Source organism: Euleptes europaea, chromosome 1, assembly GCF_029931775.1.
Source record: "Euleptes europaea isolate rEulEur1 chromosome 1, rEulEur1.hap1, whole genome shotgun sequence".
Classification (NCBI taxonomy): domain Eukaryota; kingdom Metazoa; phylum Chordata; class Lepidosauria; order Squamata; family Sphaerodactylidae; genus Euleptes; species Euleptes europaea.
Window position 1 is genome coordinate 96,013,211 of NC_079312.1, and position 144,179 is coordinate 96,157,389.

Genomic DNA, 144,179 nt, shown 5'->3' on the forward strand with positions numbered 1-144,179 from the left:
TATTTTCCAACATTTTTAGTGGAGGATTATTCTATGATTTCTAATAAATCAGTTGCAAGAGCCAGTAAATAACAGACCTACAGGTCTCACAAAGTCAATGCTAAAAAGAAGAGTGGGTCACAATGCCCTCCCCTTTATTGGGGGTAGGGTTGCCAACCTCCAGGTGGTGGCTGGAGATCTCCCACTATTACAACTGATCTCCAGGCAACAGAGATAATTTCACCTGCAAAAAATTGCCGCTTTGGCAATTGGACTCGATGGCATTGACGTCCCTCCCCTCTCCAAACCCCACCTTCCTCAGGCTCCACCCTCAGAATACCCTCCAGGTATTTCCCAACCCGGAGCTGGCAACCCTATTGGGGGGCATTCAACCAATATATGCCTTTGCTGTCTACATTGTTTTTCACTTACAAAGTAGACTACCTTTTCATAGGAATTCTTCTCTGGGCATATGCAGAAACCCCTCTCCCTGTACTCTGAAATTTACTGCTTAATCATTACTGTACTCTGAAATTTACTGCTTGATCAAGTACAGAGGCCATGAACAATGTGAAAAGCTTTTTTCATTTATTGTCTCTTTCCATTGCAAACAAGAAATGGAAATTTGGGGGGATTTATCTCTGAGCATGTATAAAAGGGATAAAATGTGCATAGTCACATTTCTCTAGCTCTATGATGAAATCCTTTGCATTGGAAACTAGAGTGAAAACCTGTTCAGTTTTATATTGGAAGTAACTATGATGACTGCATTAGAACTGTACCTTCTTGATGTCAACCAATTAGAGTTCCTGGGACTCAGCTACTGGTCACTTTTGACTAATCAGCACGTTTTCTGACCAGTGTCCTGAGGTGATCTGGTAGCTTGGTGACTGGGCAGAAGCCGTTCCATGAGTTATCACCCTTCTAAAGTATGGAAAGCCAATTCTGTCTATGGTTCTTCTAAGGCAGGCAGTCCCTTCTTCCATTTTTGAGAAAATGGAGAGGGCTTCATTTTCACATTAGTCACAAGGACACAAGAAGATTTCCTCTGTTGTCCTTTTATTATATTGTTAACCCCTGAAGTAATCACAGACCCCAGGGGTCACAAGTCTGATTGAGAAAAGTTGTCCAGCAGGCAGGAACACAGAGGCTAATACAGTCTATGCCCCCTCCTGAAAATGTGCATGATGGGCAGCATGAACTGCCCATGATTCCATTCTACCACCCCACCTTCCCACATGCTTCCAAGAAGCATGCTGACTTGCTTATCTTGACAGAAGAAGAACAAGAAGAGTTGGTTTTTATACCCTTTTTTCTACCTTTATGGAGTCTCAAAGCAGCTTACAATTGCCTTCCCTTCCCCTCCCCACAACAGACACCTTGTGAGGTAGGTGAGGCTGAGAGAGTTTGGAGAGAACTGTGACTAGCCCAAGGTCACCTAGCAGGCTTCATGTGGAAGAGTGTGGAATCAAACCCGGTTCATCAGATTAGAGTCTGCTGCTCATGTGGAGTTGTGGGAAAACAAACCCGATTCTCCAGATTAGAGTCTGCCGCTCTTAACCACTACACCACACTGGCTCTTCATATCATTTATATACTTTTCCAGTGGAGACAGTTTGCAAATTCAGCCACTGGTCATCAAGAGTACAATACTGAAGTGTAGGGGTAGGTTTACCTTGCTGGTATTGCCAAGAAACACTGTTCTTGGTAGCCTAGTTTTTTCCATCATGCAGCAAACCTCTACCACACTTTCACTACAGTGGAGTGTCCACAGGGCTGAGCCACTGCTGAGCTATTATGCAGGTACCCTTGATAGCCACTTTCCCCCCATAACGTGATGGGTCCTGCATTGTGACCCCCATCTTCTTAAATACCAACCAGAGAACATCTCAAAAAGATCTGGAGAACGAACCACTACCACCAGTTGTTTACTTCATACAGGGTACAGTCACACACATGAACACATGAAGCTGCCTTCTACTGAATCCATCAAGGTCAGTACTGTCTACTCAGACTGGTGGCAGCTCTCCAGGGTCTCAGGCAGAGGTCTTTCACATAACCGACCTGCCTTGTCCCTTTAGCTGGAGTTGCGGGGGATTGAACCTGGGACCTTCTGCATGCCAAGCAGAGGCTCTGCCACTGAGCCACGGCCCCTCCCCATCACTGTGATTCCAGGAACTGGATCCTTCACTGTGATTCCCAACTGATAACCAGGATATGGATCTACTTCACTGAAGGATAACAGAGATGTGTTGAAGATGAAATCACGGCTGTTCCGAGCAGACATGAGACCTAAATCACTTTCTCCTTCCAAAGCTCAAAATTGGCGTTGCACAGGTAGATTTAAGCAGAGTCATTAAAAACTAACAGTAGATATCTATCAGTTGGCAGTAAAAGGTAAAGGTCCGCTGTGCAAGCACTGGGTCATTCTTGACCCATGGGGTGACGTCACATCCCGACGTTTTCTAGGCAGACTTTGTTTGCGGGATGGTTTGCCAGTGCCTTCCCCAGTCATCTTCCCTTTACCCCCAGCAAGCTGGGTACTCATTTTCCGACCTCGGAAGGATGGAAGGCTGAGCCAACCTTGAGCCGGCCACTTGAAACCGACTTCCATCGGGATCGAACTCAGGTGGTGAGCAGAGCTTGGACTGCAGTACTGCAGCTTACCCCTCTGCGCCATGGAGCAGAGCAGTGCTGAATCCACAGGGGGCGAAATGGTGCCCTCCAAACTTTCAATGCACTTTGGTGGTGAGCAGAGCTTGGACCGCAGTACTGCAGCTTACCCCTCTGCGCCATGGAGCAGAGCAGTGCTGAACCCACAGGGGGCGAAACGGTGCCCTTCAAACTTTCAATGCACTTTAAGGACCGTTTGTAAGCAGACGTTGCCCTTTCACACGGTAAAATCCAGCTGCAAAGCGCATTGAAAGTGGATTATTTGGCAGGCGTGGAAGCGCCCCAAAGGATCCAAACTGCACGCGGGAACGACGAAAAAACACCAGATACGCTTGGAAGATCCGTAACTTCTGCAGATAAAAGAAGAAGAAGAAGAAGAAGAAGAAGAAGAAGAAGAAGAAGAAGAAGAAGAAGAAGAAGAAGAAGAAGAAGAAGAAGAAGAAGAAGAAGGAATCCCGGGACGTCTGCTAGATAAGTCCTCGTCTGCAGCGTCTCGCAGGCTTCCAGGGCGAAAGCGCGAGGTCGCTGGAGCCTCCTTTCTTCCCTGTTCCAGCCAGGATCCAGCCAGGATCGAACGCACGAACGTTCTTCCCAGCCAGGATCCAGCCAGGATCGAACGCACGAACGTTCTTCCCCGTTCCAGCCAGGATGGAACAGGGAAGAACGTCCGTGCGTTCGATCCTGGCTGGATCCTGGCTGGAACAGGGAAGAAAGGAGGCTCCAGCGACCTCGCGCTTTCGCCCTGGGACTCGTGAACACGGGCTCACCTCGGAGGGGAAGCCTGAGAGCCACCCGCTGGCCTCAGTAGTGCCCGCCCGTCCGCCCTGAGCGCGAACAGGGCCCCGCCTCCGCCCTCCCGCCCTCCCCCTCCGCTGGGAGCATCGACGTCAGGCCGGTCCGGAGCTGAGCCGCGGCTTGAAGCGGCTTCGGCAGCAGCCCGGGCTGGAGAGGAGGGAGCGGCGCGGCAGCGGCAGCGGCGGCTTTCCTGCCCTTCGGCCAGCGCGTCGCCGCCTCGCTCGCGGAGCCCCCGCCATGCCCCAGACGGTGGCTCTGCAGGGCCCTTCGCCTTGGGGCTTCCGGCTGGTGGGGGGCAAGGATTTCAGCACCCCGCTGACGATCTCGAGGGTGAGTCCGAGGCAAAGCGCGGTCTCCTTTCCCTGGCGGGGACGGGTCGCGCCGGCCGGGCAGCGCTCGGAGCGGCGCGCGTGCCGCGAGGCGGGTCGGTGGCCCTCCGGCAGCCCTTGGCGCCTTTTTGCGGCGTCTGGGCTGGGGCGCGTGTGGCGAGGAGAGTCGGTCGCCCCCAAGCAGCCCCGGGCCGCCCTTTGCTGTGTCTCGGCTGGGGCTGGGGGGGGGGGGAGGGGGGGAGAGGTGCCTTCCCTTTACCCTCACCGTTGCATCCTTCCTTTTTAAAAATAATAATAATAATAATTTTTTATTGTTTTTCATTTAACATATCAACATGGAAACAATATCCAATAGTAAAAATAATAGTGATAAAAAAACAAGGAATGTTACTCTTCAGTCCTCTGACTCCTTGGTTAAAAAAAAAAAGGGGGGGGGAAGACTCCACTGCAAACCGCTATGGCTGTGAAAGGCTCGCAGACTGCTTTTTCACACATGCTGAATAATGTGCGATTGATGTGTGAATCCCCTTTCAATCATAGAATCATAGAGCAGGAAGGGGCCACCGGGGTCATCTAGTCCAACCCCCTGCACAATGCAGGAAATTCACAACTACCTCCCCCACACACCCCCAGTGGCCAGAAGATGGCCAAGGTGCCCTCCCTCTCATGAACGGCCCAAGGTCACAGAATCAGCATTGCTGACAGATGGCCATCGAACCTCTTCCTAAAAACCTCCAGGGAAGGAGAGCACACCACCTCCCAACAAAGCCTGTTCCACTGAGGAACCGCTCTTAACGGTTAGAAAATTCTTCCTAATGTCTAGACAGAAACTCTTTTGATTTAATTTCAACCTGTTGGTTCTGGTCCGACCTTCTTGTACTTTAACAATTGTTTGTAGGTGGATTTTGCCATTTTACACATGGGGCGCTTTCACACATACCCAATCAATGCACTTTCAATCCACTTTCAGTGCACTTAACAGCTGGTTTTTACTGTGTGGAACAGCAAGATCCACTTGCAAACGATCATTAAAGTGCACTGAAAGTGCATCATTCAGTATATGTGAACGTGTCCACAGTAAAATCCAGCTGCAAAGTGCATTGAAAGTGGGTTGAAAGTGCATTATTTGGCATGTGTGAAAGCGCCCTCTAGGCACTTGTTGCTCACGCGTCCGGCTGAGCTCTGGACTTTCACAGCTGATGTAGCAGCGCGACTCCAAGCAGGAGGGCTTTGCTTGGTGAAGCGGTCGGGAGGAAACGGCCTGTCATCCTAAAAAAGACAGGTCTTCAGAGGGGAAATGCAGGGGACTGTTTGTCCAGCTGCTTTGGTTTCCAGTGAGTTTCAAAGACCGGAGGGTGTTTCCTTTTTTCCCCTTCTTCTTTTTGGATGCTACAATGGAAGAAAATGAAACAGAAGTGCTGTTAGCCGGGATCGGCATGAGCTAAGAAAAGCTGGGTAGCTACTTAGGTTTTGGACCTCAGCCTGGAAATAAGGATCTTTGAAAACAGAAGACAGAGCTGCTGAGTGACTCGGAAAGCTGGGGTGGTTGTTTAACTGAACTCTCTTTCTTTTAACTAGTCTGCCGGGCCCTATGAAATCTTTTCTAGGAAAAGCAAGTGAGAAGTTGCACAAGGTGGAGTATGTGGACGATGAGTCTGACCACCTATATATGCATTACAACTAATGTCCATGCAGGGCATAGGACCTTCCGCCTTTAGAGGTCCATGTGTCATATGTTATATTTTTTCCCCTTCACGGGTCTCTCAACAATGGGTCACTTCTCCATGGAGATAAAGTATGAACCAAATTGTTCCCTGGAATACTCTCCTGAAAGTCATGACATAATACAAGGAATGACTTTGATGTCTAACAGGCAGATCCTAGGCATGTTCACTTGGAAATAAGTCTGAGTAATTTCTGAATAAACATGGTTAAAATTGGGCTGTTAAAATGTTTGCAGTCCTAAGCACATTATCTAGGGAGTGTTCCACTGAGCTCAGCGGGACATGGATCTTAAAACATGCTTAAGATCACAATACACAATTAAAGTGCCTCCTGACTGTGATACTTTCTTTTCAGAAGGTGGTAAAAATTTAAATGGATGGAGGTAGTGATTTACCCAATTTTCACCAACTAAATATTCTGGCTACCATGAAATACAAGCAGGGTATTTGTGGTACTTTTGGTAACTATTCCTACTGTGTCCAGTTGCCTAGCACAGCATCCCACTTCAGTGTCATTCTGTGCAATCCTAAGGTGGGCCACAGCGTAAATGCCACTTGAGCCGGAGAACGGGACATTTATGCCAGTGCTGGGGAGCGGCATGGCAGCAGCATGCATGGGTGCCGGCGCAGCCTTGGCAGCAGCACATCTCTGGTGCAGGGGCTCGCGCCGGCACCAAAGGGGGCATTTCCAAGGGCGGGGCTGACATTAGTCAGCTCTCTGAGCCCTTTTGCTCCGGGAACACCCGCTTTTGCCTGCATGAACTTACACCAGCAATAATGATGGTGCAGCCTGTGGAACAGCAAATAGCAGTTTCACAAGGGTTGGGGGAGTGTTCCTTTATGGCTTGGTGGGTACAGTACAGCAAGCTGCTCAGGAGGTGGCTCAGCTGCACTGTGGCTGTGCCATGTTCAACTACGGTACGACTACCCCCTCTTAGGATTGTGCTGCCCGTTACAAGCACCTCCTGAGCTACCACTGCTACACATATATTTAGGATTGTGGTGTTTTGTATTTAAGCTCCTGCTCTAAAGCATTCCTGCATAATTGATAACAAAAAGTTTGTTTTGCTAGGATATGAGATGTCTGGATTTACTTGCAATGAAAATGGATTTTCCTTTTCTTTTTTTTATAATGAAAAACATCAGTTCCTCAGATATAGAAAGAGGTACTCTTATGTTTAGTTAAAGAAGTGAATGTACTATAGGACCATCATGAATAAGCAAGTTGCTTCCAGGAGGAGTCTGGCAATGTGGTCTGCTCTCAGAGAATTTCTGAAATGCTTACTTCAAAAAATGCAGTTTCCTGTTACACAGAGAGCACATGTTTAGAATATACAGAACATCAGTGTATTTTTTCCTCATATCAAGCTAGATGTCAAATCAAAATGCTGCAAATATTGTAAGAGATATCCATATAGAATGTGAATGTGGTTTCTTGTGTGTCATCTTTGTGTCTGTTCTCCATTCACTCAACTGACATGTATTTCTCACATATCATGCTTCTGACACATTCCATTCAAATACCATTTCCATACACATACAGTATTCACATACACGGTCAGTTGATTGGCTTACATTTCAGTAGTGCCATCTACTCTGCTAAACCCATTCACCAACAACATACAGACCATCTGTTCTTAAGCTTTTTTTTCTAACAGTTTTTTTTAAAACTTTGTTCTCAGCAGTTGGTATATTCATAAACATTTCAAAACACACGAGCAGCAGAGTGGCAGAGCTCTTACAACCAGAAGCTTCAAAGGGACACCACAGCCTGAGTTTACCTCAGTTTTTAATGTTCTTTAATTTAGTGGATTTTGTGAAACTACTATTCTTCTGTAAATCTATATGCCTTTTTGACACCATATTTGCCTTAAGATACAGGACTTTAAACAGGGCTTGTACTTTCTGATAGCAGCTGATCATCAGGACCGGCCAACTTCTCTGCCTCCCAACTTTTTGCAGTTTTTGGAGGGGGCTTAAATTGGTACGGGTGAAATAAACTTTACCAACCAGAGTGCTTTAGAATACAAAACTAAGTATCTTTAAAAAGTGATGGTGAAAGGAATTTCAAAAGAAATATTAAGATTTTGTTTTATCAGCATGAGAAAGGAAAACAGTACAGTAATCTCACATGATAAGAAAACAATTGACTGTTTGGAACATAAAGAAAAGCATGTGACAATCTGGGTGCCAGTTTTACCACGGGAGTCTAGACCCTTTCCGCTTCAAAATCTTCTTTTATAAAATGAGTTTTATGGAATAGAAGTGGGACAGAATTGGGCACGTTATATGCTAGGCTTGTTAATACAAAGCTAACTTTGCTATGATTTAACCCAACGGTAATTAAAGAGTAGAGTTGTACTTTGCCTTTAAACATAGATCTTTTGGCACAACTTCATCTAAGATGATGACCATTTTAGTCTTTAATAAAGACAGTGCTTTGATTCTTCATAAACAACTTAAAGTTTTGACTGTTGTATATACTTTAAGTCAGGGGTCTGCAACCTGCAGCTCCAGAGCCAAATGTGGCTCATTAATGAACAAATGTGTGTGTAAATGCTGTCAAGTCACAGATGATTTACGGTTATTTCATAGAGTTTTCAAGGCAAGAAACTAACAGAGGTGGTTTGCCATTGCCTGCCTCTGCATAGCAACCCTGAACTTCCTTGGTAGTCTCCCATCCAAGTACTAACCAGGGGTGACCCTGCTTAGTTTTTGAGATCTGACAAGATCAGGCTAGCCGGGGCTATCCAGATCAGGGCCTGAACTATATGTGGCTCTAAAGAAAAAAGAAATATAAAAAAGAAATATTAAGGTGCATTGGAGGGGAAGGTGGGATGCTAAAGTAACCACCGTGTGGAGAGACTGGCAGGCAAAGATTTTGGTAAGACTGAAGGGCTTTTTAGAGATTCTTTACAGCAGTGTTACTTACTCCACAGCTTGTGGACAGCCACATTTGTAATTGTGTGTGAGTGTGTAAAGTGCCGTCAGGTCGCTTTTGGGGTTTTTTTCATGGCAAGAGAGAGGTGGTTTGCCAGTGCCTTTCTCTGCACAGCAACCCTGGTATTCCTTGGTGGTCTCCCATCCAAATACTAACCAGGGCTGACCCTGCTTAGCTTCTGAGATTTGACGAGATCAGGCTAGCCTGGGCCATCCAGGTCATTTGTAATTAGCACCTACCAAAAGAGCAACATTTATTTCCATCCCTGGCACTTCAGGGAGGCTCACGGCTTACACATTCTTCCAGCAACAGCTATTTCAAGTTGTAAATCACCTGTCAACCACAAACTTCACCAGACAAGGGACTTTCCTGGAACACAGGGTAGATGCCAAATTGGAGAATGGTGCTCAAAAGAAGCACAAATGGCATGTCAAAGAGCTGCAGAGCCATGAGTGAGTATCACTGCTTTACAGAAAGGGGAATGATAGGGCTGAAGTGTTACCAGTAATCCAAGTGTGAACCTTGAGCAGATTAATACCAGTGTACTACAACAATTGCACAGGATGCTCCTGTGTATATTTATTATTTATTGTGAAACCTTGGGTGTGCCACTTGCTAAGAAAGGACTCAAAGCGGTGTTTGGGTCGCAGAAACTTTATGGATTATTAATCAACATAGCAGTTATAATTAATGTTAAGTTGTATAATTTCAGTTATGCAAATGGGTTTTCTTATACTAGCTTTTGTGGATAATAATAATTATTATTATTATTTATGTCTGTTTGCCAGATAAAACAGAGACATAGTTATACATTTTCTGAATTAGATTGGGAAAATACGCTAAGGCCACGTTTCTTGAGTGCAACTGTGCGATATTTAGCCACCTGAAAGGTAACTGGGGAACTATCACCCAACCCTTTTTGGCCAATCACCCTCTCCTCCAGCACCCATTTTCCCCGATGAAGGGTTCAATAATTTTGGAACTGGCTGTCTTGTAAAAAGGGCATCTGAAGAAGATATGTTCAGTAGTCTCCAGTTCCCCTGAGTAACAGGGGCAGGGTCTTGCCATCCTAGGGACCTTCTTAAATTGGATATCTTACTTTGAATTTTGACATAGTTTGGCTCTTTAATTATAAAAGGTTGCTGATCTCTGCCGTAAGTCCCTTCCCTCTTGTTAACAAGTTCTTTCTTACAGACATTAAGAGTGTTCCTTATGCTGCCATTATAATATTTCATATATTTTTAAAAATTAAAGGATATACATTCAAATGGATAACTTGTTTTGTTTGTATCACCTTTGTAGCCATTTGTGTTTGCCTTAGGGATGCATAATGGCCCATTAAACTGTCACAGATACTGCAAGGAGAAACAGCTGTTAAAAGGTGTTTTCCCATGTGCAGCTACAGAGTCCGTTTCTCTTGTAACTATACAGTCTGGAGAAATTCACTGCAGTATGGAAATCACATGCTGGAATCCTTAAGTAAATTATTAGGGCAGGCGAAATTTGTGACTTCTCAAAAGTTATTATATTTGTAACATATAACTTGAACATATTTGTCTGCCAAGATTTAAGTATTCATATTTTGAGTAGGTTTTTCTTAAATCCCATCATTTTATAGGAAGGGGTCAGTAATGCAGGAATTTAGTAGTAACGGGCAAGAAACACATGACAAGGAACTGATGAGGAGTGGGTAAAGTGATACAGACATCTGTTAAAGAAGGGCGTAGTAGATATGTCCAGAGGGAAAGCGGTTGGTCTCTCAGCAGCAACCCATTGTGTTTATTTTAGAAAGTCTGCTTGCCACCCTTCATCTTGATGAAGTTTCAATTAGGTACTCAATCACGTCTTAGGGTTTATTTAGCAGCTGTCATGTTGTGAAGGTTAAAAAATTGCTTCAGTTGATAAAATCTTTATATTGTTCATGGATACTTCAAAATGTTCCCTTTTGAAATTAGCTTCAGTGCCAGAGTTTTCAAACACTTATAGCTTTCAAGGTAATATCACGTTTAAGCAAGAGTAGTGTGGAAGAAAGAATTTGGTGTAATTAGCACTTAGATTTTGGTTTATGCAGACTTACAAGGTAGAGCCAAAGTGCTGTATAGATGGTTAGCAAGTTACTTATTAATATTATTATTATTTATGGGGTAGGAATAGTTATAGCGAGAGTGTTGACGGCAGTTGTAAAGTCACAACTGCAATTGTAAAGCTACAGTGTTTCCAAGCAATAAATCAAGACAATCATCATATTTATCAAAACATATCTGATTATACAATACATAGGCAATAGTTAAAGAAAAGCAATTTTTAGTACATAAATTACTGACTTACGCGTGTTTAAGCTAAGGGTGCGCATCAGCATCTGTGAAAGCACAACATCACAATGCCGTACAAACATATATACCAATACATTCTAATTTGTTGGTGTAAATTAAAATCAGGGAGGGAAATTATTGAGGGTGCAAGGCTATGGAAAATTCCTCAAAGGTGAGCTATGAGCATTAACATTGCATGGAAAATTTCCGAACCATCTGTACAATACACACAGATTCATCAAGACATTGCTACATATTTGCATAACAATGGTAACACGATTGAGATGAAATCTGCATGTGCTGCTAGGGCTTCTGTCAGTCTTTATTCACAGTTTGTACATTTAAGGCCAGAGATGACTTTGTTACTTACACAGCTGTCAGTTATCAGCTGATATACCCTAACATTCCCTGTGACAATAAAAACAGAAAGTAGGAGCATTGCATAGTAAGAGGTTGTTTTTTAAAAAGGTATCGTGTTGTAGAAACCTCAGCATTAGCCTCTCAAATACTGTTCTTTATTAGCTGAGTTGGTTTTCTGAACACGTGTGCCAAATATGGAGTCCTACACACTAGCATTTTGGATGAGCTTGAGCAGTATTTTAGTACTTCACCTAGGGTTTAAAAAAAATAAGAAAATCCACTGCTCTACCAACTATGAGCAATATACTAGGGCAGCACTACTCACTCTGCAGCTTGCGAAGAGCCATATTGACGATCACCATGCACCGAAAGAGCCACATGACTAGTGTGTGCTCTGTGCACCACCCCACCAAACACACACACACACAGTGATATAAGATGTTAACTATTAATAGGACTTTTTAATTATCAAGTAGCTTTTCCACTACTGTTGAACCTTCACCAGCAAGTCAGACTTAAGACACAAACAAGTGTGCTTCCTTATGTTAAAAGCTGCCCAGGTGCTAGGATAAGAATGCAGAAGGTGCAGAGAAAGGTGAGGGGTTGTTGGAGAGGATGCTTCCTTTACTTCCATTCCTGGCACTAAGCCCAGAGTTCAGGGTGGCTTGCAGCTTACCCATCCTCCAGTGGACACAGTTTCAAGTTGGGAACAAACTGCCAGTCACAAGCTGGACCAGCTATAGACAGCTCATTTCTCAGTTTATATCGTCTTAGTTGCAAAACAGGAAATTGCCACACGGGCCTTTGAGGGTCATACCTCCCTTTTATATTTCTGTGCTAGCAGAGCATCTAAAATGTAGTTAATTTATGTCCTTAACCAAGTCTCGCTTTTTTTGTTTGCCACTGAGTACTAATGTTGGTGCCTAGTGGGAACTGTTGATAATTCAGGATAGGAAATCAGGCGGAAGAAATGATTCTTGTTGTTCCATTCATTCAAGGACTGGCCTTAGTGGAACCTTAACAAAACAAACCTCACACACCCTAAACACTTTCAATCTTTGCCAGGCTGGACAAAAAAAAAAAAAAACATATGCTGACATTGCTGGATCCAGCAACTGAATGAGTACATTGGGGGACACCATAGAAGTGTTCCTGATTCCATGAGTTAAGGGGACAGTTTTGCTTCATTCAGAAATGAATTTTCCTTATGTTATGAATTAGACAAACACATTGGCTTCCTTTATTTATTGGAAAGAATGCATTAGTGACATTTAACTCCTAGACTGGAATGTTGCTCTTCTAGATATTTGGCTGCTCCCCAGAAGCAGCATCCTCTTCTCTGTCATCTATAATACTAGGTATAGACCCTTTTCAATCTGCTTTCAAACCGGGCTATGGGATAGATATGGCTCTGGTGACTTTAGCTGATGACCTCCGTCTAAATATGGACACAGGTCAGGCCTCCTTGTTGCTCCTACTAGATTTATCTGCTGCCTTTGACACAGTGGACCACACCATCTCTTTGAGGCGCCTAGAGGCAGAAGTAGGTATCGGGTTGTGGGTTGGACTGGTTGAAATCATTCTTCATGGATGGGACTCAAAGAATTGCCACTGGTGTGTGTGTGTGTGTGTGTGTGTATATATATACATAGCACTGTATATATATATATATATATATATATATATATATATATATATATATATATATATATATATATATATATATATATATCCTTATCCAAATGTCCTAGTGGTAGATGTCCTAAATTGCTGCCTGGCTGCTGTGGTTAAATGACTACAAGTGAACAAATTGAAACGAAATCTTGGAAAGACAAGTAATTCTGGTTGGGAAGGCAGAGGTTTTGAAGGGTATTATGCCCCCTCATTCAATGGGGTTCATCTGACCTTTGCTGACTCAGTTAAGAGCCTCAGTGTTATACTGCACCCTTCATTATTCCGGGAGAAGCAAGTTAATATAGTTGCAAAAAAGCCATTCTAACTTAGCCTATCTTGAATAATGGCCCCTTATCTCGATACGGCTGATCTGGCCACCTGGATCCATGCCATGGTGACATCGAAACTAGACTGCTACACTAGACATTGGTCTCCCCTCAAAATCAATTTGGAAACTCCAGATGGTGTAGAATGCCACAGCTTGGGTATTATCAGGAACGACATGGAGCATTCACAGTGGGTAGCCGTGTTAGTCTGTCTGCAGTAGTAGAAAAGGGCAAGAGTCCAGTAGCACCTTAAAGACTGAAGAAGTTAGTATCTGAAGAAGTGAGCTGTGGCTCACGAAAGCTCATACCCTACCAGAAAATATTCTTGTTAGTCTTTGACTTGGAGCATGTATATTACTCCCATTCTGCAGTCACTCTACTAACTGCCCATCAGTTACTGGGCTCAATTTAAGCAATTGGCTATCACATACAAAGCCCATGGCCTTGGACTCTCATATCTGTAAGGCCTCTCTCTCCCTAAGCTCTACTACAACAGCTTCACTTATCTGAACAGAGTTTTCTGCAGGTATCAACCTGCAAATGGGTAAAATCAACAATTGCCCATACAGGTGTTCTATGTTATGCCTCCACATTGTGGAAAGGCCTGCCTGAGGAGGTCAGGAAGGCTCCCACTCTCCTGGCTTTCTGCAAACTATGCAAATCTTAATTATTCAAGAGGACTTTTCTATGCGGGTAATTGGATAGCACTGTACATAATGATTCACAAAGTTACTTAGAAAAAGTATTAAGCACTGTGGTCTATACCTGCTGTCAGTTGGATCCTACTATGTAATCTTGCGTCATTTTGTGTGTCATGTTAACACTTATACTTTGCTTAAATTCTGTTTTGTAGATTTCTGGTTGGTTCTACAATCCAAATACTATTTCATTGTTTATTGAATGTCTCATCATGTTGATTGTATTGACTCACTCTGTGTAATCTGCCTTGAGTCTCAGTGAGAAAGGCGGACTATAAATAATGTAAATACAATGTAAATAAACTGTGTGGCAGGATAATGTTACTGGGCTGAACATAGTCCTGTGCCCATTCCACTTGACTCTTACTTGCAGGGGATGGGAAGCTTTCAACTTGGTGACTTCATTTCATGCATTTTGTAGGAGAATGAAATATGGAGGTAGCCACATGGCAATTTTGATAGCAGCCCCATGGCAATTGTAATTTGTAACATCTAGTTAGTAAATGAAAAGGAGGGACAAGGCAGTTGTTGTGGTATCTTTTTCTTTCCTTCTCTTCACTCATGAGATAATTCAGCAATGTTCACAACCAGGGTCTAATATTTTAACAACAAGCCCTCATACTGTGGAGAGGATGGTTGCATATTGTGAAATGTATCATTCTCCATGGAACAGATCTAAGCACTCCATAGATCAACAGCTGGAGGCAGCCCTCACAAAGACAGTCATTGATTCTGCCCTTCCAGATTCTTGGCACCAAAAGAAGTCGTGGGTGGTAGCTTTCAGAAGGTTGGAGAGGTGATGGAAGGAAAGGTCCTCTCAAAATATCCTAATCTTCACTATTCCTTCACTGAGCTAGCTCAATTTCTTTGGAATTTTCGTTGTTGCTTTTCATTCATTGACTAAAGTCCCCCCCCCCCCAATTCAGTACTGCATATAGATGAGGCCATCATAAATAGTATAAATCCATCCCTACAAAGAATATAATAACTGTCTGCACAAAACTGTGCTTTGCAGGAAAGATGTAAAAGGATTTAATTAAAAAAAAACACAGTAAGAAAACCAGTAGTGACACCTAGATTTAATAGAACATAAGTTTTGGAAGGCAGGGGATAGTGATTTCAATTGATTGCCCCCTCATACTACAGACACTGACTTTGCCCTAACTATGTTCATGAGGCCCTGCTAAGCCCCAGGAACAAAATATCAGGGAGCTCAGCAGAATTCAGTGAGAAAGGGAAATGGGAAAGTCCTGGGGAAAATCTTATCCAGTATGACTCCTTCCCGCACACACACATTTAAGATTTTCACTGTGTTTAAAAAAAATTCCTACTTAAGAAAGGGCCTTAAGAATTCAGCTAATTAATTAATTAACAAACATGAAGTGTTGCACTTTGTATTGTTAGTGTTCCATCTTCCAGTCCTTGGCAAGCACTGTTTCAGAATCTCCCTTCCTCTTGGAAGCTCTCATTGAATCAATGCAGAAAACAAAACCTACAATATTTGTTTATAAATATTTGATGTTGATAAACTAATGTGCATGTGTATATGTAATGTATCGTTGTATGCTCTGTGTTGCAGAGTCCATGAAATGTATCGATCCTGCCTGTTTCTTTCCATCAAAAGTATATTTAAATCAAGATAAATATCCCTTGGATTGCTTAAAGAAAGTATCATGTATTGACCTGAAACTGTCTTGTATAAGAATGTGAGCATTAGTTGGACCTTTCCGAGGGAATGTCCTAGACTCTTTCTTTCTCACATTCTTTCCATTGTTTTGCAAGAGTCCATGCCCATATAAATGTACCAGGGAAGGACATTCTTTAAGTCCAGTACTTCAACACATCAGAAAGTAATGTACTGCTTCCACTACGGAAAATAGTAATGTCACAGTCAGGCTTTCTCGTTCAGTCTGCAAAATGCATACAGCCTTATCCTTCTGAGGTCATTACTTCAGTCCTGGTATGTCAGCCTGAGCGTAGCCATCACACGCTAGCAAATCAAAAGCGGTTGGCTAAATTGATAATTGTGGCATCGCTTTCAGCCCTGTGATCCTGTGATGAAAGCAGAAGTGAGGGTACCATTGTCTGCTAAACACAGCTGCTCTAGTCAGCTATTTTCAAAACACAATAGAGTGCTTTCAGGATCAGAAAATGTTCTAGTCTAGACAAAACAAAAAGCAAACAGGATGTACTGGATCATCCGCAGGAGGATGTTCTGCATTGAATCACTTCATTCAGCGTAGGGCGCTCGTCTTAACTCTTTCTTCAGAAGGTGTTAGTTTTGCTTTTTAGTCCCTGAAGGGCATTAAACTCACCTGATTGCCAAAGAAGTTGATACTTCTTGAAACAACACATAGCAGGTAACTGTGGCAGTCAGTGGGGCTTGCCATCCATTTTTGTAATTAACTCCTCCAGAATGGGTTTAATGCGATACAATATGATAAAGTTTATTGTTTGTGGCCGAAGGCCATTACAATCCATCATATAAAACCAAGTCATAAATGATATTAAAACAGTCTGACCAAAAAATGCCAGTCATTAAATGCATTAAATGCCCTAATTAAGTCCAGCTTTAGCCTGAATTTTAATGCAATACTACAAATGACTTGAATACTTTACACAACCATGACATCCATATAAGGAACAGAATATTATATCATTGTTGGACAGAGCAGTTTTCTTCTTAATCAAAATGTATTACTATATAGATTTTCTTTTAGGCAAGTTTTTTTTTCTTTAAAGAGCTGTTCTTTTAAATCAAAAATTTTTACTCCAAACAAACTCTCTGCTCAGAACTTTGGAAGCAACTGACCTTTATATTTACTGCAAAGTAATTAATTAAATATAAGAGAGCCAGCATGGTGTAGTGGTTAAGAGCAGTGGACTCTAATCTGGAGAACGGAGTTTGATTCCCCACTCCCACACATGAAGCCAGCTGGGTGACCTTGGGCTAGTCACAATTCTCTCCAAACTCTCATCCCTGCCTACCTCACAAGGTGTCTGTTGCGGGGAGAGAAAGGGAAGGAGATTGTAAGCGGGTTTGATTCTCCTTGAAAGGTAGAGAAAGTCAGCGTATAAAAACCAACTCTTCTTAACAAAATTCTGTATAATGTCTGTTGTGTTACACAGTGCACAACTAGATGTGACATAGGCTTGCCAGGCCCCGCTGCTCCCCCTGCGGGAGCTTCGCAGGGCCGTGGCCTTAGTGCGCGATGCGCTACATCACTTCTGGTTTAACCCGGAAGTGACAGGGATGCTCTAGCAATCCTGGCCAAAAACTCTATGGTTTCCATAGAGTTTTGGCTGGGATTGCTAGAGCGTCCGCATCACTTCCGGGTTTACCCAAAAGTAATGCATGTGCCGTGTCCGCGTGGAGCCCGCAGTTCCCACCAGCCCTCAGCTGGCCGGCTGGCAACCCGGTGGATGGGCGGAAGTTTACCGCCACCACTGGGCAATTGGCAACCCTAATGTGACAGCATCCTTGGGTCTGTCAGAGATACAAGTTGACCTTAATAGTTTGACAGAGACAGTTGTCAGATAGCTGTAAGATCTGGGACATCTAAACTGATGCAAGAGGCAGCAAGAGCCTTGGAGGTCCCAGAGTGAACTGAAGCAAACCAGATTGAGGCAGTAGGCTGATGCAATACTGTGGGCAGGTCTGCAGGTGGCCTAATTGGTATCCGGTGCCGAACATGTATATAAGACTGTATGATAATTACTCTGTGTCGGGAAGTATAGTGGAGTAGGTGTACGTGATGGTTGGTTTTATCTGTGCACTGTAAAAAATAAACGAGCACTGTTTTCTACAAAGCCAAGGAGTTCTGGTGGTGTGTTCTGGATAACTGCTAATCCACTAGCTCCCGCGTCAGGGTCAGACCCGGGGATGCTGCCCTCATTTTAGAGTCTAATGCAGGTGATTTAAAAATGCCATGAAACACCCCCCCACACACACACACACGGCTGTTTCAGAACATGAAAAGGCCTATGGGGCAAACAAAAGTGCCAAGTCCCACCACGCTTGGGCTATATCAAGGCTGGGCCCTCACAGCATTTTTAATGCCCACATTAGGCTCTAAAATGGTGGCCACATACTCAAGTCATACCTGGGAATGCCATCATGTCGAGTTGTGCCCACAGTTGTTCACTATGATAGACTTACAGTTCTTAGAATTGTTTTAATCAAGAGAAAACCATTCAAAAGAAGCAAAAAGAAATGTTTTCTAAACAGCATACTGTAGTGCAGCAACAATGGCTAGCTTTTTGGGTTTTTTAAAAATCAACAATTGAATATTATTATCAGGACTGGCCTAAGGGCTGGCTGCCCCAGCAGCCCCACCGTCAACCAGCTTGGGTAAACCGTCAGCCACCAGCCAAACAATGGACGTGTTTTGGAGATACATGGTAAAAAGGCATAACTATACAACAAAAGGGGATAGAGACTTTAAAAAAAAAAAAAAGCCTAAAATTCAGAGAACCTGGTAGACACATTGTTATAATGTTATATCAATAGAACAATATTCAATGGTTGATGTTTTTTTTAAAAAAGGTGAGCTTGGGGAGTGGGGGAATGGTCACTGTTGGGGGAGCAGGGCAGGGAAACTATGGTGAACCTTGCCATGTGGAAGCCTCGTTTGCCACTGCATTGTATTAGCAGTTGCAACAGCAACAGGGAAATTACACAAGCCTATTCCCTTGTGGAAAATACCTCTGAGGCTTTTACCGCACTTGTATTCCCAGCGATGTATTAAGAGTTTGAAATTGTTATAAAAAATACTGTTTGCACTTTCTATGTATTCCCACCAATGTATTAAGAGTTTGAAAACGTTATAAAAAATACTGTTCGCACTTTGTTTGGCCCCTTTAGCTGTGAAGATGTCTTCCAACCATTTATAAGCCGTGGTATCCAAAAACCTTTTTAAAGCGATGTTTTTTACAACATTTTCAAACTCTTAATACATCGCTGGGAATACCTAGTGCGGTAACAGCCTGAGTTCCCTCTTGAAGATGATCTATTTTTTCATCACCTCCGGTTCTTTTTACTTCCTAAATCCATCAAGGTGCCAGATGAAAGAGTGATGTTAGATCTCTAACCAGTAGTGAACATAACTATACAAAGAACTCTGATGGATTTGACTGAGGTCTCATATGATCGTATCCTGTTTTCAGCAATGGTCAGCCGTGTGTCTCCAGGGTGCTCGCAAGCATGAAATGAAGACAAACAGCTCTCTCCTCCAGTTAGGGTTGCCAACTCCAGGTTTGGGAAATACCTGGAGATTTTGGGAGTGGAGCCTGAGGAAGGTGGGGTTTGGAGAGGGAAGGGATTTCAATGCCACAGAGTCCAGTTGCCAAAGTGGCCATTTTCTGCAGGGGAACTGATCTGTGTTGCCTGGAGATCCGTTGTAATAGCAGGAAATCTCCAGCCACCATCTGGAGGTTGGCAAACCTACCTCCAGTAGATCCCCATCATCAGTGTGTCTGTGTAAAGTGCCGTCAAGTCACAGCAAACTTACGGCAACCCAGTAGGGCTTCAAGGCAAGAGACTAACAGAGGTAGTTTGCCATTGCCTTCCTCTGCATAGTGACCATGGTATTCCTTGATGGTCTCCCATCCAAGTACTAACCAGGGCCAACCTTGCTTAGCGTCTAAGATCTGACCAGATTAGGCTTGCCTGGGCCATCCATGTCAGAGCCATCATCCGTAGAGTAATAATTTATTTCTTTGTTTTTCCTTCCATTTGTCTTCATGTGTGGTTTCATTACGTAACTTGCCATTGTTGCATCAACCCCCATGTCAATTTTTCCCTCCCAATATGCACAAATGTATGTAATTCTCTGTATTTCTGAACCATTACACAAATGAGTATTAGATGTCCTCACCTCTGTGTTTGCCCTGACCTGGATAGCCCAGGCTAGCTCTATCTCATCAGATCTTGGAAGCTAAGCAGGTTCAGCCTTGGTCAGTATTTGGATGGGAGAGCACCAAGGTTCGTGATGCAGGCAATGGCAAACCACCTCTGAATGTCTCTTGCCTTGAAAACTCCACCGGTTTGCCATAACCCAGCTGTGACTTGACGGCCAAAAAACTAGGTCTAAACAAATTAACACCGATAGAGGGTTTGTTTAACTTAGGTTTGGTCTAGATTCCCCCCCCCCCCCAAAAAAAAAATCCCAAAGAATTTGGGCACATTATTGCTAACAATATTGCTAACTATATGTATTCAAACATTGTCTGAGAAAATATGGATTTTTTATATGTGGGATTGTCCATGCTGAATTACATCAGTAGTCTCTCCATGATCTGTACCAGCTGCTAGAGCTGAATTGCTCAGAACAATTATGGGCTAATCCATTCAATATGTGCCATTCATTCAAAGCTTCTAGAATTTAGAACTATAATTTGTGAATAACCAAATGACATATGAAGAAGACTAGTGCCGTATATTCCCAAATTTGATTCTTTGCAAAGTTGGCTGCATTTAAATCCCAAATTTTCTTCAATTTACGTCCTGTGGGCTCTAGTAGGATTTATTTATTTAGAAAATTTGTATTATGCCTCTCCAGCCTGCTTAAGGAGATTCATAGTAAAAACAATTATATCAATAAAATGAAATAAAAACAAAGTCAGTAAAATCAATCTCAATGAAAACATTACCAATAAAAACCAGCTAATAAAAACATGTCAGACAATAAAAGGCTTAAAGCAGAACAGTTTAAAATAAGTTAATAAAACAGTCCATAGACCAGGAGCCGACCATAAGAAAACTAAAAAGGATGGAGCCTCTAAGTTAAAAGCTGGGGTAAAGAGAAATATTTTGGCCTGGTGCCTAAAAGAGAGTAAGGTAGGTGCCAGGCAAGCCTTAAAGGGAAAGGCAGGTGAGACACCATCACCCCAAAAGCCCTGTATATGGTTACCATCCATCTTACCTCAGAAGGAGGGGGCACAGAGAGCAGGGCTTACAAAGTGGGTCTCAGCTGGCAGGCTGGACAATATGGGAGGAGGGGGTCCTTCAAGTATCCCAGCCCCAAACGATTGCAATGCACAATCCATAAACACATGTAGAACTAGGGTTGCCAACCTCCAGGTATTAGCTGGAGATCTTCTGCTATTACAAGTAATCTCCAGCCGATAGAGATCAGTTCCCCTGGGGAAAATGGCCATTTGGGCAATTGGACTCTATGGCATTGAAGTCCCTCCTCAGGCTCCGCCCCCAAAACCTCCCACCGGTGGTAAAGAGGGACCTGGCAACCCTATGTAGATCACAACATATGCAGGCCCAATTTGTGCTATTTTGAAGTGGTAACATGATACCAGGACCCTGGGATGGGATGAGCAACATCATCTTAACCCCCTCCCCCATGCTATGAGACAATTCTGGTTTTGTTGTTTTAATTTTTTTATTCCTTTTTATTATAGTATTTTAAAGCATAAGCCAAGCTGGTATATGAATGCAGAAAATAAGGGGAAAGATATACCATCTGTGTTCCATAATAATCAGCATGATTGTAAGGCAAATAATACAGGGAAGATGATAAAAGCTTTTAAAAGAACATTTATCTCATGAGAAACATACATATACTTACAGATTTTTTAAAAGCCCTCTTAATGACGCGAGATACAAGTAACCAAAAACATCAGAGAACTTTTTCAATAGATAAAATCATACTGATTAAACTTCCAAGTGTGTGGAAGCAACAATCAATGCAGTGATTGTCTGTGGAAGAAATTAGTGCCAAATTACGCACACGTTTTTTGGCCATTGAGCTGCTTATATTACATCACTGTAGATTAATCTTGCCCCCCCAGTAGAATATTTGTTCTGATACAAGTGTAACACCATATGATTACGTGGTAAACTTTGTTTAGACTGTAGAACTTAACTTTTTAAAGACAAACAACAGATGTTACCAGGATGTGTCATTAGTTTCCCTCACAAGTTGCTATAAGCTTTGCAAGATTTTGGCATTAATACCAAAACAGTAGGAAGAGAGCTATGGGGATTTAATAAACAGCATGATATTTCATGCATGACTGGAAAGTGACAGGTAATTTGAACAGCAGTCAAGGAAAGCTGTTGTGGAAGATAACACCTCCGCAGGAAGCTATTAGAATAGCTGGACACTGTTGATGGCTTCTTTTAATCAAAGAAAAGATTTCTCACTTGTCCTTTATTCTTGAGGAAATGATCCCAAGCATGTTATGAAACAGTGAAACTTGGAAGCTGAAACTGGGGGTTTCCAAAAGCCAAAGGGACTCTGATCATAATCCCACTTGCAATGAAAGGATTTGCATTTGTTTGCTTTATGAACAAGGCTCAATTGCAACAATTTTCAGGATCTCCTCTGTGAATTTAGCAATGTGCAAGCTATATTTTTATTTATTTACTATATTTTAATTCCTCCCTTCCTAAAAAGAGCTCAGGACAGTGTACGTTGGTCTGCCCTCATGCATTTTACATTCAAAACAACCATGTGAGGCATGTTAGGCTGAGAGAGTGACTGGCTCAGGGTCATCCAACAAGCTTCATGACAGAGTGGAGAATCGAACCCAGGTCTCCCAGAACCTAGTTCTGTACTCTAACCACTACAGCAAGCTGCAATATTGGAAATGTGGAACCCAACCTGAACTTTTACACATTTAAATCATTATGTGAATACTGAACAGACAGAGTGAGTGTACTACGTTATCTTTCTGCAGCACATCCCTTTCTAGAAGTATTGGGGTTTTTTAGCTGGTTTTTATACGCTGCTTATTTTTCTACCATGAGGAGTCTCAAAGCAGCTTACAATCGCTTTCCCTCCACCCCCCCCCCACAACAGGCACTTTGTGAAGTAGGTGGGGCTAAGAGAGTTCTGAGAGAACTGTGAATGGTCCAAGGTCACCCAGCAGGCTTCATGTGGAGGAGCGGGAAATCAAAGCCAGTTCTCTAGGTCAGAGTCCACTGCTCATGTAGAGTGCAGGGAATCACACCCAGTTCTCCGGATTAGAGAATGCAGCTTTTAACCATTACAGCACATGGGCTCTCACCAGCCACTTAGGGGAGGGGAAAGGGGGAATGAGTGTTATTTGGTAACCACCAGATATTCTATCCACTGAGGAATGCGTTTATATGGTACAGTTCTTAGTGTTCTGGACTTTCCTTCACCTGAAAGAAAAGAACCTCTCTTTGCACTTTGTGTATGTGGGTCTGAACAGTTGAGAGGAAAAAAGGAGAAATGTTGAAAATGGGGAAAGAATTCAGTGTACTTTCTTTTCCACCTGCCTACCCTCATGCTTCCTCTGTTCGATGGATTTTAGCACTTTTAGATGAATTATCAAGGATTACTGTATACTGTTACTTTCTGCATTAAAAACCAAGTCAACAAGTAGGCAACACACTGTCTGCCAAGAGTCTACCTAGTGTACCCAACATCAATGAGTACTCTGCAAATACTAGACTTCCTAGCCATATAAATTGTTTTAATGCACTGCTGTGAATCTTTCTTTTACATATTCATATGTCAGATCATGATTTATAGGATCATAGGTTTCAAGCCAAATTCTAACCCAAAGAGTTGCATTTGGAATTTCTGTGTTAGAAAAAGACCAGTGTAATATTGGCCATGTTACAGACTACACTCTGTTAGGGGGAAAAGCTAGCCCTTTATAAGTCTGGTAGCTGAAAATTGTTTCACGGAAATTGACCAGTCTAAAAAGATCAGCAACTTTTGTGGTAAAACAACAACAACACAAAATATTAATTCAAATCTAACCTCTGAAAATAGTGTACTACTGATATCTAATTTTCTTTCTTCACAAAGTTCTTTTGACCCTAGTGTGCTTTTCTTCACATCCAAGTCCAATGCATCCGAATCTCTGACAGGTTAAACTTTTCAAAACCAAAACATCATAGTCAACCCTCCTTTTCTTTCTCTCGTGCAGATAAATCCTGGAAGTAAAGCTGCTCTTGCCAACCTTTGCCCAGGTGATGTTATTCTGTCAATCAATGGTGACAGCACAGAAAGCATGACACATCTAGAAGCACAAAACAAGATCAAAGCTTGTCTGGACCAACTGACACTGTCTGTGAACAGGTATTTGTTTGCCTTTTTCTGCTGACAAATGAAGATTATGTTCTCATTTGCAGAAGGATGTATACTGAGCATGTGGTTGGACAGTGAAACTGCATTTGCTTATGCCTTGCTCACAAATATGCCATATTGATTAGAATTGTATTGGGTTACAAGGGATATCCACACCCAGGGTAGACATGCATATTTTTGTCAATATAATTGAATAGTAGATAAGATTTGTGAAGCATTACTGTAATTCCCATACCCCCAACCTTTCTTTTTATGTTCATCCTTTTATTCTTCTGAAAATAAAATTAAAAGAAAACAAATATGCCATATTGTGAAACATGGTGGTATATTAATAGGTACATTGGACTGGATTCTATGGATGTGTGAGCAGAAGGGGTTGGTGCAAGGGAAACTTGCCTCCTTTCCCATCAGGTTTCTTGAAAGTCTTCTGCTGAAGATTGGGGGCATGGCCTTAGATGGAGAGCACCCATGGGCCCCAAAGTCCCTTCAAACCCCACAGCATGACAGCCTGTTCCAGGACTCAGCTCTGAAGGCACCACTTCCTAGCGCACTCACCCCTCCACTTGCCTCTCCCCATGATCACAGCAGCTTCCTCTGCACACTTATATGGGAGTAAACCCTACTGAAATCAATGGACCTTCTTAGTGAATATGCCTGCCTGCCTTTCCTGTCCAGCTGTCTTCAGTATGAGCCACATGTGAGGGTGGAGGGGAGCTTATGAACTAGAAAACTTCCAAGACTCATTCCTGTAACAAAAAAATCAAAGTTACATCTGAATATATCCTACACAGTATCATTCAAAGTTGATCAAATATGCTAAAAAAATGAATTGCTAATGGAAGTCCATTGCAGAGAAAGTCTAAGTCATATTGTAATATGTTTGGATTACTTTATAGAAAAAAATGTTTGGAAGTAGCATGAGAAAAAGGCTTTTAGTTAGAACAATAATATATTTCAAATTTCTACAGGTATGGTCATCACCATCCTATAAAGTCAAAGAAATGTAATTTAGTTGTGTTGGTATGACAAAATACTCATATTATGGGGGGAGAAGAAGTGGGTTTCCACCTAGTGGTTTTTTTTTTAAATCATGCTAATTAAAGAATCTTCAGTGCCTTAGCTTCAGTTTCTTTCAAGAAGTTATAAAGTAGAAGTGAGTATTCTTGGATTTTACTTTTGATTCTTTTCCTCAGTGGAACCAATTCTGTGTCCAAAAAATATAAACTATGATTTATTTTTATAGCCTGCCAAAATGAATAATCTTTATAAGGTTAATATTATCTGTAACCATTTCATACATGTTTATAAGATTTTCCACTGCAAATTTAAAAAAGGCATTTTCTTACATAAGGAACTACCATTTATTCCTGATTTTAAAAGTGTTTAGATTTTATGCTCTTGAAAACTATTCGAAGCCTAAGTTATTATTTTAGTATCTCAAAAACTCATTACCATTTTCCACTTTGCTAGGTCTTTTGTAGCATAGATTTCCAGTAGTGAAATACAATAAGCATCAGCGTGTAAAAGTGCTTAATGGATCTCCCTGTTGTCAGTTGAACTTTGTTTTTGCCTCTGCTGGCCAGCACTGCCTCTGAAGAAAAAGATCTCAAGAACTTCAGCACTCACACAAAAAAGACCTTCAGCACTCTTACATCTTCTTTAGAAATGGATTTACGTCATAATTTTTCCCAATTACATTTTAAAAGGATTTTTTTGACATGGGAACGAGATTCTGGATTTAACAGAATGTGAGAAGTGTCTGCATTGAAACATTCCACAAAAATCCATCAAGACAATTGGAAGCTTTTACTCTTCCATTCATGGAATCATAGCTTGTATGAAATCACAGAGGCTCCTACTGCAACCATTTCAATCAGTAGGAAACTTTCCATCAAAGTTGATGGCAGCTGCGCTTGCCATATATAGACCATAGCAAAACATTTAATATCTTCAGTTAATCAAGTTTTTATTGAAGAACCTGACCAAACTTGCTCAATTGTGATAGGTCCTTGGAAGAACTCTACTACAACCCAACAGACACGTTTTGTAGAAATATTAGACAGGTCTGGAGTTTCGTAGGCTAAGGCTGCAATCCTGAAGAAGGGGGCTGAATCGACTTAGGAGCCGGCGTGATCCTGCGCTGGCATAGGTGCCACCTTATCACAGAATAAGTTGGCACCTACGCAGGTGAGGGGGCAAACACACCGGCATCTGGGAACCCTGGAGCTACGCTGGCCCCCGGCCCCAGCACAGCCATGCCGGCAGGGAATTCCTGGAAGGGAAAGCCCACGCCGGTGTGGAGGGGACGTTTAAAGGGGTGGAGCGGACGTTAGTCCGCTTCCAAACCCCTTTCACCCCAGGAATGCCCCCTTGAGCTGTGGTATGGCTCCTTTACCTCGCTATACTCTATGGGGGTATTTTCCTTATTTTCCTCGGTGGAAAACTCCATTTTTCCTTGCAGCAGCTGGGATGCCTCAGTGGAGGAGGTGTGGCTGTGCTGCTCCCGGCCACTGCCTAACTGCCCCTCCCCCTTCAGGAAAGGGCTGTAAGGGAGCAATTCTAAGTAGGTTTACTCAGAAGTCATTCCCATTTAGTTCAGTACAGTTTACAGCAGGTGATCTTACCATTGCAGCTGAAGAGGCTAAGTATTTGTTTTTAATTCCAGCAATGGGATGCACTATTATTTATTTAGAAAAATTATATGCCACCTCTCCAGAGAGCGACTTGAGGCACCTCACAAGGGGAAAATATCCTAAGCCAAGACATAAAAATAGTATAAAATATCACTGGTTAGAGAAGGTTGATTAATCATCTATCTAAGTTTGTTTCGGTATTGCAAATTCTGCAGATGTATGAGATGGTTGTTAAGATCCCTTTTTAAACAATATGGTTCTAGTATTCTAAGACAAAGATAGGACATTTTGGAGGACTTTCATTCACAGGGTCGCCATGAGTCGGAAGCGACTTGACGTCACTTAACACACACATTCTAGGACAATGAGATACACAGGGTTTTTAAATCTCTAAAGCAGCAGCTCTCAGATAACTGTGACTGGACAAGTTCACATTGTTGAAAGACTATCAGCTCATTCCTGAAACAATGGCGAGCAGAGTTGGCAGGGTTAATTCGATTCGCGCACTCCGTAAAACAAAACAAAAAGCTGTTTCGTGGCTTTTTTGTGTTTTACCGGAGTTAAAAGCCCCATTGAAAACAGTGAGGCTGCGCCTGCTCAAAAGCAGGCACAGCGCCGCTGTTCCCAGTGTCGGCGTATCTGGCCGAACTGAGATAGGAAGCAGCCTAGCCGGCATGCTCCTCCCCCCGGAACGCCCCCGGAACGCCCCCCTGCGCTGGCGCGACCTCTCTACGTCATGGCCGGCGCCACAGAGAGGCCACACTGGCAGAGGGGCGAGGCGCAGTCCCGCGGTGCTCGTCCACCAGCGGGACTGGCCTCGCTGCCAGCGTAAGTGCATGTAATCGCGCGATTACACGCACTTATGCTGGCGGTGGAGTCACGCCACCTCCTGAAGACTTTCGCCCAAAGTTTTCAGGAATGGGCTGTATATGATGTAATGCTCTCAATACCACATGTGTTTTCACATAGCTTTAAGTAGCACATTTCTGCAGCATAATAAACATTCATCTTCTGTCTTCGGTGCAGCCCCACATGTGGGACTGCGCCTGCGCGCAGGCCTGCCGCCGGAAAAAATTCAATAGCCTTAGTCCTCAACCCGGGGATGCCCCTCCCTCACAGGGGGGGCCGGCCTTCGCGCCGTGCAGCCCGCATGCTCCTGGGTGGGGCATCCCCTTCCCTCCTCAGTTCCTTTTTTGCCGCCGCTTGGATTGGCGCTCCTTGCCTTACCTCAACGAGTTCGTAAGTCCTTCGGGCCGCTTCCTCCGGCCCTTCTTCTCTTCTCCTAAAAAAAAAAATTAAAAAAAAAGAAGAAGAAGAAAGAAACTTAAAAATAAAATAACCAGTAACTAAAGGACGATAACAAGTAAACCTCGTGCTGAAGTACATGATGGCCTCTAAGGCCCTCTTTAAGATCTGTAAGAAGTGCCCGGCTAAGATACCGCAGATCAACATGAACTCTGTCTAACTTGCTTAGGCGAAGGGCACAACGTGTCTAAATGCTCCATATGCCAAGGTTTCTCTACCCGGTCTCGCAATGCTCGCGCGCATCGGCTGAATGCCGAATTGTGGAAAAAAGCCCTCTCGGCCCCCTCCCCTTCGACGGGTTCCAGGACCCCGGGAGATGCGCAGTCGACCAGATCGGTACCGATCCCTGGTACCAGTTCGACGCCGAGACCCTCGGATCCGATCTCCTCGGATCCGCCCCAGGGCCATAAAAAACACAAGCGCAAGACGAAACATCTTGAGAAGCAATCTAGTTCCAGCCATTCAGTGCATAAGAGGCCCGCACAGACACCAAGACCTCTGGCACCGGACCTCTCCATCTCGGTACCGCCCTCGGTACCTCCATCGGCACCGCCCTCGGTACCGCCCTCGGTACCGAGGACACCCTCGCCTCACTTGGACTCTCCGTTCCACTCCTACTCTGAGGCAGACCTAGATCCTCTTGAAGACCCTCTTTTGATTGCGGATCCGGACCCGCTAGACCCGGCTTCCATGGTACCGACCCCCTCTGTACCACAACAGATTTTCCAACCAGCCCCCTCCACTTCTGGGCCCACAATATCCCCCGAGTTGGTCAAGGACTGGATTGAATTCTGCCGCTTTAGACAGCTCTCCATCAGGAGCGAACCGGTGGTCCTTCACACACCTCAACTGCCCTCCCCATTTACCCCTCTGACTCAGCGCACTCCTAGACCGGAGTCCGAACTAGAGGAAATGGGGTCAAAAGATGAAAGCTCTGAAGAGGTATCAGAACCTTCACCAGATGAACTGGTGGGGGACACAAATGCTATTTCACCATCTGAAGACCTCAAGCTCCGGACGGAGCAAATGATAAGGATGGCTGAAGCATTGGACATTAATATTTCCACAACGGACAATAGGCCCAAGGACAAGATCCTTAGTCGTCTCTACCCCGATACACCGGGCATTGCTGCCTTCCCCATATTGGAAGGCCTCTCAGAGATAGCTACATCTCTCTGGAAGAAACCTGCATCCCTACCAGCTTCTTCTAAGAAGGTGGAGAACCTGTATAGGATAAAGTCTGAGTCGGCTGAATTCCTCACAGTTCACCCTCCGCCCTCCTCCATAGTGACCACGGAGATGCAATCCCGACAACGCCAGGGACCACATTCAACTCCTGCCGACAAAGAGAGTAAACGACTGGATCAGCTGGGCAGACGGACATACACCTCCTGTGCTCTGAGTTTCCGTATATCCAACTACCAAACCATCATGGGGGGGTACCAGCTTTTCTTGTGGGAAAAGGCTGCCCCCCATATTGATCTGCTTCCGGAGGATTCTAAGAATGCCATGCGTCTTATCCAAGCAGAGGCCACTCACTTATCGAGACAGCAGATCAACGCAGGCAAACACGCAGCAGATAGTGCAGCTAGGACGATGGCTTCAGCAATCACTTTACGTCGCCACTCCTGGCTTCGCTCTACTGCCCTCCCGTTAGACACGAGATCGCACATCGAGGATCTCCCCTTTGAAGGCGATACCCTATTTGCTTCGTCAACCACAGATTTCCTCACGAATCTCAAGAAGGATCGCCAGACCGCCCGTTCTCTAGGGGTGGCTCCTCCTTTTCACCAACAACAAAGGGACAAACCTCAATACCGTCAGCAATCCTTCGGCCCTTCCTTCAACAGATACCAGAGATTTCAAAGATTCCACCCGTATCCTCAACAGGATAAGTTCCAACATCAGCAACCCAGACCAAAACACGCTTTCAAGCAACGCTCTAACTCTAACCCCCAAAACAAGGATCAGAGACAATCCTCACAAAAGTTCTGACTATTTCCGCAACCCTCAGAGGAGGGGCTACCGTTCCTGAATAGGTTGGCTAAGTTCTCTGAAGCCTGGCAGGCTATCTGTTCTGATGCCTGGGTTCTCAAGGTTATTTCCCAGGGCTACCACCTGGAGTTTAAATCCTTTCCTACTTGTTTCCCTGCCAGTTCTGCGGCAGATAACCCACTCCCAGAATTTGCACCCCAGCTAGGTGAACTTCTCCTAAAGGGTGCCGTTGAAAAGGTTAACCTCCCATGTTTGGGATTCTTTTCTCGTATTTTTATGGTTGATAAAAAGGATGGGGGCTCTAGACCCATTATTGATCTCAGGTTTTTGAATAAATATTTACGAGTTTCCAAGTTCAGAATGGTTTCCCTACCCTCTGTGATGGAACTTATTTCACCTCATACATGGTTCGCAGTATTGGACCTGAAGGATGCTTACTTCCATATTTCCATCCATCCTGAACATCGACACTTCTTAATGTTTCGCTATGGGTCTGAATTTTTTCAATATTCTGTCCTCCCTTTCGGCCTTGCCACGGCTCCTAGAGTTTTTACGAAGTGCATGGCGGTAGTTATGTCCTTCCTCAGAGATCAGGGATGCACAATTTACCCTTACCGTGACGATTGGCTGCTCACGGCTTCTAGCCCTGAGTCTCTCTCCGTCAATTTGCAGCTAGTTCTCTCTACCTGTTCAAAATTGGGACTGATGGTCAACTTGAAAAAGTCTAAACTAAGCCCTTCCCCCAGAGCTCAGTTTATTGGTGCAGTGTTAGATTCCACAGCAGGTCGGGCATTCCTCCCCACTGAGAGAGTGTCCTCCATTAAGGGGCTAGTTCATCATTTTATGAGATATAGACACCAACCGGTAGTCTCTATACAGAGATTATTAGGCCTAATGGCATCGACCACTGCAGTAACCCCTCTAGCCAGGCTTAAAATGAGGGAACTGCAGAATTGGTTCATCAAGTCCTACGACTTCTCTCGCCACTCCAAGTGGTATAGACTGTCTATCCCCAGGCCTATTCTGCGATCGCTACAATGGTGGCTCTCCGAGCCTAATCTTCTAAAAGGGATCCCTCTGGGGTTTTGGACTCCAAGTTTTACAGTCACCACAGACGCCTCTATGGAGGGTTGGGGTGGTCATTGCGGGAGTCACTATATCCAGGGTAGATGGTCTCCTAGTGAGTCGTCGATGCACATTAATTTTCTAGAACTGAGAGCCGTGCGTTATGTTCTTACCTCATTCTCAGATATCCTCCAGAACTCGAGAACACTTTTGCAGTCGGACAACTCCTGCACAGTGTTTTATGTCAACAAACAAGGGGGCACAGGTTCCATCCCTCTCTCCAGGGAAGCCCAGAAGATCTGGGCAATAGCTGGGAGACACAACATAGACCTGCGTGCCATGCATATAGCGGGGATCCACAATACCTGAGCAGACTCCCTGAGCAGGGTTTTTACCACAAACCACGAATGGGAACTACAGGATCAGTTTATCCTCCCCATTTTCCAAGAATGGGGCACTCCTCAGGTAGACCTGTTTGCGACCAGGGGCAACAAGAAAGCGGTAGAATTCTGCTCTCTGGCGGGGAGCGACCCTTCGTCCCTGGGGGATGCTTTCCAGCTCACTTGGTCGAACCGCCTTTTTTACGCCTTCCCCCCATTCCCCCTGCTAGCACGGGTTCTGGGGAAAATAGCTGCAGACAACACCGACTGCATTCTCATAGCACCCCGATGGCCGAGACAGATATGGTTCACCCTCCTTACACATCTAGCGGGGGGGAATTACAAACCACTACCAGACCACCCGAACCTACTTCGCTGGGGGGAACTGGCCCACCACGATGTACAGAGACTACACCTCATGGCATGGAGAATTCTTCCCTCTCATTAGTGGGTTGTTCACAGTCGGTTCAGGAAGTCCTTTTGCAAGCTAGAAGACCCTCTACTCGTTACTCGTATGACAGAAAATGGGATAGGTTTCTAACCTGGGCGAATCAAGAGGGATTTTCTCCCTTTGCCTGTCCTGTTCCTAAGATCTTGGATTATTTGTTGGAATTAACCAAGATGGGACTGGCAGTCTCATCCATAAGGGTACATTTGGCAGCTATTTCAGCCTTCCACGACAAGGTGGAGGGTTATACAGTTTTCTCCCATCCCCTTGCAAAACGCTTTCTGAAGGGTCTTAATAATTTATTTCCTCCTAATCCTATGCTAACGCCCCAATGGTCACTCTCCCTGGTCCTAGCCAAACTGATGCTAGCACCCTTTGAGCCTTTAGCTCAGGTACATCTGTCGTTTTTGTCAGCTAAGATAGCTTTCCTGGTGGCTGTGACATCAACTAGGAGGGTGGGGGAGCTGGCAGCCCTTCGTATTGATAGCCCCTTTCTCAGGGTTTATAATGAAAAGGTGGTCCTCCACCCTAGTTTTAGATTTAAACCCAAGGTGATCTCTTCCTTTCACCTAGCTCAAGATTTAGTTTTACCAGTGTTTTTCCCCAATCCTTCCTCTCAGGCAGAGAGGACACTACATACCCTTGATGTAAAAAGGGCTCTTCTTTATTACATTGACCGTACCAAGCAGTTTAGAAGGTCCAAGTCCTTATTTGTATGCTATCAGGGACCCAAGAAGGGTAAAGCCGCTTCGGCCCAATCTATAGCTAGGTGGGTGGTCACGGCTATTAGAATAGCCTATAAACAGGCGAAGGTGACATGCCCCTTGGGCATTAGGGCTCACTCCACCAGGGCGCAGGGCTCTTCTGCTGCTCTCCTTAGAAAGATTCTTGTTGGCGACATCTGTAGAGCGGCGACGTGGTCTTCAGAAGATACCTTTGTGAAGCACTACGCTCTGGACCTGCAGGCCAGGAAGGATGCAGCAGTGGGTAGAGCAGTTCTGCAGACCCTTTTCTCCTGAGTCGACCCCACCACCTATTGGGTAAGCTTGCTACTATCCCACATGTGGGGCTGCACCGAAGACAGAAGATGAAAACAGAGTTGCACTTACCTGTAACTGCTGTTCATTGATGTCTTCGGTGCAGACACACATCCCTCCCTTCCAACCCCGCTGTCGACCTAGAAACGGAAAGAAACAATTTATTAGTATAAGGATTAAGTGATAGCTGGTACTCTTATGCCAGTCTTGGTCGGCGGCGGAGAAGGAACTGAGGAGGGAAGGGGATGCCCCGCCCAGGAGCATGCGGGCTGATTAGCGCGAAGGCTGGCCCCGCCTGTGAGGGAGGGGCATCCCCGGGTTGAGGACTAAGGCTATTGAATTTTTTCCGGCGGCAGGCCTGCGCGCAGGCGCAGTCCCACATGTGTGTCTGCACCGAAGACATCAATGAACAGCAGTTACAGGTAAGTGCAACTCTGTTTTACTGTGGCAAACATAGATATCTGCAGCTTTGATTAGAGTTGAACAGGAAGCCTAAGTTTTACGAAGATTTTTGCTCTCCATAAAAAGTGCCTTAGCCCCATTCAGAGGGTGTTCAAAAAGACATGAAAGTGTTCCTTGACTGAGAGAGGGAATGCATCTCCCTTCCTTTGACAACCCTCTCTGTTTTGCCATGCTTCTCTGTGGCAATGAAACTGCTGAAAAATAGGGAGTGGTGGATGTTGGAAGGCACATCAGACTATGCAACCAAGTTTGAAAGTCTGTCTGCATTCCACAATGGAATGTGTGTTTGAATGGACATTCGCAGGTGGTTCCAAATGTGCATTCCAGTGTGCATTCGGGAACAGCTCGAGCCTATCAGAGTTTCAGTGTGAGAACAACACATCCATCATTTGCTCTCACTGATACCGCTATCGTTTCACTTCCCTAGTAGCACCGTGAACCCAAATCTGATTTGGCTATTCAGTGCTTTCAGGGAGATGAAATGATGAAGAAGCACCACTGATTCTGTGGCTCCATACCATCATACTAAGTGGCTGAAGGCATGGTTAGAAACCACATAATTCAGATACATTGCTGAAGCTGAGAACAAATCAATCTGGCCAATCCCTGGATTTCCTGAGAACTTTATATAGGCTGACTTGAGTATCATGGTGGAAGGAGCATAGAATATAAATGAAACTCATAATAAATAATGACTGGCTGACATTCTGCAGTGAAAGAGAATTGCTAAAGTTTAAAAAGACATCAAAAGAACAGCAGATTGGGGAAAACAACATGAAAAGTGGAAGGTAAACTTTTTTTCCAGAGTGCTTATAGCTGAAAACAGATTTTTCATGCTGAATTGTGTGTTGATATAAAATCTCACGGGCAGAAGGACACATTTCTTTACCTTGGTTCTTCTCTTACTCCCCAGCATCAGCGGCACCAGTCGCTCCCTTGTATCGCGAGAGCCTCCTGCGCAGACTCTCTCCCGCTCGCGCAGACTCTCTCCCACCCGCTCAGTGAGCCCCGGCTCCTGCCCATTCCTTCTGCCGCCAGGCCCCGAGGAGCCCTCCTCCCCTCTGTCCGACCTAAATGCCCGTCAACCACCTTCTGCCGGCCGCCTCCTGCCCTGGCCGGGCACGATCCCCGCATGCACGTGCAGCAGTTGATACCCCCCCCCCAGCCAGACCCTCTGGGGCGCATGTCACCCCTCCCAGCACTACAGTGCGGAGCAATCCACGGCCCGCTGCGCACCCGTGGGGGGGAAACATGCCTCACCATGCACCCGGCTGGCGGATCAACGATGGTGGGGGACCGCGCCGTGCTAGCCTCCTTCTCCCTCCGCCACCTCCCGGCTGCCTCGGCTTGGGGCCCGCCGTAGTCCCAGGGGCCACGTGGCGTGGTGTGGCCGGGGAGGCAGACGCCGCCACTCGCCAGCCTGGGTCCCCCTTGCGCCCCACTGCAGCCCCTCCCCAGCTCCCTTCGACCTGGGTCTTAGGCGACCCCTGTGAAAGGGTCGTTCGACCCCCAAGGGGGTCGCAACCCACAGGTTGAGAACCGCTGCTCTAAGCTATCAGACACTTTATGGCTATAGTACTTCTGCTTTATAAGCCACTATTTTCATAATGGAAAGATCTGACAACTGCCCAGCATTACTAGAAGACACAAAGGACTTTTGGCCATTAATTTCTCCACGCCAGGTTACAGATGGATTTTTATGAATACTCAATTTGTTACAAATTAGATATCTCAGTACTTCAGAATTTATATTTGCCTCCAGAACTTAACAGCTGCATGTTTTGTTTTGTTTTAAATTAAAGTCTCCCCTAATGGGAAAATTAAGTTGTTTATTTTGTAGTAGGCAATGTAACTACAGTAACACTTTTGTTTGTTCTGTTTTTAGCTTGGACTGAATTAAACATCTGGGTGACATGGCTTTTATATTTCTCCACTCAGCCCTAAGCAGTCTGTTGAGTACCAAGTCATTCTGTCTGGCCAATAAAACTTAGTCACTGCTCAAGACAGATCCAGGCCCTTTTTTTGTCACTGAATATGAGTCATTTTGTCAGAGCAGCCATTCTCAAAAGAAGAATAAAGCCAAGTTTAACCAGGAAACTGCTGCTTTATTATAATTACTCTAGACCTCCCATATCCACCTCTTTCTATAAACTCAACATAATGTATATCCCCTGATTATATAAATATGCCTGTGAGTTCTGACAAAGGAATCCCTGTAGTGTTGTACTTAGAGATCAGAGGCTCAGAGATTAATTTTCTTTAGCGTTCTTGCTTTCAGAACATCAACATCTGAGTTTTCTACTAATTTTCTCTATTAAATAATATCAATTTAACATTTACATAATATAATATATTTGCTAGTTACATGAAAGTTGAGCATACTAGTAGGGAATTGTTGTAACTGGTACAATTTAGCTGCATTGTCAAAAATTACTGTGAGGTAAATAAGGGCCAAAACTCCTGATACATTTTTTTATCCCAAGAAACAACTATGAGGGACTCCAGTTTTGATTGGCACTGCAGTGCTGGGCAAGGGAGGGGATGCAGTCTTTCCCCATGTCATTTAACCAAATGAAACTACCATCACTCCAGGGCTGTACTTAGTCCTAATAGTGAAAGAAGACAGAAAAGATAGGGTGCCCATCTTCTTTCCTTACCGGGGCTAATTGCAGCTCAGACAGACGCTTTTGGTTAGGCAACCTACACAGATAGTAGCATAAACCTGGACTTTATTCAGTTCTATGCTTAATAAGGTCAAACGCTACTTCCTGAAACATAATAATAGATATAATCAGAGATATCCAAAATATCTAATTTAGCCCCAAAACTTACAAGTACTTTGATGTTTAGAGTTTATTACTGGTTGGCAAGCAAACCTTGACATTTGGATGAAGAGAGCCTACAGACTGAATACTACTGATTTAAAGGCAATAGTTGATTTCCACTGAAGTTGCGAAAATCCAGGTGGTGGCTAGAGATCTCCTGCAGTTACATCTGATCTCAGTTAACAGAGATCAGTTTGCCTGAGAAAATGGCTGCTTGGGAAGGTGGACTCTATGGCATTGTACCCCATTAAAGTCCTTCTGTTCCCCAAACCCTTCCATCTTTGGGCTCCACCCCTAAAATCTCCAGGCATTTCCCACCCTGGAGCTGGCAACCTTAATTGCCACTGATTTCCTTCTTCTGGCTGCAGTTTACTACATTCAGCCTAGCACGGTTCAGGGGGGATTTTCATTGGATTCAAACCATTCAGGTGCTAGTTAACTTGAAGTTAACATTGACGCTAACTTCAATGAGATGCATTTGTATGATTGTCAGATATTCCTTAAAGGATATAAAGGATTTCTTTTTGTATGGAACATCGTGGGTGCCCTTTATTGAAGAACACTATAACTCAGCTATAGCTCTTTGTCTCTTATTTTTGAAATTTTATCAAGACTTTATTTTGATTAGAGATATTTATGGCTAGTCAGGGATGAAAGTATGAGAACATCCTCTTTGTGGCACTATGACCTTCCTTCTTCAGCTCAGAAGGATGATGTATGATTTTTTTTTTTAAATACTGTAGGTCACATTCTCAGCTGGCATGTATCAACATAATTTAGTTGGTCGTAAGGTTTTTACTGACTGTGTACCTAACCTTTAAGTTTTAATTCAAGCTAAATGTCTAAAAACAGAGAGAGATAGGGAAATGTGTCATAATTTGGATAAGGAGTTCCTGTAATTTTGAGACGCTGTGTTTCACACACATGCATTCCTATCAATGAATTATGTGGCTGCTTTCCTGTTTGTGTCCTTGATATTTTTTACTGTTCTCTTCATTCACTTTCCATAAAAAAGAAAAGGGGAAAATGAGAAACGTAACAAAAAGCGTGTAGAAAAGTGTGCTTGCATTTCCACTTATTGAAAATTGAGTGGAAAGTGCATAACTCTGAAAGCTGATTGTTTATAAGTTTGTTGCTGTTTATCTGTTGAGAGGATTTGTGGAATTTGATGCTGTTCACTCTTTGCCAAACAAGGATCTATTGATATCCAACTATGAATGTTTGATTAATGTTTGTTTCAAGAGAAAGGACGCATCTCAATGAATATTCATCCTGTGGTGAATGTTTTTCCATTCACTACCCTTTATTCAATGAATTATTCCCATTCTGTCAAATTCTAATATGTAAGAAGATTGGTTTCTATTCATAATGTGCTCAACAAATGTCCTTTGACTTCCATTAGAAAGGTCAACAGGAGAAAAATACTGAGTGACAGAATATTTCCATGTTACTATTAAAAGGAAGAGGGTGGAACTGAAAAGTGACTAGGTTAGATACCAGTATCACAGTTTGTAATTTTGGGAATGTGTTTTGTTATAATTTCCATAGAATTCCTGAGAATAAAATTCTCTTGTATTCAGCTTCCCTTTGAAATCATTGCCATAATCCCTTAAGTCTTACAGTGATGAAGAGATGTTCTTATTTAAAGCAAATCTAATACAATAAATCCTAGGAAGAAATTTCCTTGCTTTATGTTTGCTTCTTATCTCATCAATATTTATGAGAAACTAAGTCCCAGAAGTTAAGGCCTCGTGGCGCAGAGTGGTAAGCTGCAGTACTGCAGTCAAAAGCTCTGCTCACTACCGGAGTTGGATCCCAACGGAAGTTGGTTTCAGGTAGCCAGCTCAAGGTTGACTCAGCCTTCCATCCTTCCAAGGTTGGTAAAATGAGTACCCAGCTTGCTGGGGGTAAAGGGAAGATGACTGGGTAAGGCACTGGCAAACCACCCCGCAAAACAAAAGTCTGCCTAGGAAATGTCGGGATGTGACATCACCCCATGAGTCAGTAATGACCCGGTGCATGCACAGGGGACCTTTACCTTTACCTTTTTAAAGTCCCAGTTCAAACATTCAGTTCTCTAAGAAAACTGCCGTGAGCTCAAATGTGTCCTCCTTCTATCTTATAGCCTAATTATCTCCTTGATTTCCTGGTTTCTTCTAACCATACTTTACCATAACATTTGAACAGGGCCAGTATCAGAGGCCAGCATCCTCAGAGAGATTTCAAAGATTACAGCCCAAGGAGCAACTTCCACATCCTTCTGACAAGCTACTTCTAGAAGTCCTTATGGAATTTAATTTCTCAGGATCCCTGGTGCAACTCAAGGCACCAAGGCCTCCAGTAGGATTAACAAACTCCATGTAGGGTCTGGAGATTTCCCAGAATTACAACAAAGATCAGTTCCCCTGTTAAAATGGCTGCTTTGCAAGGTGGAGTCTGTGGTATCATACCCCCCATGAGGTCCCCTCTCCATAAACCCTCCCCAGAATTCAACTCTAGATCTCCAGAAATTCCCCAACCCAGAGTTGACAACTCTAGCCTCCAGATATATTGTTCTTTTGTTACTGACACCAAGTGGGAAGATGAGAGACAGCCAAACAAACACAGAAGAGTTCTTCCTTAGTTCATCATCATCAAGTTTTATTTTGATACAATATCAGTTCTGAATAAAATCAAAGTTGGGTTTAAAATAATAAAATAATAAAAGTTGATGATTCTGGGAGGGATAATTTGAAGAGGAGGAGGGAAGATCTTCTATGGGGAAGGGTTTTCAATTAGCCGTTTACAAATCCCACTAGACCGGAGGCAAAATTTGGCTACTTGGATTGTTATCTACCAAGAGGAGTCTGCTAAGAGAAGGGAAACTTTAGCTTCTTCCGATCTCCCCGGAAAGGATGACAGTATGGGGAGAATGTACTGCGATCTTATGTCATTGTAGAAGGGACCCCTTCCTTAGTTTAGATTATGAAGAAGACAGGCTCCCAGCCATGGGCTGGGGTGGGGTGGCTTTGTGCCTGTGTGGAAGGGGGGAAGCAAGGATGATTTTAGTCAATTGGGCCCAGCACTGACTGTCATCCAGTCAGCTCTCAAGCAGCTTCCTGCAGCCTGCTCCAGAGGTCAGCCCATCATGGAATGGAGTGGGGTACACAGATCTCCAGGCTGTAGGCTTGTCTCTGGTACCCTGCTCATATTAAAAGGAGCAGGCTGAAGAGGTGTTTGGGCAAGCAGAGAAGAGTTCTTCCCTAGTTTAGATTATGGAGAACTCTGGTTTAGGGAACTCAGTGGTTACTTCAAACTGAAGACAAGAATTGTGAATCAAGCCTAATAATTATGAACTATGGCAACATCCTTGTTTTGTATATGTGGAATTTATACTATTGTAAACAGGGAGAAAGGATGGACAAAGCTTTGGTTTAGGTATATTATCACTGCCGCTAAAGTAAGAAATCCTGAACTCAAGATTGATCTTCTAAACATTCTTCTTATCTATTATCTCTTCATTTCAATGGAATGGATAACATTATTAACTAAATTTATATACTAATTTTCTGCCCTTACAAGGGCTGCCAAGGCAGCTAACAATTTAAAATATACAAGATAAAATTACATTAAAAACCCATTACAATCAACTCTCCTCCCAAACATACATCATTAAAAAAATTTAAAAGAGTTAAAATACATATAAAACATTGGTTAGGAATGAGAGATTATTGAGGAAATGCAAAACAAAACAAAAAAAAGTCTTCACCCACTGGCAGAGAACAGCAACAGAAGGGGACAGACAAATCTCCCTGGGGAATAGGGTTGCCAGGTCCCTCTTCACCACCAGCGGGAGGTTTTTGGGGTGGAGCCTGAGGATGGCGGGGTTTGGAGAGGGAAGGGACTTCAATGTCATAGAGTCCAATGGCCAAAGTGGCCCTTTTCTCCAGGGGAACTGATCTCTATTGGCTGGAGATCATCTGTAGTAGCAGGAGATCTCCAGCTACCTGGAGGTTGGCAACCCTACTGGGGAAAGTCTGTGAAGGCCCTGTCCCAGGTTGCCAGATCTCAGAAGGCTGTGGCACCTGAAGCAGGGCCTCTGAAGATGACCATAACGGTCAGGCAGGTTCATAGAAATCATGTGCAGGGTCATCTACGCCAACCCACTGCACATACAGGAAATTCACAACTACCTCCCCCCACACCCCAGTGGCCCCTACTCCTTGCCCAGAAAATAGAAAAAAACAATCCCAAAACCATCCAGGATCTCTGGAGTTCATAAGGGTTCATGAGGGATCAGGCAGTCCTTCAGGTATGTTGGTCCCAACTCATATAGGGCTTTGAAGGTCAATACCAGCACCTTGAATTGTGCCTGAAAACAAATTGGAAGCCACTGTAGAAAGGCCAAGATTGGGGTGATATGGTCCCTACAACCCACTCCAGTCAACAACAGTGAAACATGAGAAAAGAAAACCATCATAGCACAGTTGCCATCACTGGCTTTCTTTAGAGACCTCTAAAATGCTGCTGGTATCTGGTAGCTGTGGAAGCCACTGGCAACAGACTACAAACCATTTTTAGGTCCAGACTACACTTGTCTCGGAAGATGTATGATCAGGATGTCCTGTGGTTTGGTTTAAAAATACACACACTAAGAGTAAAGAGTAAAAGCTGTTCCTGTGTGATGTGAAGGCCAAGCTCACAACTATTCTTGATGCTGAGATATTTAGTAGCCACCTGTGTTATTGTTGATTCTTGGCATAAAGGTACACAGTATAGCCATGTGCCTTTACATCTTGCAGTTTGCACATTACACTTTAGTATCCTAGATTTCCTTCATTTGCACTCTCCTCTTCAGGTAATGACTAGGGTTGCCAACCTCCAGGTAATAGCTGGAGATCTCCTGCTATTACAACTGATCTCCAGCTGATGGAGATCAGTTCACCTGGAGAAAATGGCTGCTTTGGCAATTGGACTCTATGGCATTGAAGTCCCTCCCCTCCCCAAACCCCACCCTCCTCAGGCTCCGGCCCAAAAACCTTCCGCCAGTGGCAAAGAGGAACCTGGCAACCCTAGGTAATGACACCTTAAGTTGCCTTATTTCATCTTAAGTTGCCATATTTTAGCTTTTGTTTGTACAGATTTTTATACCTATAACAATTCTTAACATTCTTAAAACCAAGTCTTCAGGGCTGTTGCTAGAAAATAGAGGTTTGAATAAGAGCATATTTTTCCCAGCCACGGCAGATAACATAGTGAGGCAAAGCTGTACATTTGAACCTGATGCTGAAGGGAGATAAAGTTTTCCTTCTTTACATTCTTGGAAATAAGATTTGTGAGCCCAGTATAGCTGTGCAAGAAAGAAAAAAAGGATAGAGCACTACAACTGATAATCCTTTTCCAGAAGGGATTGAGTGAAACTTTTATAACCAAATAGGGAATGGTTGTTGAACCATTTTCAAGAGAATGAAGCCGTTCTTAATTGCTTCTATATTTCTCACTGTAGCAGTTTTAAACATACTGTCTAATATATCTTCTGTCCACTGACAGAAGGTCCCAGGAAGTACATGAAAAAAATAACAGCAGCAGCAACAACGATGGTATCTTCAGGTTTGAATCAGTTCATTGCCTAGATGGGAAACTGCCTGGGCACCTTATGTATGCCTCACTGAGTTCCAAACAAAGAAAAAGTGGGGAGGGATTAAATACTGTACCAAAATACATCCATCTCTAACTACTTAGGCTGTTTCACACATGACGCAAAGACAAAGCCAGGCCTACATGAAAAAATTGCATACGTAAATGGCAACTCTCCTTCTAGAAGTCTTCATGTTTGCGAGAGGACTTGAAGGAGGAGAATGCTTGGCACACTGAGATTCTTCTCTACCTTCTGAGTTTGTAGCAACCTGCTGACAACCTGGAGTGGAGAGGGGTCTTTGTGCTGATCATCCAAAGACAAACATTTTGAGAGATTGATGGTCACCACTGCCCATCACATATCTGGGTCCCTGGAGACACATGTTTGTCCCACTTTACATTTTTACACATACTCTGAAAGTGAATATTGTTCATCCTTTGTTGAATGTTTTTCTACCCACTACCCTTTGAATAATATTTCCCATTCTTTCAAATTCTAATAATAATTCCCATTCTTTCAAATTCTAATATGTAAGAAGATTGTTTTTTATTCATATTGTGCTCAGCAAATGTCCTTTGACTCCCACTAGAAAGGTCAGCAGGGAAAAAAAATGCTGAGTGACAGAATATTTCCATGTTAGGAAGAAGGTGGAACTGAAAAGTGACTGGGTTAGATACCAGTATCACTGCTGTAATTTTGGAAATGTGTTTTGTTATCATTTCCGTAGAATTCCTTAGAATAAAATTCTCTTGTATTTAGACTCAGCAGTAAATCATCTGCTTTGCATACAGAAGGTCCCAGGTTCAGTCTCTTTTTAAAATGTTCAGATAGTCAGTAATGTGAAAGACATCTACCCAAAGCCCTGGAGATCCAATGCCAGTCTGCGTAGACAATACTGACCTTGAGGTCTTACAGGATATAGCTTCATGTATTCAATTTTAATTTCAATACCTTTATTGGCATACCATCAAGAAGTAGCTTCATGTATTCATCTTTGGCATGTACTGAAAAGTGCAATATGTGAGGTGGCCAAGGACTACACTTCCACTGATTTAAAGGGCATCATGCTTACACCATGGGTATATGAAATATGAAACACTTCTAGATGCTAAAAGATAAAGGTAAAGGTCCCCTGTTCAAGCACCGGGTCATTCCTGACCCATGGGGTGACGTCACATCTCGACATTTCCTAGGCAGACTTTGTTTACGGGGTGGTTTGCCAGTGCCTTCCCCAGTCATCTTCCCTTTATCCCCAGCAAGCTGGGTACTCCTTTTACCGACCTCGGAAGGATGGAAGGCTGAGTCAACCTTGAGCCAGCTACCTGAAACCAACTTCCGTTGGGATCGAACTCAGGTCATGAGCAGAGCTTGGACTGCAGTACTGCAGCTTACCACTCTGTGCCAAGGGGCTCTTACAGCTGATAATAATAATAATGTAGTGGAGTCATGGATCACAAAAATATGGTGTGTGATTATATATTCGTGGTTTCACTACTAACGATGCAAGAAATACATGAATACACATGCTCCTATCAGTAACATAGGCAACTGAAATAGTTTCCCTCAGCTGGTAAAGAAGCACATGCTATACGTGTAAAGAACACACAATTCAGCCATGCACTGTAACATTTGCAGATTGGAAGCTATATGGGTTTGAGATTTGGCGCTCAGTTCTCTAGGAAGAGCCATCACTGGAGGCCCTTTGCTAACTGCACATCAATAATAATTCTGTGTAGTGTACAGTGTGTGAGGGCTGTGATTCATAAATGAGATGCTGGAGCAGATGTGACGTGTGCTTCTGCCAACCAGTGGCGTAGCGTGGGTTGTCAGCACCCGGGGCAAGGCAAGTAATTTGCGCCCCCTAACCCGTGGATTTTAGCACTCGAGTCTCTTCCACTAGATTAGTTAAAGAAACCCTTACCCCCTAAGCACATGTATTGTTTGTGCTGATGTAATTAAAGTAAAATGACTGAACCTGGGGCCTTCGGTATACCAAGCAGCTGTGGGACTTGCAAATACCTCTGTACTTAATAATTTGTGTTTAAGAGGTGTTTGGAAGATGCAATACAAACCTTATGCCTGCTTGTCTTTGGGCCATACTCCTCCTGTGTTGTTTAGGTGGAAAGCAGCCACTGGCTTCCTTTTGGGACTTCATGTACCCCCCCCCATTCATTTTCATATGCCCAAAACATATATTTACTGTTTACTGATATGATGCTTGCTATACACCTCTGTGCACATCCTGGCCACAGGAGGCAAAGATGTATAGTAAATTGGCCCATGCTGCAAAACTAAATTAACTGTATACAATTCAAATTCACCAATTAGTAATAAGTGGAAGATGAGTTTGAAAAAGAAAAGTCCAGGAGGCAATTCTCACTAAGCATCAAATTCTAATCCACAAGTGGTTTCTCTAACAATGTGTGTGTGTGTGTGTAAAGTGCCGTCAAGTCGCAGCCGACTTATGGCAACCCAGAGGCCACTTACCGGCATCATCTTCGCCCCGAACCGCATTGAGGCGGGTGGCGCCGGCTCCCACCACCCGGGACCGAGGCGGAGACCAACGGCCGAGGCCTGGAGGAGTGCGGCGGCCTCGCGTGCCCAGGAACCTGTTGCAGGCGGCGCTCCCGGGCCGGTGGGACGGCCCTCGCGGGACCGGCGCCTCTCTCAGGGCCCAGCGCCGCCCCGCGCCCTTCAGCTTTGTCTCGCCTTCGCCCCCCACCCCTCCTTCCCCGCCGCCTCTGCTCGCCACAAACAAGACGGCCGCCGCCCTCCAGCCTCCTCTGAAACTCCCCCCCCCTTCCGCTGGCCCGGCAGGGAGGAGCTGCTGAGTCCCACCCCCAAGGTGGGCTGGGCCGGGTGAGGCCGACGCTGTGGGCTCCGCCGTGCGGCCCTGCCTCAGCGGCGAGGGGGAGGGAGATTAATGCCTGAGGCGGCCCTGCCGTGAGTTGGGGAGCGGGGCCGCGGCTTTCCCGCCCCCTGGAGGCCTGCTGAGAGTTTGAAAATGTTATACAAAAAACACCGCTTTGAAAGGGTTTTTTGGATACCGCGGCTTATGAATGGTTGGAAGACGTCTTCACTGCAGTGAGAGAGAGTGAGTGAGTGAGCCAGGCAGGGGCAGAGAGCTGCGAGTGCGCCCCCCCAGATGTTGCGCCCGGTGCGGCCGGCCCCCCCTGCACCCCCCACGCTACGCCACTGCTGCCAACCACTTCCTTGCAGAAGGAGCTCAAGGGGTAGGCACCAGTTACAATTCATTATAGTTTTAAAACACAGGCATAATCCAGTTATTCAGGTGGTATATTTGCTGCTCTCTAGAGAATGTCTGCTGCATGCAACACAGTAATATTGTTAGGTATGGAAAGTATTAGTAGTTGTGACAGTCTCAGATTTCCAGAAAGGGAGCCACAAAATGAATCACACAGATTCCTTCTTGTGTGTGTGTGTGTTTGCGCGCGTTTTTTTTTAAAAAGCACTCTAGTGGTCATCAGCCATTTTATTCAAGAACACTGATTAAGATAGAAAGAAAATATACTTTCGGAAAGGTTGATTGGGTGTTTAATAGGATGTTGCTGGGGTCCCTAATCCAAATAGCTTTCTGTCTGTGCTTTCTAGTTTGTAGGAACTCTCTTATATACAGTATAGACTTTGGGCACTTTCACACAGCCCAAATAATGCACTTTCAATGCACTTTGAAGGTGGATTTTACTGTGTGAACTGGCGAAATCCACTTGCAAATGATTGTTAAGGTGCACTGAAAGTGGATTGAAAGTGCATTATTTGGGCTGTGTGAAAGTGCCCTAAATGAGGCTTGTGAAATGTCATTCAGTTGATAACTTTTGGCAGCTAATCAGATCCAAGTAACCAGGCTAGGAAGATTTACAAAAGGTATGTGTTAAATAAGTTCAGCTGGTGATATTCCCCCCCCCCCCATGCAATTCGAACTAGAAACATTCTGTAGCTGTCCTGTAACCTCTGTGGAGTCGAATTCAGGGAAAATATATGCAACTTTATCTACCAGATGCCTTGCAGAAAACACAGAGCAGGCCTCCAAATATTCTTTATCTTCCTTAGGATTAAGATGGAGAAAGCAATTCACTACTGAGAAGAGATCCACAGCTTGGCTTTGTGCATATACAATGATGGCTGACAAGGTGTTATGCATCGCCACTTCACTGCCATGGAGTAGACACAATTATGTGCAAAGATAGACTGGGAAGTCAAAACACCCCTGGAAATGGTCATACCTTCTTCTGCTGCCATGCCCCCTTACTTAATGGAGTGCCCTAGAGACAGCTGAAGAGAAAGGAGGTGCTGCCACACTTTGCTGGCTGTAACACACCAAGATTGGCAGGGCAAAGTCAAGTGGTGCTGTGTCCGTACTTCTTCTCACAGGCTGAAGCCATGCCTGTGCTGCTTCTCTCTGTCCAAGCTAGGTACCCCTTTGTCTGTGCTCCTCTTCACAGGGCAAAATTGATGTGCCTGTGTTTTTCCTTGCCAGCCACATCAGGGCCAGGCTGGAACAGTGTGCCTGTGCCCCTCCTTGCAGGCTATGCCTGGAACAGCCAGCAGGGCAAAGCCAGGCCCCACCATGTCTTTGCTTCTCAGATGGTGAAGATTGGCCTACCCAGCAAGGTATAGTGGTTAAGAGCGGTGGTTTGGAGCGGTGGACTCTAATCTGGAGAACCGGGTTTGATTCCCCACTCCTTCACAAGAGTGGCATACACTAATATGGTGAACCGAGTTGGTTTCCCCACTCCTACACATGAAGCCAGCTGGGTGACCTTGGGCTAGTCACAGCTCTCTTAGAGCTCTCTCAGCCCCACCTACCTCACATGGTGTCTGTTGTGGGGAGAGGAAGGGAAGGTGATTGTAAGCCATTTTGATTCTTCCTTCAGTGATAGAGAAAGTTGGCATATAAAAACCAGCTCTTCTTCTTCTTCTTCTTCCCTCCCCCCCCCTTTGCTGGCTGCACCAATTCCAGGTTGGCAGAAATTGAAGCTGGTGATGTCATTGGGTCTTTAGGGTTATATTATATTTATTTTAATCTGATGTTAATTTTATATATTTTTATATTTATTGGATTTTAATCATATATGTTATATGTTGTTAGCTGCCCCAAGCTCCACTGTGGCAGGGAAAGGGGCAGAAGAGAAATCGAATAAAAGAAAAGAAATGCTCCTTCTTGCTGGTTGTTGCTATAGGCAAGGTATAGGCAAGGTTCAGATTTTTTTTTGGTAAAGTAAAAAAGGCCAGTCTGCCCTTGATAACATGCTCCAACATCTGCTCAGTCATGCTCACAAGGTCCACTATGAACCAGAGAATAAAACATTAAAAATTATATTAATACAAACTGAAGTATTTTCATATCTATTTTGTAGTTGACATTAAAGTAAAGCAAGTTCTTGAGGTGTAAAACGGCATTCTTGATGGAAGGTAATAATTTATACAGACCAACTTAAATTTTTAGTGAGCTTTAAACAAAGCTGAAAGGATTTTAATTGACTTTAGGTAATACATTAAACAAATTTAAAAGTGAGGTACGAAACTTGTTGTACATAGAACTAGAAAACTTCTATATTTTTGTAGGTGGGGGTTTTCTTTTTGTTTTCATTAACATATGGTGAAAACATGTGGTATAAATAAAGTTAACTAAATTTATATAAGTACTAAAGGTGGGGGCGGATGTTGCCTTTAAGGTTACCATGGAAACCAGGAAGTTACCAAGAAAACATACAGACATTTGGACTCTGGGAAGCAAGCTGGCTACTTTGGAGGTCTTCAAGATGAGATAAACCAAGCATTGTATGAAGATGCTGTACACAATCAGCTGTAGGCCAGTTATTGCTGAGTAGACATAGAAACCTTGTATGTGAAGGTACAAGGCTGTAGATGTGTCCATTCTTGCCATGTGTTGTTGAAATGGGCAGAAAAGAATGTGATGCCATTGATATGCAGTCAACAACAGACCTCATATAGATCAGCCCCAGGGTACAATACAATTAAGCTGAAGTAATACATTTTTTTGGTGATGCAGAAATGGCTAGATGGAAGAATTTTCATAGTTGTTCTCCGGGGGCTGCCTCTTATTTTCTTTTACACAGTTGTAAATCAGGAATAATTTTACCAAGAGCTTTACAGTCAAACTGAGATCAGGATTTGGCTCCCTACAGCTTATTCCAGACAATTTAATGGATTGCGCCTTTTCCTTACCTCACTGAACCAGGTCAGTTCCCATTGTTTTCAAGTTTTAAAAAAATGATGAGAGGAAATAAATGTATTCGGTTTGAGCCTCATAACTTAACCCTTTCTTTATAAGCCCAGAACCTAAATTCCCACAACAGTTTTCCTGACATTAAACACCTAAATAAATTGAAGTTCTTGTTGATCACAATAGAATTAACTTCAATTAACTTTGGGCAAGACTGCGTCCTTGTTAAAACTGTAGGTAACTAACAATAGGGGCATTCTTCCTACCACCGTTGAAAGATTTATTAGTTTGTATCATTTGTCTTTCCAAACAAAATTCTTTCTTTGCTGGTAGATATAGTCAGGGGTTGTCTTTTTAAAGAAGTACACTTATCAGGGGACTGCAATAGCTATCAGGGTTAAAAGTTTGAGTATTGCCTGCTACATGAGTACCGTATTGTCCGGCGTATAAGACGACTGGGCGTATAAGACGACCCCCAACTTTTCCAGTTAAAATATAGAGTTTGGGATATACTCCTCCGCAGCCAAGGCCCGCCCCTCGCGCGCTCCCCTGCCGCCCCCCTTTGTTCGCCTTTTGCACAAGGGCTGGGAGCCGGGCCGGGCCAAGGCGGCGCCTGTTCTTGGAAGAGCCCCGCCTGGGGAGTTGGTCACATTCTTGGCCACGCTGCAAGAGCGGAGCCAGACGCACCAACACGGAGGCGGGGAGGGAGGGAGGCAGGGGGGGCCGAGGAGGAGGAGAAGGAGAGCGCAGCCCGCCTGCATTCGCTCAGCCCCGAACCACCCTCAGTCTGGGCTGGAGCGCGGCTGCAGTCGCAATGCCGGAGCGGGTGGGCAGGAGCCAGGAGGCGGAGAAGGACGCGGGGAGAGCGGCCTCCCCAGCCCCGGCCAGCCAGCCGCCTGCCTGCCTGCCTTGCGCCGCCGCCGGAGCGCGGCCGAGCACTTCCCTCCGTGTGCCCCAGCGCGCCTCGCCGGGCTCGCCTCCCCTCCCTCCTCCGGCAGACATGGACAGAGTGGAGGCGGCTCCCCAGGCAGATTCTCCAGTCCGGCTCGGAAGTTTCAGCACCCACCCTATAAGACAACACCCGGTGTATAAGACGACCCCCGACTTTTGAGAAGATTTTCCTGGGTTAAAAAGTCGTCTTATACGCCGGACAAGACGGTAAATGTCAAACTAATTATGTGCAGAAAATATAGATATGCTGCCACTATAAAATCAGTAAGTTATTTCCACCCATCACTGTCATAAGAACAGCCATGCTGGATCAGACCAAGGCCCATCAAGTCCATCAATCTGTTCACACGGTGGCCAACCAGGTGCCTCTAGGAAGCCCACAAACAAGACCACTGCAGCAGCATTGTCCTGCCTGTGTTCCACAGCACCTAATATAATAGGCAGGCTCCTCTGATGCTAGAGAGAATAAGTATGCATCATGACTAGTATTTATTTTGACTAGTAGCCATGGATAACCCTATTCTCCATGAACATGCCCACTCCCCTCTTAAAGCTTTCCAAGTTGGCAGCCATCACCACATCCTGGGGCAGGGAGTTCCACAATCCTCATTGGAAAAAAATTTCTCCCAAAAGTAAGTCACTAAAAAAAGGGCATTCAGGGATTTTATATTCAGGGTTTTTTTTTTAAATAGAAGCATTAGCCACTAGATTAATAAACTACCTATAAATCTGATGGTGTGTTATCATAGTTTTATATTGAGATATATTCTGTGATTGCTATTACATGATGTATTTTAATTTCCTTTATGAAAAATCCTGCTTTATTGCTATGGCTTATTTGCTGATGCAATAAAGACTGTGGTGATGATACTGAAATACAAGCAATGATAAGCATTTGCACTGTTCAATAAAATGCAAAATTAAAAAATAAACTATGTGAGATATCATTTATGATGTTTTAAACCTGTAGAAGTATTCCCATTACAATATTTTCATAGATGTTAAAAAACTCTATGCACTATTTCCTAGGTTACCATTCTTACTTACCCTATATCTATTCCTGTCTTATAAATGCTAACAATTAAACTAAATTAATCTCTAGTGTTGGGAAGATGAGGAATTATGTCCCATAAAAGATTCTGGTCTGCGGCAGTGAGCCATAACTACCAGGAACAAGCTTCATAACATTTTCCAAAATGTCATGTGTAAGACTGCTAAGGCTGAATGGAAAGTTTTGTGCTATGCACAGAAAAGTCTTGATTCTTCCCACAATTTTTTTTATTTACCAAAATGAGAAATATGGAGTGTGAGCCAAGCCATGAGGCCTAATCCTTAGAAGGCAATGAAAGTTCAGCCAAGAACAGTGCCATCCAAAGCAAAGTTATACCCTCCTAAACCCACTGAGTGACTTGGATTTTGTGCACTCCTCACAAAATGGAATTCTAAACTGGGATTAAACTGAGGTTTAGAATCCTAGTGTGTGTGGTGTAATCAAATTCCAACTCACTGAGGCACCTACATTCATATATCATGAATTTGAACTTAATCAAATCAAGACATTTTGCATAAAGTTCTAAGCCTGCACTAAGTAGGGAGGTGTGAAGAATAAGAGGATCATGCAAGAATAGCGACAAGCTGTGTTTGTGCAATAATCGGAGCTTAATGACAGCTTTTTGTGACATCTAAATGCAGCCCAGTCTCTAATTGATAGCAAGTAGGTAAATCTCTAGGTGCCAGTTATCCCACTTGACATTTATCCGAGCAGCGTTAGCAGCACACGAGTTTTGAGATAAACTATAAATCGAAATGGAATCATAGGATATATCAAGCACTTTTTCCAAAAAATTGTATGTTTCCGTGTAGTATGAATATGTTTTGAAATGCTGTACCATCTTTATCATATTCAAGGTTATATTTGCTGCACAGAAATTTACAAGCTATATTGTTATAAAGTAAACGTTTGACTTTGGATTTTTCATTGCAGGGCTGAAAACAAAGTTTGGTCTCCTAATATTTTAGAAGATGGAAAAGCACAAGCTTACAGAGTCAATGTTGAACCAGAACCACAGGTATGGGGCCCTTCATTTCTATAACATATTTGCTATTTATTAAGAACAGAAGGCAACTTCTTTGTTTCCAAGAGCAAACTATTGATAAACTATTGTCGAAGGCTTTCACGGTCAGAGTTCATTGGTTCTTGTAGGTTATCCGGGCTGTGTGACTGTGGTCTTGGTATTTTCTTTCCTGACGTTTCGCCAGCAGCTGTGGCAGGCATCTTCAGAGGAGTAACACTGAAGGACAGTGTCTCTCAGTGTCAAGTGTGTAGGAAGAGTAATATATAGTCAGAAAGGGGTTGGGACAATGATTCAGCTCAAACCCAACCCCTTTCTGACTATATATTACTCTTCCTACACACTTGACACTGAGAGACACTGTCCTTCAGTGTTACTCCTCTGAAGATGCCTGCCACAGCTGCTGGCGAAACGTCAGGAAAGAAAATACCAAGACCACGGTCACACAGCCCGGATAACCTACAAGAACTATTGATAAACTATTGATAGAAGGATTGAATGCAATTCTCCTATGTATCTTTCAGCGCACAGAAAACATTATAACCCAGTAATAACCCACTTTTGACATAACAGGTGTGGTTTGATGATGCAAAGAGTGTTTCAAATGCTTACTGGGGCAAGCATAATGTGTCGACCAGCACAAGATGACTTTTTGTATTCTGCCTTTGTTTCCTAGCTTAATCGGTTAGAGAAACTTACTCTATCAAATATTTTCAATAGACAGATATTTCCCAAACTTTTCCATCTATTATTATCATTCAGTCATAGTATAGCGAAGTATCTGGCACCCATACCAAACATAAAAGTAGCACAACAGAGCCCCCGAAGGAAGCTGATGCAGAAAAATATGGCTTTCTACCCAATAAAGGGGGGAGGCGTACCCAACAATATGTAGTCAATGCAGACCTTTGACAGGCTGAGTGGAAGCAAGTGATTTATTGTTTGTTTCCATTCAGTCTAAGCAAAATTGCCCATGGGGACATCTGCCCACATAAATTGGGGTGGGGGTGGGAAGGGGTAGAGAGCTAGGGAACATAATGCTTATTTCTTCCCCAACTTCCATAAAGAGTGCTGGGGGAGGGGAATTCTCAATAACTTGAGATAGCTGATCTTATTGGGGCTCTCTCATGGTACAACATGCTTTGTATAAAACATGACTGGCATATATTCTTTTATGTGGCTTTTTATTATTGTTTAACCCTTAGCGTGGACCCAGGTCACTTCAGAGATCTGGCTTAAAGACAGATCTTCGCACGTTTACGTTTGCTATAAATGGCAGTTGAGAATGGCTGCCAAGAACCACATCAGTACTTAACACTCACTAGAGATATAACCTTTGCTAAAGCCATATCTCTACCTGACCTAAATAGCCCAGGCTAGCCCAATCTCAGAAGCTAAACAGAGTCAGTCTAGGTCAGTATTTGGATAGGAGACCACTAAGGAATACTAGGGTCACTATGCAGAGGCAGGCAATGGTAAACCACTTCTGAATGTCTCTTGCCTTGAAAACTGGATGGAGTCATCAAACGTTGGCTGTGACTTGATGCTAGTCCAATGTATCCAAGACCTGTTAGAAGGTATAATGATTACAACTAATTTTATGTCTTTTTTGGAGGCTGATGCAATCATGTCCCCCATCACATTGTTGGCATGCTGGGATACTCCTGACCTGTCTCATATTTCATATCTTCCATAGTAATCCCAGGTTGTTCCCCCTCCTTTTGATAGGCACACTTCTTGGTGAGTTAGTGCATACCAGTTTCCAGGGACCTTGCAAAACAAAACAGCAGAAAACCAAGCACAAGTCAGATGTATTTAGATGATGGTTAATTCTTTAAATTACAAAGTGCCAAGTAGGTAAGCACTTATCAGTCTTCCCATTGCCTTTGCACTCTCTGGCCAAAGCACTGGAAGGTAGAAGATTTACTCTTACTGAGCACTTGGCTAGAATATTACCTGCATGTTTTCCTTTACGGGGTTCATTTTCTTTTTAAAAAAAGAATTGGAAATTCAGAAAAGAGCCTCGGGCTGAACCTTTCCTTGGTTGCCTCTTTCCACGGTTGCCATCTTGGTGACTATGTCCCTGTGTTCTCTGTTTGTTTTGTTTTCTAAGATAATCATGCTTTCCTTTTGTTTTGTAAAAAAAACACAACATGCACAATTCCACCACCAGAGGGAGATAGTTGTGAATTTCCTGCATTGTGCCAGGTGTTGGACTAGATGACCCTGGTGGTCCCTTCCAACTCTATGATTCTATAAGTAGGGCTAGAATAAGGAGATCAGTCATTCTTCTAATCTGACATTGTGTCCCCAGCATTGGTCACTGTTAGTCATGAGTTCAAGAAGCAATGAAGTGCAAATAATAATAACATTATCTGGCACTCCTTGTGAACTATCAGTTATCATTCCCCCCCCCCCACAGAGATTTTGGGGAAGCTATTATTACCCTGACATTAACAGTGTGACTCATGCCAAGGGCAGAATTGCATGTTATATATAGAAAACTATAGCTTAGTCTTTATAATATCTCTGCAATAGGAAACTAAAAACAACTTTTTCGAGGAAGCAAGTAGTTAAGACCTTTAAAAATCAAGTAACGGCTTGGGAAGTAAAGTATATACGAAAGGTTCTAATTGTTTATGTTTTTTTTTAACGGATTACAACCATGTAGGCTGTGCTTTAAAGGGGGAAAGTAGTGTGAAGGGAGGAATTATTTGACACCCCCCAACACTGAAAATCACCGATCCAAGCGTTTTTGTGTGTCTGTAGTAAGAATCCATATTTTAAAAAATATGTCCTAACGACAGACAGAACAAAAATGATTCTTGTTCAGAAGTATTAGAACCCTTCATACTTACTTCACAGTTACTTGATTTTTGAAGGTCTTAATTACTTGCTTCCTCCAAATAAGTTGTGTTTTAAGTTTACTATTGCAGAGATATTATAAAGACTAACTATAGTTTTCTAAAAGACAAATCTTTAAAGAATGTCTGTTGCCTCTGCCATGGATATAAGAAAGTCTCTTAACTATCAACCTCCCTCCCCACAAATCTGCAATATGGGACTGATATTATACGGGCCTGATTAACAGCTCTGAACATTCTGAAATACTATACATAAATGATTCTAATTTGTTTCACTATCTGCATTATAAGCTCCATTTAAAAGTTCATAACCATGACCACAGCCAAGGTATTTTTCTCTTCTAGAAAAAAAGAATGCCTGTGCCACTGAAGGAAGGACTGTATTGGTATAAATGCTCTTGTTCTTTCTTTCTTATAGAATGTTAGTCAAAATACACCCATATGGTGTTGATAAAAGAGTGGGGATGTTTGCTTTCTTGACCACTTGCCTATTGTCAGATTTGACAGTTTGCTGGCACAGCAAAGATTGGAAACTCATGTTTCAGGCTGTGAGGTTAGACTCTGTTCTTGTTAATTGACAGTAGTTGCAGATTCTTGGTCATTAGGGGGGAAATTTTTAAAAAGGCCTGCTTCAAAATGGGTGCCAGCAGCTTTGTGGTAATTCACAGGGCAGAAACTGTAACAGGAAAACAGGGGGTTTAGCAATACACTGCAGAGTTTTTTACAGCAAGGTCACTGTTTCATTTCCTAATGCTCAGTGGTTTCTAATGAATTCAGTCTTAGGTCCCTTTGGCAAAAGGTCCTTGATCATAAAACAACCATTGGTACCTGGTATTTAGCAATTTGATGCCCTTGACTGCATCTTCAGCAGGAAAGTATGGAAACCAGAGAATGGAGCTTAGACCTATTTGCGTGAGGTCCACGTCCATCTGGGATCTTGTTCGAACAAGCAGCTATCCTTAATTGGGCCATCCACAATGCCCACGTAAAGCTAAAGAAAGAAATTAAAATCTTTTCATTTCCCCTTTTTGAAGTTCTGTGTGTCAGTAATGATAGGATTAGTGTCATGCTAATCTAACAAGCATTTAGCCAAATTGATTTCCTGTAGGGCAGGATTCTACTAATAGGAGAGCAACGAAACTTTGCTTAAAATTGAATATGAATTTTCAAGGTATGTAACTCCATTACATACAAAGAAATATAATGTGTAATTTTGGGATAATACAATATAGCATGTTTTCAATCATGATGTTTTAAAAGAAAAAGTTAACAAAGCAAGGAGTTATAAATGAGCTGTGACGTTCCTGAAATAAATGGCAGGTTGGGAGACGCCACAAAACCATTTTGGAAGCAAATTCCTTCTTCACTCATGAAAACTGAGCAAGCCTAATTATCCCTGCTGCATTTCATATGAAAACAAGCACTTAGAATGCTACAGCAGAAGGTTTGCTTCAACATCCCTTTGCTTTGCTAAGTGTAATTGGTTACAGGTGTAGTGAACATATTTTTAAAAGCAAAGCTTTAAATTGTGAATACTTTAAAAGTATTTGTTGTAGGACTTTAAGGCCTGCTTTACTTGAAATTTGGTGGTCAGTTGAAATTGCTCCGCACATTTTGTTTTCTTCAATTCACCATGATGGTCCAGTTGTGTTTTAAGTGGCGCACAAAATTCTTTCTTGCATGGCGCTGAAAAGCGATCCTAAATATGGATGAGACTGATAGCATGTTAAAAATGAGTTCTTGATCATGCTACCCTCTGTACATAGCTTGACATGCAGAAGGAACCAATCAGTACCATTAATACATTAATTTTAAGTGACCAACATGAGTCTATGTGGTTGTATGAATGGACTCATATTCAGGTTTGCTTCTCAGTTGAATTTCTGCTCATTTACTTTGACCCCAGAAACCTGAGATCTTATCAGACTGGCTTCATAGCATTTCCCTGTGAAAAAGAATAGGGCTTTCAGGATTACCCTCAGCTTGGAGTAGAATATTCATGTATGTAGTTGTCACTAATCATCCACGTATATCTTAACTAGGGTTGCCAGCTTCAGGTTGGAAAATATCTGGAGATTTCGGGGGTAGAGCCTAAGGAGGGTTGGGTTTGGGGAGGAGAGGGACTTCAATGGGGTATAATGCCTTAGAGTCCACCTTCCAAAGTGGCCGTTTTCTCCAGGTGAACTGATCTCTGTCAGCTGGAGATCAGTTGTTATAGTGGGAGATTGCCAGCTGCCACCTGGAGGCTGGCAACCATAGTATTAACTAATGTGATTTGGAACAGAATTTTCTGCATGAGTATTTGTGGGAATTCTTTACAATGAAAGACCAGAATATTTTACAATGAAGGACTTCAAACTTTCTGCTAAGGAAAAGAAATTAAACAAACCTTTTTTGGAGATCTGTGTGTAAGATGGTCATCATCAAGTAAGAATTTGAATTTGAAACCAATAGAAAATAGAGCCAGTCTGTTTGTATCACATAGCACCATCTAAAATATCCTCTGTGTAGTATTTTTCCCTGTACCTCCATGATATGAAGTGGAGCTCAGCACATGGTTCTTTCTCATCATGTGGAACATCGTTATCAATAGAGTTGCCAGGTCCTTCTTCACCACCAATGGGAAGTTTTTGGGGCGGAGCCTGAGGAGGGCTGGGTTGGGGGAGGGACTTCAATGCCGTAGAGTCCAGTTGCCAAAGTGGCCGTTTTCTCCAGGTGAACTGATCTCTATTGGCTGGAGATCAGTTGTAATAGCAGGAGATCACCAGATACTACCTGGACGTTGGCAACCCTAATTATCAAATATTTCTGATATTAGCTGACAATTGTATAAACTCTTGATGCATTCTTAATGGGATCTGGTGGTGCATGTTGAGCTTTCCTAGATACACATTATAGGGGAGGTGTGTAAAAGATATCATATAATATCCAATTCAGACAGAATCCTTGTGATAAACATTTCATAGGTCATCACTGGGAATGCCTGTCCCATGTTCATAGGGTTGCCTATTTTAGAGAATACAGGATAGTTGGGGATAGGGTTGCCAGGTCCCCCCTTTCCTCCGGCGGGAGGCTTTTGGGGCAGAGCTGAGGGGATTGCACACACACAGATGGCCACACTGACAAGCGTGCGCATCACTTCCGGTTTACACCCGGAGTTTGAGTGGTAAAAGGCCCCTTGCAAGGGGCCCTTTTACCACTCAAACTGAGTTTGAGTCTAAGGCCCCTCGGGATGTGGCGATTCTGGGTGTAAACCAGAAGTGATGTGCCACTGTGTGTAGGTGCATGTGCATGTTTGCCCGCCGACCGTCAGCTGGTCGACAGGCAGGGGGGTGGATTGGCGGGGGTCTTCCTGCCACCACTGAGCACCTGGCAACCCTATTTGGAGATTCTTTTCCCAACTGTTGTGCAGAATGCAGCAGCTTGGCTATTACGTTAGATGGAGCATGCGTATTACTCCCATCCTGCAGGCACTTCTCTGCCTGCCCATCAGCTACCGGGCTCAATTTGAGGCATTAGATATCACCTACAAAGCACTTCATGGCCTTGGACCCTCATATCTGCGAAACCGCCTCCCCCCTATGCTCTGCCACAACAGCTTCGGAGCAGGTTCTTCTGCGGGTGCTAACCTGCAAATGGGCAAAATCAAACACAGCCCATACACATGCCTTCTCCATTGTGGCCCTCACCTTATTCAAGAAGGGTTTTCTACACAGGCAATAGACTTGCATGGTACTGAATGATTCACAAAGTTACTTAGTTAAATTATTAGGGACTGTGATCTATACTACTGTGTATAGCTTGTTGACATGAGAATCCTACTACGGAATTTTGCATCATTTAATGTGTCATCTTAATACTTATGCTTTGCTCCAGTTCTGTTTTTAGACTTCTGGTTGGTTCTACAACCCTAATCTTATTGCATTGTTTACTGAATATCCCATCCATCGATTGTATTGCCTCACTCTGTGTAATCTGCCTTGAGTTCAAGTGAGAAAGGTGGCCTATAAATAAATAAATGACATAATTAAATAAATGATATATTGAAACATGTTTTTGTCAATTTGAGCAAAATTCCTGTTAATTTTACTGCTCATTTTAACCACAATACTGTGATGAGTTTTGCTGTCCTGATTAGCCTGAATGTCCCTGTCGTCATAGTTTTGCTTGACAAGAAAACAGATGGCCAGGGCCCCAACACTGTCCCCAGATGGACAGTGAAGAAAGCTGATAGGAAGAAAATAGATTCCTTTGAAATGTGGTGTTGGAGGAGAGTGTTACGGATTCCGTGGACTGCCAAAAAAACAAATCAGTGGGTTATAGATCAAATCAAGCCTGAACTGACCCTAGAAGCTAAAATGACTAAACTGAGGCTGTCGTATTTTGGTCACGTCATGAGACGACAAGAGTCACTGGAAAAGACCGTCATGTTAGGAAAAGTAGAGGGCAGCAGGAAAAGAGGAAGACCCAACAAGAGATGGATTGACTCAATAAAGGAAGCCACAGCCTTCAATTTGCAAGATCTGAGCAAGGCTGTCAAAGATAGGACATTTTGGAGGACTTTATTCATAGGGTCGCCATGAGTCGGAGGCGACTTGACGGCACTTAACACACACACAGGGCCCCAACAAAGAGCGTTCATGTTCTTGATGGTAGAAATCTCTCTCCCCTGCCCGTGGAATGTTGTTACTGAGTAGCACATTTTATCCCACCCTTCCTCTAAGGAGCTGGGGGTGGGGGATAAGTGTTTCTCCCCTCCTTCTTTTTACCCTCATAATAACCCTGTGTGGTAGGTTGGCCTGACAGCAAGTGACTGGCCCAAAGCCATCTAATAAATTTCTTGGCAAGTGGGGATTTGAACCCAATCTCCCTTGTTTTAATCCCATACACTGTATACTATACCACAATGGTATAGTGACACCCCTTAGAATTTGGGGAAGGAAAAAATAGGCAAAGAGGGGGCCTGGTTTGAATCTGAAAACAGATGGAGAGACAGAATTACAATCAGACGCTGTAGTTGTTTTAGCTGGAGTTGGCTGAAAGTAGCCATCTAGGAATCTGAGGCAAGAACATTGGAAGTGCAATCTATGACCCTTCCATTATGCTATGCTCATACATGTATAAATAAAACAGATTACAAGTACACTATAAGCCTTCCATGTCCCGTAGTGGTCCCCTGCTTAGAATCTTTCCAGTCAGGGAAGGAGGGCAAATATAATATGATTACAAACCTGAATCAAGATGTTACCTACCAGCTGTACTCAAATCCTTCTGGAGAATTTTGTTGTTGCTGTTACGATGAACTTCATTCTTTCACACGAAAGATGTTAAAAAGATTTTTTTTTAAATTGAAACAGTGATACCAAACAAAAGAATCATTTGTGGGTTAAAATCTTTAGTTTAATTTAATAAGGTGCACCACTAAAGTGTTTGTGTGTGTGGGGGGGTCTGCTTTTAGAAAAACAAAAGATGAGATAATACCCTGGCACAATTTTAGATTCCCAATCACTCGGGAACGCCAAGCATGTCAGAGGTCTGATTTAATGGCAGAAACATGCAGAAGCAATACAGCTACTGTTATTCAAATCAACCATGAATGGAAAGAATTTGTACTTCCCCTTTCCCCCATTCAAATGGCATGACTATTTTGAAAACTCAGATCAAATTGCTAGTGAGAAAGCTGTCAGAAAACATTGGTGTATCTCCACATTGATAAATGTTTTCTCCTTCATAAAATCACAATGAATGTTGTGTTCATTATGGAAGGTACCCCTAAATTAATTCTAAAGATGTCTTTTAAATGAATCTGATGTCACTACTGGAAAAATTACAATTGATTACAATAGTTTTTTTACTAGGACCTGCATTTCATTGCTTTACTCCATTTTAACTTAATGTTCTTACTAGCATAATTCATAAATGAGGATGCCTTCACAATTTAAAAAAACAACCTTTAGATGAGGATTCCTGGGAGAATTTGCCAGACAAAGGTATGGACAAACATTAACTATTTGTGGTCCAGAATTTCCTATCTGCTTCTGGGTTTAATAGCAGTAGGAATGATGAACTAGGCCTGGTCCACTGAGGCATAACTAGTATCACTGACCTGTATTAGCTCATCAGGTTTTGGCATGGACTAGGCTATGAGGAACCATAAGTCCCAAAGTTATCTAGAACTATGGATCATTTCTAGACTGACTGTGAATCATTTCTAGGCCATCTGTAATCATCAACTGTTCTGTTTAGCCGTGTCCAGTTTTTTCCAATTTAAGTGAGGCTGTGATTGCTGAATTTGATTTGATACCGAACAAAGGGCTGTGGCTCAGTGGTACAGCTCATGGTTTGCATACATGTGGTCCTAGGTTCAACCCTTCACTTCTATGCTTAAAGGATCTCAGAGAGCAAATAGTGGGAAAGGCTACTCTCTGAGGTCCTGGAGAGTAGCTGCTGGTTATGTGGACATTCTAGAGACTTTACAGAGACTTTAGTACAGCCGTTGACTAAAAAAAATGTGGTATATTATTTTATTATTTACAGATCTACCAAAAGATAGGAATATAATGGTGCTGTAACAATGATAGCTAAATTCACTGTCTTAATCTAACATCAGTACTGTATTTTTTAAAACATAGTAAAAACTAAGCAATATTTCCAACCAGGATGTCTTTTGATGCCACTCCTTTTACCAGAATACGCCGGTCTCAAGGCTGAAACACAGTATACATAAAAGTCTATGGATTAGTACTGGGGTCAGCAAACTCATTAGTCAAAAGAGCCAAATATCAACAGTACAACGATTGAGGTTTCTTTTGAGAGCCAAATTTCTTAAACTTAAACTATATAGGTAGGTACACTGTTTATTAACTTAATAAACTTTAATTAAAGTTTTAAGTCTTAATTAAACTATAGGTACACTGAATAAAACTTGATATCATACTTACTAGTGATCTTATTTATTGATAAAAATTAAATTGTAAGTCCCTGCCATTTCCCCCTCCCCGTCTGGAGTCCTCGTCTGGAGGCCTGGTCTACCGCCATAAAAGCCTATTGGTAGACCTGGCCTCCGGCTGAATCCATTTGGGAGGCCACGTCTACCCATTGGCTTTCTTGGCAGTAGGCCTGGCCTCCGGAGGCCCATAGAAGCCAATTGGTAGACCTGGCCTCTGAAGGGGGACTTTTTCCCCTCCTCGGAATCCAGGTCTACCGCCAAGAAAGCCAGTGGGTAGACATGTCTTCCCAATGGGACTCAGCCGGAGGCCAGGTCTACCAAAGGAAGCCCGCCCCGCCCAACAGCTGATAGGCGGGGGGGGGCAAGAACCACCGAGCCGCACGCCTAGCAATCGCGCAGATAGAGGGGAGGGGAGGCTTTAGCCTCCCAACCATTGAGGGCAAGGGAAAGGGGGACCTGGCCATTCTTCACGGCAGGGGGGGAGGAGAGACAGCGCGCCCGCTCGCCTGCTCTCTCGCACGCTCTCTCCCTCTCTCAGGCGCGCCGGCTCCACAGCCCGGCTGCCGGCGTGAACAGGCGCGAGAGCAGGGGCTCCGAACCAAGTTCGGAGAGCCGCACTCAACGGGCCAAAGAGCCGCATGCAGCTCGGGAGCCGCAGTTTGCAGACCCCTGGATTAGTATATTCCTCATGTTGCCTGTGTCCTTTAAGAAAGATGTAGTGATTTATCGCAGACATGTATATTGTTCGCTCTTCCTTCTCAAGGGAAAAAGAATAGATCATTGACCAGTGATTCATAATTGCCAGGAGAGAGCCAGTTCGCCATGTGAGGACACTAAATAATTAATTAGGCTGAAAACGCAGAGAAAATTTACCGAGAGAAGCCAAAACATTGCTGAAGGGGACTAAATTATGAATAAATGTGCAGAAGAATCTTATTTGGGGGGCAAATTTTCATGAGAAATATAGCACTACATTAACTGCCTTTTCAGTTCCTTTTGCAGCTTAATGAGGGAAAGGGATCCTTCCCAGGAGAGGAAAAAGCTCATAATGGAATTCCCCAGTAGAATTTTCTCTTCCACTCAACTGTGACAAGTCAAGAACCATCTCATAATGTGTGGACTTGGAAACTGCTTCATTTCAGGGGGCTTCAGTAATTGCATCATACATGTCTCAACACTTGGCTTCCGCATGATTTGTTCCTCAACCAAATACGTAGAAGATTTCAGCTTAGTTTCAAACAGTTTCAGATGGCCAGGATTCCTTCCCTAACCACTGTAACTTGCAGGTAAATTTTAGGGGAGGAGTTGGATATTTTTACTTTTAAAACTGCTAAAATCATATAAAGTTCCTATTTTTATCTTGCTATATCTTACTAACGCGACTGAAGCCTGCAAGAGACACAGTGAGGTCTTCAGTTCATAATGTCTCTTTTCCACACAGTCACTTCCTGTGAATAAATCACTCTGCATTCACTTGTTACCATTCTAATGTAGCTCCATTTGTAACCAAGCAACCATTTCTTTAAGTAAATAATCCCAATTCTTTGGTTCCGCTTAAGGGAAAAAGCCTTTCTGGACTGTACTGAACATTGTCAAATGTTCTGATGTGCTGAATCATTTGGAAAACTCGGTTACATCTGGATACTTATTTATTAATAATACAGAGGAATAGTTTGTTCAGGGCCTCAGATGAGAAAAACTGTTCTCCTGGAGGATTATATAGACATGGCCATCTGATTTTCAGACTATTAAGAATGGTATCCAGTTTATTAAGCCTACTATCTCAGCCAAGTAAAAACAGGTACTTTTTGATTTGTGTGTGTTAATTCGTTTACATAGATGTACCTTTACAGTTGTTTGTGATCATTTGCATATATGTACATTTACAATTGTACTGAGCCTAAGAAAAAATACCAGCAGCGTAGCAGACACTCCAAATAAAATACTGATGTAAAATAAAACACATTGGACTCCCAAAAAAGGCTGACAAACAGGGTAAACAGAGATAATTTGTTAGGACAGATCAAGTGCAAATTGGAAATGCCGAGTTAGACCTACTGGAATCTTTCATATCTGTCTGGACAGGTCCAGTCTTTGAACAGAGACAAGAGAGAGATTGGGCAATTGTAAAATCAAGTCTAGAAACGTTCCTGATTCTGGCCTATCAAAACTATCTCAAAATATAACATCACAATTATTAGCTTAGACTAGGGTTGCCAAGTACCCCCTGGCAACCGGCAGGGGAGGGGGGTGGGATCTTACTAGGCACAAAATGAGGTGGAAGCTGCTTTTACCATAGAGTTTTGCTCAGATACCGGAGCATCTCCCTCGTCGGCAGCGACATGATGACATCACTCCTGGAAGTGATGTCATCGCCCCGACATCGAGGCCTCATTTTGCACCTGGTAAGACCCCCACTGGCCAGCTGGATAGCACCGGGGGAGGGGCCCAAAGTGGGGGATCCTCTGTCCCTGTTGGGAGTCTGACAACCCTAGCATAGACAGAAGGGGCAATGGTCTGCCTCTGGCTTTCATTGGAAGAAAAAAACCTGACCGGCACCATTGCTAGGCCTATGACAAACAAAACAAGGAGAAATCATTTGGACACATAGTGAGAGTGTTTCTCTTTTCTATTAATGAAAACATGAACTAAAATATAGCTGGATTTCATCCACATGCTGTACGAGAACTTGGGAGATTTGTGAAACATTTACCTGTCTTTATATATTTAGAAACATACTCCTAAAAATACTGTCAGCTTCATTAAAAGCTAACTGCTCCGTTTTCACATATTTTTCCACTCAATTCCTCAGTTTGGAAAGCACTGTTACTCTGAATAACAGGCAGCCTTCTGCCAAGACTGCTGTATACTGAATCAGATCAACATCCTAATTAGTCCAGAGAGTATTGTGTACTCTGACTGGCAGCAGAACTCTGGGTCAAAGGTTTCTTGTAACCTTGCCGAGATTCTTAAGTGTATTGAACCTTGGACCTTACGCATACGAAGCATCTGCTTTATCAGTGAGTTGGTGCCCATCCTCTGGATTTTCAAATACAGTGCTTACAGCTCAAACAGTGAATTGTAAAGCATTTATTTTGGCTCAGTAGGGAATCCTTGGGAAATAATTGAGGTGATGGAAGAAGGAACAAACAGGAACAAGTAGATCACGATGGGTAGCTGTGTTAGTCTATCTGTTTCAGTAGAAAAGAGCAAGAGTCCAGCAGCACTTTAAAGACTAACAAAATTTCTGGCAGGGTATGAGCCTCCATGAGTTACAGCTCACTTCTTCAGATACGTAGTAGATATGTGTGTGTGTGTGTGTATTGGGGTGTCACACATAAGGCCCATGGGAAGCATTCCCACACACTCTAGATCAGGGCTGGCAAGGCATGGCCTGGCCCGACCAAGTGACATTTATGTCATATCCTGCCCTCGTAACAATTGAGTTTGACGCCCCTGGTATAGTATATAGTAGATATATAACATAAACAAGGGACTGAGGACACTGAAGATCAAAGGTCTGTGCTTTAAAACCACCCCCACCCCCAATTTTTCTTCTCAACCACAAGATAAATATGGAGAACTTTTTGGAACCTAGGTTCACAATTAGACTCCGAATGAAACTGCTCACTGTTCGTAGAATTTCATGATATAATGAAGAAAGCAAAATAATGTCAGCATTATTCAACCTTTCTGAAAAGGATGGTGTATAGTCTACTAAAATTTTGTTTTCAGTTTCATTTGATATAGCTAATAATTTGCTGACTTCCAGGAGCTGAGCCACATATGAAGGTTGTTACATGGGCATTTCATGTTGGAGTTTTATGTTTAAATGCTAATAGATGTGGAAAGCATACCAGATTTAAATCTGGGGCTACAAGAGTATAGTATAAAAATGGAGTGGAAAATACATTAATGCATTTAAATCTAAATACATATAAAGTGTGTGTGTGTGTGTGTGTGTGTGTATGCCATCAAGTCACAGCTGATTTATGGTGACTCCATAAGGTTTTCAAGGCAAGAGACGTTCAGAGGTGGGTTGCCGTTGCCTGCCTTTGCGTGGGCTGAGAGAGTTCTGAGAGAACTGTGACTGGCCCAAGGTCACCCAGCAGGTTTCATGTAAAGGAGTGGGGAATCGAACCTGGATCTCCAGATTAGAGTCCACCGCTCTTAACCACTACATGATGCTGGCTTTCTCCATACAAAGTAGGAACTGAAAAATTTATACTGTATTGTACCTACAACTAGAGGTCCTGGGGCATATCTGGGCCTCTGAGGGCTACCCGATGGATCCTCAGAACTTGCTAGCACTCTATCTAGTGTTGCCAGCTATGGGTTGGGAAATACCTGGAGATTTTGGGGGTGGAGCCTGGGAAGGGCAGTGTTTGGGGAGGGGAAGAACCTCAGCAGGATATAATGTCACAGAGTCCCCCCTCCAAAGAAGCCATTTTCTCCAGGAGAACTGTTCTTGGTTGTGTGAAGATCAATTGTAATAGCGAAAGTTCTCCAGGTGCCACCTGAAGCTTGGCAACTCTAATTCTATCCTAGAAGTGGAAGTAGGTCCTGTTGGAACCTAGATAGTAACTACAGACGGTGAAAATTATTTTGAAATAAGAGGAGTCATTTGAAGCTTCCTGCTAATATGGAAGCTGCCCAAAATGAAAAGGTCTTTTAGTAAATACATGCTGAAAATACAGCATTGAACAAGCTACTATGTGTGTGTGTGTGTGGGGGGGGGTCCTTCAATGTGCCTTGGCATGTTATGTTCCTGGAAAGAGTAAATAGACAACATCCAGAGCAGAGTTTCCAAGGCATGCAAAATTTGGCAGGATTCTATGCATTTGAAAACTAACATGAGTGCAGGCCTGTTTGCCTGGATTCCAGAATGTTGATCTAATACTACAGCCAGCTGCTGCAGTAGTGGCAGATGCCCTCAACTATAATGTTAAGGAGCAAACAGGAACATCAGGATTGTGTATGATACTCTATTTGCTCGCTATTATTAGGATATATTCCTGTATTTCTGTCGTTTGCATCACTCTTTCACTATTTTGCTTAAACAAGTGATTGTCATATGTGAGAGGTTTCATCCTCCCATGCAAAACTGGCTGTACAGGATATAAAGATGCTGAGATGTGATGCTGACAAAATCTGCAAATAACAGGCTCATTATGAATTTTCCCTGCTTGTTTTTATGAGTTGCACATCCTTCTTCTGAAGCTTGTACTCCATCTATAGTTTTAATACCATGATATATTCCAGACATATTATCCCACTTTTGTACCCTATGTGGCCAGTATTCTGAGGAGGCAGTCTAGAATAGTGGTTAGAGAAAATCATGGAAGAGGGCCATCAGTGGCCCATATGCCGGACCTGCATGTTGACGGGAAGTGTTCCTTTGAAGGCTAGTTGCTGGGAGACAACAGAAGGGCAAAGCTTTGGCCTCTATTGTCCCTGTAATGGGCTTTCTGGTACAGCTGGTCAACCATGTTGGAAACAGGATGCTGAACTAGATGAACCTTCATTTTGATCTGATCTTATGATCTGCTCTGATCTTTGCATGGTCGGAACTTGATTACTTTAACCCTTTTTGAGAAACTTTTTGATAGCTGGAGTTGACGTGGAAGGGTTACACAGTTCCCTAGGCAATGCACTATTGCCTGCCTACCCTCTCATACAAATCCTAAGCAGTTCTAAGTATTGTAGTTCAAGGGAGGGAATCTTGTGTACCTATTATCATATTTTGTTTTCTTTCGATATGAATTCATTATAGCTTCAGAGATAAGATGCCTCATTCTGCAATGTATATACATTGTACATAGTGAGGAACTGAAAGCATTGTAATTCTTATCCAGAAATAAATCATCCAGAATTACCATATTCTAAAAACACTCTTTAAATAGTTGTTTTCTTTAAAATAAAATATAATCCATACAATAACTGAAGCCACTGGGAATGATAAAATAGTTTAAAAGAATGAATCTCACTACAGCTGCCTTTTAATGTTGCTTTTATCACAGTTTTAATGCAAAGGAAAATGGTTCAAATCTCCCAACCTCAATTCCCCTATAGGTTTATGAAAACTTCATTTGCCATCTTGGGCCCCAGAGTCCATTGAGCATTACAGCCATATAAGCCACATATAAGACTGGGCAGAAGCATTTTTTTTCATAAATCTATTCTAAATTTAGAATGGGAGGGAAGGCAGCATGGTACAGCCCGATCTCATCAGATCTCGGAAGCTAAGCAGGGTCAGCCCTGGTTAGTATTTGGATGGGAGACCACCAAGGAATACCAGGGTTGCTGTCCAGAGGAAGGCACTGGCAAACCACCTCTGTGTCAGACTGCAGTACTTCATTGCGTTTCTTTCATAAGAAACTTCACTCCAGACGTAGTCGCGAGTTTAAAAGTTTTATTAAGAAAGCCAGCGAGTTCAGTAAGTCCATAGAAACATAAGGCTAGAATACAGACATGGGGAAACACTGGTACATTTATAGGGTACATACAATAGGATTGATTAGGTTCAGGGCATAATACAAAAGGACGAGGTGCGGCAGAGTTGTCTTGATGGCTCAGATATAAGGAAATAATACGGAAGGTAACTGCTGGTAACTACTCATTGAAAAACCCATACATGAAACTAACGCGTGAAATAGCTAGGTGATTTCCAGGGCTCCCAGGCATTGTTCCACGGGACCTGGTAACACACTAACGATTAGCCGGGCAGGTCTCCATTGAGGTGTAGATGCGGGGGGTGGGGGGTGGGCAGAACCAGAAAGCCTTAGCTGACACTCTGTTAGTCTCTTGCTATGAAAACCCCATAAGGGGTTTCCGTAAGTCGGCTGCGACTTGACGGCACTTTACACACATAAATTTAGGATACTGGAGGTGTTCTAACAAGAATTTGAGTACTAAAGATATATGAGGCATAGGATAAATGTTACAGAATACTTTTGTTTAACCACTGAAGAAGGGCTGTTACTCCTTCTAGACTAGATATATATATATATATATGCTACAAGATACAAGGGAGATTTATCTAAACAAGAATTGAATGCTTGGCAAAGAACAGAGCAGGAAAATACTAGTGTTATTAGAGGTACAAGACAAATGCTGGCACCTTGTCAGGGGTAGGGAGGGAAGAGGAGTTTACCCAAAGGACAAATTGTTTTGTAGCCTTTCAACTTTTATGAAAATAAAAAAGGCTGTAAAAATTTATATATGTTTTCCAATAAAGCATTTTATATATTTATTGGAGACGGTATGGACTCTGTGTAATGACCACCAAGGTCATTACATTAGAATGGTACATTAACCATCTTTATTATTAATGTGTTTCAGTGATATGACAGCAGCTGCTGAAATGGTATCTTTTTATTGGGCCAAATAGTCACTTGACAGTACTGTATATTTTTGGCTTGCTGTCCTTTTTTCAATTGTGGTTGTTCAGAACAAAAGTGAACAAACACTGTGGAATACATTCTAGTTGTTTGAAAATATGCCAGACTTCATTCTCTGAAAATTCAGTTTTTGTATATGCTCGCAAAAGCATTTGTTAGTTTCAAAAGATTGGGGCATGTTTTTAAAAGGTATAGGTTCGATAAACATGTTAAAAAAGAAGTATTATTATAATGGACGTACATTTTTTGTCTTTGCCATGTAAATCCTAGTTCATACATCATACATTGAAGCAGCCGTTTGAAATGGGTCAGTGTGGATGCAGTGCCGTGTGGCAGGCTTTGAAATGGCTTTCTGAGCATTTCAGCTGCTATTAATCACAGCAACACAAACCATGTAAAAAAAAGAGGCTTTACTTGCATGCTAAAAATCACCAAAACTCCATGGGAAGCTGCTTCACACAAAGGGCTTTCCATATGGAGCACTGTTCATGCAGGTCAAGCAGACCCTGACGTCACTGCTCAATCATGTGGCTCAGAAGACGAGGCACGGAAAATGTCTCATATACAAATGTGACATTGGGATGATTTTTGTATTGTACTGCTTGTGCTATAACTGATGTGTCTGTTCTCTGCATCCTTCACATCAACTGATTGATAATGGCTGCTTCCACACTAAGGGTTTTCTTCACTTCAGCTTCCATACTGGAGCAGTTTTTGAAGAGTAGCCATACAACATTGTACTCTAGACATGCTGCAGTTGTTTTTTCCCCATCCTCCACACACCTTTTCCAAAATCTTTTTGGAAGAAGACAGTGCAAGCATGTTACCATCTGGTAGGGAAGGTGTACATTTTCTAAAGTCATACCCATATTGGCACCATTTTCCTTCAGTCAGACCCTCACAAGTCACTCTTTTCCCTGCTGTGTCATAGGAGGGCTTTTTGAGACTATATATTGTTTCAGTAATTAGTATATACTATAGCAATTACCATTTCATAGAGAAACCCTCTGTGACCCCGTCCCCCGCCCTACCACCCAATGCAACCTCAGACTCAGAGGCTCGCCACCCATCTTGTCCCTATTTCTTTTTATGAGAGTCCTGACCCTTTTACACACCAGGTCCCCGCTCTCTTTCCTAGAGACACTGCCAGACAAGGCAGACCAGTTTCTTCTTCATCCACCTCCATCCAGATATTTCCCTGAGCGATTGAGTTATCTCTTTCACACTGCCACAATTTATACATATATCCAGGCCCAGGGCTAACTGGTTTGTTTGTGGAGTTTTTCCCCTAAGACAAGTCACTCTCAGTCAGCAGAGATGAAAAATAAGAAGTTAACTTTTATTCAAAACTTAAACACCTTTGGATACAACATTTCTCAACACTTGTACTTTTGGTCCCTAACTCTCTTCATGCTTTCAATCCTGTCAATTGCAAGCTATCTTTCTTACAGCCGGATTCTGACGCATGCTCTTTCACTCACAGACTCAATCCCATCTCCTTCTTACACCGTTCGTCCTGCTTTTGTCAACCTCCTCAAAACATTCCATCAGCTCTTATTGGCTGTCATCTGAGAGAGGTGGAACTGGATCACATGAACTCATGAAGCTGCCTTATACTGAATCAGAGCCGTGGTCCATCAATGTCAGTATTCTCTACTCAGACTGGCAGCGGCTCTCCAGGGTGTCAGGCAGAGGTCTCTCACATCACCTGCTAACTGGTCCTTACTGGAGATGCTGGGGATTGAACCTGGGACCTTCTGCATGCCAAGCAGATTCTGTACCACTGAGCCACGGACCCCTCCCCATCACATCTGCCCAACACATCCTCAAAAAGCTCTCTGGTGGCACAGTAGGGGGGGGAACTGTGTGGAAAATTTCTGTGTGTAAGCTTCATTGCCAATGCAAATGCCTGTGCACAATGTCAATAAATACAAAATAGATTATCAATATGGGGATGCAGCCATTATATGGCTGCATAAAGGTTACCGTATTTTTCGCTCCATAAGACTCACTTTTTCCTCCTCAAAAGTGAGGGGAAATGTCTGTGCGTCTTATGGAGTGAATGTGCGTCTTATGGACCCTAGCCCGGTCCATCCGGGACTCCCAGAGCCGGGCGGAGGGACCCCCACCCCTCCCGCCAGCTGGCTGGGCGTGCCGTAACAAAGCGAGCCAATGTTCCCCGCCCCGACGGACAGCTGGGAGGCGGGCGGGGCGCACCGAGCTGGGCGCGTCAGGACGCGGCGCTGGGAGGCGGGCGGGGCGCACAGAGCTGGGCGCGTCGGGACGGTGCGCTGGGAGGCGGGCTGGGCGCACAGAGCTGGGCGCGTCAGGACGGCACGAGCCGGCGTTCCCCGCCCCGACGGCCAGCTGGGAGGCGGATGGGGCGCACAGCTGGGCGCGTCGGGACGGTGCGCTGGGAGGCGGGCGGGGCGCACAGAGCTGGGCGCGTCGGGAGGGCGCAAGCCGGTGTTCCCCGTCCTGACGGCCAGCTGGAAGGTGGGCGGGCCCGCACAGAGCCCGCTGGGCGCGTCGGGACGGCGCGAGCCAGTGTTCCCCGATCCGACGGCCAGCTGGGGGGGGGCATCTTATGGTCAGGTGCGTCTTATGGAGCGAAAAATATGGTACTTTCATGGCCATCTTCTGGAAAGAGGGGGAAAACTCAGCTCCAGTTGAATTCCAGCAGGGCCCGCCCTTTACAAATGAGCATCATACATATTTCAGTCATGCTGAATTCAGCCATGAGCAATTTTGATGGTGCAGCCCACAAACCCTCCACTACATTTGGGATGGCAAGGCAAAAGCTAGTCCATACTGCATTCAATGCATGGCAGCAGAGTATATACAAATGAGTGGGCTGAACTGTTCCCATGACCTTAACAAGCTTGGGTGGTTGCAAGAACAAGCAGTGTCTTGGTTTATTCAAGCAAAAGTTGTGTCACAAGCAAGGCGGGAGGTGGGAATAAAATATTTATATAAAGAACAGCTTTTTCACAAAAGGCTGAAAGCAGCTAGTTTTACCAAGCTGCTACATTCAGGATAAATCTTTACCACAAGGGTAGTCCTCCTGAAGATTATTCCCTTAAACTTTCCTCTTAAACTTTTACATGACCTGCTGACATCCTGCTAGCATGCAGATGTGGAGAAACCCACACTTGTAATTGAACTTCTCATACAAAACATGCTGAAGTTTTGTGCCAGATTTCAGTTTCATGGGTGAAAGCAAAGATTGCTGAAAAATGTATTTCATAACTTTCACACCAGCCTAAACAGGGAAATCCCAATATCCCAAATCAGACTCTCCAGCCAAGATTTAACTCATACTGTTTATATACTCTTATTACAAAATGTAAGCTTGATGTATCTGGGTTTGCTGTTCAAAGTTCTATAAACACACTTTGAAGATGTTCCCACTGAAATTTATTTTGATCTGGATATTTGGAGCATATCAGTAGTTCACAAGTTGTTGACGGAAGGACATAACAAATAAGACTGAATAAGCACGGCACAGATAGTCAGGGCATTCTAAGCTAATATAAGGTCATCTTATTGTAGGCTTTTTTTCTTAGTCCAATTCTTTTGTCTATTGATGTTTCTATGGTTTTTATGCAACTGCTTTTCAGGAAACCACAACAGAAAAGAATACTAATTTCAAGAAAAAGGGACCCACATTTTTCTTAAGCCATCTGAAAGCTGCTGTTCTCTTGGTTGCTGTTTCTTTGCGCTTTTATCCAATAAACATTGTTTTAATTTAGGATATTTTGTATTGCATTTGCCTGAGGGGAAGCTAGTAAAATTTTAATTCATCCCTGCAATAGCATGGGGGAATATATATTACTTTGCTCATAGCAATGTAATTTTCTTTCATCATTTTTGTCTCGCTTGAGGATTTATTTTCCTGAACAGAAATATACAGCACTAATCCCCTCATGGTAAGTTAAATTGTACAATTTATTTTTCTGAAATACGTTTTTTTGTTGTGATTTTATGCCGCCACTTTTCTTAATAGCACCACAAGAGATTGATTCAGATAAGTATATTGCTCTGCAGGCTTTATAAGAAAATCTATAATTTGTAATATACAATAAAACTGTCACCTAATCCTTTATAATCATACCCCACACTTCTTCAAGCCTGTTTTTCTCGTCCTTCTCCCAAACCACCTTTTTGGCATGGCTGATGCTGTCTGAAAGTTTGCATGAGAAGAAACGGTAATAGCAGTGTTTGCCTCTGCTTTAGAGAGAGAGTAGTTCTCTTGTGACTGCTGCCACCATTACAGAAATCCTTATCCACATTAGAATTTAGGAAAGAAGCCAGCATGTATGAGCTGAAGGTAGAAATTGGTATAATTAATGCCAAAGTCATCCAAAACACTTCTCTCCTCCTCCTCCTGTACGAAAGCCAAGGGGGCCACAGAGATTAGGTTACCAATGATATGGAACTGAAGGGAAAAGGAGATGGAAGCAAGGGCTCAGGATAAGGATGTAGATGAGGCGGTGGGTAGAGAGAAGGAAAGGTAGGGCGCAGCTGGCTGTAAAAAGTGTGTGGTGGCAGAGTCACTCCACCATGCTCATATTTTCATCTGCAGGGTTATGAGGACAACTGTGTGCAAACGCTTGATACCCCTGCAAACCCCTGCTGACTTTCTACTGTCATGGCTCATTTTGTTCTTTAAAGCTTTTAAGACTAAGTTTAAAGACAGGGTGCTTAACACAAAATTATGCAGATTCCTGAAAAAAAAACTGAGGAAAATGGATAGCACCCCGACATCTTTGTTCTAACTCTGAACTCGGACAGGAGATTAAAGCAACTTTTCAAAACACTTTATTTCGGGATACTGTCTTGCTCCCCCTCAAATTTGCCTGCTAAACTCCCACACAGAACTCCTCTATTAGAACTCCCTGTTCACACACAGTGGTTGCATGTTCCCAGGAACAACTGTATGGTTTAGTGGTTAAGAGAGGTGGTTTGGAGCAGTGGACTCTGATCTTGAGAACAGGGTTTGATTCCCCACTCCTCCACATGAGCGGCAGAGGCTAATCTGGTGAACTGGATTTGTTTCCCCACTCCTACACATGAAGCTAGCTAAGTGACCTTGGGCTAGTCACTCTCAGCCCCACCTACCTCACAGGGTGTCTGTTGTGGGGAGGGGAAGGGAAGGTGATTGTAAGCTGGTTTGATTCTTCCTTAAGTGGTAGAGAAAGTCGGTGTGTGTGTGTGTGTGTGTGTGTGTGTGTGTGTGTGTGTGTGTGTGTGTATATATATATATATATATATATATATATATATATATATATATATATATACACACACACACACTTCGTCTTCTTCCTCCTCCTCCTCCTTAATTCCCTCCAGGAAACTTGTATTTCTGCTATGGGGTGTCCTGTCCATTCTCTAATGACATATCTACCTGGCTCCAACACAGACTTCATTCTTCAGACAGTGTTTTGGGTTTTATTTTTCTTCACCTCCCCCCCCACCCACATACTCAACATGTTTATTTATTTAAACATTTATTCAACACCTATTTGTTTAACTTTTTAGCCACTCTGGTTTTTGTTTTGTTTTTCAAACTGGATGTATTTCTGTGGCTGAGAAGCTGAGTGAAAAGGGAGGAGATTGGATAGTGTTTTAGGGATGTGTGATAATTACCAGTCTAGAAGGTCCATGGAAGCAGAAAGCTGAGGGGGGGGAATACCAGCGTTTTTGGAAGCAAAGAGAGGACCCACATGCAAGAGGGGGTGATTGTACATATCCAAGACACACAGACACATAATGGGGCCAAAGGAACTGCCTTTAGACCCAAAAAATGGGTCCTGAGGTGGTATAAGGTATTCTGGAAGCAATGCCAGAAAACAAAGAATTGATTGCTTTTTGGACAAAGAATAGGAGAGGTTTAATGGTTTGTTAACTGTTTGGATGATAGGGTGCAGTCCCAAGAAAATGCCTGGATCTGTTCCTTAAGTGCCAATTGATTATAGGGATGGGTGCAGGTATGGTGAGAAATGGTCTGCTCAGAGTGCTGATTAAATCATTTTAGGGTGACACAGAGGGGTTTAGTTAACCCCATTGTTAAACCAGGCAAACCTCTAGGCTAGGGGAAAAGGTCAGCTGCCAACCGCTTCCTGCCCAGGCTTGAAACAAAATGGTTCCCAAACTCTGAGGGGCATCCATTTGGGAGGGGGAGCAGTGCCCTGCTCTAATGCCAATCTTAGAGGCCCCCTTGCCTCCATGAAGCCCTTCAATGGGAGGAAGGGTCTGGCTGCTAATACTACCTCTATGCTAAGTTCAATCTATAGCTTCTTTGTGCTACTGCCATGGGAATAGATCTGTATTTAGTAAGGAAAAAATGCAGAAAAGAGGGAACTGCCCTTTAAAAAAGGTATCCTGTTTATGTAAATATTGGCTGGTCACGTTGACAGGGCTAATTTCTGAAAATTGCTATCACTTAAAATTTATTTTTTAAGATCAAGATCCTGCCATACTCCTACAGAATTTAGAATTTTATAGCAGTAAGTCAATAAATGCAGTAGCTTCTTATAACTGTTGAAACTTATCATCTAAAATCCATAGATAACCATTGATGGTACTATATATAGGCACTGGCTATAGCCTCATTTCAAATGCACATTTTTAATACTTCCTGCTTTTCATTTTTCATACATTAGAAAAAAAGAATTAGCAGATTCCTAACCTCTACATTTTACAAGTTTAAGCACCTTGTCAGGCAGCTATGGAAGGGAATGCTGGGTCAGGACTAGTTCAAATCAGTTGCCAGGGCAACATTGGAGGAGCATCAAAACACTACAAAACCTAAACAAGTACAAAACCAAATAACCTGGTTAATGTTTATCCAAGCCAAGAGATAATCCAAGGTAGGGATTTCAGACAAGCAACACAAGCGAGCGAAATGAGGAAGAGATTTAGTAGGTAAGGCTAAAAAGAAGATTGAATCAAGAGAAAATGTACACAGAGAAGAGAAAGGGGGTGGGTTTTTAACAAAACAAGTGTCAGGGGTGTATTCTGTTCTTACCATAAAACTGTTTTCTTTCCATTACCTTCTTATAGCTGGTCAGAACAAAGTTTACAAGAGCATTGTAATGTTTGCTAGTACAATAAGGGAACAGCCCGGTTTGGATCAAGTTCTAGAACAGCAAGACAGCTAAAATGTATTCAGCACATTTTCCAGATGACAGTCTTTCATTCAGCCAAAATGAAAGGCTCTGGCCAATAACCAAAGCAGTCTGGTAGAGAAGTATGGGGCTCATCCATAGAGTACAATTTTCTTGCTTCCACTGTCCCACTGCAGCCCAAAATGCCTCCTAAAATGCAGGGGCGGGGGGATGGTCATAATACCAGGAAGAATTTTGGGCTACAGGAGGAGGAAGGATGGAAATTTTCCATTTGCAGAAACTTCTCGGATCCATCTCAGAGTTTTCCATGTTAGCTGTCAGGAAGCTGTCTTTAAATACTTTGCTAACAGCCCATTCATGGGTGTGTGGGTGGAGGGGAGGAAGCTCCTTAGGAGCCAGTGTAACCTCATACTGGCACAAGTGCCCACTAATCCCATGATAAGGGGCACGTATGCCGGCACAGAGGGCATTTATGCCGGCGCCTGGGCAGTGTGGAGCTGTGCCGGCCTCCCCCACCAGCGCTGCCACTCCGGGAACTAAATCCTGGAAGAGGCAGCATAAGCCAGTGTGGAAGGGTATTCCTGGGGCGTTCCCGGGGTGGAGCTTCCTCACCCCTTTCTGCCCGGTGATGCCCCTCGGTGCAGCGGCGTGGCTATGCCACTTTTTTGGGTGGCGTAGCCCTGCTAATGTCAATGGGGCTTTTTTGTTCTTTTTCTATTTCTTAATTTTTAAAAATAGGTTTTTCTTCTCCGTGGGGGCTGGGTGCCTCTTTGGCAGTGGTGTGGTTGCGCCATTCCCAGCCACCATGCAACTCCCTCCACCCCCAGGAATGGGCTGCCGATAGTAAAACATGTGCCCATTTTATGAAGATAACAATGCTGGCCTACCTTGCACAACTGTTGTAAGGTTCACAACAATACCATGTTTAGGAAGCACTTCAGATCCTGAAAGTGCCATATAAATGATTATTAGTAGTAGTAATGTTATGATACCCTGTGGGAATTGGGAAGGATTGAGGCGAGGCTTCAGTGTCAGTGTAAAACAGAACTCCCTTGCAGAGAGCTGAGTTTATTTTATAGCAATTGTAATCAGCAGCAAAGCTGAGCAAGGCAGAAAGCAGCTAGATTCAGTGACTAGAACAGCTTGTCCATTGCTAAGGTATATTGTTGCAATATAGGTTTCTGCAAGGAGCAGTTGCTAACCTAAGAACAAAGGCAGCCTTTATGGGCGGTGGTGTGCCAGCCAGGCCCTGGACTGCCTCCTCAAGGCCTGGGCGACGTAGTTTTCTACGTCACGTCTGGGTGGTGTGCCAACAACCAGTTAGGCCAAAACCCTATACCCTATACCTTATAGGCCTAGACAGACCCTACAATACCCTCCCTCAAAATGATTGTATCTCAGGAGACTAAGTACCATTGACCTCAATTGGAGGGACAGGAGGTGAAAAGCAAGGTCTAAAAAATGCAGAAGCAGTGGCCGGCAAAGTGGAGAGATTTTCAGAAGACTGTTCAGCCATTAAATCTATATTGTATTGATAAAATCAGCAAGTCAGCAAAGAAAGTGCTAGTTACTATTTGAAAGATTTTAAAAACAATTACCTAATATAAGGTATATTATAATATAATATAATATATATAATATAATATAATTCTTTAAGCAAGAAGAACATATAATTTAGCACCAAAAGATTTCAGAAACATTTTGAGAAAGAGAACATTTTTAAAAAAACCTAGTACTTTCCTGTCTCATTGTCAGTAATATAACCAGGGGCCAGGCTACCACTGATTGCCAATAAAACAGCTTGCATTGCAAATCCTTGATTTAAGATCTTTTGGAATTCTGGTTCCAGCATGATTCCCCCTCAGCAGACAGTCTTCCAGTCTCATGCTGTCTATGTCAGATATCTTAAAACTTTAATGAGTTTTATTTATATGTATGTTGATTTTACATAATAACACTATAAAACATGATAAATACTCGCTGCTGAAAGTGGTAAAAGAGAATAATGTTCCAGTTCTTTCCAAAATTCCTTGCAGATTGCATATTTTTCCTATTATGAGAAGCACATATATTAAAAACTACTTCCCTTTATGCTTAAAGATAAGATTTCATATGTTAATTATGAATCTTAGGGATTATTAAATATATATTTGCCTCATTCATGTTCGAACAACGGTCATGGTAAAATCTTCTATTTCTAATAAAAAGGCAAACTTTCCTCTCTGATATGTTTCAGACCATAAGAAAACAGATAATATTCTCCCTTTGACACGTTTTAACTTTCTCCTATCCCTCCTTATTTATTTGTCATAAAGCTGTGTCCTCTTTTCACAAGAGCTCTGACCTGGATGGCCCAGGCTAGCCCGATCTCATCAGATCTCGGAAGCTACGCAGGGTTGGCCCTGGTTAGTATTTGGATGGGAGAACACAAAATAATACCAGGGTTGTGATTCAGAACCAGGCAATAACAAACCACTTCTGAACATCTTGAAAACCCTATGAGGTCACTATAAGTGGGCTGTGACTTGATGGCAAAAAAAAAAAAAAAAAAGTCATGCTATTCTACTACAATTTGTCTTAAATATAAAAAATATCAAGACACCTATCGGGATATAAGTTCTAATACAAATTCTTGGACTATTAAGCATGCAAATTCTTGGGACTACTAAACAACAAATATTAATGAGCTGAAGAAGGCTTCTACGAAACGCAGCCAGGATCTAGAGGGCGCGTACTCTTTTGGGACTCTCTTCTTACATATTTTCATTATTGTTTAATTACGTTGTCTATGTTGCACTCAGCAGGATCTGTGCTTCCTGTTATGTACATGGTGAATGTACACTTAAATGAATTGTATGTAGAATAGATTAGATTAGAATTAGAATAAGATTTCCTATACATGGTTTATTAATTTAATAAACTAAATTGTTATATACTGAATGAATTTGGAGCCTGTGTGCTCTTCTGGAATTTCTAACCTCCAGGTAATAGCAGAAGATCTCCTGCTATTACAACTGATCTCCAGCCAATAGAGATCAGTTTGGCTGGAGAAAATGGCCGCTTTGGCAATTGGACTTTATGACATTGAAGTCCTACCCCTCCCCAAACCCTGCCCTCCTCAGGCTCCGACCCAAAAATCTCCCACTGGTGGGGAAGAGGGACCTGGCAACCCTATATAGGACAGATTTCATCTCCTTTAAAAAAAAAAATAAGGCAATTCTGAACTCTAGTACAACACAACTCCTTGCCCCTTAGTTTAAAACTTTCTTTCTTAACAAAGTGAGGTATTCTCTTAAGCCACCATTTCAGATGATTTTATGTTAACAGAGAAAACTCTTGGGCTGAATAGTATTACTGGAGCCAACATCTCTTCTGGTTATTAAACTTTTCCTTTGATCATTAGTCAAAGCACATTTTCAATATATTTTCAGCTTTATTTTCTAAACAGTCTGAAAGATAGAGCCACTCCTGAAAGGTTCTTTTCTGTTTCTTTTGAATTCTTAAGATTTAGATTAAACAAAAAAAATGGTCATCAATAAGAATTTCCACTTTTTTGTTGCTTCTTGAATTTATGTTCATTATCATGGAATAGTATAAACACAGATGTCTAGATTAGCCATTTACCTAAATGTCATAAAGCAAACAGTGTTTAAAGCATGCTTGAATGTCATACAGAATAAAGATCAACTGACAGTGCAGTCCTAAACAGAGTTACTTCAGTGGGTTTAGAAGGGTATAAATCTGTTGAGGATTGCAGTAACAATCTCCACAATTAGCTGTTTGGGGATGATTGTCCTGTGTGGGGGTTGTAGTGCTATATGATTTTGCTTTCTTTTATTCTTCTAAGAATATCATGCCTAGGGTTGCCAACCTCCAGGTAATAGCAGGAGATCTCCCGCCATTACAACTGATCTCCAGCTGATAGAGATAAGATCACCTGGAGAAAATGGCCACTTTGGCAATTGGACTCTATGGCATTGAAGTCCCTCCCCAAACCCCACCCTCATTAGGCTCCACCCCAAAAACCTCCCACCGCTGGTGAAGAGGGACATGGCAACCCTAATCATGCCTTATAGTTGCTGAATTCTGATAACATCACACACAAACATTCCAAAGCTTTTGATTGCTGTTAAATATAATGTAAGCTGGTTTGTTTGAGCAAACCTCTTGAGATTAATCAGTATCAACACAATGAATAGAATTGCTGTTGACATATACACCTGCCGAAACTAGTGCTGACAGGGGACCAATAAATATTCTTGACCTATGTATTAGCATAAAATAACCAAACCAGTAAGTCCATGCACTTCACCTACAAAATAATGCTGCAGCGTTAAAGATTCAAACTGTTTAACCCAGCTTTAGGGATTTTTACTCATAAGTAAGTAAACTGAATAGGGACTTATTCCCTACTAAAAATGCATAACACCTAGAGATTTTTGTAACATGTCAAATGACCTTACTAATTCTAATAGAAAACCAGAGTGCAGTTGTACTCCCAAATCCTTTTTTATTTCAAACTGCAATGAGGCACAGCAATTATGTGCTTTCCCCCCATTTCTGGAAAACTACCACATTTTGAAGCAAGATGCTGCTGAACATATGTAACATAGACCTTAATGAAAGGATTTATTGGAAGGAAATCCAGTAGCTTTAAGTGCACCAGGCAACTTAAAATACCTCTCCAGAGATAGCACTTAGCCCAGGTTATGACACAATGAGCTACTTTCTGCCAAAGTTACTATAATATACTTTATACTCTTCTGTACTCTACCAAAGGCAGGAGGCCTCCATTCTGCCACAGTCCCTGGTCTCTGGAATATTTTCTTAAAACCAAACAAAATAAAAATAAGTGCAGGTTTTCTCTTGCCTGTGTAACCTTATTGGTGTAAATTAGTCATAAAGTATGTTAAGGCTGGTCGTGAGGAAAGCAATGCCTCATGCAATCGATGGAATATCAAAGTTCAATTTAGTAAACAATTTCAGTGTTAAAAAAGCAACACTATTTAATCTGAAAGAGCTAACTTTAGAAAGCAAACAATTTCAGAAATCATGTATGAGAATTTTACTCTTGTGGCTTTTGATGTCATGGAGAAGTCTCTTTCCTCATAAACATACCTACCCATTTATGCCTTATTTTGTCACTGTCATTGTGGAAGGAGGAAGACTGATCCTGACTTGCACAATGGTAAGGCAGATATGAAGTGGAGAGGGCTGGTCTTGAACTGGTAACAAAGCATGAGAGCAAGCAGTATGTATCCAATGAAAGTGCTCAAGTATTATATGATAACAGTTCCTTCTGATGTCTCATACAAGACCCTTCGTAAATATTGCGCTCCAGTCACCAGTTTATACATTTTGATTTGGAAGTTGGAAGGACAGAAAATGTAAATTTCTATTTATAAATATTTTAAGTTTAAGTATAATTTTAAACTTTGAAGAAATGAAAATAAATACATCAAGGTTGCCAAGGGCTGGTAATGTCACATTTGGCAAAATGTTTCAGGTGCTCCTTGAGAAATCCATGGGCAAGGAGACGCCAATGCACAGAAGAACAATGTTTTAAGCAGACTTTCCTACGCACAGAGGCCAGGAGAGAGAGCAAATGCAAAAAGCAAAGATGAGAAAACTCCTGTAGGATTGAATTATTACCTTCTGGTTCCTGACAGCTAGCTCCCTGGAGGTTCAGAATCTGAAACCACTGAAGACTAAAAATTCATGCGATTTAGAAAGACAGTTCCTGTTTAGAGAGAGAAATGTTTGATATGTTTAGTATTCTGGTCCAGTCTAATTCCTGTGATAGCATTGGTTAGGATTACTATATTTAGGTTCCTCAAAATTGGGTAACTTCTTTTGTATATTATGCAGCTGGTAAATTAAGCAAGTAGGGCACATTAATTGTGCTGTCAGTGAGGGCTCACTGGTGAGGGATCACTGAAAGGTTAGCTTAACCTCATGCCAGGATTTGTTCAGGTCCTTTTCTAAGACAACATCAAAGCAGAGATTTGGAGCAAGTAGGAATTGGACAAAATTGCTATGCGTCCCACTTCTGCCAGCACTAGGGTTGCCAACCTCGGGTTCAGAAATACCTGGAGATTTGAGGGTGGATCCTGGGAAAATGAGGTTTAGGGAGGGGAGGAACCTTGGCAGGGTATAATACCATGCAGTCTGCCTTTCAAAGTAGCCATTTTCTCCAGGAGAAGTGGAATAAATGTTTCAAATAAATAAATAATAAGCAATTTATGTAGTCTGGAGATCAGTTGTAATTCCAGGAGATCTCCAACCCCACCTGGAGGTTGTCCACCCTAGCCAGCAGGGATTCCATTGATAGCCTTTGCTGGTAGAAGAGAGGAGCAGAGGAGGATTTCAACTAACTCATCCTTTCTCTGCTGCCCCTGCAGGCTGCTGTTGGAAAGGCAAGGCAGGGAAATATTGACTCCTATGATATTCATAGGATGCATCCCATACAACCCATTCCTGAGGCTGGGGCCCAAATCACCTTAGGAGGTGGCATGACCCCTACGCCGGTGTCTGTGCCATTTGCGCCATGCAAACTGGCACGGACGCTGGCGTGGAGCCACTTACACCGCCGGCCCCTCTGGACCGCGGCAGCAGTGTGGCCCTTGGATGCTGGCGCAGCCTCCCGCTAGCATTCTCCCAGCACAAGTCCCTATGTCAGCATCCCGGGAGGCGTTCCCGGGGCATTCCGAGGGGCAGAGCTATCTTTAAGCAGCTTCCAAACCCCTTTCACTCCTGGAACGCCTCCCGGGATGCCAGTGGTCCTGCACCACCTTTTGGGTGGCGCAGGCCTTTTTTCCCCTCCATGGTGACTGGGAAGCCTCTAAGGAGGCTTCTCAGCTGTGCCGTCCTGGCCGCCGCGGTTCACCCCCACTGATAGTCTTTGTATTAAAAGACACGGTAAGCTTTTGCTGCATCAGCAACGTTTTAATGTTCATTCATTACACAAGTTGTTTTATTGCTTTAATATTGTATTTAATCAGTTCTAATTGTATTACTGTGTTTGCAGTTATGATTATTGGTTCATTCAAAGCAGCATTTATTTTGTATAAATATCTAAAACCGGTTAGGAAAATGCAGAGGGAAAACCACTTTGAGTAAAATAAATTTCAAATGCAGTGAATAATTAAAGTAAAAAAATACATTAACACCTAAACTAAAGCGATTCTCAGCTCTTACATTATTGGGATCCCATCAAAAAGGTCAGTGTTTGCACTGAGAGAAGAGAGACTGAAAACAAAGCTGTTGAATTTGGCTGTACAATCAAAAATGTAATTCCCCTCTGAGAAGCCAAATATCTGGCAATACTATTATAGTTATAAAGGCCTTGTGTGCTAGTTGACATGACTCAGCAGGAAATACAATAAGAAACCCGAAAGGTTTTCTTCAGGAGGAGTATAGCGGTATACCTAGTTTCTAATGTTCAACAAAGGCAAGCCAGACTTTGACAAAATACTTCCCAAGCCAACTTTAATACCTTAAACAGAGCCTCTCTAGATTTGCCAGCAGGCCTGGAGAAAAATGACCTGTTCCTTTAATAAATGCTTAATGTCTAGGAATGGGTAACTGAAGCGTTTCGTGGCATGGAGGTCAATAACATCCCATTAAGCCACTGTTAAAGGGATGGGACATTTTTTTCTTCAGACAGCTGCCAACTAGGGTTGCCAGGGCCACACTGATGAATTTCAGGAGCTTTTGGCAGATGGACCCTAGGAGGGAGAAGTGCTGCTGGTGCTCACCTGGAAATTATATCATCACCCCCTCCCCCTGTGACTCTAGGAATTTCCCCAATCTCTACGGTAAAAACCATACAGATTGGGGAAATTCCTGGAGCGGGGGCGGGGGGGCTGTGACATCATTCACCTCCTAGTTTTTCTCCTGTGGCTCACTTGTTCACGTGTGGGCAATTGAGTGCAGGGGCCGGAGTTCACGCCTGGACACACATGAAGCTGCCTTATACTGAATCAGAGAGCCTTGTTCCATCAAGGTCAGTACTGTCAACTCAGAGTGGCAGTGGCTTTCCAGGGTCTAGGGCTGAGGTCTTTCACGTCAACTACTGCCTGGTCCTTTTAACGGGAAAAGCCGGGGATTGAACCTGGGACCTGCATGCAAAGCAGAGGCTGAGCCACAGCCCCTCCCCAGTTCGCCTGCCATATAGGCATCTGGAAACCTACTGCCAATCCTACCTCTGACTACAGCCCTTAGAGTAATCCCTGTTTTCCTATGCAAGTTGTCATTTCAGAAAGGTATCCTAATATCCCCAGAGCACTTGAAAACTTTTAATTTTGTATCTGTGTGAAACGCTTGGACATAACCAAACCCAACATTTTCTACATATCTTTCCTTCCACCCTCCCTGCTTCTTTCCAATAGTACAGGAGCAAAGAACAGGAGAGTAACAAAATCAAAGATAAATTAGCACAAAGCAACAAAAATATGATGGTTTGGGACATACATAATAGGAATGCGAAAATTTGATGCATAGTTCTAAGTCTGACAAATATTCAGGGGAGTCAGCATGGTATAGTGGTGGACTCTAATCTGGAGAACTGGGCTTGATTCTCCACTCTTCCACATGAGTAGGGACTCTAATCTCGTGGTCCGGGTTGGTTTCCCCACTCCTACATATGAAGCCAGCTGGGTGAACCTTGGGCCAGTCACAGTTCTCTTTAAACTCTCTCAGCCCCACCTACCTCACAAGGTGTCTGTTGGGAGAGGAAGGGAAGGAGATTGTGAGACAGTTTGTTCCTCCTTAAAAGGCAGAGAAAGTCGGCATATAAAAACCAACTCTTCTTTTTCAGTCTGTATCAGTTCTTAAATGCACTGAGGCACATGCCCCTCCCTGGGAGCACCGGTCTCCCACAGTGATAACAAAACAAACTTTTCATGCAGTTGGCTATGGCTGCTTGTTTAGGAAAGACTCAAATGTCTCCATTGCCATTTCAACTCAGCCCCAAGCCCCTGGACTTCTACATGAAGATGAACCTGATTTTTTAAATATAATTTTTGCTTCACTTCTCATACAATGTCACTGTTTCACTGCATAATGGACAGGGTGTGCTTCAAAAGGGGCAGGGAAACTGAGTGATATCACATCATGCACCTTCTGCCAGACTACATAAATCGTTTGAGGTTAGAGGATTATATATAATTGCCAGCCTCATCTGCTGGGAGGAAACATTATGGGGTCCATAGCATACCTTTGGAAGAAATACTAGGTTGTGAAAGGTTTGCTTTCCATGCTCTCTTTGGAAGAAACAGTGGGATGTAAAAGGTTTTCTCTCATCATTTTGCCACAACCCCCCACCCCCACCCCACACACACAATTTAGGAACCCATCCCTTGTAAAAGAGCTCATTTTAACCAGACTTCCATTTCCATACAGAGAAATATTTCAAAAACTGCACAGTGAAGCAAACTAGCAGGACTGTACAAGAATCTGACCCTCTCTGTGTGCATCAGAGAAGTTTTATGTCCTCTGGAAAGTACTGAGGCAGTAATTATAGCTTTGCAGAAGAACTCAATATGGATTTAGATCTCATTTTTAAATACTAAGTGGTTTACAAAATGCCAAGGATTAAAAATGACCATAAGGAATGTCATCTTAAGGTTAAAGGAGTAGCCACTCCTTTAAAAGAAAGGCTGTGTGAGGTATGGTTTGTAGGCAAAGTAAGATTTGATTTTCAGGGAATCAGCCCTGTTTTTCCAGCATCCAATCAAGGAAGTAGGAACATTTTCAGGCCTTCTTTGGGTGTGGGAAGCTATAGCATAGTGATAACTACAGAAATATACACAGCAATTTTCTACACTCAATCTGTATTTTATTGTGTATATTTTAAAATAATGGTAGGAGATACTGCCAGTCTATTCTGTTTGCTACTGCTAACCAAATTGGTTATATACTAACCTCCAAGTCAGACCATTATAACAATTTTCTGTGTGTGATCCTTTTTGTTTGTTCACAATGTGGTGTTTCTCCTTGGCGATACGTAAACCTCAGACTTTACAGTTCTATGGTAAACTGTGGACTAGGCTACCAGCTTAATTTATAAAGCACTTAGATCCTTAATTAATAATAGGGAAGTTTCCTACATCTGGCATTGCCATTCCTGAGATACAACAGGAAATCATAGGCTCTACCTTCTGGGACAGACTCTACCTTCTGAAAATGTTCCCTTCCCCCACCATTCTGGGAGCACATGGGCTGCTGAGCAGAAGAAAAGAGTGACCGCCTTCCCTTCTCCCCTTCCCTATCTTCTTTCTGAGAAGCACGGCAAGAGCAAGTGGGATGGAAGTGGGAGAAGGTGTCTCCTGCCAGGCCACACATCTTGGTTCTCCCCCCCCCCCATTTCCAATAGTTTACTCCAAGCCAAGTACAACTGGAGGCAGGACAGAGATACTCCAACAAGCTGAGCAGCTGAGAGCAGCAAATCTGGTGAGGGGACATCTTTCTCCTTGCTTGGCCACATTCAGCCAAGAACAGCACCCAGATTCACGCATGGTTTGAGAAATGTGGCAGTGGCCAAAGCAGTTGAAGTTTCTTCTCAGTTGTGCTATGAAGGAGAGGGGTGACCTTAGATAGCTGCTGTTAGAAGAGGAGTTGGAAGGAAGAAAAATAGCAAACAAGTTTTGGGGGGAGTGGCTGGGATGTTGGAAGATATGAAAATATGACAGGCATTTAGCTGGTATTATACAGAAGCGTAATGTTTGCCTCGGGGTTCAGTAAGATGAAATGCTCTCCTATCAACATTGTTCAGTGAAAATGGGATTCCCAGTGTTCATGAAGCTGAGCTCTCTTGAGTTTCATCTTCCAGGACCAAAACAGTTCTTCAGATCAAAAGCTTGTCTCAACATCCTGAATCACTATCTAAGGCAGAGTGCCAAGTGTATGCAGCATTATGCTAACTCAAAAATAGTAGCAAAGATTCCATTCCATTGAATGAGGTGAAAGACTGCACACAAATTACTATTACATGCTCGACACTTTGCAAGAAAAGCAGCTTAATTCTGGCTATGGCAGAAGATGTGACCAACCTCTATTTCTTTCTTTGTTTTAGGATAATGGACCTATCCCAAACCGAAGACCAGCGACTTTTTCACCTGGAGGAAGCCCAACAGACAACAAGCAGATATCAAACTTGCAGTACAATAATCCTACTCGACTGTATACAAACAACAACACAGATTCCAGTTTGCCATCACAGATGAGCGGTCTCTACATCACAGCTTCCCAAAGGTAAATAAGACAGGCCCTTTCCATCTTTTTTTTGCTGCTGTTTTGCTGTCAGCTGGAGGAATTATAACTGTGGCTTCACAAAGCACTTAATACAGGGCTATTTTCCCATCACAACCCTGCATTGGCCATCTGCATGGCACAGGCAAACAATAGTGGATTTGCTGCCAGAAAGCAAGCCGCGTGTTTATCTCCTCCTTCTTCCAAAGAGCTCAAGGAACTGTACATTCTTCCCCACTCCTTCCTTTTATCCTCTCAGCAACCCTGTGAAAGTGGATTAGGCTGAAAGAGGGAGTGACACCCAAAGTTACCCAAGGAGTTTACGGCAGACTAATTTCAGTCTAGGTCTTCTTAGTCCAAGTCTGATGTTCTAACCACTACCCCACACTTAATTTCAAGTAGCCCATTTGCCTGCCTGCCTCTTTTCCCTGCCTGACTTCTCATTCTCGGTAATACGTGATAAGTGCAACATTTTTGGATCAGTTTCAGGCCACTTCAGTTAGTGCTGCTTATTTATAGTACATTCTTTCCCTATCTTTTTCATTACTCATTTCCAAATCTCTTTTACTTGCTGCAGCCCACCAATAGCTCTTTATTTTTCCTAATTAATATTTAATTGGTGCTATTTTTTCAGTGTTGTGCACCTATGGAGTTGATTTTTTTAAATTCCAAAAGCGGAGCCAAAATCAACAAATCTACTGGGAACTCACCCTCCCTCAATTTTTTACCTTTTAATTAAACATTTCCTGATCTCATTTCATCTTTAAAACCACAGCTGTTCTAAATGGCATTCTAACCAGGACATGATGAAGAAATTACCAACAATATCACCAACCTGACCATTTTTGATCCCATATGCTTCAATAACCTTCTGCCATGGAGAGCCAGCATGGTGTAGTGGTTAAGGGCAGTGGTTTGGAGCAGTGGACTCTAATCTGGAGAACTGGGTTTGATTCTCCACTCCTCCACATGAGCGGTGGATGCTAATCTGGTGAACTGAGTTGGTTTCCCCACTCCTACTAGGGCTGTGCTTATCAGTTTTACCGAGCCACAAAGAAACCCAAAATAAGCCCTTTCGGCTTTTTTAGGGTTTAATTGCAGCTGAATGGGGGAAAGGAGAATATGGCCAAAGCCGGATAGCCCCTTCCCAAATGAACCAAATAGGTATTCGGGTTATTTGGGTTCGGCTATTCCCCTAAGGGAATCTGTGCTGCGGGCCTTATGTAGGGCTGGAGAAAGCTGTCAACACAGATCTAAAGCAATTCCATGCTGGTCGGATTCCCAGGAGGCCAAAAAATCAGGGTGGCGTGGAATTGATTTAGATCCCTTTTTAACAAAGCTCCCCCCGCCTGCCTTCCCAGGAGTCCCGAGAAGGCGGGTAGGGGGAGCTTCACTTAGATCCGTGCTGCCAAAGCTGGCAGCATGGATCTTAATGAATCCCATCCGCTCACCTTCCCTGGTGTTCCGAGAAGGTGAAGGGGAGGAAGGCTTCAGTTAGATCCATGCTTCCAGCCTTGGCAGCATGGATCTTAGTGAAGCCCCCACCCCTGCCTGCCTTCCCGTGAGTTCCATAGGAAGGCAGGGGAGCATTCCTTTCACTGCTGCAAGTGGCAAAAGTAATGCCCCCCGCCTTCCTAGTCAAGACGCTTGCCACCTTGGGCCTCCATGGAGGTCCAAGGCAGCAAGTTTCTCCAGCAGGAAGGCAGGGGAGTGTTCTTTTTGCCACTGGCAGCAGCAGAAGGAACACTCCCCCCGCCTTCCCATCTTGCTGATTTTTGGTATTTTTCGGGTTTGGCTTTATTGAAATTGAAACCTGGATTTTTCAAAAAAAATTCAGGTTCAATAAACCCAAACCCGATCTAACTGAAGCCTTCCTCCCCTTCACCTTCTCAGAACACCAGGAAAGGTGACCGGGTGGGATTAATTAAGATCCGTGCTGCCAGGGTTTCTGGATTTTTTGAAAATTTTCAGGTTCAGTAAACTCGAACCCGAAAAATACCGGGGGGGTGGGCGGAATCGGTGCACAACCCTAATTCCTACACATGAAGCCAGCTGGATGACCTTGGGCTAGTCACAGCTCTGTTAGAGCTCTCTCAGCCTCACCTACCTCACAGGGTGTCTGTTGTGGGGAGGGGAAGGGAAGCTGATTGTAAGCCAGTTTGATTCTTCCTTAAGTGTTATAGTCGGCAAAAACCAACTCTTCTTCCTTTTCATCTTCTTCCATTTCACTCTGGAAAGGCTAGTGATATAATTCAATTCAAAGCAATAAATATTACCACAAAACTGGTCTTTAAAAAGATGGGAGGGTAACATAGAAAACCTTGGACTGCAGCAGTTTGGCAGAGATTTCATCTGGCTGTGAAAGAAAGATAACAGTTCAAAACAAATGAGCTAGTGTGGAAGCAACACTAGTGTTTTGGACGCTGCAAATTCAGAGAAACCCAAAGTTTGCAGAAAAAATCTAAAATCTAATTTAAAATACCATGGATTTTTTTTTAAAGTCCAAAGCATAGTCATGATGCCTGTGCATAAACAGACAATGAGAAAACCTTGGCCAGAGCTCAGTTTATACTATAGGTTGGCATAGCGATTTCAATGCATGCACACTTGGCATGGGGCTTTGAAGGCCAGAACAAGGAGGAGAAGGCATAAGAAAAAGTGGGATGGGGAGACAACAGCAATTGGGGAGATGATGGTAGGCAGGGGAGGGAGGGAGGTCGCAGTGACCAGGAATAGTGGGATGTAAGGAGGGTGTTGTGATAGAACTTATAATTTCAAGATGTTCCCTTATGTTAGTCTAGTGTGTTAATTTGAAGACCTTCCCTAAGGCCACATGTTCACATAGGCAGTTCAGTTAGATGAGAGTGCTTGCATGAACTTGTTGGTGTTACTCCTTAGATTAAAGCTGTTTGAACTACTCCTCACTCTTTTGGTCTCTTAATTTAGAGCCCAGAAACGTTATGGGGGGGATCAGATTTCCTCTCCCCTATTAGTCTTTGAAGATCCCTCTCTTGTAATGTAAAAGACTAATCACAACAGTATAAGAACACCTGTACATGTCCTTAAGCACATACCCACTAGGATACAGTTGTATGATGCGTGAAAATAACCTGACTAAGCAGAATACATGTTGATAAGAAGTATGCTGTTGAACTCTGCCACAGAATCATACAGTTGGAAGGAACCACCAGGGTCATCTAGTCCAACCCCCTGCACAAAGCAAGAAATTAACAAGTACCTCCCCTCCATACCCCCAGTGACCCCTACTCCATGCCCAGAAGATTGGGAGGGGAGAGATCCATACTGTTAACCTGCTTTTGGAACTGCCAGCTAGTTCATGAAATAGCATACAAGAGCTTTTGATTAACCAAAATCAGACAAGCATTCAAAACCCTGAAGTAAAAACAGAATGGTTCAACATGTGATTATCACATGTAGCTTAGTCCTAATGCATCAGAGCCTATTTCTGCAATTTTGTTTTAATTTAGGGTTTACTATTTTAACTGATTAATCTCATAAACATTTTTGAAATTTTGTTACATTATCATTGTTGTTTTTAAGCTATGGACCACCTTAATGGTCTAGTTTGTAAGCCAAAAGCTAAAAAGCTAAGTAAATAAAATAACACCTGCTAGTATTAACCTAAACCTCAGACAGTAAATTTATAAATTTTAAATCTGAAAACTATTCTAACATTTTAAAGCAAGACGTGTTCAATAATTCAAAGAAAGAGAGCCCCATGGCTCAGAGTGGTAAGCTGCAGTACTACAGTCAAAGCTCTGCTCACAACCTGAGTTCGATCCCGACAGAAGTTGGGTTCAGGTAGCCGGCTTAAAGCTCACTCAGCCTTCCATCCTTCCAAAGTCGGTAAAATGAGTACCCAGCTTGCTGGGGGCAAAGAATAGACAACTGGGGAAAGCAATGGCAAACCACCCCATAAACATAGTCTGCCTAGTAAATGTTGACGAGATCAGGCTATACCATGCCTCCTTCCCTCCCTCTCTACCCTTATAGATTCTTTTAAAAACTAAATTACATTTTGGTGGGTATGATTACAAATCTCCAGCGATTATGTAGCTTGACCTTTAAACAATAGCTTTTCTGCAGGAAAAAAAGTAGAAAAGAAAAGGATAAATGGGATGAATAGCAAGGGTCAGATGCAATGAAAGTTTAGATGTCAACTGCTTAGTAGGGATGCCAGCCTTCAGGTGGAACCCCGAGATCTCCCCGAATTACAACTGATCTTTAGATTACAGAGATCAATTCCCCTGGAGAAAATGGCTGCTTTGGAGGGTAGACTCTATGGCATTATACCCTCCCTTCCCTAAACCTCATCGTCTCCATGCTCCACTTCCAAATCTCCAGGAATTTCCCAACCCATAATTGGCAACCCTACTGCTTAGTAGTGCAATCTGAAGTAGAGTTATGTCCTTCTTAGGCCAGTGACTTCAATAGACTTAGAAGGGTGTAACTCTGCTTAAGATTGCACTGTAGGTTGCATATGGTCATCATTTATACCTAGTATTGTTTAAACCTTGAAGTATTTTCTTAAATATTATATAATGGATCTTTCAGAAAATGGGGCACAACCCAGAAGGAAATTGTGTTATAAGGAAGTATTTGAGATACCCTTGAGATCACGCTTGGCAACAAGAAACAATGCCCCAAGTTCCACATATTTTTCAATGGTTGACTGATGTCCATATTTCTGTAATTTAATTTAATGCATTTTTAAAAAATATGATCCATGTGTATCAAAGGAATTTACAATGGATTGTAGCAGCTGCCCTCTGTAGTACACATGGGCACGCTGGTCAATCTTCAGCTGTATTTCACAGTAATGAGGAGAATGAGAAGTGTACCAATTTGTCTTTTGTACTTTGAACAATTATTCCTACATAGCTAGTCTTCTGGCAAAAAAAAGTCTAGAGTGGAAAAAAGGGAACAAATGTCATTATATTTTGGTTATACATAAACTTTTTAAACTGAAGAACTGTATTTATCAAATTTGTTGTTGTAAAATCTGGAAGTACTATTGAATCTTGGGGTGGGGATTCACAACAGTTCATCCTACTCCGATCAATTATGGACTTCGTTCATTCCTAGTGTGCAGCTGTTGGTTAACTGGTTTGACCTTCTGCTTGTCTTTAAGTAGTGGTGACCCTCTGAGGTCCTTACCAAGAAACAGAAATGGAATCGACATGGACTCCGATGTGTACAAAATGCTTCAGGATTATGAAAAGCCAGTTTCAGAACCAAAGCAGTCAGGATCCTTCCGCTATCTGCAGGGCATGTTGGAAGCTGGAGAGAACGGTAAGGAATGCAGCATTTTAAAATGTTTGGTCTTGAAAACATAATTCTACTTTACCTTAAAAATCAAAGCAGCTGATGCTCAAAAATTAATAAAATTCAGTTACATGTAACATTAAAATACATCAAGGGGTCTGAGGTTGTTCACTAGGAAAATAAAGGTTACCCCATGGAACTGTGATGAAGGGAGAGGCGGGGAATCAGAGCCTTTATTGATGGGTATCACAAAACAGCGGAAGATGCAGGGGAGTTGCTAGATGACTGGCCAGCAGCAATGACTAGCTGTTCAATCTGGGCCACTGTCATCATGGCCCAGGTATGAACTGGGCCACCCCTCTGCTATGCCTCATAATACCTTTTATAAATATGCTGGGTTTTCCCTCTGTGAGGGATGGGGCTTTAACTGCTGTTTAAACAAAGGTAGAGTGGTGTGTTATTTGGACAGTGTTGTCTCTGCCCAATTCCACCTGGTGGAGTGGCTTCTGAAAACAGTAATTCCCAGATGAAGCTTGAGATAAACAGAAAAAGGTAACTTCATTTACTTTCTTGGAAGGAATAAGGTAATTCAATAAAGAGGCTTGGAACTATATACAAGTATAACACAGCATTTGTTGGCCTGACACAGTTATAACATTCAAATGACAAGGTAGGAGTTCAGAAAGCAGTTATCTCTCAAAAGCCGAGCTTTGATTCCTGAGGTGAATCCTTGGTCTTTTCCCAACCTTAGGAATCTCACAGTATAAGTGTGGAGTATAAGAGCTTCTTCTGGAAACTCCAAATCTTTAGCCAGCTTTCTCCAGAAAACCAGGCTTCAGACAACAGTTTCCTCTTTAAAGTGTTCACTGAAATTATCCTGTTTTATCCCAAAAGCCAGACTCTGAGTCTCATGCATATCCTCCTGAGAAAGGATTTCTTCCACCCTACCCATCTGGAGGCATAAACGCTGTCTGAAAACATTCACTATTTTAGCTTGCTTACTCTCAGACCAAGCTCTGAGATATGCAAAGTCTCCTGGAAAAGGATTTCTACCACAAATCCTATCTGGAGGCACAAATCCTATCTGACAAGAGCTAACAGTGTAGCATATGTTTGCCTCTCTCTCTCTCTCTCTCTCTCTCTCACACACACACACACACACACACACACACACACACACACACACACACACACAGCATCTGCCTTCTTCAGCCACCCATGGGCTCCGACTGGCTATTACCCACTCCACACACACACCAAACTGGAATACAGGATTGGTGACGGACAGAAAAGGGCAGGCTGTCTGCCCATCCATCACACTCCCCCTCAAGGCTTGTTCAGTCACAGTGGCTGTTTTTATTTTTCACTGATAGAGGCTAAACATATATAAATCCAACGGGAAATGACCTAAGAGGAGAAAAGTAACTACTTCCTTTGTACCAACCAATCTTCCGCTCTAAGTATTTTCCACATTCCCTGCAGCTGCATGTTAAGCAAATTTGGCCCAGAGAAGGGAGACATGGGGCGGGGGAACTAATGTGAGCAATGCAATTATACGTATTTAGACTTCACTCTGTAGGTTCTTCAGTACATGGTCTTCTGCAAACCTGACTGTATACAAGAAGTTTCTAGATACCCCTTTCATTTTTTAAAAAAGGTCCTGTTTATACAAAATGGAAAATAGATAATAAACAAGGAAATACAATGTGGCACAGAGTGTTAAGCTGCAGTACTGCAGTCAAAGCTCTGCTCACGACCTGAGTTTGATCCTGACAGAAGTCGGTTTCAGGTAGCCGGCTCAAGGTTGGCTCAGCCTTCCATCCTTCCGAGGTCGGCAAAATGAGTACCCAGGTAAAGTGGGGTAAAGTGTAGTCTTAGTAAACATTGTGATGTGGCATCACACAGGGGTCTACCTTTATCTATACCTTTACAGTGTACGATTTACAACCAAAACAAAAATGCCAAAACATATAGTGTGTGCTTTGGCTTTTTTTGTTTAGTTTTGGTTGTAAAAAATGGCATTCATGGTGGAAGGGTAGCTTTGTGCTATCAAACCACTTCAGGCAGCCTGGTTTTGATCCATTTATTCTCTTAAATACTATTCTGTTTCCGCCCCATCATACTTTTCTGTTCATCTAGCCATGCTACTAGAGAAACAAACCCATGAAATGTGGGCTCTCTCAAAAGTTGGAATCTCTTTTAAGTTAGAATTGCACTACAAACAGAAGTCTATATTTTTATTTGACTACCTCTGCTTTTTACTTTTTAATGATCAGCCACACACTGTGTCTCTAATAAGAAATGTTTCCTGTAGGGACCCTGATAGGATTTGTTCAGAAGTATAACAGTTACCTCAGTAGGTGCCCCTCAATCATGAAAGATGAGCCCTCAAACCATAAAGCAGGGCAAAGAATTTCTGAACTGTTTAGGCTTTTTTACAAAGTTATGTAGCTTGCTAGATGAGACATGGAGGTGGGGGGTGGTATGAATACAGAAACAGGAGAGAAAGCATATTTCACATGCATTCCCCTAAATGGAATAAACTGTTAGTCAAGTTTCTCAGACTTGCTTTTCTGGACCTGGTTTTGTATTTGTAAGGATAAGATTCTGTATTAGCTACTTTTCTAGACATACGAGAACAGGTGGTGAAGTTTACATCTTACCTCAGAAGGTGTCCCTGACTGGCTGCTTGCTACATGTGGCATCAAGTTGCCTAGGGTTGCCAACCTCCAGGTACTAGCTGGAGATCTTCTGCTATTACAGCTGATCTCCAATCGATAGAGATTGGTTCCCTTGGAGAAAGTAGCTGCTCTGGCAATTACATTCTATGGCACTGAAGTCCCTCCCCTCCCTAAAGTCCCCTCCCCAATCCCTGCCCTCCTCAGGCTCCGCCCCCAAAACCTCCCGCCGGTAGCGAAGAGGGACCCTAAAGTTGCCTGGTGGTGGCTATTGGGCCTGGCCCTGATGAGTCCTCCTTCAAAGGACAAAAGAAAGGCCCTGCCCCCTCCCCCTACCTTTTACTGACAGAAATCAAGGTTTCAACTAGCAATACTGTTATGGTTGCCTAGCAACAGCCACAGAGGATATTTGTTTCTTGAAGGTTCAGTCACTGCTTTTATTATTTGGGGGGGGGGAGTTAACCCCCTTCTTTTGTTTTGTTTTTAGATTTCAGATTTTTCCCCAATCCTGGGGTTTATTTCAGTTTGGAGAAAGATTTGTCTGTTCTTGGCTCCAGTTGAGAATTAGAAATATTCATTGTGGGGTTTTTTGTGGGGGGTTTTTTGTAAAAAACAAAACAAAAAAAGAAGAATATTAGGTGTCAGTACTCATATATAAGGTTGCACCACTTTCCAACAAGTCCCCTCTCAGAACTTGGGGAGCCCCCCCCCCACAAGTGCTAGTACTCTGTACCAGCATATATATTGATTATTAACTTTATATATTGATTATTATATTGGGTACATTGATTATTAACTTTGTGTGAAAGCTTTTTAACAACCGCTATGCCATTTTGCATCAACTTTTTTGAGAAGAAATGTGCTCAGTCGTCTGTGTATGTAACTGAAAAGAAGCTGCTTGGAAATCAGCAGTGTTTCAGAGATGTCCAAAAGAGATGTATGCTTTCTGGGGAACAATGTAGTGCCATCTCAGGACATGAGCACATGTGAATGTATGCACAAATAATACAAGATGCATCAATGCCTTTACCAGTGTACCTACCTTTTGGTACATAAAGATACATTGCTTGCCATTCTAGTTGGTTCTGAGATGTATATGAAGCAAAGTCTAACATGGAGAAAAAAGCCAGTCTCTAGCTTTTGTTACATACTCATAATGGGCTTCCTGACTCAAAACATACTCTAAAATAAATAAATCTCATGAGTAGTAAAAGTGCACTTTAGCAATGTTATTCCTGGGCTTTATCTCACTTGCGCAGCAAAAAGTTTCAAGTTTCTCTTCTGTTGGGTTGGTCACAGATATATATAAAGCATATAACGCTGTTTCTAAACTAAGTAACTTCTTATGTTCTTCTGTAGTTTCACCTGTGTTTCACTTTCTTACCACTTTTCCTTCTTGGAACCTTTCCCATTATATTTCCCAAGAAGGTCCATTCTGGTTTTATTCTTTTATCACAGAGTTGCCCAGGTGCTCAGACTAATATTCACACCTCCATTTTCCTCCAAGGAATTATTGTTGTTATCCCTGTATTCTGCTTACTTAACACTAATACCATCACACAGCCCTGCCTGATCATAATGATCCTACTGTTTTCCAGAGGATTTGCTTCCAAGTCAGTATGCTCCGGACACACCCCTCAAACACTGTCTTCACTCCTGTTCATCTTCTAACGTGATTTATGCCATCACATTCCAGCAATGCCCTTCCACCCTCTAAATTGGACAACAAGCCAGCCCCTGGGACAAAGATTAAATGGACATAAGTCTGACATCAGAAACCACAACATTGAGAAACCAGTGCGGGAACATTTTTACCTTCCAGGACATTCAGTTGCTGATTTAAGAGTAGCAGTTCTCTTACAAAGAGATTTCAGAGGGAGATTAGAAAGATTGCTGAATTACAACTAATACAACTAATAATGTCATTTACTTGCTTTCGACATTTATATTGCAATTGTGTGTCTAATTCACAGGTCTCTACTTAAGGATAGATGGGATCACATTCTAGCTGTATCTGAAGAAGTGAACTGTTGCTCACAAAAGCTCATACCCTACCAGAAATTTTGTTAGTCTTTAAGGTGCTACTGGACTCTTCCTCTTTTCACTCCAGTGGTAAGGGAGGAGGACATCGCAAGACAGGCTTATCCTGTGATGTCACCATGCCAACCTACCTTTACCTGTACAGTTATGAATAAATTCTTGAGAGAGATACATTCCTCATGCTTCAAATAAACAACTCCAAAATATGTCTTTAATTCTTGTCAGGTGAAAAACATGAAAGACTGACCAGTCCAAGACATGTTAAATCTCCAGTATCTAAACTGGGTGGAGCCATGTCTGGTTTACAGATGCTGCCTGAGTGCACCAGATGTGGCAATGGAATTGTGTAAGTACATGAATCCCCCCAAGAGTCTTAATGTTTAATATAGTTTTTGCTAAAGTTAAACAATGAACACACTATCTGCTTTGTTGTTATAGCTCATAAGCAATCTGTATTACAAGGACGTTTTATGTACAGGGAGGAGTAGTGGAATGGGATGCCTTTTGTGCTGCATAAATGCTGTTGCCTTGATCTAAGTACTTTGTGAACAACGCACATAAAGCTCAGTACTTCTATGGGATTTCACTGTTCATTTAAACGCTGGGGAGTGCTTCATGCACACCATTTGGTTCTCGGCCATCCAACACTGCATGCGTGGAGCAAAAACCCCACAGAGTGGGCACAGTTTCCTGCACAAGAAAAGAGGAGTGCCTCACTGCAGTGCAGTTGCAGGGGTATGTATAGTTGTTTTGTTTTTGAATTGCATGTCTCAGACACTTTAAGGCTAATGAGATGATCCAGGAGGGGAAGAGAAGGAGTATGAATGAGGAGGAAGTGGGAGAGTTATGTAGCACAGGTGGCACAAAATGCAAGCCACTAAGTATGACCAGAAATAAATATTAATATAGAAATAGAAATAAATATTAATAGTGGTGAATAATGGGGAGGGGGCCATGGCTCATCGGTAGAGCATCTGTTTGGCATGCAAAAGGTCACTGGTTCAATCCCCGGCATCTCCAGTTAAAGGGACTAGGCAAGTACATGATGTGAAAGACCTCAGCCTGAGACCCTGGAGAGCCACTGCCGGTCTAAGTAGACAATAGTGAATTCAATGGACCAAGGGTCTGATTCAGTATAAAACAGCTTCATGTGTTCATGTGAATTTTTCTCTGTTTCCCTCTTTTTTTTTCTTTTTTTTTCTGGCTTCCTTGCGCTTTGACAGAGGCACAATAGTAAAAGCCCGGGACAAGCTCTACCACCCAGAATGTTTCATGTGCGATGACTGCGGCCTCAACCTAAAGCAGAGGGGCTACTTCTTCATCGAAGAACAGCTATACTGTGAAACGCACGCCAAGGAAAGGGTTAAGCCACCAGAAGGATATGACGTGGTAGCTGTTTATCCCAACGCCAAAGTTGAACTGGTCTAAATAAATACTCTTGGAGAGGTCAGAAGGTGGATCACCCACCCACAGGCACAGTGTCTGTTTTAAAGTATGGCTGTAATCAACTCCAATTACTGGAGTCTTTGTAAAATGCCTTTTTCAGAGATAAAATGGTTTACACTTGGGATCTCAAAGGATAGTGCTGAAAGCCTCTGAAAAGGGTCCGTTTTCTTTTTCTTTTTTCCTTTTGACACTTTGCTTTTGGATTGCTGTGTTTATTTTTATTTTTTTACTGCAAATACTTTCCGTGGTAGCCCAATCCAAAATCTATGTAAATATGGATGCTTTTAAAATCTTGGTCTCATATAAAAACCAATATTCCTTTATTCTTTCTCATTTAAGAATATAAAGACAATTTTTAAAACTCAAAGAAAATAAGGCACTTTAAAAAATAAAATTGACATTTTAAAGCACTGCATTAAATTTACTTTTTCAGTCATACTGGTATGCAATAAATACTTCTCTGTGGCTTTCAAGGTACTAGGAAATTGAGATAATCTGTAATGAACTTTTAGCAACATAACTATAGAGGAGATTCTATGAAAACCTGTGAATGAGCAGATAAATTACCCCTAATAGTGACAAAAGGCCTTTTTAAAAAGTAGTTTTTACAATGTGTTTCCTGGTTTGTTACTGATCTGAACTGAACTTAGGAAAAGAACGACCTGGTCGTGATTTCTAAACATCATATGTACACGTAGTACATCTAAGAATAATCATTAATATTTTGTCACATTGGTGAGGCAGCATACCAACAGCAGCTAGAGAGATCTACAGGTGCGTGTTCCCCAACAACACCTTCCTTGCTGTCATGAAGAAATTGTTATTTTAACTCCCATAGATGAATCCAGTTTGGCTGACAGTAATGAACAGATTGGAGAGGTTACAGGATCTACTGCTTACCTCCAAAGCATTTTCAGGTCGTGTCATCATATAACTTTGTGTTAAAATTGAGAGACCACTGTGTAAACTAATTGTGGCATCAAAGGACACACTTGGTGTACAGCTGGGCTCTGACTGTATACCGTATAACAAAGAATCATGTATATCACAACATTTTTACACTGTACATAGGGATTTCTCTTTCTTTGAGTTATGGCCCATTTTGCTGACATTCTCATCCACGTGCCCTCATAGCTATTTGTTTTACTTTGAATGAAGAGTTTCTCACTCCACGCTAACCACATTCCTTAAAAAACATTCCAAATTTAGTTTTCAAGTCAATGTACAGGGCAGGGGTCCCCTACGGGGTGCTCGTGGACACCCTGGTGCCCACTAACACATTTCTTGGTGCCCACCAAACGTTTTGGGGAAATGGGTGGGGCTAGGTGGGCATCTGATTGGCCACTGGAGATCTGATTGGCTGTGCTGATTAAAGTTACATTGTTTCAATGGCAGCGGCCACCACAGTATTTGTTTTATTCTTTTTCAGTATACTTTTTGAATCGCCTCTCTTCTCCACTGCACTTGGGCTTCCTCTGTGTTTGCGGCTCCACCTCCTGTGAGAGCCATGTTGGGGCTGTTTTTGCCTCCTGCCATAGTCATTTTGTGGTTTCACCCACCACCTAAAATTCCAAAGGTGCCCACAGGCTCAAAAAGGTTGGGGCCCCCAGGTAGGGCCGAAATTCAGAATGTAATGAAAAGTAAGTTAATTCCTTCCAGATAACTTATTTGGTGGAAAGATACCATAACTTCTAACTTCATGTAACATATAAAGACCTTTCCAAACAATCATTTTATAGCATAAGAAGTGTGCATCTGTACATCGTTTGTCACTGTGAACAAGAATTGTTTGTTTCCTGAAGAAGACGCCTTAAGAGGTTTTATCACCTAGTTGTGGTGCTAGCAAAGAACATTACACTTTGTGAATAAAAGGATATTGCAAAGACTACAGGAGTCAATTTTTAAAAAAGTATTAACAACCAAATTTGTGATGCAGTCTTCGAGAACAGAAATTCTCAATAACTTTAGTATACTCAGAAATAGCCCCAGGAAAACTCTACATCATACCATCCACCAGCACCTCTGAAATATGGGCAGTATCTGTAAAGCAGTAATCTATAGTGATGTTCAGAAATAAAAGCAATATACAACTCACTTCTGTTAAGTGGAGAATTCACATACCACCTTAGGCACCTTGGATGCAAACAGTCATCCATCAAGCTGGGTGTCTGAGATTTGGCAGCAGTCCCTAAAGAGGCTGACAAAGCATAGTGACAACAGAGATTCTGCATGAATGAGGATTGCATTTTTATGTCAGGGGGAAGTAATGGAGATTTAATTCATTAGCACCCTAGAATTATAGCAATGAAAGATCAACTGTACTTCTAACGAGGAAAGGCTGAGTTCACAGCTAACATTCTCCCAAGGGCCACAAGGTAGGCTATACACTGAATAAATTGATGATGATAAAGGATTCTGAGCTGACATAAGAGATGGTTCTCTTAATCTCATGGCTAAAAGGGAAAGGTCAGCATTCCTTATCCAGTCCACAAACAGCATTACAAAAAGAACATTTTTTTGCCTAGTGTGGATAAGCCCATTATTCATTAACTTAAATAAAATTCCATAAAGTTTTTATCCTGTCAAACCTCCATAAGGTCACAAAGAGCATCCTCATCCCAATTTGAAAGTCCTTTCAGTTTTCTAGGTCCATAAGGCAGCTTTGCCACCAAATAAAGTTTATGTATAGTTGTCTTTGTCAGTGGAACCAAATCAGTATACATATATTGGAAGCCTAGACATGGTTAAGGTTGTCAGTAATAATGTAACGAATATTACTGCTAGTTGTTTACTGTCTGCTGCTGGACAAATATTTCATTTCTAGTGACAGCATCCATATTAATTTGGCCTATTTGTTGGACTCCATAGGCCCAAGCATGATTATAATTTGTTTGGTTAATTTCTGTTTAATTATAATTGGGAAATGCATATTAAGAACCTAATATTTTATCAACTGGTAGATGCATTTATCTTCAAAAGTACCTATATTATGTGCTTTCCTTTGAAAGGTAAACATGATCATTCACATTGGCCAGTTTTACTAATATGCTTTGAAGTTTCTCTTTGATTTTTTCAGTTTCTGCCATTAGCTAGTTAAGCAAAGAACTGTGGCAGGTATAGGACGGAATCCATTTAAAACCATATCAAAACCCAACTATAGCTAGGACATTGCCCCTGTGCTGCATTCACACAGCTACACTGCTCGTCTTTCTGGCATTCTTTGGGCCAGCCACTGAAAACATTTTCTTGTCCCAATTTTTTACATCAGTAGGACTCTTTATAATGGGTTGGATCCTGCAATCTATGAGTGAAGCTCCACTCATGGAAGGGAACTTCTTCAGCTCTGCCATTCCTTCATAGCCCCTGCTCTTAAAACAATGCCTTCGGAGTTAAGAGAATCCCCAAAGAACAGGGCTGGGCATGGTGTAGAGGTCTATAGTTGAAGGGGAGAAGCAGTGAAAATTGTCTCCACCACTGGCAGAAGTGTCCTTGCATCAGCAGAAAGAGACTAAGATGTTGCCCATGAAATTTACACAGGAGTAACCAGGAGGCCATTTCACTCACATGCCTTGCAATAGTCACTTGAAATTCAACTTTCAAACGTAAGTCTGTTTCTCTTTCGAGTCTTGATTCCCTTCCTCTCACTTGGGAAAAATTCTTTCTTCGGGAATTCACAGCATGGTCGCACACAACATATGAAGAACAAGCATATGTTTCCATCATATTTGCTTGGCACAAGCTAGAGAGTATACATAATTGTCATTCTTACATATGTTTACTATCTGTTTAAAACCTTAAAAAGCCAATTGTATGTCATTTTCATTGTATTTATGTTTTCATTTCTCAAATATTTGCAGCAACCGCATATGAGCTAAAATGCCCCATATACATACATAAGTAATAATAATCATATGGTTGCCTGATAGTAAATAAATATCACAAGCAAAAAAGAAAACTTTGTAAACAAAGTTAGGATTGGTGCCGCTAGCTTTGTGCCGCCAGCTTTTTAATTCTGTGAGCCCCACATTTTGACATGTAAGACTGTAGATCACTTTGCAGCATTTTTTTTTGTCTTCTAGTCAACTGTATTTCTAAAGACATTTTTCACCCTGCAGGTGTCTGCTGTCCATCTTAGATGTGTTGCAATACCAAAACATGTGGCATATCTTAGAAATTCATAAATGGTTTCATTACTCCTGAGTTCTGAATGTTATAAATCACATAAAAGTATTCATGCAGGTATTTTTCAGTAATCTTTCAGGCTTTATATATATTTAAAAACACTGGCAAGGAAACAGACACTCCCTGTCTTTCATGTGAAAACAAATGCTCAGCAATCAGAATTTCTACAGGCTTATTTTCTAGTTACTTATGTTTCATAAGCTGATAACTCGCTGGGGTTTCTCAAGAGTCACGTTGTACTAAAACTTGGTGTAGCAAATTGGTTTATGTCTGGGATATATTTCATCCCTCTCGCAGATTTTTGTCTTCTACGAGTTTGTAAAACCAGGATACTGTTTTACATGCCTCTGTCAGTGCACTGAAATAATAAACATTTTGATTACTTAAGTGTCTGCTCACAGTATCATTGAAAGATTTTGCAAGATTTTTTTTTAGGAATATGCTCGGTATGGAGTTAACTTTATTGCCAGTTGCCCTGATTATAGATGAACTGTGATAGGCCATTTGTTTCATCATCACTATTGTAGCCTCTTTAGTGCATCTGCTTTGACATCACTACAGTACACTAGATGAAGATGTGTGTTGTCCTTGTATTCCAATCTATTTGGGCTTTTAAAAAAATTCTGAGCACACTCTTATTTGCTACCATAGTCACTCCTTCTACTTAGTAGTCAAACTAGAGGTCAAATATAGCCATGATTACGGACCAGCACTCAGATTTTGAGGAAGCTGCATTGGAAGTGCAGCATATCTACTGTAAATGTGTTCCTTCTTTAACTCTAGCAGCTAAGCTTATTACCAGAGTTCACTAATTCTTCACCAGCAGCTGTTTGGGAGCACTGAATGATCCAATGGTAGTCCAGATGTTGACAGGTGTCCCTGTTACATGTGATCGGTAGTAGTTCAGATGAAATTCAAATGGGAGTGCAGACCGAGAAGCAAATGGGCATATGAGCCAAACTGACCTTAGCACGGTATGTACTTGCTTGGGAGACTGCAACAGAGCAGATGTACATGGCAGCATATCTGTGAACTGAGCAAATCTGAACAGCTGACTGTACCATGATGTAAACACAATGGGTTATATTATGTATGTTGCTGAAGCAGCAGAATGGGCAAAATAAGACAGAATGGGCAAAAATCAGACAGAACGCTATCAGAGGCCTGCCACATATTTGAAGAGCCCATGTTATAACTTGGCTAACCCTGGGGGTTACCGCATTATGTATTCCCAGCGATGTATTAAGAGTTTGAAAATGTTATAAAAAATACTGTTCGCACTTTCTGTTTATTCCCACCAATGTATTAAGAGTTTGAAACTGTTATAAAAAATACTGTTTGCACTTTGTTTGGCCCCTTTAGCAATGAAGTCATCTTCCAACCATTTTTTAGCCGTGGCATCCAAAAACTCTTTTAAAGCGATGTTTTTTATAACATTTTCAAACTCTAAATACATTGCTGGGAAGACATAATGCGGTACCACCACCACCACCCCGATGTACAAGCTAATCAGGCGCATGTTTAAAAGTAAATTCCATTGCACACAATGGCCCATGGGGCTTGCTTCTGGGTAAAATTGCAAACGCAGCCATGAGCTGATTTCGTGAATGAAATTATCAGATAAACCATTGACTTTGCTTTGACTCCCTACCATATTACCTTGTACCTACCAAGGGCAGAAAAAGAGAAAAAGAAGCAAATTTCTTTTTTTCCTCATCTTCTGAGGCATTATAAGTATTATTCAACATGGCACCATGACATTTACTCAATCATTCTGGACTGTGCTTGCGGCAGCTATAAACATACTAGCTTTGGAAATGTAGTCACCGTTTCCTAGTTACAAAATAGTGCTGACAAAATGTTCTGTCCTTGCAAAAGAGGTACTACCTTGAGCAATATGTGCATAACAACTGCAGATTTATTGTACTATAAACTGATGGTCTGGAAAAGCTCTTAAATGGATATCGGTTTAAACCTTTGAAACAACAGAGTTTACAGGCACATGATCTACTTTTACAGCAGTGCACAGCATAAGGCTTCCAGGTGCACATTCAGAATGACCACCGCTATGTCCTCTTATGTGCTTATTTAAAATATTTATAATTCACTGTGCAAATTTGTACGTTCATAAAATGCATCTACGTATACAGATAAGCCAATGGTGGCAATCTTCTGAAGTATGCGCATTTTAAAGGAACAGAAATCACATGATATAAAGGACTGGCAATTAACGTCAGCCCCGTGGCGCAGAGTGGTAAAGCTGCAGTACTGCGGTCAAAGCTCTGCTCACGACCTGAGTTCGATCCCAACGGAAGTCGGTTTCAGGTGGCCGGCTCAAGGTTGACTCAGCCTTCCATCCTTCTGAGGTAGGTAAAATGAGCACCCAGCTTGCTGGGGGTAAAGGGAAGATGACTGGGGAAGGCACTGGCAAACCACCCTGCAAATAAAGTCTGCCTAGAAAACGTCGGGATGTGATGTCGCCCCATGGGTCAGGAATGACCCGGTGCTTGCACAGGGGACCTTTACCTTTACCTTTACTATGTTTACATAATTTTATTTTTATATATAGGGATGCAGAAAAAAGGGGAAAAGAATATAGGGGAATTAACAAAAATATCAACATGTCTGTGTCCAAGTTTCGATATGATAATACATTTTTTTGCCCCCATCACAAACATTAAACTTATCTAAAAAACCATTAGGTGGTATTTAATATTCAAATGGTTAAGTACTATTACTGCTTTAATATCTGGTACTTGCTATCGTATCACTTAAATAATCAAATAACTTTTATGATGTGATTCATGAAACAATATATATGTATTCTCTTGATTAATTAATTAAGCTAAAACTAGCAACTTGAGTTGTTAAGTACTAGTCAAACTTATTACTTCTCTACCTAGTCGTCAGCTACTATCAAAATGCTCCCTTCCATGTTCACTGAACTGACAATGAGAATTATCTGTGTCACCAAGCCATGCCTCAAACTAGGCCTGACAAATGAGACATTAATACTAGCTTCCAGTCAAATGGGCTCAGATGTCATCCTGCACAATATATCCATATCCACAAAAGCAACCAGGGCAGACTGAGAAGTTAAGATGGCCCAGAAGCAAGCCATACTGGGCAGCCACTGTGGCATTGTGAGCTGGCCCTGCAGAGAACGTTCATTCCAGACCTGGCTAGTAGAGATGGTGGTGGTGTTTACTCGCCATTGCTTCTTCATGCACCACCAGCAACTGGTGTGAGAGGAGTCATGTGGCAAGCTGAACATGTTCAGTGTTGCCACTGAAGGGTCAGTGCTAAGGCAGCCTCTATAATGCAGGTGGTGCTGTAGAAGCTTGGCTGTGTTTACTTTCGGCCAACAGTGGCCCATAGGGAACGTTCCTATTCAGTTAAATGGCCAATCTACTCTTTCTTTATTCTTAAATGCATTTTTATCTTGGATGTAGCAGTACATACAATACAGCTCCATATGCCATCTAAACTGGACCTGAGTATGGTAGATTTGAGAAAGGTTTTTAAAAGACAGATAAGTCTTAGGAATGTCTTGGACTGGTCAAAAAATGCGGACTTCATCTAGCACAAAGCCTATCCTCCTGCGCAAATATTGGCAAAAGAGAACAGATGTGTAGGAGTCCAGGATGTGACTCAGCTTATACTCACATCTGGGCTTGTCTGTCTACTGTGAGGCTTAGCTTGGCGGGGATCTGTCATGGTTTTTCTGCTTGGACATTTAATGTTTTACTGAAATCTGACTGAATTAAATGAAATCAAGACTCTTCAATTGTGTTCAGTTGGCACAACATTAATCTCAAAGGTTAGCCAGGTGAGAAACTTCTTGTTTGCCATGCTCACACATGCCCTTCACTTCTTCCCACCTCCCTCCTCCTCTATTGCATGGTACTTCAAACATCTTTTTAATTACAGGTACTTGTGATGTCTAAAATCAGCCTTATGGGATATTCCTAAAATGATACACCTGCTGTTCTATATGAACAGAAAGAATATTGGTGCTGAACATGACTGGCACTCAATGAAACAAGTCATTGTACAAGATTGAATAAAGCAATCAATTGATATCTTGATTAATTGATTGATTGATTACATCTATATGTATCTCTATATAGACTATGCATGTCCTGGCCTGGATGGACATGGTCAGCCCCATCTTGTCAGGTCTTGGAAGCTAAGCAGGGTTGGCCCTGGTTAGTACATGAATAGGAGACGACCAAGGAAGTCAAGGGCTGTTATGCAGAGGCAAGCAATGACAAACCACCTAGGAAGGTCTCTTGCCTTGAAAACTCTATAGGGTTGCCATAAGTCAACTGCAACTTGAGAGCACTTTCCACCCCCATATATATGTGTGTGTGTGTGTGCATGTTTGTGTGTTCACATGGTTCTGAAGGGGGAAACAAGCATGACTTCTGTGTTTTTAGATCGTGTATGTATGTGTTATGACAGGCAACATCTCAGAAGATCAAAAGATTTTCAACTGATTACACAATTATGTTAATTAAACATCACAGCTCTAGGATTAAAAATGCCAAGTCCCTGAATGCTCTGATACATGCAGATGAGAACAGAGAAAGAATATCAAGAATAACTCAGCTCTTGTCATTCTTCTCTTCAATTGGCTATATTTTTGTTTCAATCCATTCTTAATCCTCTGTACCATTAAAAACAAAGAGTCTTGTAGCCCCTTAAAGACCAATTAATTCAATGTAGCATAAGCTTTTGTTCACTAGGGCCCACAAAGTCTGATTTTTGAAATACATATATAATGACCAAATTACATGTGACACTGGATACTCCATGATTGGAACTCAAGATGTGTTATTTGGTCCTAAAAGCACCTGTGGGCTAGTATGAATTAGGGCTGTGGCGCTCAGGAAGGTAAATTTTGCCCACAGGCTGTTTTTCCAATTCAAAATGCCCTTCTGTCGTTTTAAATACTTGTGCCTATATCTGTCAGCTAAGATTTCCACTTCGACATTTCCTGAAGTTGGCTGTGGCTCATGAAAGTTTAGACCACAATGAGTTGGTTAGACTTTAACAGCACTGAAATATACCCTTCAAAGACCACTGATTTCAACTGATTTAGAAAGATGTAACTTTGCTTAGAATGGCATGATAAGGTGCCACTAGATTCTGTTGTTTTTTGCTGTCAATAGCTAGCAGTGTTACACCTCTAGAATTTGTACCACTGAAGGTTTTTTTTTACATGGGAAAACCTAGGCTATGATCTTACTAATAGTAACCCTGAAAGCTGAAGTACTGTTGTGTCTTTACGTCTTCAGAAGATGGAATCAAAGGAGCATAAATTGTATGGTGGTTCCACCTAATGCACATCTAGATAGGAAACAACAGAAATAAATTGCAGAACAGTAATCCCCCCCCCCAAAAAAGTTGGGAAGCCATTTTCACATGACACACTTCGAAATACATTTACACCTCTCTCATGGGTATGTGTCAGGCCAGCCAACGAAGGTTTTATAACTGTATTACAGAAAGTGGCAGCACAGAAGATATACCATGTGAAAACTCTCTTTGGTTTCATGAGCTGTCTGTCAAACATAAAGAGCCCTTGTTACAGATCCTGGAACCATTTCCTAAAATCTTGACAGCAGCCGTCACCTGGGCACAGAGATGCAAGGCTGGCACCTTGCCACGTTTTGCCATGCCAGGACTCATTGCCAAGGCCCGGTACAGATCAGCCCTCTGGAAGAGCCAGTTTGCTTCTTACTAATTTCCTGAGGATGAACATGATGTTGTTTGTTTCATTGTGCTTTAAAGCCATTCTCTGATGCCCCTTATAAGCTATTAAAAGAGGATTAGCCACCTTCAGAGTATCATTGCTTCGTCTACTAGGTTAGACTTCACAGCAGTTGCTTTTGCGCTCAGACTTTCCCCTCAAACTCAAAGTTATGTTACATTAGAAATGCTCTAGTGCTCACCCTAGCAACCACACCTCCATTCTTCACACACTGCATAAATTATTGCAGCCACTTGTCGGGGATTGGATTTCTCAGAGACCATTCTACCGCTTCGCATATTTGACCACGCAGTGCTACACCCAGCCTGATCAGTCAGTTTAATTACTTTGAACTATGGGGAATGCCAGACATTTTCCTAGATGAAGCAGAACAGAGATGCCAAAAAGGAGAGCTGCAGCACAGAGAATATAAATCTGGGGGATGGAGGGGCCAGCTTGACTCTGGGTGGCCCCTGTGGCTGAGCTTGAACACAACCTCTGAGGCTGCCATGAAAGCATAGAAACACACCATTTCATAGCCACAAAAAATGGCCCATTAAACAAATTGGCTCTTTTTGCCAATATACATCTTCAAACCAAGCACCACATTAACAATACAATAGATACGAGCTGGGTAGAGCTCATGCACAAACCAAACACTGCATTAGCAATACAATATCAGCCAAAGGGTAGAGCTCATACAGTTCTTAAAGCTAAACTCACCCAAAAAAGAGAATTACATTTCCATTACAGGAATAGAATATAGTTAACAGGGTTACAATATTTTTATATAAATAAAAGTTTGTTGCTTGCTAGAAGAATCTAATGTAGCTTTGCTCAACGTGAAGGTATCTATATTTTGTACACAAAAAAATAGCCAACTACAAGATTTTACAAACTTTAAATGATAGCTAAACAGTCTCTAGTAGAAGAGCATAATGTCTGCTGCGCAGATTAATTACTAGTTTATTATACAGTATAAAGAGCAACTGTGCTTATACTTACATACATGTCCAGTCCAGTGGCAGCTGATTAATAAGCTCACTAGAGATACAGGGCAATCCTTAACAGAGTTATGGCCTTCTAAGCACATTGACTTCAATGGATTTAGAATGGTATAGCTCTGTTTAGGATGGCATGCAGTTTGCTGATCAAAAGTTTTCCCCTGTTGAAACTCCAAAGGAATGGTGGACCTGATGCCTAGGGGCGACAAGCTCAGAGCAGGGATGCCAGCCTCCAGGTGGGACCTGGAGATCCCTTGGAATTACAGCACATCACCAGATTACGGAGATCAGTTCCCTTGGAGAAAATGGATGCTTTGGATGGTTGACTCGGTGGCATTATACTCTACTGAGGTCCCTGCCCTCCCAAGGCTCCATCCCCAAATCTCCAGGAATTTCCCAACCTGGGTCTGGCAACCCTAACCCCCCCATCTCCCACCAGTGGCCAGGGGGGACCTGGCATACCTTAGAGTATGCAGCTGTTGGCATGGCCCAAGTCCACACTGACTACCAGCCCCCATATATAGCCACTTCTACTGAGTTTTTTTTCAATTGAGAAACTGCAAAAGACATTCAGAATTGCACTGTGAATTTTAATTTTTTACTGTAATTTCTCTGTTGGTCAGATGTTCTGTTTTACATTGGTAATAGCCTAACCGTCATTCAATTTAAACCATGTAGTACCTGGAGGTTCTAGATTAAAGATTCCAGATACAGGCCAGGCTAGCCAGATCTCATCAGATCTCAGAAACTAAGCAGGGTCAGCCCTGGTCAGTATTTGGATGGGAGACCTCCACAGAACTCGAGGGTCACTACGAAAGGGCAGGCAGTGACAAAACCACCTCTGTACGTCTCTCGCCTTGAAAACCCTATGGGATTGCCATAAGTTAGCTGTGAATTGACAGCAAAAAAAGGAGACAATCCAGAGATATAAGTCTCTGAATCTCTGTATAAATGGAGTCATCTTGTGGCACACTGAAGACTGTCACATTTTTGAGAGCCATCATGGTATAGTGGTTAAGAATGGCAGGATTCCAATCTAGAGAACCGGGTTCGATTCCCCACTCCTCCACATGAAGCCTGCTGGCTGACCTTGGGCCAGTCACAGTTCTCTCAGAACTCTCTCAGCCCACACAGAAGTAGGCAATGGCAAACCACCTCCAAACATCTCTTTCCTTAAAAACCCTACATAGTCACCATAAATCAGCTGTGACTTGACGGCACTTTACACACACAGTAGCTAGAGAATGTCCTGCTTGATTTCCTACTGGGAGCAAGTGGGGAAAAGAGGTGGCATTGCTTTAACAGTATTCTATAGTCTATTCTTTTGAGTCCTTTGAACTTGTCTTCTGAATGTGCAAAATGTAATAAATGATTAATGGGGGGGGGGGGAATAACTACAAATGCCTAATAGTCGTAGAATGAGATCCTGCAGGAAATATCTGTTAAATATTTGACATAAAAATTATGAAAGGATAATTTTGGGTAGTAAATTAATTTCAGCTTCGCTTTGTTCCTCTGGCTTGTTGCTATTATTGGATTATCAACTGCCCAGGTGCAAGGCCCTTCCTGGACTTACCTTCCAATCAGGTGAAAACTCCAACTATGTTCCTGTGTGAGGTCCTTGCCAGGATTATTCATCTGGGCGGTGAACGGGGGGGCCTTGCAATGCTGCCTATCAGCTAGACCAGTGGTTCCCAAACTTTTCGAGCCACCACTCCCTTGGTTCCACAAACTCAACCCCAGCACCCCTACCTTATCCAACAACACAGTTGAAGGGCCCCACTTCTAGCACCCCCTTGCCTCTTAGTGCCCCTTAGGTAATCCCACCGCCTCCCAGGGGGTGGTACTTCCCACTTTGGGAACCACTGAGCTAGACGGACACTGAAGCAATCAGGCCCTTTAAAGCTGTGGCGCAATTGGCTGAGACTGCTGAAGGTAGCCTGTCAACAGCAGGGCAAAGTTGGAGCCTTCATGAAGCCAGGGGATGGCTAGAGTGAGCCTGAAATTCCTGTGAGACCTTTTGCTCTTGTGGGAATCTAGAAATATAGCAAACAGGTTTAAAAGGGGGAACAGGTACCCAGGCCAAAGAGGAAACAGCAGGACACCAGAGCTGCTTTGAGAAGGGAATGCATTATATTTGTCTTTCCCCCCCTACTGGGTCTAATAGCTACTAAGAGGATTTCTATCAGGAAAACAACATAGTAAAATAGGTAAATCCTCTAGCCCAACAAACTTGATCCAAAATGGGTTTTACTCCCCTTGCTACTTAAAAAACACTTTAAAAAGAACATCTGGGGGCGGTGACAGATCTGCCACCTCAATGACCCTGATTAAATAGCACTTAAGCTTAGAAAATCATTTGTATGTGATGAGTGGCACCAGAAATGGATAATGGTGCACAGCTAACAGCTGAATGTATATCCCACTGACAGCAATGCCGATGGGATGCCAGAGACAACATCTGTATATAGATGTGCATTCTCATGAGCATTTGCATGTAAATCAGATTTATTCATCCAATTCCTGACTGATCAAGTGATATATGTACAGACCCATCATGGGTAGAGCTGGACCAGGATGCTTATTTTTGCTGGGATTGGGTGCGTGGTTCAAAGCACATGTGTTCATTTTCTGAGGCTATAAAGAACAAAGGAAGGCCAGATACAATTTGCTAGCTTCTGGGTCTTTCTCATGTTGTCATGACCAAAATAAACAATCCAAAAACCAAAGACCGCCTGTAAGGAGTGGGGCGGGGAGAGACTGGATGTTGTGCAGAGAAGCTATTAACAAGATCGGTGGTCTAAAGAGGATAAACAAGTATAAATCGCGTTAGGTCATGCATATCAAAGGGCATTTGGCATGTGGAAATGTTGGTTCTTGCTTTTAGAAATGTTTATCTCAAGATTCTTAAGGACCTGTCAGGAAGCAATTTTCCTCCAGGCCAGACTGGCCAGGGATCCCGGAGGGCTTTTTGGGGGTTGGGTTTTTTTTCCCCCCATCTTCTGGGCATGGAGTAGGGGTCACTGGGGGTGTGAGGGGAGGTTGTTGTGAATTTCCTGCATTGTGCAAGGGGTTGGACTAGATGGCCACGGTGGTCCCTTCCAACTCTATGATTCTATAATTTAGCTAGTGTTTCTTAACAGAACACCTTGGGTAATTTTTCAGATACCACTACATATGAACACCTAGGGTATCCCCTTCACTGTATTTTAACAAATTCAGCGATGTTGAAATGAGCTGTAACTATTGTTCCATCTATTGGTCACACAGCATCACACCCCTCCAAGATCTAGTCTACCCATGCAGCTGAATGAGGTGGTAGAATAGATTGAGCCATTCCAGATTATAGGAGTGGAGAGTCTCATTTTTATTGCAGCTCCTACAGATATTAAAAATTAGCTCTAGCCTCAGTCTTTACACACTGTGCTTACTTTTCACTTACAGGATACTTTGAAAAATGTAATCCCTCACCAGTATCCTGAAGAAGTGTAGTCCATTCTACTATCACAGCCTTCTGCCACCTCATTGCCACTTCATTGGGTGGCAAATGGCACAGTGGTTAAAGTACTGGACTAGGATCTGGGATGCCCAAGCTCAAATCCCCACTCTTGTCATGGAAGCTCAACTGGGTGACTTTGAGCCGGTCAATTGGTCTCAGCCTAACCTACCTAACAGCGTTGTTGTTGTGATAATAAAATGAGAGGGGAAAACAATGAAATCCACTTTCAGCCACCATGAGAGAGAAAAGCAGGGTAGAAATAGCTAAAGAAATAAATAAATGTGCCAGTGTGCAATAGCAGACATATAAATATGCATTGCTTTGTTCAACAGATCATACAATGACCACTTCCCCTAGTGTAGTCCGCATGAACTCTCTTGGGTTTCATGCACAGAGTACGTAATCACTGAATCACCATCTTAAAATAAAGATTTCTAAACTGTCTGGGAATTTAGAATTTAATTTCTACCTAGTGTATCTAATTCCCCTACGTATTGTGTAAAAACTCATTCTGTTTCTTAGCAGTATACTAATCACAGGAGAAAAATATATAAAAATATTGTTTTTCTTGAGGTCCTCCATAGCTTATAGTTGTTACCATTTGTTATAATGAGGTTGTTTTGTGGTTTTACAGTGCAACCCAAAGCACATGAACACACGAAGCTGCCTTACACTCAGTCAGACCCTTGGTCCATCAAGGTCAGCATTGTCTACTACTCGGACCGATAGCGGCTCTCCAGGGTCTCACGCAGAGGGTTTTCACATCACCCAAACCCTTTTAGTGGAGATGCCGGGGACTGAACCTGAGACTGTCTGTATGCAAAGCAGCTGCTCTACCATTGAGCCACAGTCCCGCCCCTGAGCCCTGATGAAGGGAGCATTGACTCTCTAAAGCTTATACCCTGAAACTCTTGTTGGTCTCTAAGGTGCTACTGGACTCGAATCTCACTTCTAACCCTATTAATTTCAAAGGCCTTTGAGGTGTGTAACTCTCTTTATGATTGTAATGTTAATGTCTCTGTTACTTGCTTGACATGCTTTTGTAAGCCACCTTGAGCCCCCATGTGTGTGTGTAAAGTGCCTTCGAGTCGCAGCCGACTTATGGTGACCCCTTTTGGGGTTTTCATGGCAAGAGACTAACAGAGGTGGTTTGCCAGTGCCTTCCTCTGCACAGCAACCCTGGTATTCCTTGGTGGTCTCCCATCCAAATACTAACCAGGGCTGACCCTGCTTAGCTTCTGAGATCTGACGAAATCAGGCTAGCCTGGGCCATCCAGGTCAGGGCTGAGCCCCAAAAGATGGTGGGAAAGGTGGGTCAGAAAAGTTTAAATAAATACATAAATATCTGAAGGCAGCTTGCTGCCTGTAGGTGTGTCCTCTGCAATTTACAGTGCAATGTGACGCAGAGTTGCATCCTTCTAAGTGCACCAAGTTCCACATCTCCATTAGTTGTAGCACCCAGAAAAGCAAAAAGCATGGATATCCTTCTTTATGCCTAGACTATTAATAGCTGGCTCTGTCAGTCTCTGCATTTGCTGTGTCAAGTTGCGGGGTATAGAAGCTGTGATTATAGTGCTGTCGTGGTGACATAATCAGCATACTATCTGCAGATGTTGCTGGTTTTCCTGAAGAATATTTTCCTTCAACCACATCTGTAAAAATGTTTCTTAAAAAGCATGAAGTCACCCTTGCTCAGTCACTGGAGCACATCATATATCCCAAACCAATCTTCTATGATAGCATGTTCTAAATTTAAACCTCAAACTCAGGCGTTACATGGAGAAGCTTTTATTATTTGTCTCTGCGCTTCACAATCTGTCAGGGTCCACGGCAAAAGCTCTGAACGAAATACAAGCAGACAGATCGGTCAGACAGACTAAAGGGAAACGGCCCTTTTAGAATTAAGCAGTTTTCTTTGGAGTGGCATTCTTCTTCTTTCAACTTAATGAGAACTGGGGCTTGTAATGATTTCCATCTGGGTTTTGCTTTATAAAACACAATGAAGGTTTTGCATCTCCGTCTTTGTGAACTGCAAGATCCACTGAGTCCATATCATTATCTATCCTAATATTCTGTGTTATCATAGAAAATTTCAAGCAAGATTATTATAGTGGACTGCTCAAATTAATCTTTTATACATGATTTGGCATATTTATGAAATTTAATAAATGCCTTAGTAGCCTACAACCAAATTTGAGAATATACCCAATGCTAGAGAAATAGAAAGAGAAAAAAAATAACACTGGTGCACCCTATGCTATGAACTCTTTAATAGTGTCTTATTATTAAGTGAGTAAAATCATATTTCCCTGAGCCTTTACATCTCTTTTCCAGTATAGAGCAGGGACAAATGTGAGTATACCTTTCCTTCTTACCTACCTGGCACATCAGTCCCGCCTTTTATGCCGTCAGCCACCCATAACTTCAATCAGAGCCAGCCTAAAGTCTACCAAACTATGTAGAGAGAAACGTGTTGGCTCAGTATGGCCCAGTCAGCTTTGACACTTCAGTCACACAACAAATCAGGAAGGGTGAGCGCCAAAACTGCAGTCCTACACAGGGCAGTTTACAAAAACAAAACAAAACAAAATATCAATAATATTTTAAGCAGTATAGTGATTATCAAAATCCAAGGATGTTAGTCTACAACATTCTACCATAGTCTAGAACACATCTTCAAACCAGAGACAAGACTTTGGTTCTATATTATAAGAGACTAGCAGAACTAGGGCTGCCAACCTCCAGGTGGCGGCTGGAGATCGACTGCTATTACAACTGATCTCCAGCTGATAGAGATCAGTTCACCTGGAGAAAATGGCTGCCTTGGCAATTGGACTCTATGGCACTGAAGTCCCTCCCCTCCCCAAACTCCGCCCTCCTAAAGCTCTGCCCCAAAAATCTCCTGCCGGTGGTGAAGAGGGACCTGGCAACCCTAAACAGAACTGAGTCTGCATGTTGCAGTGAAAGGCAATGTAAAAGTTTTTAAATTAAAAAATAAATAAAACATTGGTACTTGTAGATAGTTCACAGTGGGTAGCCATGTTAGTCTGTCTGCAGTAGTAGAAAAGGGCAAGAGTCCAGTAGCACCTTAAAGACTAACAAAAATATTTTCTGGTAGGGTATGAGCTTTCGTGAGCCACAGCTCACTTCTTCAGATACCTTCTTCAGGTATCTGAAGAAGTGAACTGTGGCTCACGAAAGCTCATACCCTACCAGAAAATATTTTTGTTAGTCTTTAAAGTGCTACTGGACTCTTGCCCTTTTCTATTATTGGTACTTGTGATTGACATGGATTGATTCAGTTTATAAGCCCTTGTCTGTTTTTCCATAAACATGTTAGAAGCGAGCCAGGGAGAATCTTTCTCCAAGGGCTTGTGGTGGTTCTCGGTTGCCCCAAATTCGACTGAACCAATGGAGAAATACATTCCTGATCCCCATCTCAGTCAGCTGGACCAGGAGGATGAGGATTGCCACTCCTTGAAAAGCACACATCTGGCAAGGGGCAGGCCTCACCCATGGGCAGAACCCAGCTCAAGGGCCACCCACCCAGGGATGTGGCCAGAGGGGTGAAAAAGTGGAATTTAGTAATGTCAACAAGGGATAGAACCCATGTGTCCAGTGACTAGGGTTGCCAACCTCCCGTCAGGGCCTGGAGATCTCCCAGATTTACAACTAGTCTCCAGATGACAGAGGTCTATATCCCTGGAGAAAATGGCTGCTTTGGAGGCTGGACTGCATGGCATTATACCCCACTGAGGTCCCTCCCATCCTTAAATCCCACTTTCCACAGGCTCAACCCCCAAAATCTCTAGAAATTTCCTAACTGATAGTTGGCGATCCTAACTCTGGGTTGAGAAATTCCTGGATGTTTAGAGGTGGACCCTGGGAAGGGTGGGGTTTGGAAAGGGACCTCTAAAGTCTGGAGATCAGTTCTAATTCCAGGAGATCTTCAGGGCCTACCTGGGGATTGCAACTATACCAGTGGCAGAGCTGAGGTGTCAAAGGGTGGAGTGAAAGGGTCAAGCAACAGAGCAAACAGAAAATACTAATCTAAGGTGCACAGATCTCTTCTTTTGGTCTCTTTTCACCCTTGACCCTAGGGTTGCCAGGTCCCTCTTCGCCACCGGCAGGAGGTTTGGGGGGGCGGAGCCTGAGGAGGGCGGGGTTTCAGGAGGGGAGAGACTTCAATGCCATAGAATCCAATTGCCAAAGCGGCCATTTTCGCCAACAAATTGATCTCTATCGGCTGGAGATCAATTGAAATAGCAGGAGATCTCTTGCTACTACCTAGAGGTTGGCAACCCTACTTGACCCCCTCATCTCTGGCTAAGGTGATATGAAGAAAGGGACAGAGAAAAGGAAGCAGGGATGCCTGGAGGCTGGGATTTGGGGATCCCCCGGAATTACAGCTCATCTCCAGACTACAGAGACCAGTTCCCCTGGAGAAAGTTGATGTTTGGGAGGGTAGATTCTATGGAATTGTACCCTACTGCAGTCCCTGTCATTCTCGGACTCCATCCCCAAATCTCCAGGACTTTTCCAGCCTGGGCCTGGCAACCCTACCCCTCCCATCCCTCGCCAGTGGCCGGGGGGGACCTGGCGACCCTAAAAGGAAGGAAAAGACAGTTGCTGTGTTTAGAACAAGTCTAATGCTGAAAAGGTCCTTCATCTTTAAAAGGCACTAAATGGTTAAAAATGGTTTCTCTCCAGTTCTCTCCATTGTATTCTATTCTATTCCTAATCATCTAGGAAATAACCTGAAAAGAGAAGGATGCCAAGCTAATTGATACTGAAAGTCCCCAAGAGGTCCAGGACAATCAACAGGGACATATTGTCTCTGCCCCCCCCCCCCAGTAAAGGCTGTGATCAAGGAAGTTTCTCTTCCACAGAAGTCTGAATTCCCATTGCACAGGCTCTATGCACACTTCCTTGGCAAACTTCTGATGCACCAATAAAGTAAGTCTTGCTATAAAACCAACTATAATTTTCTCAGCTCATTAAGATGAGATGTCTAGGAAAGTATCAGCACAACTGCATTTTTTTACTTGGAGCGCAAAGGTTGCAAGACTTTGGCCCATTCCAAATAAATTCCTAATTATAAATAAAGGTATTATTTTTGAAAGCAAGGCTAGAGACCTAATAAGACCTAGTTGTCATAAGGAGACTTTTTGTTACTCTGATAAATCACAATGCTAAATATTTTTGTATTAGCTAATACTTGGAAGGTAGTTCAAGAGGTCAGCCATCAGTGTAGCTGAACATTATTGCATTATTAAAGAAAATGATTACCTACCAGAATCTTATAAAAAGTTGAATGCTTGCACCTGGATATTTTGGACAGTAAATGGAGATGATGTAGAGGAAGTCCAACGGGGGAACTTCACACATTACATCTTAGCTGCACTGAAACATTTGTGTATATCTAAAAATACACATGGTGAATGCAACAAATACATGGCTGACACTGGAGGAAAACCCTCAGAAACATGCCCGATAGTTTTCATATTTCCATATACAGGGCAAGCTATCCTGTATACAGCTCTAGATTATACATTGTATCATCAGCACTGAAGAGATCATAACTTTCAACAAGTTAAATATAATAATATTTTACGGAAGGGCATGGGAGCAGCCATCTACAATATATGTACTAGGCAATGGTACTATGCACAAATAGTGAAGTGGTGTAATGAATGAGTGCTTATAAGGGATTCTGGTAGATGCTCTTTGCAAAATTCAAAATGGCCACTTGTCACCTATGTTAATTGCACTTGCAGGGCTCATTTTCATAATCAATGAAAATATGGAAGGAAAATAATCCACTGCAGAAAGATTTGTTACAAAAAAAGTTTCAGTAGAGACTAACTCCTACAGAACTTGGTGTGTTGCGTGTAAAGCGCTGTCAAGTTGCTTCTGACCCTATGAATGAATGTCCTCCAAAATATTGTCGAAGGCTTTCACGGTCAGAGTTCATCAGTTCTTGTAGGCTATCCGGGTTGTGTGACCGTGGTCTTGTTATTTTCTTTCCTGACGTTTCGCCAGCAGCTGTGGCAGGCATCTTCAGAGGAGTAACACTGAAGGAGTAACACTGAGAGACACTGTCCTTCAGTGTTACTCCTCTGAAGATGCCTGCCGCAGCTGCTAGCGAAACGTCAGGAAAGAAAATACCAAGACCACGGTCACACAACCCGGATAGCCTACAAGAACCGATGTCCTCCAAAATGTTCTATTAATAGCCTTGCTCAGATCTTGCAAACTAAGGGCTGTAGCTTCTTTTATTGAGTCAATACATCTCGTGTTGGGTCGTCCTCTTTTCCTGCTGCCTTCAACGTTTCCTAGCATTATTGTCTTTTCCAGTTACTATTGTCTTCTCATGCCATGAAGATGAAGATGATGAAGAAGAAGAGTTGGTTTTTATATGCCGATTGCCGACTTTCTCTACCACTTAAGGGAGAATCAAACCGGCTTACAATCACCTTCCCTCCCCCTCCCCACAACAGACACCCTGTGAGGTAGGTGGGGCTGACAGAGTGTGACTAGCCCAAGGTCACCCAGCTGGCTTCATGTGGAGGAGTGGGGAAACAAATCCAGCTCACCAAATTAGCGTCCGCTACTCATGTGGAGGAGTGGGGAATCAAACCCGGTTCTCCAGATCAGAGTCCACCACTCCAAACCACAGCTCTTAACCACTACACCACGCTGGTGTGCGTCCAAGAGAGGGATCCTAGAAGTCCATTTCTTTTTATATCTTTTTCCATACTTTGTACAGTTGGGTGTGAATAAACATGTGAAGGAACTCAGAATTTGAGCAGCTAACCCATGTTTAATGCTCATTTTCCTTTAGTTGTCCATCTAAAGGAAGCTACTTCTAATTTGGTTTTAAGCAGGTCCCTTTCATGGATAATGAATTATGTAAGGGAATTTCCAACCATCTTCATTTATATGCTGTATTACTGTTCCTGAAGCAAGGAAAGGGAAGGGCTTATGATTAAACTGGGTTACTTATGGAAAATGCTGAGTGCAGAGAAGCTCCTGAACAATGGGCATACGTTGCTTATTTCATCTGAACCCCTAAGCTGCTCTTCCTTATGTTCACTTGGCTAAATGTCAAAGCTAAGTGGCTCTTGTTGTTTAGTGCCCGCTTTTTCAAAAGGAGTTGAAATATTTATTCAGCAAGAGCATATTCCAACTCTGAAAATATCTTTCCCATCTATAACAAGGCAGAATAATCTATACACATCTGGAGGTTTAAGTACTCACAGGAATTTAAAAGTCAGTGGCATCATGTTGCTCTTTTTCTTAAATTTGCTTTTAACTCTCTGAGGAAATGCAAATGTCTAAGGATCATTTATCTCTCAAACGCTGTTTTTCCCATTACTTTCCAAAGACCTAGAGAAGCCAGGCTTACCCGTCCCACCACATTGTCCACACAAAAGAGCTCGATTTAATAGTTCTCCTTTTTGGTTCCCCACTGCCAATGCCACACTTTACAATGAAGTTACTGAAAGAGCAGAAGAAGACTCACTAATGCTTCCACTAATCTAGTAGCGCTTCTCAACCTTTTGAATCTGGTGACATACAATGGGAGCCCTCCTACCCCTTGCAAGCAAAGCAAATTCCTTATGTTAGTAGTCAATATGTGAATATTATTAACGTACAGTGAATGAAGGAACATCATTTCTGTTTGTGGAAAAGAGATTCTGATTTCTGCCAACTTCCCCTCCTGGCTCCCATTTTGCCCCTTATACTATTCCTGAGTGGGGTTCCCAACCTCCAGGTACCAACTGGAGATCTCCTGCTAATACAACTGATCTCCAGCTGATAGAGATCAGTTCACCTGGAGAAAATGGCCGCTTTGGCAATTGGATTCTATGGCATTGAAGTCCCTCCCCTCCCCAAACCCCACCCTGTTCAGGATCTGCCCCAAAAACCTCCCGCCAGTGGTGAAGAGGGACCTGGCAACCCCCTTCCTGAGGCACCAATGAGCCCCCTGGAACAAAATTTCAGGGAAGACATGGGCTAAAGCAGGAGGGGGGAGTGGAAAAGTCCTGCTCCACTAAGCCCATGGATGGTTTAATATATGCCACTATCGAAAACTCTTTGTGTGTGTGTGCCATCAAGTCACAGCTGACTTATGACAAACTCATAGGGTTTTCAAGGCAAGACACTTCAAGGGTGGTTTGCCATCGCTTGCCTCTGTGTTGTGACCCTGGTGTTCTTTGGTGGTCTCCCATCCAAATACTCACCAGGGCTGACCCTGCTTAGCTTCGGAGATCTGACAAGATCAGGCTAGCCTGGGGCTATCCAGGTCAGGGCATCTAAAACTCACAGAAGCATATTTGTCAGTTCTGTCTTATCGTTTGTGCTACCAGAGTGACTTCACATCCATTTTGCACTCAGCCATTCATTGTTATGCTCACCGATACTTACAATGTTTCAATGGTTTCTATGTCAATGGGCAAAGCTTTAACATTCGTTCACCCAATGAAGTCCTCCTTTGAAGAGGAGGGTTAATTGCCTCGAATGGAACCCACAGAATCCACAGCCACTCCTGCTTCACCTTCTGTTGTGGCTTGCAAAACAAATAACTCAGCCGTTGGTCTTTAGGCATCAGCAGCCAAGCAGAGCCCATCCCTCAGCAGTCGCTCAGAATTAGTTCACATTTCTGCCTGCTTTCAGCAACTAAGGGCAACAAAACCGCAAAGAAACCATTTACGCTGGCATCTAAACCAGAAAAGGTGAGCATTAGGAGCACTTCCGAATAACTGTTCAGTGTTCACTGTGGATGTACCCTTTCTGGAAAGCTAAATGGTTCTGCCGAAGGAAATATGAGAAATGTTTTAGCTCTAATGCTGGGCAGAACATTTGGGCAATATACACTGTACTTGTCAAGTCAAGCGGATCTTCAGTGTATGTAAGTTCAGTGGCACCTTAAAGACTAACATTTATCTCAGTATGAGTTTCTGTTAGTCACACGTTGTTTCCTTAGATATGTGGAGGGAAATCAAACTGAGAATTCTACTTAAGGGGAAGATTTGAGGGGGGGGGTTAAGACAGAGAGGTTGGGTGTGAATTCCTTCATGAGTCTTTCAAGTATCAACTCTGCACAATTTACTAGAATGTGATTAGTAGTTACAAACAGACTGGTGATGAAATTTACTCAGAGAGAAGCAGTCTGAAGTTTAAGTGAAACTTACCTGATATTGGCAATGAGGTTATGGCCTGATAAAATATGTTAGTGAACAATCCACTATAATTTCTAAAAAGCAGGTTCCATAGAGATATTACATATTGTAGTGACTAGGGAAATTACACATTGTAGTGGCTAGGGAAATTCAACTCTCTGTTTAAGCCAGGATGACATGTAGTGTTTAATTTCCTGATGAGTTCTAATACAGCACTTTTTCTTAATGTCAAAAGAAGAGCCCTGCAGGATCAGACCAGTGGTCTATCTAGTCCAGCATCCCTTCTCACTCAGTGGTGAACCAGTTCCTCTGGAGAGCCAACAACAGAGCATAGCAGCTGAGGCCTTCCCCTGATGTCGATTCTTGGCACGGATATTCAGAGGGTTACTGCCTCTGAATATGATATGGAAGTTCCCTTTAGTCACCATAGCTAATAGCCACTGCTAGGCCATTCTTCCATGAATCTGTCTAATCCCATGCTTGTGGCCATCACCACATCCTGTGGCAGTGAATTCTGCATTTTAACAACTCACTGTGTAAAGAAATATTTCCTTTTGTCTGTCCTGAATCTACTGCCTATCAGCTTTATTGGATGCCCTTGAGTTCTAGTGTTTTGGGAGAAGGAGAAAAAGTTCTCTCTGTCAATTCCTTCCACCCCATGCATAATTTTATGAACCTCTATCATCTCCCCCTTAGTCATCTCTTTCCTAAATTGTCATTGAGCATTAAGCACTCTCTCTCCCCATCTATGCCCACAGATTTACAGCACAGGCATATAGACACCTATATGTATTTCTCTCTCCAGCAACCCTCACCTCCCTCAGCCCCTTTGTTGCCACAAATGGCGCTCCTTCGCCATCCTACCCTCATTCCCTAGTTCTATTATATTCCTATCAATATTACTCTGAGCGTTTACGCAAGCATCCCTTTGGACTGGCTTGTCCCAAACCAGATTCTCCCCAGGTCCTGTTGGCTTTCGCCCTAAGATTAGACAAAAAGCTGCCCTGCCATGTTTTTGATATTAATTACCACTAGCCTGCTTCCCTTTTGGTCCTAGTGAAGCCTGTCTCTTTTTACAGGCTCAGCTTGTCTTATAAAGTTCCTAACAAACCTAAACCCTTCCTCCTGGAACCACTTTCTCATCCACACATTGAGACCCCTGGGCTGTTCTAGCTGGCCCTGCGTGTGGAACCAGTAGCAATTCTGGGAATGCTACCTTTGAGATCCTGCCCTTTAACTTTCTGCCTAGTAACCTAAATTTTTCCTCCAGGAGACACAATTACATTTCCTGGTGTCATTGATGCCAGCATATACCATGACTGCTGACTCCTCTCCAGCACTATCAACCTATCTATACAGTACACAATGTCTGCAACATTCACACCAGGCAAGCAAGTCACCATGCAGTCAAAATGTCTGTCACAGACTCCTCTCTCTCTATTCCTTATAACTGAATCACCCACTACCAAAAGCCCACCTCCCCCCAACTCCAGAGGGGTATCCTCGGTACGAGAGGATATTGGTCCATCACCCAAGGAAGGGGTCCCTTCTAAGTGATCCCATCCGTCCTCTTCAGATGGCCGCCTTCAGACCTCAAGACTCTCCCTCTCCACAGCAGCAGAAGTGATGTCACCACAGGAGTGGGACTGTTCTGGTAAGTCCCTGAAGATCTCATCCCCAAACCCCCCCCTCTCTCTCTGCCTCAGGTTCTCCAGGTTGGCAACCATAGCCTCAAGGCAACAAACCTGCTCCTTCAGAACCAAGAGCTCCATGCATCAAGCACACACCTATGGTTTCCACCCAGTAGGAAGATAATAATACGTGTGACACTCCTTGCAAAACACTGGATAGCCCCCCGCTCCACCACTGGCTTTCTACCTTCATAATGGTTTAATGGTTCAAAGGTGTTTTTAGAGCAAAATAGGGTGCTTACCTGAATTTGTACGGATTGTGTGGAAGGATACAGCAGCACACCACCCTCCTTGCTTATATAAACTTTTTTTGGGGGGGGGGGAAATTGTAGGATAATGTCTTCCGGGTCCATAATAACATGTACAGGGAGATTAAAATCTTTTTTAAAAAAAACCTTTGCAATCTTCAGTTGTGAGATTTGAAGACTTGTACATACTCTGGGTGGTGCAAAGCCATTATCTCCCAAACTTGTAACTGCTGCTTTTTAATTCAATTAACAGCATCATATTGATCTAAATTGGGATTTTTGTTAATGGTTAATGGAGAGCCAGCGTGGTGTAGTGGTTAAGAGCGGTGGTTTGGAGTGGTGGACTCTGATCTGGAGAACTGGGTTTGATTCCCCACTCCTCCACATGAGTAGCGGAAGCTAACCTGGTAAACTGGATTTGTTTCCCCATTCCTACACACAAAGCAGCCCCACCTACCTCACAGGGTGTCCGTTGAGGGGAAGGTGATTGTAAGCCGGTTTGAATCTCCCTTAAGCGGTAGAGAAAGTTGGCATATAAAAACCAACTCTTCTTCTTCTAAAAACAAAGAGATGACACAAACTATTTGTGGAAACTATTTCCTTCATTTGAATGTTTCTTGAATTCAGTTTCACAAAGACATTATCTAATATTAAACAAATATCTCATTAAAAGATTATATGGAAAAACTTAACGTTGCTATTAAAATATATTGATATTTTCTTTCTTTGTGAAAGGAAACTTTGGTCTAGCACACCAATGTATTTGCAGTGAGGCCCCACTACATCCATCTCACAACACACAGGGCAGGGATGGGGAACGTCTGGCCCCCGGGCCGTTTACGGCCCCCGAGGCCATTTTCGGTGGCCCCTGGGAGCTCCAGGGCCCTGCCAGAGAAACACAGCGCAGCACAGCCCTCCCTGAAGCCGCAGCGTGCAGGAACGCTGCGGTCCCTTTAAACCCCCTCTCGCCGACTGGCAGCTGTTAATCGGCAAGAGGGGGCGGCCGGGAGGGAGAAGACGCTTCCCCCAAGCCGGGAAGGCGAAGCATCCCTGCACGCCGCGCGGCACAACAGTTGAAACCTCTCTCGCCCGCCGCGGAGGGAGGGAGGAAGAAGAGGAAAAAGCCAGTCGCTCCCGGGGGCGGAGCATGCCGTGGGAGCCAATCAGGTGGAGGACTTTTGTGGACTTGGGGGTGGGGGGAGGTGGGAAGGCTGAAGCCCGGTCGCAGGGAGCCGGCTGTGCGTGTGTGTGAAGGCTTTTCTCTCTTTTCTTCCTTTTTCTGTCACTCTCCTATTCTTTCTCTCCTCTTTTTCTGTCTCTTTCTCCCCCCTCTCTTTCTCTATTTTTTTTCTCTCATTTTCTTTCTCTCTTTTTCTTTTTCTCTCTTTCTTTCTTTCCTTCTTTCTTCCCTCTTTCCTTTCTTTCCTTCTTTCCCTGCTTCCTTTCTTTCTTTCCTTCTTTCTTCCCTTCTTTCTTCCCTTCCTTCCTTCTTTCCTTTCTTTCCTTCTTTCTGTCCTTCATTCCTTCCTTCCTTCTTTCCTTGCTTCTTTCCTTCCTTCCTTCTTTCTTTCCTTCTTTCTTCCCTTCCTTCCTTCTTTCCTTCCTTCTTTCTGTCCTTCATTCCTTCCTTCCTTCTTTCCTTTCTTCTTTCCCTGCTTCCTTCCTTCCTTCTTTCTGTCCTTCATTCTTTCCTTCCTTCTTTCTGTCCTTCCTTCTTCCCTTCCTTCCTTCTTCCCTTCCTTCCTTCTTTCCTTTCTTTCCTTCTTTCTGTCCTTCATTCCTTCCTTCTTTCCTTGCTTCTTTCTTTCCTTCCTTCCTTTCCTTCTTTCCTTCCTTCTTTCCTTCCTTCTTTCTGTCCATTCCTTCCTTCCTTCTTTCCTTTCTTTCCTTCTTTTCTTTCCTTCCTTCTTTCTTCCCTTCCTTCCTTCTTTCCTTTATTTCCTTCTTTCTGTCCTTCATTCCTTCCTTCCTTCCTTGCTTCTTTCCTTCCTTCCTTTCCTTCTTTCTTTCCCTGCTTCCTTCCTTCTTTCTGTCCTTCCTTTCCTTCCTTCTTTCCTTCCCCTTCCCTGCAGATCGACCGCAGGCTGCAAGCTGCGCCCCCCTGGCACCTTGGTTGCCTGGGCCCACCACTGGCTTCCCTCCCACGTGAGAGGAGGGGGAAGACCTGGGAGAGCAGAGGCACCCTCCAAGCCTTCTCTGCATAGCCTCCCCTAGGGTTGCCAACCTTCAGGTGGTGGCTGGAGATCTCCTGCTATTACAACTGATCTCCAGCCAATAGAGATCAGTTCCCCTGGAGAAAATGGCCACTTTGGCCATTGGGCTCTATGGCTGTGCAGTCTTCCTCCCCAAACCCCGCCCTCCTCAGGCTCCACCCCCAAAACCTCCCGCCAGTGGTGAAGAGGATCTGGCAACCCTAACTTCTCCCCACACACACACACCAGGAGATCTACGCCCGGTATGGCCCCTGAACGATGTTATAAATATGCAAATGGCCCTTGGCAGAAAAAAGGTTCCCCACCCCTGCACTAGGGGGATCACAAGCTGCTAGTTAAGAACCTCTGCTAATCCAAAGCAGCTCCAAAGCACAATGTGATCAATAGCTAAGTCTACATCACTATATTTTAGAGTAACTTTTATGGATTATTTAGTGTTGTTATCCTGATTTTCTCCCCAAAGCAGCTTACAAAAATAAGACACAATTTAAACAAATGTAAATAAAACAGAGCATAAAACAAACAAGCAACCGAAAGTACACCAAACATCCTGGGCTGGTGTCCAATCAGTTATACTATCAAGGCCATGAACTCTTAGCCAAGGACCAAGAGCCCTTAGGCTCACACCCCAGGCTATGCACAGGCTGTAAATACTTCCTGCAGGAGAAAGAGAGAAACGCTCAGCCTGGACCCTACAAAGCCATCTTCCCACTATCCCTCCTCCCATGCCTATCATAAAAACAAAACCAGGATATCAAAGACAAGACATAGGCACCTGCATGTTTAGGGCTTTCCTCAGATGTAACAACAACAACAACTTGGTAAACTGACCAAACAAACCAACAACAGCAAAACCCTGATGAGGAATGAATATGCTCCAGAAGTCAGGGAATGCTGAGAGGCGCTGAGAGTCAGCTAAAGGGAAGGAGGAATCAGGCTAGCCAAGCCCCTAAGAGCAAGGAGAATCCTCAGAGGGGAGATATGTATGTGTATAGGGTGTGTGTGGATTAGTTTAGTGTAGGGGTATTCTGGGCCATGGGTAAAGATCTCGGATGGGTCACTGGCTAGACATCCCCTGCTACCAGCCGCCGCCGCCCCCACCGCCGCCCCATGTCCCCTTCCCGCTACTGGGGAAAAAGCAAGAGGCAACCCCCCGTCCTATGTGAGGTCAGCAGGAGCTGCTGGTGCTAGAAGGTGGCTGCCTGAACCCCATATGGGGAAGGCATGAGTGGCCCCTGCTGCCAACTGGCTGCCCCCCCCCCATATTCGGAGGGATAGGGCCACAGGGGCAGTTGCTCCCCCAGCACAGAGCCCAGTCCAGCTGCCCCTGTTGCCCATTGTTTAAGACTGCCTCTGGTTTAGTCCCACAAATAATTTCGCCCCCCTACCTTGATTCCTCATAGATATACAACTTTTGGTTGGCAAAGCACCGAAGCCTTATGATGACTGTTTTAAAGATATATGACTACAAGCATTGTAAGAAATAGATTGTGTGTGTAAAGTGCCGTCAAGTCGCAGCCGACTTATGGCGACCCCTTATGGGGTTTTCAAGGCAAGAGACTAACAGAGGTGGTTTGCCAGTGCCTTCCTCTGCACAGAAACCCTGGTCTTCCTTGGTGGTCTCCCATCCAAATACTAACCAGGGCTGACCCTGCTTAGCTTCTGAGATCTGACGAGATCAGGCTAGCTTGGGCCATCCAGGTCCAGATACAAATATGCCATTAGAAACTTCACTAAGTAACGGCAGTTTGACCTGTAGCTGGCTCCCACACTGATGGGGGTATGGTGTTAGGAAGGGGTGTGCCCCTTTCCCAAGCTGTTTTGGCTTCCTAGTCCACCCTGATTGGCTTAGCTGCTTCATACTTAAGGGCCACCCATGGGCAGAGGGGTGCACAGCTGACAGAAAAAGCCAGGCAAAGAGACCAGGCAAAGGCATAAGAAAATAGCAAACTAAATAGCCATGAATGGAAGGGGAGAGGGGGAATCTTACTTAGAAGGGCTGAAATAAGGAATAATGTAGGGAAAGGAGTGAAGAAAGGAGAAGGACAGAGGAAGAGCTGGAAAAGATAATGGGCAGGAATGAGGTTTGTGCATGGTCAGGAGCTGGAGGTGTGTATTACCCATGGTTCAGAAAAAATAGATTCCAATAGGCAGATATTGGGGAGGAAAAGGTATGCAGCTTTATTAAACAAAAATAACCCTGTATCCAGGCTAATAACCTTAGGAAGATGGGAAGTCGTCTCCTGGGAGGTAAGCCACTTCGTCCTGTCTGGTAGCCCGTCCTTGTTCTGCAGACGCTCCTTCTCTGGCTTCTTATCTGGAGCCCTCTTCTCCTCCTCTCTTCAGTAGTGAGCGAAGCCAGATTTATTTCCCCATCACCAGGTGCTCATTATTTACAGTGCAGTGTGAAAGTTAATGACCTGAGATTGCTCTCACATGGGGAATGGCTGCATTGACCACCATCTACCTCCTCGTAGTACAATGGTCTTCTGCAGTTTCCACTACATTCCACCCTTGGTGATCAATACACCCTTCATCCATGTGTTCCTTATAGCAACTCAGGGTTCAACTATTTACAGTCATCTTGGGTTTTTCCTTAGTTTTGTCATATCCAGGCATATTGGAGAAGGAGCATTCGCCACTATGACCCAATACGTCACTCCTGGTCCTTTACAAATTATTTCTCCTGGCTGATTTGGTTTATCTGGATATACAACCCAGACTTTCTGCCCTGGGATGTAGTCAACATCTGTGGAGTCTTGCTTTGGGTTCACCACTTCTTGTATAGCAGGCAGGCGTATTCGCTCACATAATAACTGGGCAATTCGTTGACCTGCCCCACAGGTTAGATCATATGGGCTGGTATTATGCAGAATAACACTTAATTCCTCTTGGTCATCATGATTCACTACCCCACCTAGTATCTGAAGGCCTTTGAGGGCTAGGCTGGATTGTGGCGCAATCTGTCCATAAGTGTCAGAAGGGACTGTGACTCCAATTCCCAGGGGTACATTTGTTTGTCCTCCTGCAGGAATAGTCACCTCTTTTGGAGTTATCAAATCCATCCCCACACTATTGGGGGTGGTTCCAATAGGTAACACACCGTATGGATGAACTTTCCAAACCTTCAGGTGTGGCACTGGGATAGGTACTTTTAAACCCACCATTCTCTGGAGGGGTGTCTGGCCTGCTCCTAGAGGCCGACTATTTAACTCAAATTCTGCTAGTTCCCAAACAGTTCCCCATTTTTTTAGGGTGTGGTCAGGAGTTAGTTGTCGTATTTTTTGTTTTAATAGCCCATTCATCCTCTCTACTAACCCTGCTGCCCTTGGGTGATAGGGGATATGAAACACCCAATGAATGTCCCACTCACGAGCCCAATCTTGTACCTGTGCTCCTCGGAAGTGGCTAGCATTATCTGTCTGGATTGCCATGGCTACTCCATATCTTCTGATAAGAAGTTCCAGACCCCGGATGGTGTTCTGCTGGGTGGCTCTGGCACATGGATAAGTTAGGAGGTAACCTGAGCAGGTATCAACCATGGTTAGTAGATATTGCCATCTGCCATGCTGAGGTAGAGGACCAATATAATCTACTTGCCATATTTGCCCAGGTGCCTTGCCTCGGTGTAGCTGTCCCATTGGTACCTTTGAAAGAGGAACCTGCTTTAAAGCAGAACACAGGTCACATCTAGCAGTTGCTGTAGTAGCTGCATCTATAGAACAAGAAATACCTCGCTGCAATGCCCATTCCCTGGTAGCCTTGGCACCCAAATGCCCAGACTTTTCATGGGCCCATCGAGCAAGGATCAACAGTTCATCTTCCTGGTTCTGCTTGGGTCCCACAGCTCGCACACGGGCCAACTGATCTACGGCTTGGTTGTACAATGCTTCAGGAGTGCCAGAAACATGTCCATCAACATGTCCTACATACACAGATATATATGATAGCACATTATCAAGACGTTGCCATAGCTCCTGTCCCCATAATTGGCGCTTATGGATGGTAAACCCTTCCCGTTTCCACTTGGGAAACCACGTGGTCAATCCTTTATATACTGCCCAGGAATCTGTATAAACATATACAACATCTTCCTGCTGTTCTACAGCTTGTTCTATGGCCATTACCACAGCCATTAACTCCGCATATTGGCTGGATTTTCCTTTCCCAGCTCTGGTTAGCGTGAGCTGTCGTTTGGGGTTTAGTGCAGCTGCACGCCAGATTTGTTCTCCCCCCTTATATTTAGCTGAACCATTGGTAAACCACACAGCCTCACAATCTACTTCCAGGTATGGGGGAGCTTCTTTGATAGGAGATGCTTCTAGAGTTGTGACATCTTCGGGTATTTCTGTATTCACTGGAGTGAGAGCCAATACCTGTTCCTGCAGGGCACTCACTCCCTGAGGGCCAGGATGGGCCCTCTCTGAAATATACCACTTCCATTTGATAATGGATGATTGCTGCGCCCTGCCATGACGAGGACTAGCTGACTCATCCTTCACCCAGTTCATAATGGGTATACTGGGTCTCATTACTACTAACTCATGGCCGGTGAGTCTTTCAGTCTCGACTAGAGCCCAGTAACATGCCAACAGCTGACGTTCAAATGGGGAGTAGTTTGCCGCAGCGTCTGGCAGCCTTCGCGACCAGAAACCTAAAGGCACACGTTTCCCTCCTTGCCCTTTTTGCCATAAGCTCCATACAGCTACGTCTTGGTTAGCGGAGACTTGTAGCTCAAAAGGGAGCCCTTTTACATAAGGACCTAGAGGCATTGCTGTTTCTATAGCAGCCTTTGCCTCCGATAGTGCAGTCTGTTGACATTCCCCCCATTCAAACAGAGCTTTCTTCCTAGTCACTTGATAAATGGGGCGTAAGATCTGAGCTAGATGTGGTATGTGTTGCCTCCAGAAACCCATAAGACCCACGATGCGCTGGGCCTCATTCTTAGAGGTAGGGGGCTGCAAGGCTGCTATTACATGTAGCACGGTATGTGTCTCACCGGTCCTGCCCAAACCACCCCTAAGAACTGTACCTGTTGAGCTGGGCCCTGTATCTTCTTTGGGTTGATTTCCCAACCTCGAGATCGCAAATGGTCCACTACAGTGGTCAGTCCTTGCTGCACCTCCTGTTCTGTAGGGCCTGAAATCATGATATCATCAATATAATGGGCTATGAACAAAACAGGACTCAGGACCACTTGACTCAAATCTCTTGCTATGAGTCCATGACATAGGGTGGGACTATGCAAATACCCTTGTGGCAAAACTTGGAAGGTATATTGCTGTCCCTCCCATGTGAATGCAAATTGGTCCTGCGAGGCCTTATCAATGCTTATGCTGAAAAATGCATTGGCCAGATCAATCACAACATGCCACGCCCCAGCATTCTTTTCTATCTTTTCTAGTAATGTAACCATATCTGGTACTGCTACAGCCAAAGGTGGAGCCTGTTTGTTTAACCCACGATAGTCTACAGTCATTCTCCAGCTTCCATCTGGCTTTTTTACAGGCCACACGGGGGAATTAAAGGCAGACATTGCAGGCCTGAGGATTCCTACCTCCAAGAGTCCTTTTATAGTCTCTGAAATTTCCTTATGCCCACCTGGCAAGCGATATTGCTTTATGGTCACTGGATGCTTCGGTGGGGGAATATGCAAAGGAGTCCACTTTGCTCTCCCCACTATGATGGAGCGAATGCCAAAAGCAAACCTGCCCACAGGGGTCCAGAATTCCTTTCCCTTGAGTAAGTCAATACCAATTATGTATTCTGGGACTCGAGAGACCAAAACGGTAGCCCAAAAGGGTGCAGATTTTCCCAGAGCAAGACGTACTCGCACTTGCTTTGTGCTTTCCTCCCCATCCCCATATGCATTAATGTGCACAACAGGTCCTACATGCTTGTCTGGGTTTCCATGTAAGAGAGTGGCTTCTGCCCCTGTATCCAATAAGGCCAGTACCCGCTGTATGTTGCCTTTAGACCAATATATTGTGAGGGGTATATGTGGGCGTGGGTCTCCAGGAATGGCTGTCTTTATTAGCCTTTTCACTGGAGCCTTGCCATGCCCCTAATCTAAAGGTATAGGTACCTCCCACCCCTTTGACATATTGGGTGCAGGTGAATACCAGAAGTCCTCCTCCTCCTCAGGTGGAGCAGTTGGTGTTACTCCTCTCACCTCGACTCCTTTGGTCTGTGGTACCTTCCCTTTCTGCTCCTGAGGAGCACATTTGCGTCGCCACAGCTGGAACAGGTCAGGTGTTGGAAGGCCATCAATCTTCTCCTTTTCCACTCCTTGCCTAAGGAGCTCAAGAAACATCTGTTTTCGGGTTATTTTTGGCCCTTTTGTTCTATCCTTGGACCTCTCCACTGCAGTTCGTGCTCTGGGCTTATTTTCCCTGGGAACATCCCCTAGCTGTCCCAGAAGGATTACCACATCCCCCACTGCTCGCCCTTGAGCAGGTCCCAGCAGGGCTAATAGAGCACCATGCAAACTAGGCGGGGCTCCCCTAATTAGCCGTGCTCTCATACCTGCCATTAGGGGCATAGGGTCAGGACCTGGGAATCCCTGGATATATATCCCAGTCTGCATTGCCATGCCCCTAAGCTGTGCTGTTGCCTCAGCAATGGTGTTCCAGGGTGGCAGATGTTCTTCCCAGTCCATGGGGGCAGGGTACCGTTGTCTGATGCCCAGGCAAACCCAATCAAAGAGGGTCTGTGTTTGACCAGTAGCCCCCCTCAAATACCCATTAATGAGCACATCATTAGATAAAGCACCTAATTTCAATAGCTCCTGGGGGCTCATATGCACACCTGTATAGCCTTGGTCCCAAAGCCGTACCAACCAGTGGCTTAAATACTCCCCCGGCTGCTGTTTAGTATTTTTGGTGATTTCAGTCAGCTCCTGCTGGCTGAAATCCCTTACAGTGCGAGTGACCTGTGCTTGCCCTCCAAGTGGCCCTTTGGCCTTGTTGGTAACCAGAGGTCTTACGTGCACTTTCTCCTCGCTACTACCTTCCCCCTCAGTCCACTCTGCCTCACTGGAATCCCCTGAACCTGAGGAACTCCAGTCTTTAGGGATGTTGAGTGCTCTGATTTTGTAGGGGTCTTTCTTCTGCTGCCGGTTCCGTTTAATCTTCGTGACACGAACAGCTATAGCCCCTGCCTGTTCCTCAGCAGCATTCCTGCCTTCTCTTGCCTTCTTCAAGGCTTCCTGCAGAATTAGTTGCTGTTCTTTTAAGGCACTTATTTCTGCAGCCTGCTCTTCCACCTGCTTCCAAGAAGCTTCCAACAACTCCCAGACCATTCTTAGTGCAGTGAGAAGTAGCCAACCCACTTTGCCACATTCCTCTACACCTGCACCTTCCCTTATTCCTATTTTTTTTAAGCATTTACTTATTGCCCAGGATGTGGGACCTCCTGCTTTTTCCAGCTCTGTGTCCCATTTGGTAGGTGGGGTTATTGAATTTAACATGTGTGCAGCTGGGGCCCATGCACTGGTACAAGACCATCCTGGGACGTAGCTTTGCACATTCCCTGCATTCCTTTGTCCCCATATTGCCTCTGGAATCCTGCTCACAGCGCCAATTGTATTACCCATGGTTCAGAAAAAATAGATTCCAATAGGCAGATATTGGGGAGGAAAAGGTATGCAGCTTTATTAAACAAAAATAACCCTGTATCCAGGCTAATAACCTTAGGAAGATGGGAAGTCGTCTCCTGGGAGGTAAGCCACTTCGTCCTGTCTGGTAGCCCGTCCTTGTTCTGCAGACGCTCCTTCTCTGGCTTCTTATCTGGAGCCCTCTTCTCCTCCTCTCTTCAGTAGTGAGCGAAGCCAGGTTTATTTCCCCATCACCAGGTGCTCATTATTTACAGTGCAGTGTGAAAGTTAATGACCTGAGATTGCTCTCACATGGAGAAGGGCTGCATTGACCACCATCTACCTACTCGTAGTACAATGGTCTTCCGCAGTTTCCACTACAAGGTGAGAAAGGAGAAAGTTCACATCCTGGTCTAAAATAACCAGCCACATCTTTTACTGCAGGATAGTCTTTGTTTCCCCTTGAGAAATTATGGAAAGCTACTTCACGTAAGGCCTTGGGGGAACAGAAGTAGCAGTGAAAGGGGCAGGCCTCTCCAGTAACCCCAAACCATTTTCCCTCACAGTGGCTCATCTGAATCAAAGCGAATACTCTGCTTACCAAGTTAGACTATTCCAGTTACATCCCACTAGAGAGATGCAGCTTACAATGGTTTACCTTTGGCCATTCCTGGCTGCTGAACACCAGAAGAATTGACAGGATGTGGGTTTGGCACTGTAGTCCACTCTTTCATTTTAAGCCAAGAAGACATTTTTAGTAGTTCAGATACCCCAATTACCAAGAGTGCTGTCTTCCCAGAGAAAGAAAACATAGCTTCCTTCTCCACAGCCTGGGAGCTTCTGGCTGGACATTAAAACCAGAATAATTAAAATGGTATTCGTTTGAAGTAAAATCTAATAGGAATATTAACTCTGAAAGGGATGAAGTACATAGGCATCTATTAGACCAACTACCATTTTATGACCACAGTGTTTATTTGCTTCCATCATTTATCAATTGATTTTTGCTACATGGGCACCTGATGATGTACAACATGTTCAAAATATAGAAAGGTAACATTAAGTAAAAGAGCCCCGTGGTGCAGAGTGGTAAGCTACAGTACCTGAGTTTGATCCCGACGGAAGTCGGTTTCAGGAAGCCGGCTCGAGGTTGACTCAGCCTTCCATCCTTCCGAGGTCGGTGAAACGAGGACCCAGCTTGCTGGGGGTAAAGGGAAGATGACTGGGGAAGGCGCTGGCAAACCACCCTGTAAAAAAACAAAGCCTGCCTAGGAAACGTCGAGATGTGACGTAACCCCATGGGTCAGGAATGACCCGGTGCTTGCACAGGGGACCTTTACCTTTAACATTAAGTAAATCAGCAGAATGTCTAATTCTCCAACACAAAAATCTATGAAAACAAAAACAGACCTGGTTCTCCAGATTAGAGTCCACCGCTCTTAATCACTACACCACTTTAACTCTGATACAGTAACAGAACTAATAAGAAGAAGGTCCAAATTTCTGGCAAAACATGTAAATTAAAAAAGAGGTCCAGTGGTATCTTACAGAACAACATTTATTCCATCATGAGTTTTTATGAATCAGAGCTCATTTCTTCAGATGCTGTCAGGAGGAAATCATATTCCACGTTTTTATAGGGGAAATGACCAAAGGGAAAGGAAAAAGGGACGGCTTTGGGAGCAGAGAGAGTCTTGGTGTGAATCCTGTTCATGAAAAATGTGAGCGAGGGATAAACAATCTTCTTCTTTTTTTTTGCCTGAGTGCCAGAATAAACACAATGTCCATCTGTAAAGGTGCCAGCAAAGAAAAGGGAGGAGAAGACACAATGGAAGCAAGCTGAATCCCAGAAGCACTGCCAGAACCTTAGAGGCTCACCTTGGAGCTGGCTGGTGGCAGCGCATGTCTGGGAGGTGTTGACAAGTACAAGCTTGGCTGTCATCTTCTCCCACACTGCCAGGCCCAACAGTGCAGAGCTCCCAGGGCCTCAGGAGCCCAGCTAGGTTGCTAGGTTACAGAACTGTCCCTGCACGCCCAGTGAAATGGTCCGACAGTTTGGTGTGAATCCTGTACATGAAACACGTAAGACAGGCATGGGAAGGAAGGAAGGAAGAAAGGAAGGAAGGAAGGAAGGAAGGAAGGAAGGAAGGAAGGAAGGAAGGAAGGAAGGAAGGAAGGAAGGAAGAAAGAAAGAAAGAAAGAAAGAAAGAAAGAAAGAAAGAAAGAAAGAAAGAAAGAAAGAAAGAAAGAAAGACAGACAGACAGACAGACAGACACCATGTATTGGACATGATAAAGAAGGTACTTGAACAAATAGATTGAAGAAGAAGAAGAGTTGGATTTTATATGCTGACTTTCTCTACCACTTAAGGAAGAATCAAACTGGCTTACAATTGCCTTCCCTTCCCCTCCCCACAACACCCTGTGAAGTAGGTGGGGCTGAGAGAGTGTGACTAGCCCAAGGTCACCCAGCTGGCTTCATGTGGAGGAATGGGGAAACAAATCCAGTTCACCAGATCAGAGTCCACCTCTCTAAACTACAGCTCTTAACCACAACACCACGCTGGTTCTCAAACTATGTAGCCTCATTGTTTTCCTCTGATCTTCTGATCTAGATATTTTCAAATCCCTGGAAAAAGGAGAAGAATGCAACATCCGTAGGCTTGGGTGTCTTGTCATAACACACTGGCTGCTTCCTGTGTCAGATCAGGCATGATTGGAAGCCAGTGAACTGATGAAGCACCTCAAAGCCAGAACTGCATGCAAGCTGCAGCCCACAACTGTCCTCATCCCCAACCCATAAATGTTGCTTACAATGAGGAGATAGCTCTGAGACCAGGGTTTTTTAGGGCTTGGTGGAAAGAGAAATCATCTGGAGAGCTGGTACAGCAGCCTATATGGTATGTCTGATCCCCAGATTTCAGCTTGCTCACCTGCAAGCTATCGTTTGCTGGCAGGGCTGCTGGGGGTGGGGTAAGAGAGTTGTAGAGGTCCTCGTGACCTCGGGGTGTATGAAACTGGGCAAGTCATATGATGTGTGTGTTGTGTCTTGGTAGTGTGAGGGGGCCTCCCAAAGAAATCTTTTTGGGGAGGGGGGGATAGTAGCTTTCACCAATCCTGTTCACCATTGGTGCAAATGCTGAGCCTTTAGAGCCCAGCTACCGATAGGGTTGCCAGGTTCCTCTTCGCCATCGGTGGGAGGTTTTTGGGGCGGAGCCTGAGGAGGGTGGGGTTTGGGGAGGGGAGAGACTTCAATGCCATAGAGTCCAATTGCCAAAGTGGCCATTTTCTCCAGGGGAACTGATTTCTCTCAGCTGGAGATCAGTTGTAATAGCAGAAGATATACCTGGAGGCTGGCAACCCTAGCTACCGAGGTTGCCAGTTCAAGACTTGGCAGCCTACACACCTGTTTTTCTCCCCAAATTCCCCCTCCAAAGCTGCCTTTCTTTTATAAACAAGAACATTGGGGACTTTCTTGGACAGACTTGCTCGAAAGATGTTAAGTTCTCAGTGGTCATTTATGCATGGGAGTTTTACCTGAGGGTCGTTGGTGGCTGGACTCACACTCTTCTGTTGGGAATCTATGCACCAGCCATCTCCCACGCTCAAATCAAGTCCCGCCTCTTTAAACGCTGCTCTGTAATTGGCTTACTTCGCAGTGCTCACCATGAGAGAAGATTTCCTCCCCACAAAACCCAACGCATAAAAAAGCATTTTAAGAACAAAAAACGGAGCAATCTGAAAGGGGGGGGGGAATCCAAGCCTCGTTTTTAAAAAGCCTTTCTTTTGCTCAGAAAGAGCTCCGAGGAAGCCGGAAGCACTTGAATCCCCACCTCTTTACACACTACTCTGTGACTGGCTGTGAGAGAAACTAATCTTCTGTGTTTCCCCTGCTTGCCATCTGCATGGAAATTTGAGCTGGGCTGAGCTCAGGGCAGAGGGAAAAGTTGGATTAACAGAGGAACAGGTGGACCCTGGTTGGTTTTGTGTTGGAACAGCGTTGAGCTACCAAGGAATGGGATATCGTGCATACTGAAAAGTTAGATCCTGGCTGAAACAGGGAATAAAGGGGGTTACAGCGACCATGCATGAATGACCAGTTTTTGTATTAGTATGCAGGTGCTGGCTGAGCACTGAATACTGACCAGCTTATTTTAGAACTGCGGGAATGGCCATTCTAGCTGAGCTGTAGATTTTCCACATGTGATATCTTCCACCCACAGCCCCCCTTTTTTCGGTTTCATATACCAGATATATAGATGTGCATTGCCCATTTGAGGCAATCTTTCTCCATTTCCTATGCTTGCTCTTACAGCCTCGGCTTTGGGCAAAGTCCTTTTCATTATCCCTCCCTCTTTTCCCCAGCCAAAGAACACAAATGCCATGGAGAGCTGGTTCAGTGACTGATTAGTGCTTGCAAACTGACATGCATACTGCCACGACCTAGTTCACACAATAGGCATTGTGAGCTCAAGCAGATTCAGACCTTTTAACCAAGCACGTAAAACATTAACAAACATCTTTTTGCAGAACTAGCTGGCATTTTTAAGTAACATATTTGCAATCAATAAACTCCTAAACCCATGTTCCATGAAATAAAAATAATTAAAAATACCAACTGGCTCTGTGAACACTTTTTTATTTCCATATAATGTCACACACCAAGAAGGATGTGCCTTTTTCTTACAACGCACTGTCCGAGCAGTTTTTGTGAAGGCTATTAGAGTGTGGTTTTAATTTGGCCGGCTGTTTATATCACTGCTGAGTCTAATTCACCTGGAGTCAATCGTCACCGTTTAAAACACAAGGAAGTGGAAGAAACTTGTGCTAATCACAATTCCCCTGTCAAGGCAGTCACCGGGGCATGGAATGGTCCAGATCAAAACTCCAGCTGTGTAAACTGTTTAAATTCTGGACAGAATCTATAGCTATAAGAGCTGAAATGTGATCCCTCTCTTTACCCCACATGTTCCGTCTTTTAGAAGTTTAGAATTCTAGATTCAGATTTCCCATGTGGAGCAGATCTGTAATATAAATGGATTAAAGGCTTTAAAAGAGGTGGGAGTGGGGAGTGCGTTTTTCTCTCATATATGCATGTATACACACAAAGGGATATATATATACGTTTTATATCTCTGCACTAACTGCAGGCATTCCCTGGTCAATTCTGTAAGCCAGCAAATTACCTGTTCATTTAGCAGGTTTCCCCTCCAGCGCTTTTCTAACATTGAATCTATAAGCCCCCAATACATCTTGCCAAATGTCCTTCCCAGGAGTAAATATTTCTGTTTGAGTCCAAAACCAAGATGACATAATGCGACTGGACAGATTTCAAGGGACTTCCACTGTTAAATTACTCCACGAATCTGCCTAATCTGGGCCTAAAGCATACTCACAGAAAAGCTGCAATCTTTTTTCTTCTTCCACCTGGAACAGAAACAGGCTTTAACCATAGGAGCTTGTAATAGAAAAAGTGTACCCTTGAGAGTTTTATGTGCAGCCATCAGCTGGAAAAAAATGACATCTTTCCAATCAAGATGTAGATGCCTTGTACTAATTGGACTTGGGGAAGTCTTGGAGCCAAATTGATTGCATTTCTAGTTGTTTATATATTCCCATTAATCATTATTGTTTCCTACAAAACAAGCCTGCAGCCTGACTTCATTCCCCGTCTTCTTTAAACAAAAAGTAGTTCTTTCAATATTCTTCGGAAATTGGCTGGCTGCCTCACCAGGGCTCAAAAGAGATTGGACTGCTTCATACTGATTGAAATAAACCCCTGGTGCCATCCTGTGTCAATAGATTAAACGAAAGATAATTGAGGGAGAATAATACAAAATGATTCCATTTGTCTTTCTCTCTGTCTCTTGCTTACTTATTTAATGTGTGCTGTTTGTCTTAAACCACCAGAAATAAAAAATAAAGAAGGGACACAATGGCTATGAAATATACACACAGCCTTCACACAAGGTTATCCTTTCAGTAGACATAACAATGATATCCTTTGAGAGAACTACATTAACAAGCACCACTGTTCAGTGTGGAGGCATTCGGACAGGGGGCAAAATTAAGGATTCAGCTACAGTTTCTGGGAACTAGGTGGGGACTTGAGTCCTAGACCAGCCAGCTTTTCTTCCAGTGTCTCTCCTTCCTCCGTTTTTAACATTATATTCTCAAGGTTTAAACCAAGAAAGCCATGTAGAGGTAAAATATTAGGGGGAGAAAGCTCCTTAGTTATAAAATCAAGTACTAGCGGGGGGGGGGGACACCCAGATTTGAACATTTTTTCTTCAAAGGGGCTTGTGGACATGAGTTGGGAGTTGCATCCACCAGCAATGCCCACCAGAGGGCAAAATAACAGTCTTCTGTATAACTTTCCAAGCTTCTTTGCCAAGCTTTATGTTGTTTTCCCAGGGGACCCCTGGGGACCCCTACTTTGAATAAAAACTAAACATCTAGAAGTCTGATAGTAAATTAATTCTGTGGTAAATCCCATGGGAAGAAAATATTTTAGTCAATACTCCCAAAATCCTTATGAGCAAAAGAGAGTGGTTGATCCCTTTCAGGTGAACACGTTCATACATTATTTTGTTTTATGTCAGCTGGACTTTCGAATATTGTTTCATGTATGGGATTTAGCTTAATACATTGAGTATGAGATTCACATACTCTCTCTATACCATGCATAATTTTATAGACTTCTATTATGTCTCCCCTTATCTGCCTTCTTTCCAAGTTAAACAGCCCTAAACGTTTTAATTGCTCCTCACAGGGCAGTGACTCTAGTCCCCTGATCATTTTGGTTGCTCTTTTCTGCAACTTCTCAAGCTCTGTAATATCCATTTTTAGGTGTGGTGACCAGAACTGCACACAATATTCCAAGTGTGGTCTCACCATCGATTTGTACAAGGGCAGTATGATAGCAGCAGTTTTACTCTCTATTCCTTGTCTAATTATGGCCAGCATGGAATTTGCATTTTTCACTGCAGCCACTCACTGGGTTGACGTCTTCATCTAGCTATCCACTAACAACCCAAGGTCCCTTTCTTGGTCTGTCGCTGCCAGCACAGATCCCATCAGTGTATATGTGAACTTGGGATTTTTTTGCCCCAATATGCATCACTTTACACTTGCTCACATTGAATCTCATTTGCCATTTTAATGCCCATTCCTCCAGTTTGAAGAGATCCTTTTGGAGCTCTTTACAGTTTGATTTTGTTTTAACCATACTAAATAATTTGGTGTCATCTGCAAATCTGGCCACCTCACTGTTCATCCCCAACTCCAGGTCATTGATGAACAGGTTGAAAAGCACCGGTCCAAACACAGATCTCTGAGGGACCCCACTGCTCACCATCCCTCCATTGTGAGAACTTACCACTGATTCCTATTCTCTGCTTCCTATTTTTCAGCCAGCTCTAAATCCATAAGAGGACTTGTCCTCTTATCCCATGACTATGAAGTTTGCTTAGCAGTCTTTGGTGCGGGACTTTGTCAAAAGCCTTTTGGAAATCCAAATACCGTATATACTCGGGTATAAGCCGACCTGAGTATAAGCCGAGGTGCCTAATTTCACCCCCAAAATGGGGAAAAATTAGGCACCCGAGTATAAGCCGAGGGTGGGAAAGAAGGCCCTTCCCCCCCCCCGCAGGCTTACCTTACTGGGCCACCGCCGCCTGCCCACGCGCCTTCCCCGCGGGCCAGGAGCGGTCCGTGGGGCCGCCTGAAGGCGCCTGGGGTGGGGTGGGGACAGATCTGCGCCTGCCAGCTGTCAGGCGCAGATCTGTTTAAAGAGCCCGCCCGCCTGCCCCGCGCGCCTTCAGAGAAGCCCCCTGAAGGCGCCCGGGGTGGGTGGGAGGCGCAGATCTCTTTAAAGAACCCCCCCCCCGTGCCTTCATGGAAGCCCCGTGAAGGCGCACGGGGGAATAATCTGCGCCTCCCGGCTGGGAGGTACAGATCTCTTTAAAGAACCCCCCCCCACTGCGCCTTCACGGAAGCCCCGTGAAGGTGCACGGGGGGGAAACAGATGTTTACCTCCCGGCCGGGAGGCGCAGATCTCTTTAAAGAGCCCCCGCGCGCCTTCAGGGAAGCCCCGTGAAGGCCCACGGGGGGCCCGAATTTCCCCCCGAACTCCGCTGAAGTTCGCGGATCCGAAGCGGGGGAGTTCGGACTTCGGCGCGTCCCGAATTTAAACGGGCTGAATTTTGCCGAAGCCGAACTTTCCCGTATTTGTTTTTTCAACAGCCCTACACCTTACCCATTAGCCATGGTGGTGACCTCTCGGGCTTAATACCACCTTTCCTGACCTGTGGTATACAGTCTAGCTGAGCCTCTAGTATTGTGGACTTGAGTAATCCCCAAACCTTTCCTAGAGATTTAACCCTCCTAAATGTTCTTTTCAACTTCCTTTTTACCAGATTTCTCATTTTAGAGAAGTTCCCTCTTTTAAAGTCAAAGGTAATTGTGTGAGATTTCCCAGGCACTTTCCCATATACATATAAATTAAATTTGATATCATTGTGGTCACTATTGCTCAACTACATCCACATCCCACACTAAGTCACTGGCTGCACCACAGACTATTAAGTCCAGGATCGCCTCCCTTCTGGTTGGGTCCATGACCAACTTTTTGAGGGCACAGTCATTGAGGGGGACTTGTGAATTGAAGACTACTGGTTTAGAGGGCAAAACCCAGTCCACTTCAGCAATATTTTTCTTCAGACCATTCTCTGATATCACAACTGGGGTTTCAAAAGGTGTTTAACAGAGAATTTAATGCACTGAGATAACTCATAAGAAATAGTATATTGGCCTGGTCTTTACTGCTTGAGCAATGACATCCAGAGAAAACTAGTCCAGTGGAGTCAAGTATGAATTTTCCTATTACCATAACTGAGACAGGGTTTTGCCAAGTTACATAAGCAATGGCTATGTGCTTAGCACCTCTGGAAGTCAGCCCGGTCTGCTTTTCTGTGTTTTCATAAGCGCACAATGATCCAGACATCCCAAAGAGCTCAAAGTGAGCACACAGGATGAAAAGGGAATTAACCTCTTCTAAGAGCGTAGTCATCAAAATAGTTGCCAGGTCACTTGTCGATGAGATGAGATCGCACACTGTTCCTCTATCCCAATAAGAATTCAGATGAAAGGCATTCAGATAAGGATGGAATGAGAGGCTTAGCTGCCGTTGTGATTTTATTGAATTGGGCTGTTTTATCCCATTCCATTCACATTTCATCATCAACTGGTTTTGGTATGGGCTACATGGATACTCTGATAGTATACCAGTATTAGATTCACAGGGTGGCATTGACTTTTGGAGACTGTTCTAAGGGAGAAAAGATGAAATGATTTTAAGCTTACCTCAGCTTTCTCTTCCCCCTCCCTGTTACTTTCCAAGTAAATGACGAACTCTATCCCTCACCCACACAAAAGTATTTTGTTAAATGAGTGACCTCACACATTTAGATGCTGTCAAATGTTTGATGCTTAGGGTTTTCCTAATTTTATAATTAGAAGGGTGGAACTGTAAATCTCCACCCTTCAGACTTTTGTGTTATACTCCCAGTTTGTTTGCCTATAATGGGCAAGAAAGACATTTTTAAAAGAAATTACTTAATTTATACCCACTTTCCACTCCCAATGGACATTTAGATGCTGTCAAATGTTTGATGCTTAGCGTTTTCCTAATTTTATAATTAGAAGGGTGGAACTGTAAATCTCCACCCTTCAGACTTTTGTGCTATACTCCCAGTTTGTTTGCCTATAATGGGCAAGAAAGACATTTTTTAAAGAAATTACTTAATTTATACCCACTTTCCACTCCCAATGGACATCCAAAATGGCTTACAACATTTCCCCCTCCTTCATTTTATTCTCACAACATCCTTGTGAGATAACTTTATGAGTGTTTTCCTCAAGATTGGCTGGCATGCTATCCAACTGATGTCCAGTATTGACAGACAGACAGACAGACAGACAGACAGACAGACAGACAGACAGACGAAATACCAAGCCCTGGTTTGAGTCAGAAACAGCCAATTTGTTTCATTTCCAGCAAGAGCTAATCAGCCCTTGAACACTGCTATTTTGGAGCAGGGACAGAATTTTTGAACTTTGATTTCCTGTCCTGATAACCCCAATAATTTCCATGTCAACTCTGGCTATATTTAAAAGATTCTAATCAGAACACCCCTACCCATAATAAAGATTTATTTGGAAATGTAAGTTATCATGGTTAAAGAGGACATAAATGGTCAACTCCTTCAACAGATGGCAGTTAGTTTAATTCTGTCCTCCTCACTGACAGCCAACTGCTGTGTTCGTAGCAATTATCGGCTAGCTCTCTGTTTCCAGTAGTATGTAAATGTGGGTCTAGAATTCAAAACACCAGATCAAAATCAGCATTTGACTGTGTATTACAACTATATCCGGTGGAATCTGGGGGGGATGGGGCTTTGTAACTGACAGATGAGATGAGTCCAACTCTCAGTTGTGTGATTGAGGACTCAGAACCACAAGCCTCTTTAGCTAAAATTTTTATTGAAATGAAGAAACAGCCTCCTGGAAAATACTATTACCAGAGAACCATCTACAGGATAGTTACTGACCGAGAACATGCTTGGTATGCTGACAAGCTTCCTGCCTGCCTTTTGCCGATCTAGTAGGAGATGGAGGCCCTCTGGTGGCATTCTACTATGATTACCTTATAACAGAATACATCTGGAAAAGAGGAATGGTGGTTAAGAATAACAACCTTTTTGTATTTGCTGTTAACATCATTAAAGGATGATAAAAGTTGAGGTTTTGTTTTCCAGCCACGTTCAGTGCCCATGTACGTGAATGGCAATTGAGACCTGTGTGAGCATATATGC

At 43.3% G+C, this 144,179-nt stretch overlaps 2 protein-coding genes across 2 annotated transcripts; one reads left to right on the forward strand and one right to left on the reverse strand.

Annotated features, from left to right (window-relative positions):
• Window positions 1-3,683: 3,683 nt before the first annotated feature.
• Window positions 3,684-98,261, forward strand: PDLIM4 (PDZ and LIM domain 4). Its single transcript, XM_056856012.1, has 7 exons — window positions 3,684-3,777; window positions 23,730-23,881; window positions 50,801-50,885; window positions 86,309-86,487; window positions 91,640-91,797; window positions 96,714-96,834; window positions 97,712-98,261. Exons 1-7 carry the CDS (start codon window positions 3,685-3,687, stop codon window positions 97,914-97,916), a joined length of 993 nt encoding a protein of 330 aa, XP_056711990.1. The 5' UTR covers window position 3,684; the 3' UTR covers window positions 97,917-98,261.
• A 30,029-nt stretch (window positions 98,262-128,290) lies between these two features.
• LOC130475863 (uncharacterized) lies at window positions 128,291-135,247 on the reverse strand. The gene is given in 4 exon segments (XM_056847770.1): window positions 128,291-130,686; window positions 130,689-131,775; window positions 131,884-131,999; window positions 135,184-135,247. Coding segments are annotated over 4 exon segments (3,663 nt in total).
• Between the last annotated feature and the right edge of the window lie 8,932 nt (window positions 135,248-144,179).

Excerpts from the sequence above, each read along its gene's own strand:
- PDLIM4 (XM_056856012.1), top strand. The coding sequence starts at position 3,685 with ATGCCCCAGACGGTGGCTCTGCAGGGCCCTTCGCCTTGGGGCTTCCGG. Across the intron at positions 3,778-23,729 it reads CCCCGCTGACGATCTCGAGG|ATAAATCCTGGAAGTAAAGC; the intron begins GTGAGTCCGAGG and ends TCTCTCGTGCAG. Across the intron at positions 91,798-96,713 it reads GTTGGAAGCTGGAGAGAACG|GTGAAAAACATGAAAGACTG; the intron begins GTAAGGAATGCA and ends AATTCTTGTCAG.